This window comes from Carica papaya, chromosome 4 (genome assembly GCF_054855325.1).
Source record: "Carica papaya isolate Zhongbai chromosome 4, ASM5485532v1, whole genome shotgun sequence".
Lineage (NCBI taxonomy): Eukaryota > Viridiplantae > Streptophyta > Magnoliopsida > Brassicales > Caricaceae > Carica > Carica papaya.
The window spans coordinates 25,341,108-25,482,337 of NC_142312.1; the positions used below are offsets into that span (position 1 = coordinate 25,341,108).

The 141,230-nt window shown below is 36.3% G+C and overlaps 17 protein-coding genes across 38 annotated transcripts in view; 12 read left to right on the forward strand and 5 right to left on the reverse strand.

Moving 5' to 3' along the window:
* Positions 1–8,138: 8,138 nt before the first annotated feature.
* On the forward strand, positions 8,139–12,047 carry LOC148266479 (RING/U-box superfamily protein). The gene is made up of 4 exons (XM_088218401.1): positions 8,139–8,259; positions 8,503–8,799; positions 10,329–10,516; positions 11,441–12,047. The coding sequence occupies exons 2-4, from the start codon at positions 8,587–8,589 to the stop codon at positions 11,898–11,900; spliced, it is 861 nt and encodes a 286-aa protein (XP_088074527.1). The 5' UTR covers positions 8,139–8,259; positions 8,503–8,586; the 3' UTR covers positions 11,901–12,047.
* A 957-nt stretch (positions 12,048–13,004) lies between these two features.
* Positions 13,005–14,114, forward strand: LOC148266480 (putative disease resistance RPP13-like protein 1). The gene is made up of 5 exons (XM_088219111.1): positions 13,005–13,009; positions 13,091–13,159; positions 13,265–13,418; positions 13,502–13,777; positions 13,836–14,114. Exons 1-5 carry the CDS (start codon positions 13,005–13,007, stop codon positions 14,112–14,114), a joined length of 783 nt encoding a protein of 260 aa, XP_088075237.1.
* Positions 14,115–14,907: 793 nt separating this feature from the next.
* Positions 14,908–17,929, reverse strand: LOC110812508 (NB-ARC domain-containing disease resistance protein). The gene has a single exon (XM_022039295.2). The coding sequence runs from the start codon at positions 17,927–17,929 to the stop codon at positions 15,152–15,154; it is 2,778 nt and encodes a 925-aa protein (XP_021894987.2). The 3' UTR covers positions 14,908–15,151.
* Positions 17,885–24,234, forward strand: LOC110812484 (LRR and NB-ARC domains-containing disease resistance protein). Of its 4 annotated transcripts, none has more exons than XM_022039269.2 (2): positions 17,885–18,025; positions 19,599–24,234. In XM_022039269.2, the coding sequence occupies exon 2, from the start codon at positions 19,745–19,747 to the stop codon at positions 24,038–24,040; it is 4,296 nt and encodes a 1,431-aa protein (XP_021894961.1). In that variant the 5' UTR covers positions 17,885–18,025; positions 19,599–19,744; the 3' UTR covers positions 24,041–24,234. The 4 variants fall into 4 exon arrangements, with proteins under 4 accessions (XP_021894961.1, XP_021894963.1, XP_021894964.1 ...); XM_022039271.2 differs by having other exon boundaries at positions 17,886–18,025; positions 19,668–24,234; XM_022039272.2 differs by having other exon boundaries at positions 17,889–18,025; positions 19,732–24,234.
* A 976-nt stretch (positions 24,235–25,210) lies between these two features.
* On the reverse strand, positions 25,211–27,502 carry CAT8 (cationic amino acid transporter 8). The gene has a single exon (XM_022039385.2). The coding sequence runs from the start codon at positions 27,393–27,395 to the stop codon at positions 25,644–25,646; it is 1,752 nt and encodes a 583-aa protein (XP_021895077.1). The 5' UTR covers positions 27,396–27,502; the 3' UTR covers positions 25,211–25,643.
* Positions 27,503–31,911: 4,409 nt separating this feature from the next.
* LOC110812543 (hydroxyproline-rich glycoprotein family protein) lies at positions 31,912–36,544 on the forward strand. Of its 3 annotated transcripts, XR_002539300.2 has the most exons (6): positions 31,912–33,073; positions 33,446–33,595; positions 34,503–34,688; positions 34,872–34,956; positions 35,485–35,915; positions 36,227–36,544. XR_002539300.2 is itself a non-coding variant. In XM_022039346.2 (5 exons), exons 1-4 carry the CDS (start codon positions 32,063–32,065, stop codon positions 34,950–34,952), a joined length of 1,428 nt encoding a protein of 475 aa, XP_021895038.1. In that variant the 5' UTR covers positions 31,912–32,062; the 3' UTR covers positions 34,953–34,956; positions 35,485–36,150. The 3 variants fall into 3 exon arrangements, 2 of the variants coding, with proteins under 2 accessions (XP_021895038.1, XP_021895037.1); XM_022039346.2 differs by lacking the exon at positions 36,227–36,544 and having other exon boundaries at positions 35,485–36,150; XM_022039345.2 differs by lacking the exons at positions 35,485–35,915; positions 36,227–36,544 and having other exon boundaries at positions 31,913–33,073; positions 34,872–35,186.
* Positions 36,545–38,491: 1,947 nt separating this feature from the next.
* UBP15 (ubiquitin-specific protease 15) lies at positions 38,492–47,297 on the forward strand. 3 transcript variants are annotated; one of them, XM_088218402.1, is made up of 14 exons: positions 38,492–38,667; positions 39,987–40,415; positions 41,092–41,530; positions 41,610–42,060; positions 42,165–42,316; positions 42,444–42,532; positions 42,879–42,964; positions 43,069–43,231; positions 43,448–43,571; positions 43,646–43,803; positions 43,900–43,984; positions 44,401–44,613; positions 46,193–46,254; positions 46,426–46,486. In XM_088218402.1, the coding sequence occupies exons 2-14, from the start codon at positions 40,129–40,131 to the stop codon at positions 46,430–46,432; spliced, it is 2,316 nt and encodes a 771-aa protein (XP_088074528.1). In that variant the 5' UTR covers positions 38,492–38,667; positions 39,987–40,128; the 3' UTR covers positions 46,433–46,486. The 3 variants fall into 3 exon arrangements, with proteins under 3 accessions (XP_088074528.1, XP_021895044.2, XP_021895045.2); XM_022039352.2 differs by having other exon boundaries at positions 38,493–38,667; positions 39,977–40,415; positions 46,443–47,297; XM_022039353.2 differs by having other exon boundaries at positions 38,493–38,667; positions 46,443–47,297.
* Positions 47,298–47,515: 218 nt separating this feature from the next.
* HBP1 (SOUL heme-binding family protein) lies at positions 47,516–48,505 on the reverse strand. The gene is made up of 2 exons (XM_022039354.2): positions 48,131–48,505; positions 47,516–48,061 (listed from the first exon to the last, which is right to left on the reverse strand). The coding sequence occupies exons 1-2, from the start codon at positions 48,391–48,393 to the stop codon at positions 47,647–47,649; spliced, it is 678 nt and encodes a 225-aa protein (XP_021895046.1). The 5' UTR covers positions 48,394–48,505; the 3' UTR covers positions 47,516–47,646.
* A 2,927-nt stretch (positions 48,506–51,432) lies between these two features.
* LOC148266481 (uncharacterized) lies at positions 51,433–58,920 on the forward strand. The gene is made up of 5 exons (XM_088219112.1): positions 51,433–52,039; positions 52,955–53,019; positions 56,166–56,391; positions 56,861–56,935; positions 58,205–58,920. Exons 1-5 carry the CDS (start codon positions 51,572–51,574, stop codon positions 58,634–58,636), a joined length of 1,266 nt encoding a protein of 421 aa, XP_088075238.1. The 5' UTR covers positions 51,433–51,571; the 3' UTR covers positions 58,637–58,920.
* Positions 58,921–75,517: 16,597 nt separating this feature from the next.
* Positions 75,518–79,165, reverse strand: LOC110817802 (Tetratricopeptide repeat (TPR)-like superfamily protein). 3 transcript variants are annotated; one of them, XR_015818587.1, is made up of 2 exons: positions 76,243–79,165; positions 75,518–76,139 (listed from the first exon to the last, which is right to left on the reverse strand). XR_015818587.1 is itself a non-coding variant. In XM_022046518.2 (2 exons), the coding sequence occupies exons 1-2, from the start codon at positions 78,538–78,540 to the stop codon at positions 76,381–76,383; spliced, it is 2,055 nt and encodes a 684-aa protein (XP_021902210.1). In that variant the 5' UTR covers positions 78,541–79,165; the 3' UTR covers positions 75,518–76,380. The 3 variants fall into 3 exon arrangements, 1 of the variants encoding a protein (XP_021902210.1); XR_015818586.1 differs by having other exon boundaries at positions 75,518–75,655; positions 75,921–79,165; XM_022046518.2 differs by having other exon boundaries at positions 75,518–77,448; positions 77,554–79,165.
* A 998-nt stretch (positions 79,166–80,163) lies between these two features.
* Positions 80,164–80,884, forward strand: LOC148266482 (uncharacterized). Its single transcript, XM_088219136.1, has one exon. It carries the CDS (start codon positions 80,322–80,324, stop codon positions 80,796–80,798), a length of 477 nt encoding a protein of 158 aa, XP_088075262.1. The 5' UTR covers positions 80,164–80,321; the 3' UTR covers positions 80,799–80,884.
* Positions 80,885–83,668: 2,784 nt separating this feature from the next.
* LOC148266483 (uncharacterized) lies at positions 83,669–84,510 on the forward strand. The gene has a single exon (XM_088219137.1). It carries the CDS (start codon positions 83,989–83,991, stop codon positions 84,448–84,450), a length of 462 nt encoding a protein of 153 aa, XP_088075263.1. The 5' UTR covers positions 83,669–83,988; the 3' UTR covers positions 84,451–84,510.
* A 4,957-nt stretch (positions 84,511–89,467) lies between these two features.
* GSL04 (glucan synthase-like 4) lies at positions 89,468–108,505 on the forward strand. 4 transcript variants are annotated; one of them, XM_088218404.1, is made up of 42 exons: positions 89,468–90,059; positions 90,295–90,395; positions 90,752–90,873; positions 90,987–91,074; positions 91,223–91,333; positions 91,632–91,751; positions 91,878–91,970; positions 92,054–92,145; positions 92,440–92,566; positions 94,336–94,473; positions 94,543–94,619; positions 94,715–94,868; positions 94,980–95,051; positions 95,862–95,987; positions 96,097–96,214; positions 97,209–97,537; positions 98,837–98,889; positions 98,984–99,044; positions 99,751–99,832; positions 99,934–99,983; positions 100,224–100,289; positions 100,380–100,514; positions 100,606–100,700; positions 100,781–100,865; positions 100,965–101,125; positions 101,338–101,461; positions 101,585–101,679; positions 101,770–101,917; positions 102,178–102,329; positions 103,248–103,354; positions 103,460–103,582; positions 103,683–103,751; positions 103,875–104,040; positions 104,141–104,252; positions 104,501–104,620; positions 104,696–104,811; positions 105,258–105,341; positions 105,866–105,978; positions 106,052–106,281; positions 106,757–107,605; positions 107,835–108,020; positions 108,113–108,505. In XM_088218404.1, exons 1-42 carry the CDS (start codon positions 89,804–89,806, stop codon positions 108,338–108,340), a joined length of 5,934 nt encoding a protein of 1,977 aa, XP_088074530.1. In that variant the 5' UTR covers positions 89,468–89,803; the 3' UTR covers positions 108,341–108,505. The 4 variants fall into 4 exon arrangements, with proteins under 4 accessions (XP_088074530.1, XP_088074529.1, XP_088074531.1 ...); XM_088218403.1 differs by having other exon boundaries at positions 89,469–90,059; positions 100,203–100,289; XM_088218405.1 differs by lacking the exon at positions 95,862–95,987 and having other exon boundaries at positions 89,469–90,059; positions 100,203–100,289.
* An 801-nt stretch (positions 108,506–109,306) lies between these two features.
* LOC110808302 (Pentatricopeptide repeat (PPR) superfamily protein) lies at positions 109,307–110,730 on the forward strand. Its single transcript, XM_022033765.2, has one exon. The coding sequence runs from the start codon at positions 109,366–109,368 to the stop codon at positions 110,566–110,568; it is 1,203 nt and encodes a 400-aa protein (XP_021889457.1). The 5' UTR covers positions 109,307–109,365; the 3' UTR covers positions 110,569–110,730.
* A 2,432-nt stretch (positions 110,731–113,162) lies between these two features.
* NTMC2T6.2 (Calcium-dependent lipid-binding (CaLB domain) family protein) lies at positions 113,163–119,546 on the reverse strand. Its single transcript, XM_088218407.1, has 12 exons — positions 118,990–119,546; positions 118,778–118,852; positions 118,274–118,417; positions 117,613–117,708; positions 117,377–117,505; positions 116,818–116,970; positions 116,677–116,718; positions 116,513–116,561; positions 115,514–115,606; positions 115,245–115,428; positions 114,673–114,796; positions 113,163–114,524 (listed from the first exon to the last, which is right to left on the reverse strand). The coding sequence occupies exons 1-12, from the start codon at positions 119,116–119,118 to the stop codon at positions 113,571–113,573; spliced, it is 2,172 nt and encodes a 723-aa protein (XP_088074533.1). The 5' UTR covers positions 119,119–119,546; the 3' UTR covers positions 113,163–113,570.
* A 4,970-nt stretch (positions 119,547–124,516) lies between these two features.
* On the forward strand, positions 124,517–127,686 carry LOC148266484 (uncharacterized). Its single transcript, XM_088218408.1, has 2 exons — positions 124,517–125,893; positions 126,334–127,686. Exons 1-2 carry the CDS (start codon positions 124,645–124,647, stop codon positions 126,813–126,815), a joined length of 1,731 nt encoding a protein of 576 aa, XP_088074534.1. The 5' UTR covers positions 124,517–124,644; the 3' UTR covers positions 126,816–127,686.
* A 5,422-nt stretch (positions 127,687–133,108) lies between these two features.
* The window catches only part of GLY3 (glyoxalase II 3), a 15,926-nt gene continuing 7,804 nt past the window's right edge, over positions 133,109–141,230 (forward strand). For 2 of the 10 annotated variants that reach the window (XM_022039299.2, XM_088218417.1), the window contains exon 1: positions 133,350–133,818. Coding sequence is in view for 7 of the 10 variants with exons in the window: in XM_088218413.1 (XP_088074539.1) it covers positions 137,759–138,455; positions 138,889–139,856 (1,665 nt within the window). In the remaining 3 variants the exon portion in view is untranslated. The other 8 variants (XM_022039300.2, XM_088218416.1, XM_088218413.1 and 5 more) reach the window with 7 other exon arrangements.

The window sequence follows — 141,230 nt, forward strand, 5'->3', positions numbered from 1 at the left end:
TGTGTTTAAGATACCATCAGGTAAAGATCAAACTTAAAGACATTCTTAAGATAGCCTTCAGAACTCGATATGGATATTATGAGTTTATCATCATGCCGTTCGGATTAACTAATACGCCCATAATCTTTATGGATTTAATGAATAAAATCTTTATACCGTTTATGGATCAATTTGTTATAATCTTCATTGATGACATCTTGGTTTACTCTAAAAACATGGAAGAACTTGCCAACATTTGACCCGAGTATTATAAATTGTTAGAGAAAATAAAGTTTACACAAAGTTGGGTAAATATGAGTTTTATCTTGAACAAACTTCTTTCATGGGGCACATCATATCTAAAGAATGAACGTTAGTAAATCCCAACAAGATTGAGGTCGTGGCAGGTTGGAAGCAACTGAGTATGGTTAAGGAAGTTAGGAGTTTTTTGGATATGACAAAGTATTAATGCAGGTTTCTGGAAAGATTCTTGAGTATAACAGCTCCCCTGACAAGACTCACAAAGAAAGATGTTAAGTTTGAGTGAAATGAGTAATGTGAAAGAAGTTTTGCAGAACTTAAAAAGTGACTGACTACAACACCTATGTTGGCTCTACTGAATGGAATATGAAGATATATAGTATACAGTAACGCTTCCTACCAGAGTTTTAAGTTGTATTTTGATGCAACATGAGAGAATCATTGCTTTTGAATCTAGACAACTAAAAATTTATTAACATAATTACCCCACTCATGATTTAGAACTTGCCGTAATTATCCATGTTTTGAAGACTTAACGCCTTTATTTGTATCGAGAGACATTCGAAAACCATACAGACCATAAGAGCTTGAAACATATATTCTCCCAGAGGGACTCAACATGCATTAAAGACGTTGGATGAATTGTCTTATGGACTATGATTGTAAGATTTTGTATCAGCTAGTTTATGATAATATAGTAGTCGATGCTTTTAGCATGAAGAACGCATGTATGTTAGCTCACATGATAATCTCCGAGTGTAAATTGATAGAAGCCATGTAGAGGATACAACTCCAAAACTTAGAATTAGCCACATGTATAGCTCACTTAGCAGTCCAACCCAAGTTAATATAGAAGATTAAGGAAGTTCAGTTGGCTAATCCCACACTAGCTGTCATAAAAAAGGATACAGAACAGGGTTTTGAATTCAGAATTCCAAGTTTCAGCTAATGGTTTGTTCAGGTTTTATGACAGGTTGTGTATTCCTAGTGATAACGATTTGAAAAGAAATATCATGATAAAGACTCACAGTTCGAAGTTCACCATGCACCCTAGAAGTACCAAGATGTACTAAATTATGTGACGCTAGTTCTGGTGGAATAGGATGAAAAAGGATATTACTAATTTTATCTTTAAGTGTCTCACATACTAATAGGTTAAGGCAGAGCATCAACGCCTCGACGACCAACTTCAACCACTACTGATTCTAAAAATGGGAATAAATCATCATGGATTTTGTACCCGGATTGCTCAATGCCCATTCAGGTCACGATACAATCTGGGTAATCATTGATCGATTCACTAAATCTTCCTACTTCTTAGCTATCAGAATAGTAGATCTCTTGGACAAGCTAGTTACGATATACATATGAGAGATAGTCAGACTATATAGAGTTTTAGTGACAGTGGTATTAGACAGGGACCCCAGTTTTACCTTAAGTTTTTTGACTAATATTCAGTAGGTGATGAGGATCAAATTATCTCTCAGTACAGCATTCGACCCTTAAACTAATGGATAATAAAAAATGACTATTTGTGTACTAGAGGACATGCTCAGGGGTTGTATATCAGATTTTAGAGGACGCTTTGATGATCATTTACCTCTGATAGAGTTTGTCTATAATAACAGTTACCAGATAAGTATTGGTATGACTTCGTATAAGGTATTGTATGGTCGACCTTGTAGGTCACCGATATGTTGGGAATAAGTAGGTGATAAGAAGTTGATTGCTTCAAACCTTGTAGATGAGACCACAGTGAAGATTGCCAAAATCAGGAAAAACATCCAAATACTACAAAGTGGACAAAAAAGTTATGCAGATACTCGAAGGAGGGATTTAGAATTCGAGACATGCGATCGAGTTTTCATAAATTCATTCTCCATAAGGGTATCACTAGAAACATTTGCCTACAAGCTAGCATTGCCACTAGAATTATCTAGAGTTCATAATGTCTTTATTGTATTAATGTTGCGCAAGTATAACCCTGATCATTCACACGTTTTATCTTACAGGCTATTTCTGCTTTAGGATGACCTATCTTATAAAGAGATACCCATCGACATCTTAGACTAAAAGAATAGGGTGCGCTGTAACAAAAAAATTCCCTTTATTAAAGTCATATGGCAGAATCACTTGCAGAACGAGGCTACTTGGGAGTTGTAATTAGATTTTAAGGCTAGGTATCCTCATTTATTTGGTAAGGGATAGCTATTTAAGGGACTAATTTTTTTAAAAAAGAGTAGAAGAGTTGTAACACCCCGAGCTCAGGATGATTAAATTTGAAATAATGAAATCTATTTCTTCTTAAAATAATAATACTAATAATAATAAAAATATTAATAACTAATAAGAAAAATAAATTACAATAAAATAAAATAATAATAAAAAATAAAATTCATTTGGGGACATTTTTAAAAATAAAATTTCTTAATTAGCGTCATTCTGTGATAAAAATGGGTTTGTTTGAATAGATTCTAAGTGACTAGAGGTCATTATATAAATTTTAGGAAACAAGCTACGTGAAAACCCAGTTAGCAACACAACGAATTGCCACACAGAGCATGGCAATCATGTCGACAAAGACTCCCACGTGGAAAGGCTGCATTAGCAATCCGTGTTCCAAGATTGAACGACTTGTAGTCGTTCCTGTAAAGGCTCGAAACCTTAAAGAAAATAAATTTATAATTTAAATACGGAAATGAATAATAATATTAGAGATTACATTCCTTACACAATAAATTTAATTGCCCAATAGAGTTACGGAAATGTCTATTCTACATGGTTCATAAAAAAATTGGTAATTAAAAAAAACGAATAAATAAGTATCATAGGACAACCTTCACTAGCACTCTAAGGGAGTCCAGGAGGTGAACTACTCACAACTTTCTTGTTGATCGAGATCTGGATCTTGGTCTTCTTGATCTAAAATTGTTAATGAGAGGGTGAGTTACACTAGCTCAGTAAGAATATCACACTAATAACTGATATGGAAAACCAAATATTAATAAAAATTAGAAAATAACTAATGGAGCCCTTACTTTAAGTAAATACATTTATCTTTAAAGCTTTTTATTCGATACATACTGTTACAGTTGTTTTCTAAAATCAACCTACGAAGACACTTAATTAAATTACATTTTAATTTCATACATAAAATCAGCAATCCTTCATTTTTAACCTAGTTACTGGGACTCCTGAGGGTTCATAGAGATATCTCTCTACTCGTAGATCTAGTATCAAAATTGATAATTAATCCAGCCTTCTCTATACCACGTCCAGTAATGGGCATAAAAAACACCATCACTTTGATACCCCGTCCAGCATAAGGGTGAACTGTATCTCCCAAAACTCTTCCGATATGGGACTTCTCAGCTCGTCGAACTGAGAAAATGTCCACAGTAGGGTTCCCTATATACTGAGTCCATCCACTCTTTTCCAGGATGCCAAGTAAACTTTCATTTATTTAAACTCTTATCATCCAAGCAATCACTAAAGCATACCAATATCAAATTTCTTATTTATAGATTAATTTAAATGGCACTTAAACAAACGATATAATTTAGCATAGTTAAATAACAAATAACCAGAATACCGGATAAACAATGTAGAAAGAATCAAATAACCAAATAACTGAGAAAATCATAAAAACCATCAATTCAATTACACACAGTATAATAATAAGCAAATATAAGTAGTACAAGAAAATAAATAGGGAATTAGAATAAATGTAAACTAATTGGTTATGACTCCACTAGTGACTTGTAATATTTTAAATTTTTTTCTAATTTTTCACAAAACATACAATTATTGATTATTGATCCTCAATTTACTGAAACCGAGAATAGGGTGAGAGATCCTTACTTAAATCAGTGTTTCGAGATGCTACACTGTTTCTTAACGAGTCTTGAGCTTCCTGAATTTTCCTGCGAGAATAAAAAATACTCATCATGTAACTAAAAATACACCAAAAATTCTAAATCAGTGTCAAAAATCCTTCCCGGTAAATTTTAGGGTTCTCGTATAGTGGCGACGTTGTGCTCCGAAGCCAGCTACGCCGTTCGCACCGATGATTCGCTTCGACCTGGCCTGTTTTGGCCAGTTTTGGTTGATTTAACATGTATCCCTACAAAAAATACGTTAGGAGATCTCGGTTGGCTAGAAAGTAATAAAAAATCGAACCTACCAGCAAAGAGGTTTTCGGGTGCAGTGGCTCTGTTGGTTCTCCTTCACAGCTGGGTTTTTTCTTCTGCTAGCTTACATAGAAAAGAATGGTGAACACAGTGGTCGAAAGATTTTGTGAAATAGAAGCGGGAAGGGGCTCATCAGAGGGGTTTTAGGGTTTCGGCTGCAGCGGCTCTACCGGACTTTATCCGTAGTTTCTGGCTCACCCATCATTTCTTTTGCTCCGTTATGGCAACGGGGAGACTCATAATCGAATTTTGTGCGGATAAGGGAGAATTTTACCTTTTTTGGCGGTTGGTGGTAGCTCTGGTGTGGCGGTGGCTCCGGTACGGTATGGCTCCGTTGCAGCGGCGGTTGTGGGTCGGTCTCCTTCTCCGGTGAGGACAGGGCGGCTAGGGTTACGGTTCTCTTGCGATGCAATATTTATATAGTCATCCTGCGTTAATCTAAACTGTCCATTTGCGTCGACGTGGAGCAAGGAGAGTCATCTGATCGTTGCCTATTTAGGTCGATTATATGGGTGAATCTGGATCATTAATCACGATTGATCTCGTCTGTCTGATCACTCATAAGAAGGGAATGCATTTGAGCTGTTCACATGCGCGAGATTGAATTTGGGCCTTCGGATCACTGGCATGCGGATCACCCGCATGGCCTCCCACAAAACGCTGACATGAGCGTGTTTTGCCACTCTGGTTCATCAAGGCTACTGACTGGGCCATCCCACATGGTTGAATTTTTTTTTTATGTTTTGACCCCCTGTCTCAAATTTTTCTTTTAAAAATACCTCATGAACTCAAATTTTCACTTATCTTCCCCAAAATTTCTATCAATTATGTCCCTAACCTATTTTTCTCAAATAATTTAATAAAATTAAATTAAATTTATATTTTTAATTTTTTTGATAAACATAAAAATTTATTCCGGACTAAATTTTAGGCTCGAGTATTACAGTTCCCATGCGTACTGACGGTCCAGGTGCACGCCCACCCGAATTTGAACGAACGGCTTTGATGAACCATGTATTGATTCAACGGCCTGTGCGATCAATAGCTCAGATATGAGGGGCTAGTCGATCCAATGGTATGGATCGCGCGTGGGAGGAAAAGTTGTGTTTCCCTTAAGTGGCCAGATCGGATGGCTCCCATTGCGCCACGTCAGCTTGATCGGAAGACCAAGATCAAATGGTGAGAGGTATTTAAACCTCTCTTTAGCTGGTCTTCTAAAACCCTACCCGACACAGTTGACAAGGGAAGAAGCGACATGGGAGACTGGAGAGAGTGCAGGTGACGGAGCGACGGTGGCGACGTTGTGCCGGGGACCCAACCGATGCCTGTAAGGTCGATTTTTCTCTCATTTCTTTGTAAGACCTTTTTTTTTTACGTTTTAAATTAATTTTGACAGTAGTCCCACTACGATCTGACATAACTAAGAGAGAGAACGTCGGGGAAGAAGAATTCGGTGGCGAAGCTCGGTTGCACCATCGTGTCGGAACCTCAAATCGACCCTGATGAGTATTCTTGCTCCTTTTCACCATCTTTTTATTTTTTTTTCGCACCACTTTAATGCAAACTCCTTGATTCCACCAGAAAACTTGAAAATTCAAGAGTCGGGAGCTGCTATGATTGCAATTGAGAGAAGCGGTGTTTTAGCCTCCGATTCAAGGTAAGAATATCTCAACTGTTTCCCTTGTTACGATTAAATCAAAATTTAATCGATAATACACATTGATCCTGAATGATTTTGTGATTACTTAATGATTAAATATAAGTTGTCAATGAAGCCAGTTAATCAATTTAGTTTATGTCCATTATTAGTTTTATTTGTATTTTTTATTCTTTAATTTAATTTTATTTTATTTTTACTTTCGTTCACTTTATTTATCTTTTAATTTTTTATTTCTATTCAGTTTGTCTATTTTATTTTTATTTCGTTATATTTATCTAGAATTGATGTATTAATGACGTATCTTGAATTGTTATATTTTACCCCATTTCGTTTTGTTTTATTTTATGTTATTTTGATTTAGTTTATATCATTTTGCTTCATTTTTGTATTCTTTTTTATTTTGTTTCACCTTAATTTATTTGTTTCGTTTTATTATTTATGTTATTTAATTGTATGAAATTATTATTCTATTTTTCCATCTTATTTCTCTTTTATTTACAATTTTATTTTTAATGGATATCGAAACATAGATTACATACTCTAGTATTATTTGATGTACGGGTCTTACGAGCTATTGATTGTTTGGATAAAAGTAATATATCTACATGCATAAAATAATGACATGAATCAAAAGCTTATCGGGTATCATAAGAAAAAGTATACAGACTTGGTATATAGGGTGAACCCTACTGTAGATATGTTCTCAGTCGTACAAGGGTGAAAAGTCCCACATCAGACGGGGTTATAAGTTATTATATTTATACCGGACGGAGTCTTGAGACGATTTTTAATTGTGGCACTCATTAACAGATGAGGTATGGGAACAACCAATAATTTATAAGGGAAATGTTTATATATCCACGTATAGCGTGAATCCCTATGGGCCTCTAACGATACCAGTAGTAGAAACAAAAAATAATATAACAGAAATGAAGATGGTAAGTAACCCTAATTTGGGTGAGATGGTAAAGAACCTAAGGTTATATATTTATTGGAATGCGTGTTTATTGTGATTTAATTATGATTCTGATTATATCTTAATATATTGTATTTAGAAGACTCCTAGTAAGAGAAATAAATAATAATATTTTCAGTAAAAATAGATAAGGGGATGCATTAACATTCACATTTTATTAAAAATATACATTCTATCAGTTGTTTTATGATTTTCTAGAATAGTTTGGTTTATGTATTGGTGATAAAGTTTTTGGTATTCTTATTGAGATAATGTAACTCACTATTTTTGTATTAACCATTTCAGATCGAGATGATCAAGACCTAGATCTCGAACAGTCAAAGAATAACTGAGATATTATTCTGTCTTGTTCCACCAGACTTGAATTGAGATTAACTATTATTTTGTAATGATTTTTTATGTTAGGTTCTAAAACATTATAATAGGCTTTTTGGGTATTGCAAGTTAACGTGCATGAGATATAACTTTTAAATTTTAAACTCTTATGTGCAATGATAATTTTAGTATACTATATCATTACAATCATGTTAAATACTTGAAACGTGAATGGAGATTTCAGATCTTTACACAGAGACTTGTTAGGCTTTGGGAGGAAGTCTTAACCAGGATATATATAACCTTCAACCATACTTACAGTTCAATAAATTTCTTTCATTAAAATGATGAAAATCTTATAGAAAAAGATAAGGGATGAAATCTTAATCAAAAATTTTATTTAAAACTAAACTGTAACAAAAGCTGTTTAAAATTAAAATATAATATATATAATATTAAGAAAAAATTATAAACAAATGCTCTCATAAATTCAATCATACCTGTTTTATTTATTTGGGATGATCTCGAGATAAAACAAAGAACAAGAGTAGAAGAAAAGGGAGCCAAAGTTTGGTCAAGATTCTTTGATGGTTGTATAAAGAAATAATTATGGCTTCTCTAAGATAAGGTAAAAACAAAAACGGTGACGTTTTGGAGATGAAAATTAAAATAGATTATTAGTAGAAAAAGAAGTTCATAAAGGCCGTTAATTAGGAGAGAGAAATGTCTGGGTCTAATATTAAATCTCCTTTCTGTTTCGTGTTTTTAAATTCCACAACCTCGCAGGTCGTATTAGTAAACCTTCAACAACCATTAATCTTCAACCTGTAGCAGTTTACCCCCCTCAAAAAGGAAAACGAAAAACAAGAAGAAAACCTGTTGTTATCTATAAAACTTTTGTGTGTATATTATACATATATATATATATATATATACCTGAAAATATCCCTCCCTCTCTGCGAAAAATTTAAAAAAAAAAAAAATCGTTCATATTCTTTCCCATTTCTCTAGTCTCTGCTCTCTGTCTTTTCCTAATTTTTGAAAATTGTAAAAAGTGTTAGAATCGATACGTACATATATGTGTATTTACACATTTATAATTTTTGTTTATCTTTATTTAGCGGGTTCTTCGGTGGCTTCGCCGCGCACTTCACTCTTCTTTTTCTTCTCGGTCATTTTGGAGGAAATACTTTTGCTTCTGGTGCATGACGAGCGCGTCGGAGCTTTTCTACAATCGGAGGTCTCTACGATCTAGCCGAGCCGAGCAGGTTTTCGGACCCGATCCTTCTCTCGACCGCAGTTTTCACCAGAATTATCCCCGTCGCCACTATCATCATAGTCACCGCCATGATCTGGATGCGTGTGACCCCTCTCGGCGCCCGCAGAACCCGAGGCTCTGTCCCCGTGGCTTTCACTATGTAAGATTGACTCATTTCTCTCGTTATTATTACTTTTATTTGCGGTTTTGTTTAGCTTCTGTTTGCTTCTCGAGAAATAATAGAAAAAGAAGGGAACTATGGCCTAGGGTTATGAGAAAATTGGGTAAATACGGATTTCTAAGTGGTGTTTTGGCTTCAGAATGCTTTCCATTCTGGTGATAAATAAATAAATAACCAAATATGTTTCAGCAGAAGAAGCAGAACTTTGAATAATTTATTGTTAAACGAGGATATTTCTAAGTTCTAACCTACCTCTATTTATTTCTTATCTGCATGGAGCAGCAGACTTGATGGCACTACCTAATCGGTTTTGACTTGGGCAATATCTAAGGCAACTTATGGTTGATTTTCAGTTAAATTTGCAAAACGTTTAAGGAATGGATCATAACTAAGGACAACTTAGATATTAACAAAATTAATAGGAAGTAAATTTCAATTAGTGGGTCCATGCTGTTGGTAAAATTAAATTAAAACAGAAGAGGTTATGCATTATATTCAGATCTCTCTGGATTCGGGTTGTTTTTTAATTGTACTAAAACTTTTCTTCCCACTGTGTCCAAATTGTGGGAAAGGATGAACAGATAACCTGTCTTTGGTTGTCAGGTCTTTAGGAAAGACATTCAGAAGGAAGAAAATTAGTTTTCTTCATCATCTGGCTAACACATTAATAGAGAAGAAAATCAGTGTGCTGAGCTCATGAGGATCTCGCCTCTAAGAAAGAACCAAAGTCATATCGTGACTGATTTGCCAGAGTATCTACTATCTTTTCTTATTGCAGTTGTGTCTCATTTCCTTGTACGCTATTATGCATGACTTACCCTGGAACTGATTTAGGAAAAAAAGAAAAGAACTGGTGTTTAATTCTAGGAAGGGGGTAGACCTTTCTTACAATTATTTTAATTGATTGTTTCTAGAAGTTGATTTAACATGCCTTGATTTATTGTGTTAATAAATATAATTTTTTTTAATTCAATAAAATAATAAAACTAAATCTTAAACCCCCATCTTATCTTTTTAATTCTTTCAGGCAACTTTCTACTAATGTTTTTATTTAAATGTTTACTTTTGAACAACAATATTTTCGGAAAAATACTTTTATCTTCTTTTTTTCCTCTCATGATATTAAGAATGACTAACCAGAAGGAGAAAAAGATTAAAGAAATGGGATTGTTGAGTATATTGATGAAAAATATCTAAACAACCTAGGATGTACATGATAATGCAAAATGTTACTGCAGTACTAAAAAAGGTGTAAGAAAGAAAGAGATCATGTCAAAGCATTCCGAAGAGAAAAGCTTTGGTTGATTGGTAAAAGAGAAAATTTCTTGTCCATTTTGTTGATTGTTTTTGCAAGTAGCTTGGCATGGATTGGCACATGACTGTCCAAAACGTAATGCTTTTTAAGATGATTTTTGACAATATGCAAGGTTTGCCTAGGAGCAGCAATGCCCGTTGATCTAAGCACAAAGTCTCTTTGCTCATTAGTCTGTTGCCTTTTGATTGTCTAGGAACGTGCACCAGTTCGGCTTGATCAAGGCACTAGTCAGTTTGTATCAAGTAACAATGTCAATATAGAAACTTTAAGCAGCATGAGGAGGCTGAGTTCAAATGGAAATGAGAGACTTCCAGGAGCTGTGCTACTTGCAAGGGCAAGGCTTCTTGAGAGACTGAGAGGGGTATCTGCTTCAGATAACGGGTTGGTGCTCTTAACAACATTTGAAGTTTGACATTAGTAATGTATGGTGTTCCGTAATTTTTTAATTGAAGACATTCCGTTTATATTTTGATCTATATATTTATGTACATACAACCACAATCTTTTTTTTTATATGTGCTTTTGATATTGAAGTTGGAGGCAATCACTCATATATTGGTGAACCCGTGACCTTTTTCTTGGTAGGAACTCTTTTGCATAAATTCCATGCAAATGTCAAGACAATGTTTCAGTCATTTATTATGCAGCTAAATGCATCTCGTAATAATAGAAGTTGATTCTGCATGTTCCTTGGGGTCTATAGTCTAAGATGTGTTATGGTAGAAGAGTTCCTGGATGGGTGAAGTGTATGAAAGAGTACTTTTACCTTTTGCATAAATGGTTCTCTTGCTTTCTTTCTTCTATAAGAGAGTATCTTTTGCATGTGGACTTCTGGATAGTTGCTACTTCAACAGATTGCACTTTCACTATGAAAGCTGCTGGGATTTTTTGGTTACTAGATAGATTAACTTAATACATTTCAATCCTATCTATTTCAATGCAGAATGCTTATTTACTTTGTTACTGCAGTAAGGACACTGTTAGTTGTAGTGGTAACAAATTTAGAACCATTATTACTGTTACCATGTAAGATCAATGAATCCTTATTGATCTTTTCTGTGAGCATGCAAATTTTATATAAAGTTGTTAAAGAATTGATTTTATTATATATAACAAACTAAATATTAAAGTAATAATCTTGAATTTGTAATTGACAATTTCTTTTTCATGCTTGCTATTGTGTACCTATGGATGATAATAATTCTATGTTGCATGTTCTTTTTTCTTTATACTTTTGCTGTTGCTGTTAGTCCTCAAGAGGCTTCTTTCAGGATAGTAATATATGTTCTGTTTGCATTTATTTAGCCGGAGCAGCAGAGCTTCCTCAGGAATTAACCGAAGGGAGTCCCTGGCTGGGGATGACTTAAGACTTGTTGATACAGGGGACTGGGGAGCGGATAGTTTTTTGGGGCGGTCTTCCCCATTTGACTTCAACATTCAAATCGAAAGACCACAGTTATTGCAACAACAGAAACCACCTGGTCTCAGTCAGGAGGCTCTCGACAATTTGCATATGGAGGTTTACAGTTGCAGAGTAGTTGATACAGAAGGAAGAGTATCATCAAGTGCATTGAGTGATTGCAGCATATGTTTGGAGAGTTTCATGGAGAATGATGTGCTTGTAAGCCTGCCATGTGGGCATCAATTCCACTCATCCTGCTTGAATCCTTGGGTTAGAACTTGCGGGGACTGTCCTTACTGCCGAAGAGCCATACTCCTTGGCAATGAGGTCCACACCTATAAAATCAACACAATCTCCTACTAACTTAGTACCGGTACCTCTTTTTGTTGTAGCTTAAACTTACCGGACTCCTTAAGATGTCTCTAAAATGCCTTGTAATTTGGAACGCACGGGGTTTGTTGTACATTCAATATCGTAATAGATCAGCATGATCTCCCTGATATTATACCATTCTGACTTTCACATTTAATTTCATGTTAATTGAAACTAAAAACTCATTTGCATCATATCATTCATACCAGTCTCGTCCAAAATTTCTTTCACTCCAATGATCACAATGCATGAAGAAAAGCACATAACAGGATTTGAAAGCTTGTTTGACAAAAATTTTACTAAATTTGAAGTCCGTCCATCGCTATTCCGATTAGAAGAAAATGAATAATTTAACATATCCAAAAATATTTTGTAGGCTTGTTAAAAGGATGTTCAATTGGATATCTAAAACAATATGTTCTACATAGTTTATTAAAGTCTCAGATTATGGATTACATAAATTGAAAAATTAATGTTTGAATAAATTAGATGAAGTTTCTTGAGGTATAATTATAATTCAAGTGATTATTGTTTAAAAAATGTTAAATAATGATTTAATTTATGTACTATTAATTTTTATTTAAATTAATTTTACGTCAATTTTTTATTTAATTATTAATGCCGTTAAGTTGAATAACAAATTTCAAATTGGATGATGATGATACTTAACATCTTTTAATTTTCGATGTAAATACACTTTGCATTACTAATTGTCCAAAATTCATACCACTAATGGAGTGGGGATTACAAGTACTTGAGAATGTTCGATTATTTTGAAATGGAAGATGGATGTGCATACAAATTGACTGTCCTCTATTGGAAGTGACGAGAGAGCGCATATTCCGCATTGACTGTCCTGTGTAAGGTTGATGCTTATTATGAGATGATCAGGGACCTGGAGGAAACATTATGAAGCGCCTAAAATGAGGGTTGAATATGTCTGATATTATGTGCCCTAAACAGCATCTTGTTTTTGGAAAGATCCGTTTTTTTTTTTTTTTTTTGTATAAAATCATAAATTGGGTTAGATAAACCATCATAAGTTGTTTTAGTTGAATGACTAAAATCATGTTACAAGCCTATAAATTGACCTAAATGGGGTAAACTTGCTTTTTAGGGTTTTCGTTTTATATCAAAAGAATTTTTTTTTAAAGCAAAAATAACGATTGGCTACTTTACAGGGTAATCCCTCTCAACCTTCTCTGTAACTCTATGAACATACAACTACCCAGAGAGAGAATTTCTTTTCCGTACTCACTTTTTTCATTCTTTTTCTTGGCTTAGGCTTTCCACCAGCTGAGGCGGCCCTGGATTAGAAACAGTATTTGAATAATTTCTTTCAGCTTTCTTTCAAGTTCTCCTCTTCCACAAAGTGCTGTTTCCCCAGTTCTTCTACTTCTTCAAGTGCCAAGATTCGATGACACAGTCCTCAAAATGCTCAAATCCACACTTCTTGCAGTGAGCACTATGCTTGCTGATGCAGAGGAAAAGCAGATTACCGACTCATCGGTAAAAGAATGGGTTAATGATCTTAAGACGTTGTCTACCAAGCTGAGGACATTCTTAATGACATTGCCGCTCAAGGTTTGAAGTCGAATGTCGAGGCTGAATCACAGGTGAACGATGGGCAGCGCCTGGAAATTACTTCGCCTTCTGATTTTGTGTTCAGACTTGATAGGATAGCCAGGAGGCTTGAACGGTTAGCAGACCAGAAAGTTGTCCTCAGCCTGAATGAAGGTCTTGGCCGAAAGCCAGCACCTAGATCGTACACAACGTGTTTGGTAAATGAATCTTTGGTTTTTGGTAGAGATGATGATAAACAAAAGGTTGGAACTTTCTTGATTCCTGGCAGTATTGCAGGTGAGAAGGTAATCCCTGATTATAATAGTTGGGGTTGCTGGAATTGGGAAAACTACTGTGCCTCAGCTTTTGTGTAATGACAAGAATGTGAGGGAGCATTTTGATGTTTTTGCATGGGTTTATGTATCAGAAAATTTCAACATTTTCAAGATTACCAGAACAATTTTAGAGTCTTTAACTCGCTTTCATTACAGCTTCACAGATTTGAATGCACTTCAAGTTGAATTATATGAGAAGCTGGTGGGGAAGAATCTTCTACTCGTTGCAGATGATGTTTGGAACGAGAAATTTATTGACTGGGATCTATTGCGTTGGCCACTAGAAGCTGCAGACCTAGAAAGTTGAATCCTTGTGACAACATGAAGTTAAGGGGTAGCAAGGAACATGCGTGCTTTCCACATTTATTATCTTCAACCTTTATCCAACGAAGGTTGCCTGCAGGTGTTTGGAAAACATGCATTTGAAAATGGAAATCACTTGCAAAAGAAATTGTTTAAAAAAAGTGAATTGCTGGCTTACTCTTTCATCCATTGGCTCTGTTCCTTGCCTTTGGTGACCAGTTTTGATGTGCAGTACTGGCTCTTGTTTTGCAAGCTACCCTCCTGCTTCTTTGGCTTGAACATAGAGTTTACTTCAGTTTTCTAATCCTCCTTGTTCCTGATTCCTTGAAGGCCTATCTAATGTTTGGCTTTTTCATCTGCTGCTGCCATTAATCCAAGGCTTCTTTGACTCCTGACCTTTTTCTGCGCTTACCTACTGATTCTGTTATATCTTAATTTGAGGTGTTTTTTTGTTTCTTAAAATGGTTGTTTGTCTTCTACCGTGATTTGCTTCTCTAGGAGCAGGACTTTTGAGGTAAATCTGTTAAGGTTGGGTTAATCCATTAATAAAGTTAACTTTTTACCTTTTCTCAAAAAAGAACACGGACATATAATCTATGCTATGATTTGCAGGGCTGTTTCAAAGAAAAGACTGTGAAAGCTATCCACAGGATGAAGAAAGTGGAAGTAAGGTCCATAAGTAGTAATTTATTTTGTTATTAAATCAGCTTCATTATCAAAAGACAACAATTGTCTCCCTCACAACAATAAACAAAAATATTTTTGTTATCCTAATAATCATTTACATAAATAATATATTTCATAAAGAAGATAAAGTAAAATTCATTGCGCAAATAACACGAACAAAAATGCTAGTTCTTTAAAATAATAAAAGTTTAAATATAAGAATAGAATGAGACTTGAATAAGCTTGAAGCAACTGGAACATGAGTGCATGAACCGACAAAAATTTTGAAAACACTGTCACGAGGCAAATTTTCCTACGCATAATCATATGTATTACATAATTCAAATCATGAAGTTTCTCTGTAAATGACAGGATTTAAACATGCATGAAGGGACGGTCACGTAGTGTGGCGATTGGTGATGAGTGAGCCAAACTTTGGTGCTCAAGTGGTTGATCTCTTGAACATTCTAATCTGGGACATTCATGGATGTGAATTGACCGAAATGAGCTAAAGCAATTTGGTAGGCCATTCAGTTGTGGACATCTTAATAAATAAAGTTCTTCAAGGGACGGGAACCATTTACCATCTCCTTCAACTTCATGATCTTCCCAGTCTTCCCATACTGGCATGTTCTCAAACCACAAGGTAACGAGCGATTTAAATGGTGGATTCAAGGGTGAGATAGAGCCAGTTGAATAAAATTCAAGACCTATCTTTCTTAAACTCATCATATCAGAAACATGGAGTTCTTTTAGAGCAGTTAGCCGACCTAGTGAGGGCAAGGATGTGCAGTTTTGGCATTCTCTGAGGCACAGAACTGTCATTTTAGACAAGTAAGAGTCCCCTAACCATTCTGGAAACTCCCTGCCGTGGTACCTCCTTATGGTCATTTTTTCTATGCCTCCATTAGGTTGCAAGCTCTTCAGAATTTCTCTTTCCTTCTGTAAATCACGAGACTCACCGTCCCACTCAAAAACTATCTCCTTAAGATGTATCTTGTTTTCCAAATGAGCACTAGAAGCCTCATCAGCATTCTCTACATTCTGCAGCTTAAAGATTGATAATTTTCCATGGAGATTCACAAGGGACCCTAGCTCGCTGATCCTTGCCCCACTATCCTTACTCACAACGCAACTTGTAAGTTTTTGAAGGCTTTTCAGTCTGCCAAATCCGACCGGCATTTCTCTCAACTTAGTCTCGTCCAAATCAAGATATCGCAGATTAATCAGATTCGGCGTGTCTGCTGGCAATTCAGTGAGCCAATAGCAATGTGACAAGAACAGTGTCTGCAAATTATACAAACCACAAATTTGTGGGGGCAACTTGCGGATCTCAGTGTAGGAAAGATCCAAGTAGCGAACTTTTGTCAAGTATCTGAAAAAATTAGGTCCAATTGCAGTAATCTTATAATGGGACAGAGACAACACACGCAAGCAATTTAGAGTTGGCAACAGGTTTTCGGCAGTCATGTTGTCTAAGTTAGAGGACTGAGTAGAATTTGATAAGCTCAATGGTAGGAAAGTTCTTAGAGATGACACTTCATATAAGGCCTCGAATTTCATAGGCTTGTCAAAATTGTCCCTTAAATAAGAGAAATGGCGAGCTCTTTCAGGAATTTTCTGGAGCACATCCTTTTCATACTTGAAGCAAAATTCTCCAGCAGTAAATTCAGATAAGTCACTTACAAGGTCATGCATTATGAATCGTGATCCGCCCTTCGCCTGAAAGAATGATCTTATCAATAGTTCAGTGAAATACTCATCGCCAAGCTCTTCCATTGTCTTTCCACTATCATTTGGCTGTTGCAAGAAACCCTGTGCCATCCACAAGAGCACTAACTTTTCCTTCTCAAATGCGTAGCCTTTTGGGAATATTGAACAATAAGCAAAGCATTGTTTTAGGTGTGCAGGAAGGTAGAAATAACTGAGTCTTAAAGAGGGAAGTATGTTGCTCCTATCAACAGGCAGATCCCATATTTTGCTGTTCAAAATTCTTTTCCATTCTTGAACTTCAACGACAGAGTGCAGCAGACAGCCCAGTGTCTTAGCAACTAAAGGCAGGCCTTTACACTTACCAACGATTTCTTTTGCAAGTGAATGCAGCTCTCTGTTGAAATGAGCATTTTCATCTTCAAATGCATGTTTTGCAAAGACCTGCTGGCAACTTTCGTTGGATAAAGGTTGAAGATAATGAATGTGGAAAGCACACATGTTCCTTGCTACCCCTTGATTTCGTGTTGTCACAAGGATTCGACTTGCTGGATCTGCAGCTTCCAGTGGCCGACGCAATAGATCCCAGTCAATAAATTTCTCATTCCAAACATCATCTGCAACGAGTAAAAGTTTCTTCCCTACCAGCTGTTCATTTAATTCAACTTGAAGTGAATTCAAATCTGTGAAACTGTAATGCGAGCGAATTACAGACTCTAAAATTGTTCTGGTAATCTTGAAAATGTTGAAATTTTCGGATACATAAACCCATACTAAAACATCAAAATGCTCTCTCACATTCTTGTCATTATACAAAAGCTGAGCCAAAGTAGTTTTCCCAATTCCAGCAACCCCAACTATTGCAATCACAGGGATTACCTTCTCATCTGCAGCACTGCTAGGAAGCAAGAATGTTCCAACCTTTTGTTTATCATCATCTCTACCAAAAACCAAAGATTCATTCACCAAAGATGTTGTGGGGAATCTGGATGCTGGCTTTCGACCAAGACCTTCTTTCAGGCCGAGGACAACTCGCTGGTCTGCTAACCGTTCGAGCCTTCTGGTTATTCTATCAAGTCCGGACACAAAATCAGAAGATGAAGTAATTTCCAGGCGCTGCCCATTATTCACCTGTGATTCAGCCTCAACACTGAACTTCAAACCTTGAGTGGTAATGTCATCAAGAATGTCCTCAGCTTGGTAAACAGCATCTTTAAGATTATTAACCCATTCTTTGATCGATGAGTCGGTGATCTGCTTTTCCTCTGCATCAGCAAGCACAGTGTTCACTGCAAGAAGTGTGGATTTGAGCCTTTCGAGGACTGTGTCATCAAATTCTTGGTGCTTGAAGAAGTAGAGGAACTGGGGAGACAACATTTTTTGGAAGAGAACTTGAAGGAAAGCTGAAAGAAATGATCCAAATGCTATTTCTAATATGGCCATGGCTGCTTCAGCTGGTGAGAAGCCTAAGGCAAGAAAAAGATTGAAAAAAGTGACTACGGAAAAGAAGAGAGAAATCTGATTGAACTTTAATGTCAGGTATGGAATGATCTCTCTGTATGTTTCTCTGGTGGTTGTATGTTCATAGAATTGAAAAGAGAGAAGAGAGGGATTAACATGTAAGGTAGCCAATCATTATTTTTGTCTCTAAAAAAATATTTCTTTGATATAAAACTAAAACCCCATATAATTGTTTTACCCCATTTAGGTCAATTTACAGGTTGTAACATGAGGTTTTTCTTTCTTTTTTTTTTTTTTTCAAATAGATCTTAATCATTCCACTAAAAAATTCTGGCTTTATCTATTTAGTATCCTAAGTTTATGATTTAATATAAAAAATATCTTTTTTTTCTTAAAAAATCTTATTCGGCATGAAATGAAACAAATTGAAGTTTTAATAATTTTTTGTTTGCATTTTCCAGCATACACCTTTTTGATAACTGAATTATCTCGTGAGTGAATTGATATTTTTATATTATATAAAATAGCATATTTGGATTTTAATATCAGTCAATCCCATGAAATTACTTTAATAAAGCACACATAGCATGCAGAAATTTCCAGTGAATTTGTAAACAAGGCCAACTTTGTTATCTTCCAAACATCATTGGTGAAATCCTTGTTTCTTCCACTTTTTATTTGGTCAATAACAATGCCAGCCATTTTCTTATATTTTAAATCTAAGAATAGAGGTTCACACACACACACACACACACACATTTCTTGGAATAGAAGGCATCTTCTGTTGATTCAAAGGAATACACCCGCTTAGAAATCGTGTAAGACTTGATTGGTGATATCAAAATAATAGATTAAATAATTAAATATTTCTTTGATTTGCAAATAGAATCTTTATTAAAAAGAAAAGGTACAGCTTGCATTTAATTTCTGATACTTGTGAAAAACACCTTTTGATTTATCATTTAGTTTATGGAGTATGCATCCAGGGAACGTGGATCACAATAACACATCTCATCATACAAGTTGACTTGCACTATTCTTAATCATAAACTAAAGGCCGGCAAATATTTTTTAAAGTAAAGAATCAGAATAGAGTTAACTGAACTAGATAGCTTAAGTACCCATTAACCTTAAAAAAATCAGCATATTCTAACATGTCAGTTAGAATAAAAACAGATGATGAACTGTTGGTTGATATCTTACATGTTCTTTTGTTATTAATTTATATGTTATTTTCTTGTAAGAACCTTGGTTGCTATTCTCGTGTTTTTTAGTGTATAGTTCTCTTTGAGACTTAGGTTGTCATTGTTATTAGACTAACTACATCAGGTCGAGCCGGATTATCTTTTGTGGGAACCTAAGTTTTCATGGTCATATTTTCTAATATGTAGTTAGGCCCCAAATCCTGAATAGGGAATTTTTGGAGGGATTTGGTAAAGAAGATACAACCATAGCCAATACATGTACCAAAAACGTCAAGCTATCAATACCTATCAGGTCATTGTAAGCCGCCATTGGAATACTATTTAATGAATATGCAACTAGTAAACAAAGTAGCACAAGTAATCAACCTTTTTTTAATAGGAATTTCAGAGTAATAAAATGGTGCTTCTGAAAGAGACATATCATTTTATGTTAATTATTTATGAAGCCTGCAGATGCCAGCTAGAAAGCCTGATTTCTATATGCACTCAAAAGTCCATAAACTCCAATAATTCAGGTTAAATCAGAGTATTAAACTGGAAAAGAGAAAAAGCTAAAGAGATAATACGAGGTTATTGCAGAAACAATAAGTCAATGACACACCGGGCGAAGTTGTCTCAGTTTCTTGTTGCCTCAGCTGAACTCTCTGGTTCACAAATGAAGACAGGAAACATGGACGACGCCTTCCTGTTCACTTCCTTTGAAGTGATGCTTGAGAGGATTAATGCTTGTGGTGAACTCTTGGAGGTATTCAAAGGACCAAAGCTTAGTGCCTTGTTGAAAAGATTGAAGAAACCTCTGTTGACTATTAAACCTGTGCTCAATGATGCTGAGCACAAGGAAGATCTGGATACAGCAGTCAAGCACTGGCTCAATGACCTTAAAGATGCTTTCTACCAGGCAGAGGATGTACTCGATGAGATCTACACTGAAGCTCTACAACGCAAACTGGAAGCAGAAGAGGGAGGTATTATGACTCGGGTGCGGAGTTGGAAGCTCCTCGCCAGTCCCACTTCACTCAACAAAACCATAGAGTACAAGATAAAGACCATCGTCCAAAGATTGGAAGGTCTAATCAAGCATATTGACCCAATTGGACTAAGAGAATATAGCAATAGAAGATCTTTTCACAGGCCACAAGTAAGTCCTGCTCTTGCTGATCATACCAGAATCTTCGGCCGAGATGAAGATAAGCAGACTCTTCTTAATCTTTTGCTGTCTGATGATGTTATAGCTGGAAAAGGTTGCTGTGTAATTCCAATAGTTGGTATGGCTGGAGCTGGTAAAACTGCCCTGGCTCACCTTCTTTACAATGATGACATGATCAATGAGAACTTTGAGCTCAAAATCTGGGTAACTATTGGTGAAAACTTTGACATTTCCAGCTTGATGAAAGCTGTTCTTCGGGAACTCAAATCCCCGGCTTCTGAAATGGAGGACCAGCGTTCGCTACAAGTTGAATTAAAGATAAATCTTGCAGAGAAGAAATTTTTACTCATTTTGGACGATGTTTGGTCTGAGAAATCTTCTGACTGGAAAAGTTTCTGGGCTCCTCTCGAGGCTGGAGCAAGGGGAAGCAAGACTGTTATTACTACTCGCAGCTGTGTTGTAGCATCAATCATGGAGCAGACTGTCAAAAGATATGAACTGAAGTTGTTAGCTGAGGAGGATTGCTGGGAGGTGTTCTCCAAATTTGCATTCGAAAGCAGGGGACCTAGTTCCTATCTAGAAATGGAAGCAATTGGAAGAAAAATTGTGAAAAGATGTCAAGGCTTGCCTTTAGCAGCAAAAGTAGTTGCACTTCACCTCCGTTCTAAGCCACTTGTTGAAGAATGGCATGCTGTATTGAAGAATTTTCCATGTCACATTAGTGAGATCCTTCCAATTTTGAAGCTGAGCTATGATTTCCTTCCTTCTCACCTAAAGCGGTGCTTTGCTTATTGTTCTATATTTCCTAAGGGCTACGAGTTTGAGATTGAAAAGTTAGTCCTCTTATGGATGGCAGAAGATCTTCTACAGCAAACCAAGGGCAATAAAAGATTTGAAGATATTGGCAATGAATACTTTCATTACTTACAGTCTAGGTCCTTTTTCCTGCAATCTAGTAACAATAAGTCATGTTTTGTGATGCATGATCTCATGAATGATCTAGCAAAATCAGTAGCTGGTCAATTTTGCTTCAGGTTGGAAGATGATGAAACTTCTCAAATCCCTGGCATCACGAGGCATCTGTCATTTTCCAGAAGTGACTGCGATGCTGAAAAGATTTCTGAGTCCATACATGAGGCTAAGTATTTGAGAACTATTCTTCCTTATGAACTGCCAAATGATCTCGAGAATTCTCAATTAACCAGTAAAGTCTTGCGGGGTCTGTTATTAACCCTGCAAAGCTTACGAGTGCTTTGTCTGTCTCATTACAATCTTAATAAGCTGTCTGAATCAATTGGTATTTTAAAACACTTGCGCTACCTGGATGTCTCGAACACTGCAATTAAAAAGTTGCCTGATTCATTTTGTTCCCTTCATAATCTACAGACACTACTGCTGTCAAACTGTGGTTCTCTTACAGAGTTGCCAACAAACATGGGGAAGCTCATCAACTTGCACTATCTTGATCTTGTTGGAACTTCATTGAAGGAGATGCCCGTAGGAATGAGTAGACTGAGAAGTTTACAGATGTTGTCTAATTTTGTTGTAGGAAGGCTGAGTGGTGCTGGGATTGAAGAGCTAAAAGAGCTTCTGTATCTTCACAGAACACTTCGTATTTCAGAGCTGCAGAATGTGGTCCTTGCAAGAGAAGCAAAGGATGCCAGTTTAAAAAGAAAAGAGTATCTTGAAGGGCTAGTCTTAAAATGGAGGGATAGAGATCATACATTTAGTGGTATTCAATCATTTACATGCGACCAAGGGGAGGTGCTTGAGATGCTAGAGCCTCATCCAAATTTGAAAAGCTTGAGCATAAGATTTTATGGGGGTACAAGATTTCCAGACTGGCTAGGTGACTCTTCCTTTTCAAATATGGTTTTCCTCTGTCTCAGCAATTGTAGTTTCTGCTTGTCCTTGCCACCACTGGGAGAGTTACCATCTCTTAAAGATCTCATTATCGAAAGATTAGATAGAGTGCAGAGAGTTGGCCCTGAGTTTTATGGGATAAAGATTCCTCTAATAAAGCCATTTCGGTCTCTGCAGACTTTAAAGTTTGACAGCATGTTAACGTGGGAAGAATGGGTTTCTCCTGAAGTGCGAGGTGGACCATTCCCCTGCCTGCGAGAACTCTCAATAAAGAGATGCCCCAGGCTGGTAAGAGACTTGCCAAAGGACCTTCCTCCTTTAGCTAGAGTCAACGTTTTTGATTGTCAGCAACTTAATGCTATGGTTCCAAGATTACCATCAGATATAAGTGAAAGGGAGAAACAAGAACTTGGCAACAAGTTTGAAGACCCACTGTCTGTAGATGAAGAACTGCAGTTACATGAAAGTACCCAAATATCCATCAGCAGTGATGAGGTTAAGACATGGAAAACTTCACAGTCTCATTATGACAAGAGAGAGCATCCCATAAGAGATGATGTTATTTTGGATCAACTGCCAAAACTTTCCGTGATGGGGGCACTGCAGATACATGATGATGCCAAGTTCCATTTTAAAGCAGAAGATGAAGTGTCACCGCAAGGATTGAGGCATGAAAAAGAAATTACAAGCATCAGATCTAGTTTGCAAGATATCTCTGCATTTGAGAGAATAAAGCTTTCGAGCTCCAGATCTGGAAGTCTGCAAGACATCTCTACATTTGAGAGAGACGAAGAAACTGCCCAAGATATCTCTCCATTTAAGAGAGTGAAGGTTTCAGAAGTTTCCCAATTATTTGAATTGCAAGCAGGCCTGTTTAGCCTAAAAATTGAAGGATGTGATGCCCTAAAGTATCTGCCCGAGGAATTGATGGACAGAAATCCTCGTCTCCAAGAATTATTTATCATCAACTGCAGCAATCTCAAGGTGTTTCCTCGAAGACATCCACCCACCCTGAAAACTCTATACATTCGTGACTGTAGGAAGTTGGAATTTGTCCAATCTTTAGTGACAATTCACCAAGATTCAAATCTTGAATATTTGTGTCTAGGGAGTAGCTGTGATACACTTAGGTCCTTCCCTTTAGGCTTCTTTTGGAAGCTTAAAAGTCTTTCTATCTGGGATTGTGAAAACTTCAGTGGCATTGATATTCCAGTGGGACATGACAAGGATCACATTTCACTCGAAGTCCTGGAGATCAGGTGTTGCCCGATGCTGGAATCTTTCCCTGAAGGTGGATTGGCAGCCCCAAAACTGAGGACAGTTTTGATTTTCAATTGCAACAATCTCAAAGCACTTCCTAAGCAGTTTAACAAGCTCTCTTCTCTTCAATCCCTTGTCATAAATGGATGCCCAGAAATTCTTGCTGTTCCAGATGGAGGTTTACCTTCCGACATAAGCACACTTTGCATCATCAACTGTTACAAGCTTACACAGGAGCTGGCCTGGGGGTTACAAAATCTTGAGAACCTTCACTGTTTAGAACTTGAAGGTGAGTATATTAAAGTGGAATCATTTCCAGAGGAGAAGCTGCTGCCTAGAAATCTTTACTCTCTACGTATCAGTAAATTCTTAAAGCTCAAGGTCCTGCATTACAAAGGGCTTAAACATCTAAAAAGTCTTGAAACATTAGAAATAAGCAGCTGCAACCAGCTTATTGGTTTACCAAATGAGGGCCTTCCTTCATCATTGTCATTTCTGTGTGTAAATGATTGTTCGTTACTGAAAGCTGCAATTCAAAAGAAGGGGAAAGACTGGTACAAGATTGCTCAGATTCGACACGTACTTATCGACAATGAAGAGCTGCATGAGATAATCTAAAAGCAAGATCCCTTCTCATTTGATGTATGTTAGGTGATGCTTAAGCATTCGTGCAATAAACTGTTCAACAAACCGAATATGCTCAAGTCCAGTCCAAGTCTATCTCTATTTCAAGTACTTATTTGTTACTAGGCCTAAAAAGTGATACCCCAAGGTAATAACTGAATAAGAATTCAAGACCTTCATGACTCAAACCATGGGATGTTTATTCTCTCTTACCTGATCTATATGCCAAATGAGTCCAGAATCCTTTTTTAATCAAATTACTTGGTGATTCACTATTAAATCAACACAATGCTTAAATTACAATCCATATTGGCATGAGAACTTGAAAGAACTCTGCTTACTAATGCATCAGACGCCCAGGATATGGAAAACATACCTGCAGGTTTTACCAGAGCAGGAACTGATCACAGAGTTGAGGGACATTTGATTGAACACTTTGAGTACACTGCCTATGGTGCGGTTAAATTTCTTGTGTTTGTCAGGCAAATGGGTTTACCAATATCACTTCTCATTCTATCTCATGGCAATTCTTTCACTAGATTTTCATTTCTACTCTTACTATAAATAAGTATCTAGATGTGATCTTTTAGAAGCAAAAATTGCATATTCCACTTCCAAAAAAGAGGTACAAACTCAGAAATAGCTTAAAATAGAAACTGTGATACCAAAATTTTAACGTATAGACAAATATAAGAATCAATAATAGAAGTTATCTAAGAATGAAGTAAAACTTACCCTGATGCAAGCTAGGGTTTTTATGACCGTACAATTGTTCTCATATTGAGGATTCTATAGTCTTTTGAGGGCGAATTCTTGTCTTTTGACTAGGGGCTGCAGAGAATTTGTTTTTGCCGTTGGATGATAACCTGTTGTTTTTATTTATTAGGAAAATATCGAGGGCCCATATCCTAAATGGTAAAGTTTTTTAGTAGGGCTTATTTTTGAAGTTTAAATACTAACCCATTTTGTTTAGAAAAAATTGATAGTGCATATAGTTCGCTGAACAGCATAAAGTAGAAACGCAATAGCTATTCGGTGTTTAGTTTACAATCAATCCTCGGCCTCGATGGAGCGAGTGATTCCAGAAAAACTAATATATATATATATATATATATATATATTGATGTTAATGGGCAGTAACGGGGGTTTGTTATGGCCAGAGTATGCCAAAATCAACAGAATATCCTTCTTCATATCAGTGGTAATACAAATACATTTGTTTCACTGGATCTATCAAGTGTATATAATATACATATTTTGAACGAGGTGCTAGGAAGCATAACCTAAATATGATGAGCACCATTACAGGAGAAGTGAAAGGAATTCCAGCTCTCACTGGAAAATCATTTCTTGATTGAATCGCAAACATCCCATTTTCTAAGCAGCATCAACAACAATACCACAAATGTATTGACCAAGACCAAACTAACATACAAAGAAATAGCTGTTTGCGAGGAACAAATGTCCTACGTAATTGGGTAACTGGAGGATTAGAACTCAGACATTAACCCCATCTACCGATACGAAGATAAGTAGCATATGAATCAATGGGTGAATGACTCTTGGTTATCAACTGAGCATTCCTTGACTTTCTTTTTCATTTGCCATCTTCAATCTTCAATTCTTCTGGAGTCTGATGAGCCACATCATAAGTAGCATGAAGACCAACAAACAGATAGTACACAAGCATTGCGGATGTGCAAATGATAAACCTTAAAAAGGCAACAAAACCCAGTGATCCTAGAAGAAATAGGTTCATCCCGATTGACAATGCTGGCAACCAAGGAACTAGAGGAACGCCCCAAACCTTTGGAACACGCTGCTTTGGAAGCAATGCCATCCCCAAAGTCCCCAGAAACCAAAGCAACCCAGACACCATGTACCCAATCCATCCTCTCACATTCGATTTCCACAACGCTGTAACTCCAATTGAAGAACCAATTATCACAGACAGACAAACAAGAAACTTAACAAAATCATTCCCTGGAGAAACATCCTTCACACAATATCGCCTTAAAAGCAATGCAACAGCCATAAGCATAAAAATGAACAGTGTGGTGAAAGAAAAAACACTTGACAAAACATCCAGACTTGAGAAAAATGCAATTATGGCACTAAGTATGGTTACCAACAGAGTAGCATAAATAGGGGTTCCAGTTTTAGGGTGAACCAAAGCAAACCAGGGAGGAATCATATGAGCTCTAGCAATCTGAGTTGTATATCTAGCTTGTCCAAGTGATCCAACCAGCAAGCTTGTGGTCATTCCCTTAAGTGCACATATACTCACCAAATACTTTGCCCATTTCATGCCAATTTGTCCAAAAGCAACAGCATATGCAGCATTTACATCAATTTCAGTATACTTCACCATCATGACCAGCGCCAAAGCCATCAAGCAATAAATTACACTGATCATAGACATTGAACCAACTAATCCAATTGGTATATCCCTTGAAGGCTTTTTAGTTTCTTCGGCCATATTTGCCACCATATCAAAACCTGTATAAGACCAGTAAACAATTGCAGCAGATTGGAAAACACCCTCTACCCCGTGAGGGAGAAAAGGCACCAAATTAGAACTCTTAGCATGAATAAATCCCACAACTATGACAAACACAATCACACCAGCAGTAACCAAAGAACTTATCCAATTCAACCAAGAAGTCCTCCTTGTGCCACTCATTGCTATACCATTAGCAACTAAAAGCACCAAAACTGCAACCGGGTCCAAAAAATTAAACCCTTCAGCAAAAGAATTTACCTTAAATCTGAAAAAATCAGAATTGTTCTTAATCATAGTAGCCAAATAGGAAGACCAAGCTCGACCTAATCCAGCAGCACCAACAATAGCCTCTAAGAGAATATTCCCCGCTGCAATAAACGCAACGAAGTCGCCGAGTTCCACACGAAGATAAGAAAAAGAACCACCAGCCACCGGAATTTCAACTCCAAATTCTGCATAACAAAAGACTGAGAGCAAAGCAGACAGACCTGACAAAGCGTAGGAGAGGACAATTGCTGGACCGGCGTGGAAATGCGCCTCCTGACCCGTGACGACGAATATGCCCGACCCGACAACAGAGCCGAAACTGAGCCATATCAAGTCCCACCATGTGAGGCATCTTTGCATTGGGTTCTCGCTCTCCTTGCGTAGTGTGAGGAGCTCGTTAGAGTCGGAAGAGCGAGCGAGCAGGCGGTCGGTGAGACGTGGACAAGTCTGGGAGAGTGCAGCCTTGTAGGAAGCCAAGCTCTGAAATGAACTTTCTGGGAAGAAGTCTCGCTTGCTCCATCTCCAGTAGCTTCTTTTAGATGATGATGAAGCTGACGAGCCCTGTATCTCTTCTTTCATGGCGCTCTCTTGTTCGAGAATGAAGAAATGGTGATTATATACAGAAAGACAGATCTGTAACAACTGGAAGACACAATTGTAAATGCGGGAATTGGAGGGTACTGCGCCCCTGCTGACAGATTTAATTTTTATTTTTATTTTTTTTAATAATTTTATATATACCCCGTGTTTCAGGAGGAATCCAAAATTTTTATTTAAAAATAAATAAATAAATAAATAGACTCTAGGAGCTCATTGTCAAATTATTTTAAATAAAATATATATTTGATATTAATTTTAAAAATTATTTTTTACTTTAAAAATCTCTTTTTTCTTAATTAAGAGTAAAGGTATCTTTACTTTTAAAGAGATCAAAATATCTCGTACGTAAGCATCATTTCTTTCCTTTTTATCAATAATTTTAGATTTTATTTTTATAATATCTTTTTTGAATTTAATTGAGTATTTTTTTATTTATACTCCGTTTATAACTTTTAATTATGATATAAAATTTTTTTTATTAAAGTAATTTTATTTAATTTTATTATTGATAACATTAAAAATATTTAAATACTGATATTGATAATCGAGCATGGCTTAGAGGTTAATTATTGAGTTGATTGATGTGATGTTGTGGATCTTTATAACAGTTTGGTTTCAAATCAATTAAGTAAGGAACATGTTTATGTTGGATAAGTATTTGATCGAGCTTTATCTTATAAGAATATATTAAGGTTCACGTTAGTAAATGAATATGAAATATGAATCTAACAAGTATGATCATGCAAACAATTGAGATATATAATTAATTACTTTACTTAACTTTATAGTTGAGAGTTCATACAGATTAATTTAGTTATAATAATATGATAATGACATGAGTATAATGTTGATACTAATAACTTGAGTATCGATAAAGTAAAGTGGTAAATTATTAAGTCTTTATTATTAAATATTTAAAATCAAAATTGTCTATTAATATAAAGTTTATACGTGAATAATGTCAAATTTGATAGATTTTATTTTACATGTCATTAAGTCATTAGAGAAAATATATTATTTTATTATCTCCTTTTCTATAATCATTTTCCAATTCCCTCTCATACAACGATATCATCATATTGGCACCAGTCCTATCAATTTTTATCCTTAATGCTTTGGTTAACGAAATCTGCAACATCTCCATCTTGTAGTTGGTTTGGTTTGACTTGGATATATGGTTGATATTTGGATTTTTTACGAACTTGCCTTCATTTTGGTTTTTTTTAGTTAGGAAAAAATAAAAGGAAGCTAATATATTTAATTGGCTTTGATGGATTTAATTTGTTATTTGCTTTGACTTTGAGGTGAATGAGAATAATGAGGAAGAGAAGAAAGAAGAAATGAGAGAGACTGAGGGGAGAAAAAAATAGGAAAAAAAAAAGAAGTTAGTGCCCATGGTAGTGGTGATGAATTTAGGAGTTTAGGTTTAGAAAGATCAATTCAAACCAATTTGTTTTTCTTCAACTAGATTCGTTCATGAGATCCCTATATTTTTAAAACGCACAATGTCTAATGTTAACATATCTTACATGTGACATCTGACATGTATAATGCTCCGACTACAATACCATACATGTTTAATTTAAGTTTATATAACATTGTTAGAAACTGCAGTAGCAAAAAATATAAATATATACATAGATATATATGGTTGGAAGCAAGGGTGCACATTTTAGAACTATTTCTTCGATAGAGCTGATTATTCATCTTTTCCTCCATGCAATGCGACCAACGGGATGAAAAGGCTCTTTCGAATAGCAGTTTCTGCTGCATAGCAACAATTGACTATTAAAAATAATGATTCATGTACTGTTTCATATTTATAAATAAGAGGTTGTAAATCAAAATTAGCATGTAATCTATTTGTATAAATGAATCTCAAATAAATTATCTTTTTTCTATCCCAATTATCTCTTTTTTTTCTCTCTCTATAGTATATTCTCTCTCTAAAACGAGTCTCTCTCTTTAAAAGACTCTCTTTCTCATCTCTATAGTCTTTCTCTTTTCTGTCTAAAAACTCTTCTCTCTCTCAAACTCTTCTTCTCTCTTCTCTGACTTCGTCTCTCTCTAACTCTTTTTTTCTCTCTCCCCGACGCCCTTTTTCCTATTTTTCAACTATTTTTTTTTCTTTTCTAAAATTCTCATTCTATCCTCTCCATTTCTTTAATTGCAAAATTGCTCCCATTTTTAAATTTTTTAAAAATACCCATAACTATTTAAACTCCACATTTTTTTTTTCCAAATTCTGATTCTAGTGAAGCACATATCCAAGCCAGATCTTAACAACTTGGTATCAGAGTATCTTGATTTTGACAAAACTCTTGCAAGCTTCATAACCATGGTAAAAAATAAAGGTAAGGGTACAGTGTCTGAATAGCAAAAAATACAAACTTTGGAAAAAAATATACGTGATATTGATAAAAAATTATCGAATTTTAAATCCGAGATATATAAATTACAACAACAAACTCGAGTTATAGTGGACCAACGACTGTTTATGTTGGGTCAACAACTGGAAAGGCTCACCAAAATTGTGTAAAACCGTATGTGGATAAGTGAAACAACTGTCCGGATAAGTCTCTCTACTTCTAATTTAAGTATTAAAAGAGTAATATTACCGAATCCAAAATCAAGAAAATTGGGGTTGGTAGTTCGTATCAGAGAGACAACCAAACTAGTAATCATGTCCTAAAGATTGATATTCTTATTTTTGATGGACAAAATTCTAGAATATAAATAAAACGATACAACAAATATTTTTATATTTTTAACGTCTTAGATGAAAGTGAAGTGAAAATAATCTCATTATATCTCGTAGACAAGACAACAATATGGTTCCATGTGTTAGTAAATGACCCAAATATGTTTGAATAGGAAGAATTCAAGGTGAAATTGTATAGAAAGTTTGGGAAATTTTTCGGAGTTGATATTGTGGAGGAATTCAACAAATTAATTCAAGAAGATATCGTCCTCTAGTATAAATTTTTTTTAAAAGAAATGAGGTCATTGTTATTAACAGAGAATCTTGAATTTTCTGAAAAATATTTCACCTCCAATTTTACAAGTAGTTTGAAGGATGAACTTCTGACTAATAATAAGGATGCACATGCCACACACCTTGACTCAAGCATTTGAGTTGGCTCTATGACAAGAACAAGCAGTAGATGCCATTAACCGATACAATAAACTAAAACACTCTACAACTTCTTCTAAAGCTAATGTTTCCATCACCGAAATTTTTTTTTTAAAATTCATTATTTTTAAGAAACAACATCTTTGAAGAATTTAAATATATAAAATTGAGGAGGAATAATTTTTGCTACAGATGTGGAGAAAAATATTCTCCAAAACATTCGGTGTAATGAAAAAGTAATCATAGCAACGGAGACATGTGAGAAAGAAGAAAGAAAAAATAAAAAAGATCAATCTCTAGATAACAAACAGAAGAATAATGGGACAGCTTCACATAAAGTTTTTCTATAATATAATAAATATATAATATAATATAATAAGTATTAATAATATCATTCAACGCCAAATATTTTAAAATTTTATCTTAACCTCGAGTCAGAGGGCAAGGTTAATTTTCAAGGGTAGGGAATTATTAGAAATTGTAGTGAAAAAAAATATAGAAATATATAATATGTATATATATATAGATTATATGTAGATATATATGGTTGGAAGCAGGGGTGCAAGCTTTGGAACTGTTTCTTCAACAGAGTTGAGTATTCATCTTTTCCTTCATGCGATGCGATCGACGGGATGAAAATGCTTATTCGAATGGTAGCTTCTGGTGCGTAACAAGGATTAACTGTTGGAAACAATGATTTATGTACTGTTCGTATCTATAAATAAGAGGTTGTAAATCAAAATTAGCATGTAATATGTTTGTATCAATGAATCTCAAATAAATTATTTTTTTAATTCTCAATTCTCTCTTTTTTTTCTCTCTCTACAGTCTGTATCTCTCTCTAAAATACTCTGTATTCTCTCTCTCGAACTCTCTTCTTCTCTCTTTCCCGACTTTATCTCTCTCTCTCTCTCTAACTCTTCTTTTCTCTCTCCCCGACACCCTCTCTTCTCTCTTTCAGCTATCTTCTTTTTACTTTTCTAAAATTTCCATTCTGTCCTCCCCATTTCTTTAATTTCAAAATTGCCTCCATCTTTTGAATTTCTTAAAAATACCCACAATTATTTAAAACTCTACATTAATTGTTCAAATTCTGATTTTGGTGGAGCACATGTTCAAGTAGGATCCTGACGAACACTTCTATTAATGAATGTGTATATTAGTGAGAGAGAGAGAGAGAGAAAAATATAAATTTTTACAAGTGCAGAGATTAAAATAGAATTAATTTGAGTATATTTTTGAAATAGTACAAACGCCAATTTAGTATTTTTCTTAAAATTTTAATTAGTTTAATTTAATTTTAAAACTTGATCCGGTTCGACCAGGTTTGAACCGGATCAATACCTAAAGCGCCGTCGTTTGCCGTGGTCGCAGTTGAGTGACTTAAACCCCCCAGCATTTTGGATCATGCACAGACACGCACGCTGATCTTAAAACCCTTCAAAGTTTCAGTTGCGAGCTGATAAAATTGATACAAACCAGCAGAAGTAGCTCGTTTGTCGCCCAATCCCAAATGAGAGGAGCTATAGGAAGAAGATTACCCAGCCTCAGCAATTACAGCATTACCATCGGTGCCAAGCAGAATCCTTTTTTGATCCAATCCTCCTCTTCCTTTTCCACCTCCTCCGGTTCCGGTCGTGGACGTGGTCGGAGCGGCGGAGGATCTTTTTCGGGCTCGGATAAGTTCGATTTCTCTCGGAGTCCAGGAAAAACAGCCGACTCGGACGAGTCGAAAAGCGAATTGATCGACTCGTTGCCTGCTGGAATCGGTCGTGGCCGTGGCAAACCGCTTCCCTCAGATCCTGTTCTCTCTTCATTTTCTTCATTTCCGTCCGTCAGACCACCTGGTCATGGGGCTGGACGCGGCCGTGTCGCTACCCACCCTGCCGCGAGTCTTCCGCCGGCACCACCACCACCGCCTCGAAAACCTATTTTTGTAAAGAGCCAGGATATCGATTTTGACGCCGAGTCGGCTCAGTTGGGTGAACCTAGCTTACCTTCAAGTGTTCTTTCGGTACTCCCCGGAGCTGGAAGGGGAAAACCTATAAAGGAATCGAGCTCCACTCCGCAAATGAAACACGAAAACCGGCATATCCGGAGAGTTGAGCGGGTCAAACAAGAAGCTGAGCCTGGCAAAGAACGCCAGACAGTACCCAAATTGAGCAGGGAGGAAGCAGTGAAGAAGGCGGTAAGCGTCCTGTCGCGCGGTGACAATGATAGTGGCAGTGTTAGTGGCGGTGAATTTAGGGGTAGAGGGAGGGGTGTGAGAGGAAGAGGAGGAAGGGGAGGTAGAGGAAGAGGTAGATTTACCAGAGACAACAGAGCGAGGGAGGAGAATTTGGAAGAAGAAGAAGAAGCGGAGAGCCAATTTCTGGGTTCTAATGCTGATGGTGAGAAGTTCGCGAAGAAGTTTGGTTCTGAGGTCATGAACAAATTGACCGAAGGGTTTGAGGAGATGAGTGATAGGGTCCTCCCTACTCCTTTGGAGGACGTGTATCTTGATGCAATGCATACCAACTTTTTGGTAGGTCTTTCTATGTTTTCCGAGACTTGGGAACTTCCAGTCCTAGAATTTTTGAATTGGGTTATGCTACATGAGAGTAATCACTTCTTCTCAATTTTCAACTGATGGAACTAATTTGAAACAGATAAATCACAAGACATCAGACTAATCTGTATACCATTGAGTTTTTAGTGGTTGTTTTGATTATTCTTGGCCATCTTAGGAAGTTTGCAGAACGAGATGAGCATTACAAATTTGATTCTTAGATAAGCATGCAAAGATTACTGATTAGTAGGTGTTCATGCAAAGTGAAATTTGAGTCCTGACTTTGCTGAATATGAGGTCTCTTTCATGTGTGTGCATTTTGAGTGGCCTTCTTTTTCTGGGTTGCAGATAGAGTTTGAGCCAGAGTATCTGATGGAGGAGTTTGGTACAAATCCAGATATAGATGAGAGACCACCTATTCCACTTCGGGATGCTCTTGAGAAGATGAAGCCATTCTTAATGGCATATGAAGGAATTCAAAGTCAAGAAGAGTGGGAGGTATACCCTTTTACTGTTTGGATATGATTAACTAGTCGTATGTTTTGTGTTCCAGCTCATCATTGTTTATGAAAATAACTGAATTTCTCACATAACATAAATAATATGCTACCCGTGTTGCTGGGTTTCTGAGAAGAAGGTATCATTAACTCTTTGTCGCTGAACAAATTTTTATTCTGTTTGTATTATCTAAATGATCTGGATACTTAACTTTTTATGGTTTGATTTTCTAGATCTGGATATTTGAATGATCATTCAAATAGTCATAGACTTGCTTTCAAACTGCATAATTGCAACATCTTATTTTTAGACTGAGAACTATCGTTATGCAAAAGGGAAACAATGAAAAGAAAAGTGGATGTTCAGAAGAGCTTACTGAAATAGGTTTAACTATTTTTTTGGCTATTATTTGTTTCGAGCAAATCTTGACATGGTTTGCTAATTCTTTACTGTCCTGTGTCATTGAAGCTGTGTGACTTGTTGTGTTTTTACTCCTGAAACCATTGTTCAAAACCTGTTTACATCTTAAAACTCCCATTGATGCAGTGCGCTATTACATGCAGCCATATGAGTATATCTGTACTTGATCACTTTGCTTTAGGTGTAATGAAAAAATATCTGTGAAAAACTGGCTGTGGTTATGATGCAGAATTAATAAAGGAAAATAAATATTTTGGAAAGTTTATATGAAAAGGGAAGTTTTACCCTAAAAGGAACAAGAGACATTTTCCAGTAGAAGTAATGGTTTTGGAAAGTCTTCTAATAAAGAGAAATAGAAAGAATAAAGTTTTCTATTCCTTTTAGTGTAAAACTTCCTAAAACGTTTACTTTTTTTTATTAGTTCATAATCAGGTTATCTTTAAAAGGAAAGGTATAATGCCCTTTTTATCTTTCACAAAATTTTCAGAAAGCCATTGATGAAGTCATGGAGAGAGTACCCCTTCTGAAAGAGGTTGTTGATCACTACAGTGGACCAGATAGGGTTACTGCGAAACAACAACAACAGGAGTTAGAAAGGGTTGCAAAAACAATTCCTGAGAGTGTACCTGCTTCTGTAAAGCGGTTTGCAGATCGTGCAGTTCTTTCTCTTCAGGTTAGAGAGTGTTATAACTGGATTATTTTCTTTTCCAAGCTAGTATGACTTGAACATTTTTCAGTTTTTTTTTTAGCTTCAGTTTAAATTCAAACAAAGTGAAGCTTTTCCAACAGTGTGTTACGCTCATTTGAAATATTATTCCAGGAAGGTTTGTTTAATCTTATGAATTTTACAATGCAGAGTAACCCTGGTTGGGGATTTGACAAGAAATGCCAGTTCATGGATAAACTTGCTTGGGAGGTCTCTCAGCACTACAAATAGAAAGGCATGCTTACTTTTCATGATTATATCAAGTAGTTACAATATACTTAATCCAGGAGATCATAGTATGAACTATCTTTCAGGGAAGGTTTTGTCCTACTCACTATTTTTTAATAGATGATCAGGATTTTGCTCTGTTTTTGGTTATCTGCTCTTCCAATTACGTGCCGTCATAACATTCTGTAATAATGTTGCCTTGCAATGTTTCTAATGAATCTAATAGTGTTTCTTTTACTTCTCTTACTGTCGATCTTATTGGGATGGGATCATTGGAAGTTTAATGACATCCAATTAGACTTTTGTAATCAATTCTAGCTCTGTATGTGGCAAGGTATCTCTAGGTAATAGTACCTTCAATTTTCTTTTGGGTGAAAGTGAATTGAAGAACCAAGTTGATTCTTGCAGTAGTTCTGATCACTTGACTAATTGTTACTTTGTAAACTAGTACTGGAATTCTTTTGTAATTCAGTTCTCATATGCGTGTGGTTTCTCTTATTTGATAAATGAAAGATTAACTAGGAGGATTCTCCAGTGCAGGGAACTGCTGCCAAGGACCTGAGATTGTCAGGTGAGGCAGAAGTCGAAGCTGATATGGTGTTAAGGTCCATGATGCTTGAATTACACTTTAGGTTGGGAGGATTATTGATTATAGGTGATCCATGGTGTCCATATTGGAAAAGTGATTAGGGGAAAGAATATAGAAATGTGGAGAAGTGACGAATATGGAAATTGCTGAACCGATTTGTTGATGGTTTACTTAAATTTTAGGTTCTGATCTTGAGGAAAATAAACAATGTCCATAATTAAGCAGGCTACTATATCATTATTAGCACATATTTCTGATAGTATAGAAATGATGTGTATGAAGAAGTCATAGAAGCCCCGAAGTGCTTTGCTGAAGGCAAGAGCTGCTCAGTTTCAGGAATTAAATTGAACATAAGCTCATTAATCTTCTGCCTCAAGGTAATTTATTTTCTTTTCTTGTGGAAGAAAAGGCAAATCTGCTCTTTAGGTTTGTAGTAATCATGGAATGTGGCTTTTCAAGGTGTCCAAGTAAGTGACTGTCTAGTACGTAGACCTCTATTTCATGTTTACAGAGGATAAATTTGTGGAAGGGCATATAAAATTGAATCCTTGCCTCATGGCACATGATTTCAATTGTCTTATTTATGTTAGAAAGAACCAAGCCTTCTCAGTATGCAAATGCATCTGCTCTGAAATTTAAGAATGTTATTTATCAATCGCGGTTCATTGCTTTGATTTGGGTTTTGTAGGAAACAAAATTACCAGAGCAGCAAAAGGAATAGTCTCAATTTTCAAGAAGAAGAAGACCATATAGAAGCTTAGCCAACTATCAATGACTACTTTCTCTTAATGTTTCTATAGACTACTTATGATCATTAACCCTCTCTCAATAATTTATAAACAAATTGAAAAGATATAAAAGAAACCCTTCATGTTTGAAGGGGATACAGCAGAGTGAGGGAATGCGCTAAGAGAATTAAATAGTTTAGAAACTGTTAAAAGAGGGTTATGATCAGGAAAAAATGACATTAGAGAAATTATTAGAATGAAATTATTATTATTTTTTATACCTTGGTTGGGGGTTGGTGCATAATCTTCCCTAAGTTATATATAGAAAATGATGACTGATCATAAAACAGAAGGCCAGGGAGAAAACAGAAATTATCAAAATGTATATACCTTACATGAACATCACGGGGGAAAGTTACAAGAAAATGTACTTTTGATGGGTCTTTCCCCACCTTCTCTTTCTACACATTACCTACAAAATATTTCTTGGAGATTAGATTGTTATTAGAAATTTAGAATAATAAATATGAATGCAAATCTTTAGTGCTAAGAAAAGGCGATATTTAAACCTAGCTACCTACCAAAACCAAAACCAATATATTGGCTGGATGACAGACTGTATTTTAAACAACTTGAAAAGTTACCAAGGACATGGTATTTTAAACCATTAAAAATATTATGTTTTATTTAAAATTTACTGAGTTTAAATTTCATTGGTCTTGTTACTTTATAAACGTATTATAAATTATTAATGAGCGGTCTGGAATGCTTGATTAGTGGAATTAAAATTTATTTCATTAATAAATCGATAGAATTGCAATGATTACGTTAGATTTAGTCCCACCAAATTTATTACGTTTTTATATGTAAATTATCTTAGTTAAATTTGTTAAAACTGATTAAAAATCGGCTTTGTCTGTCTTCCGACATTAAAAAAAAAAAACAACTTCAAAAATTTATATATTAATGGACTCAAGAGTTACTTAAATTTCTACTCCCATGTTTAATTATATTCTAAGGAGATTTTATCTAAGAAGTCTTAATCTGTCCGAATTTGGTTTTAAATTTAGTTCCGGTTTATAAAAATAATTTTTATATTGAATAACTTTTTTAAAATAAAAAATACTCAAAATTGCAAAGAAATTTTGGAGTAAACGGTGTTTGAAAGTTGGACCTAAGCCTGTTCAGGAGGAAATTATTTATATAAATCCAACCATATGGAAAAAAATATATATATATTTTTTGTAATGATCTTAGGAGATAAATTTTTTTTAATTCTTGATTAAGTTATATAAATTATACTTAATTTAGTCAAAAATATGAAACAATTTGTGTGATTAATCCAAGACATATAATTCATATTAAAAAAGTAATTGATTTAATTCTTATCGAAATTCATATGTCTTATTGAAAAAAAAAAAAATCTTAATAATTTACATATGTATGTATTTATATACGCATATATAGATGTAGATCATTACTTTCTTTTAAGTCTCTCGTTAAATCTCATTAGTATTGTTTACAACAAAGAAAAAAAAAATCGATATATTCATCAAAATAGTCTGCTATTATTATATATATGTTATAACTTCGCTAAAATAAAATTTAATTATTAATTTCTCTTTGGTCGAAAAATAATTTTAGAATTATAATGATAAAGAATAAATAATCATAGCTTGGAAAACAATCTGTAATTAATGGAGCATATTAATAATTTAATCCTCTCTTTCCAATACTTACTTTTATAGTTATAAAATGATTTAACAATTACTATTATTACTTACACCATATATATATATATATGTGTGTGTTTATTTTTAGTAATAATATATTATATGTTCAAAAAATATTCGTGTTTAGCTCCAACACAACATTTATCCTCCTAAAAGCATCCACATCGTACACGTGTCCCTTGATTAATATCATTGGGAAGAACATCCACTGGGTCCCACTGTTGAAAAACTCTTTACCAATTTTTTTTTGACCACACTTCCCACATGACGTCCTAAACGACCATCACAGTTCCGCCCCCTAAGCTTCCACACATCCAACGGTCTACAACCAATCACGCGCTCGCGTCACCTTAGCCCAAGGTTACTACAAACCTGGCCTCCACTTTCTCTTCAGTTTAGAACCAATCCTTTTATTACACGTGGATATTCTGTTGACTTTCTGTGCGAGCAAGTTAGACATTAGAATTTCCATATTCTTAAAAGGAGAGAGAGTGCAAAGTGTGAAGTGAAGCACAAACCGCACAGAGAGAAACTGTTTGTCTTACCATCTGAGGAATCAAAGAATCTTTTTGAAGAAGAAGAAGAAGAGGAAGAGGAGGGAGAGGAAGGAGAAAGGAGAAAGTGTTTGCTGGGATTTTTTTCTTCTTGTTTCTTTTGCTTCATGAGAGGTATGTAAGATTTGAAATTAACCCGACTTGTGCTTCATTTGGCTTTACAGCTTTCAAATCTTCTTTTTCCTCTCCCTACTTGAAGCTTAGATTAGAAAAGAAGCCTGCTTTGTTTTCATATAGGGTTTTGCTTCTTGTCATGCGTCCAACATTGAATAATTAGCTTCTTCTCCTAGAGAAATATTTATCCTTGGATTTAATTTTGCTGCAAATCTGTTGCTTTGTACGTTAAGAATGCTGGATTCAGCGGGGTCCTTTAAGTTCAGTAGTGGAGGATGGCGTGTGTTTGGAATGTGAAATTAGGGCTATCTTCAAGATGGGCTCCTCCCGAAGAACTTGTTTTGTCAGTGGCGTGTTGAAATGGGAGACCTTTTTATTCTTCTCGCAGTAGTTTCCTACAGGATTGTCCTCTTCATTTTGGATGCTAGATTTCAGAATGTGTTTATGGATGTTCGTGTTTACAGAAGTTCATTTTGAAGAAGATTTTATGAGGGTTTTGGTGAGAAGTGGTGAAATAACCTTCTTAGATTCTCTAGTAGAATCAAAAATAAATTTTTTTTTGTAAGGAACATAACCACCCTAGTTAAAATCTGAATCTTTTCGTTTGGAACTGCTCTTGAGCTATTTCATTGACAGTTGGTACTTGCACAATGTATCACCAAGGCAACCTAGTTTCAGACTGATGATATGGGGCTGCAGGTTGTTTTCATGTTGTTTCTCCTGTTCTTTTTCTTTTTTCTTCTGGGGAAAGTCATAATGCTAGGTGGTCAACGGTTCCAGACTCCACTGAACCTTGTAATGGCCCAAAACTTAGCCTAGTTTCAGAGTTAAATAAGTAATAGAAGATCCAAATGTAATAGGGGTGCGGGCTGTTTTAATGTTGTTTCTCCTGTTATCTTTTTTTACCCCTTCTGGGAAAGTCGTAATCTAGCCACTTAAGATTTCCAGGGTTCACCAAATGTTGGCACACTTCTGAAACTTAATATATCTTAACTGTCTGCTAGTCTCCAAAGTAAGACCATTGTTGAACGACTATTGATAAGAATAATAGGATTTACAGCCTTATCTCTCTAGAAAATTTTACTTGGGAATATCTCCTCTCTTTCTTTGCAAAGGGGCCTTTGTCATTGTTGCTAATTTGGTTCATTAGATTTTTGTTGGCATACTATAATGCAAATCAAGAATTTATGATCATAGAGTTTATGAAAAACCATATTTTACTAATGGATTAAGTATATCTATTTACTGAATATTGAAAAGGAAATGATACTTTTATTAATTTCAGTCTTATTTTTACTGGGAATCCAAGTACTTGACAGGTTGAGTGGCGGAGCTTTATGAACACTTGCAACTCAAGATGTTGACAGTAGATTTTGGACTATATGGAGTAATGTAGCTTCACGAGCCTATCTTTTGGGTACTGATTTTGCGGCAACTGGACATGTATGTGTTGGTGGGGACATGCTTGAGCCAAGGGAAGCTGATATACCTGTCCTGTTTCTGGTTTTGGTTGTGCTTCCTCTGGTTGCTTACGTCTTACTTGGGATATGGAGTGAGGCTGCAAAGAAAAGAGAGAGAGTGAGTTTGCTTGCTCATTTGGCTGCCGAGGAAGCTCTTAGAGCTGAGGCAATGGCTGCTGCAAGTGTTATCCCACTTGTCACTCCTTCAAAAAATGGACTTCATGTGTGTGCTAGGTGTTTTAGTCCAGCTACAACTCGCTGCTCCAGATGCAAGGCTGTTAGATATTGGTATATTCTATTTGGCTTCAAGTTCTCATCTTTCATTTCATTAAATATTTTGTTCTGCACCAAAGTTTTCGAAGAAGGCGCTGTGGGTACATATAAGCTAGTCATGCTTTTTAAAAGTGAATGCTGAGATAGAAAGGAAAGTTTCAATAAGGAAACACTCCCGAATGTGTTTTGCTTCATCTCTATGAACTTTTCAACTATTGGGATTTGCAATGCTAGTTTGTGTATTAGGTTCTATAAAAAACTCTGGCCTGTAATGAATACTGTAGGACTGTATTAATGTTAAAAATGTTGTTCTTAGGGGCTAGCACCAGATAAGCTCAGGTAGTGAACAAACGGAATCCATGGTTCCAACGTATTTGAAACTTGAGCTTCTTTGAAAGATAAAAAATGTAAAGATGTTAGGCTATGTATCTGAAGAGTTTAAATTTTTCTCCGAAATCTTTGGCCTTATCTTTTGGGTCATGAAATGTATTTGGAGGAACTCTTGGTGCAACAGTGAGGTTGCTCCATTTTGACCATAAAGTCATGGTTTTATAATGTGGGACCTTTATGCGCTGGGTTGCCTATATATGTAGACTCAAAACTAAGATCTCTGCATGACATGAACTGATTAAGTTTCTCAAATTTCCAATCCATTTATTTTTTTATTTATTTGTTTTTCTTGTGTAAGCAGCTCTGGGAAGTGCCAAATAATTCACTGGAGGCAAGCTCATAAGCGAGAATGCCAGCCATTGGAGAGTGGAAGCTCATGCTCATCTCCGAAAGCTGCCTCAATTGATGACTCCGTTATGCCTGATGAGAGCATGAACCCCCAGTTATGTGGTTACAACATTAATCCAGCTATGATGGAGCAGGTACCTGTGGAAAATATAAATCATCTTTCAATGAGCTCTGCTGCTTTTGTTAGCATGGATTCCTATGTGGGTGATGCCTCTCAACCATCCATGCCAGAGAGAAGGTCTATGGACAAGCGATGTTCCCATAAGTCGGGCAGAGAATCATTGAAAAAGGAGAATTCTGCTGTGTTGGGCTCATTTGAAGAAATATCTTGCAGTGACGCTATCAATACAGTCTTTAGTCATTCATTAAATGCGGGTTCTATAAGGCAAAAGGTTCTTATCTCTACATTTTTTCTCTAGTCTGCATAATCATCTTATAGCATTTGATCAATACTGTAACTTGTTGCTGCAGTCAAGCACTAGTGACACTGTTGTTTCTGAAGAAATTCTCAAAAAGCAAACTCACATGCATATCGGCGATCAAGCTAGAGCCAGAAGTACCCTGCAGAATGAAAAAAGTAGCAAGCATCAAGGCCAACATGGGAGCTTTCCAGAACCAAGAAGCAACAATGGATTTTCTAGTTCTTCATATTCTCCAACAACTGGGGCAAATTTTTACAAGACTGAAACAGAGTTTCTGAACGGTGAAAATTTATCGAGAACAGCGAGTGCATTTAGTAATGAAACTGTCAAACCAAACTGTTGCTTGGAAAAAACAGCAGCTAAAGGAGTTGTAAAAACTAAGAGTTTAACAAATCCTCAGGGGATAAAAAATGCAAAGTTGCCCAAATCACCTGGGAAAGTGTCTGGAGAACATTTGTATGTTGAAAAAGAAAGGAAAAGAGAAATTGCTGATGAATCAAGTAGGTCTCTCATATCTTTTCTCCTGATCTATCTTTTCCTTCTAGTTAATCTAATTCTTTTTCTTCTTTTGGAAAAAAAATCTAATTCTGTTTCTGTAATGCAGAAGGTACAAGGACAATGGATACCATCCTAGCACATGAAAACAGTGGGGTTGCAAGCGTGGGAATTATGAAGATGATGGGTTTAAGAAAGTCCACAAAACTTGCCATGCAGAATGGGTCAGCAAAGTATGATGATAGACACAAGAAAATTAAAGTCAGTTCCATTCCGCAAGTACCTGTATATGGATTTATTTCCTTTATCTACTCTGTAGGCCATTAGTTTTTATTGGGTTCTTTAATTATATATGGAAGTTCAAAAGTTTTATGCTCTATTTTTTCAGATGCTTTTTCCTTACGAGGAATTTGTGAGGTTCTTTCAGTGTGAAGTCTTTAACTTATCACCTAGGGGACTTGTAAACTGTGGGAACAGGTAAAGTCTCAGCATTTCTGCTTTGTGTTCCCCCATGAATTTAAATGTGGCTTCTGAATAAAAACAAATGAAGATCTGAGACTAAAATAACTAAAACTGAAATCAATGTCTGTATGTTAATATGGCTGTAGATTGAATGGTAAGTAATTTCAATGTGAATCTTGTGTTCTTGTACCAACTAAAACAAGCATAGTCTATATTCATTTAATTATTTGTTCTTAGAAAGTCTGATGCATGAACAGACATTCTCTTTTAGTGTCACAGGTAAAGTTTTAGGGGCTTATACTCTTTAAACTTGTGTCTTGCATGTTACTTTAGTTTATTAACTATAATTTTTGTTCTGCAGCTGCTATGCTAATGCTGCGTTGCAGTGTCTAACCAGCACAAAGCCTCTTATAATTTATTTGCTCCAACGATCACATTCAAGAGCCTGTACTCACATTTCTTATCTCTCCTCATTGTTAGTTGTGTATTCAAGTTGTGACTTGCTTTCTGCGTCCTTGTGTGACTTTTATTGTCTGGTACATGCATTATAGGTTGCGGAAAAGATTGGTGCCTCATGTGTGAACTCGAGCGACATGTAATGATGTTAAGAGAAACAGGGGGCCCCTTGTCGCCTAGCAAAATCCTTTTACATATGCGAAGTATCAATTGCCATATTGGTGATGGAAGTCAAGAAGATGCTCATGAATTTTTAAGGTCATTCAAATTTTGCATTTGAGTTTTCTCCTCAGTTTTTATTTTATATTTTTTCCCATTCTGTCTATGCTTCACTGTTTCTCTTATTTCTACCATATGAAAAAGTTTAATGGGAAAATTTGTGTCAGTGCATTTGAATGGAAAATTAGAACATTCTTGATTGTTTTCCAACAAAATTTTGATTCCATACATATACATATTTTGGGTTCTATCCAGGCTTTTGGTTGCATCTATGCAATCCATATGTTTGGAGGGATTAGGCGGAGAAAGTAAGGTTGATTCCAGATTGCAAGAGACAACTTTCATACAACATACTTTTGGTGGACGTCTTCAATCAAAAGTACACCTTCCTATTTTTTCTTATTTTATTTTATTTTTATAATCCCAAGCATCAATCAACTTCTATGGAATCAGGTCAAATGCTTGAGGTGTTCTCATGAGTCGGAACGATATGAAAACATCATGGATCTTACACTGGAGATATATGGCTGGGTTGAGTCCTTGGAGGATGCACTGACTCAATTTACGACTCCTGAAGATCTGGATGGAGAGAACATGTATAGATGTGGAAGGTTTGGCAAAAGATTGTATCCCATTCTTATTCAAGTTGAAAAGATTATGGTTTAAACTTGTGGAAATCACCGACTCTTTTATGGTTCTGTAAAAAGGTGTGCTGCCTATGTTCGAGCAAGAAAGCAGTTGAGCATACATGAGGCACCAAACATCCTGACAATTGTGTTGAAGAGATTCCAGGTATCAGTTTGTAGTGGTGATGATACTGGTTTCCTTCTATATGCCGTAATCTTATTCTACATTACTAAAATGGCTGATCAGAAATAGCTAGAATCTAGTGTTGGTCTGATTGAGCAGTAAAAAATTTGCTTCCATAAATTTGCATGTTGTTCTAGTTGTAGCCATCTAGTGATAAATCTGTCTCCTGGTAATATGGAACAGAGGCCAGCGTTGTTGATAGCAGTCTATGCTTTTGCTTGTTTATCAACTCGAGATTCAGTTCCCTTACCAACAAATATTATTTATCTTAAATATATGCGATACTTAAACTTATAGCATATAACTTCATTTTTTCAACATTTAATGCCTTAATATTGGATATTTTCTTAAATTTGATTTTTTTTCTTTTTTTTGCTTTATGCTGTTTGTTTCTCCAGGAAGGAAGATATGGTAAAATAAATAAATGTATCACCTTTCCGGATATGCTGGATATGATTCCGTTTATGACTAGATCAGGTGATATTCCTCCTCTTTACATGCTTTATGCTGTTGTGGTGCATTTGGATACGCTGAATGCATCTTTCTCGGGGCATTATGTGTCGTATGTAAAGGATTTGCAAGGCAATTGGTTCAGGATAGATGACACTGAGGTAATTTGTCAATTTTATTTGTAATAGTTGTCAGCTATTATATGTGGATGTCATAGAGAATCCTATTTGATTATTCATTTCAAGTTCATATGCACTGTGTGTGATATCTTAGTGACTTTTTTGATGAGCTCATTATGTGGAGAAACTGTGAAAGCCCGTAACTGTTGAAAAACTTAGATTGATAAAATATTTTTCATCTAACTTGCTCTTTTGTGTTAAATAGTTCCATGTATTTATCTAAGAGATTAGAGATGAAGCCTCTCTCTCTCTCTCTCTCTCTCTCTCTCGTTTTCTTCTTTTAGGTTTCAGATCACTGTATTAGCTATGCAGATTTAGTTAAATTAAGAACAAAATGGATTAAAGCATGCCTCCACATGTGAGATTACAAATGTTGGCCTCCTGAAATGACCGAGGATTCTGATATATGACTAATGAAAGGGCTGAGATGGAGAGTTAGCCAAGGGAACTGCCTGTCCTTGTGAAGTCATAGGAACATCTAAATTAGGTTTAAAACTGTAGGATTGATATGTTATCCATAAAGAATGAAGGTGAGGCTCTAGTTGGTTGGTGGAAACCTTGATGATGTGTCAAAAGATGAAGAGTTGTGATGTCTGTGGTTGTGTGAGGATATGCCTGGTGATGTGTTCTACAGGAATGAAATACGTAACATTACCTCATCTCCCTTAGGTGCTTTGGTTGAAAAGGTTTCCTCCATAGAGGGTTTCTTTTGGCAGAAGGTGCCTTCATTCCTTTCCTCTAAGAAAGATATACAATGTTCGATCCAAAATCTTCCTTAGTCTTTCCGGGAAGAAATTCACCTTATATAAATAGCATCCATTATAATCTTATTCAATAGTACTTAGTGGAGAAGGTTTTGGGGATATCAGTGATTTTTTGTCTGATTCCCTTCTTTAATGTTGGATCTTTGTTTCCTCAAGAACAGAAAGAAGGGTTTCAGGTTGTACATGGGTGACACTACCTTCGTGTCTCTGTATATAATATATATATGTTCTCTTAATAAAGAAACCTTATTTAATAGTAATTTGGAAAAATACTTCGCATCAAAATTTTCTCTGCTGATGGAACCTACTAGCATTACTTTGATGTGTAACACTCATTAGACTAATCTTTAATTTGAGACCCATGTTTAACTTGGATTGCTTCATGTCTTGTTATCAAGCATATTTGGACAGTTAGCATTTCTGCCATTGATAACTCTTGAAGTACCATTATATCTTCAGTACTATTTTGGTGGTTGATATGAATGTAGTATCTTTGAATGATATAATTTACTGGAGGATCAGGCTTTCATAATTTCATTCTCCATGATCATAATCAAGAAAACTCGTGCTTTGTAAAAAAAATTGGAAGAAAGAAATCTTATGATGCTTGTATTTTTCATGTCTGTTCAGCTTCTGCTATTTATATTGCTTGTGAAGTGACTTTTTATCTCAAAAGAAAAGTATTGCTTGTGAAGTGGATTTTAGGATTTGATAGGACAGCCTGTGCTTCAATTGTGCTAATGTTTACATAGTATTCTTTTTTGTGTTGGGGTTTTTAAGATTTTTCTTGCTCACAGGTTCGTCCAGTGCCAATGAGCCAGGTGATGTCAGAAGGAGCATATATCTTATTTTACATGAGGTAGACCTTGAAATAATTGATTTCTACTTTTCCCTTCTAGCCCTCTCCATTTTCCCTCCTTTTGCATTTTAAATTGTCTTTTACATTTATATGTGAAGATAATTTGTATGTCTGTTAATATGTTCAGTTTTTAGCAGCCTGCATCTATTATGCTCCACTTAGATTTTCAAGTGTTTGATGTCTCATAGGTCTTGTCCTCGTCCTCAAAGAGTGCAAATGGTGAAAACCATTAGGAAACAAGTTATAACCCCGGCTAAGCACAGCATATCAAAAGATCACAAGCCTTCAAGAACAGATGAAAGAAAACCTGACTATCATTTTGTTGGCACACAGCCCTCGCCAGATCCCAGACCGGAAATTGGTACCAATTTTGCCAATCATACCATGAATGGTATTTGTAGGAGTGTAAACAATAATAGCCTGCCAACGATGGAAACATCTGCTCAGCTACCCAGCATGGAGTTCTCTGATGCTACATTGAGTGATTGGTCCCTATTTACAAGTTCAGATGAGGCATCTTTCACAACTGAGAGCACTAGAGACTCTTTCAGCACAGTGGATTATGCAGATGCGGATCCATTCTCAATCTTCAGCACTCCATATGGTCTGGAATCATCCTCTCATAATACCGTTGCTTGTAGAATGTTTGCAAATAGTAGGCTACAGACTAGGTTCTTTTCGGAGGAGAAGGGTTATGTCGTTGATTCATACTCGTCCTGGCACACTCTAAACCGAGTGCAGAAAAGAGACAGAGTAAAACAAGTCAGTGATTCTTTGAGTGAATCCTCTTCTGATTGTAACTCCAGCATGTATGTAAAATATGGGAGTAATCTGAAATACCCTTATGAGCGGATGATGACTTCATCCACTCATTGTATACAATAGTTCATGGAGGATTTCAACTGATTTCGTAGATTTTACTTAGGCAGGTTGACTTGGTGCCCCAAAATTTTTGTTTCAATGCTTTGTTGATTGGGGCGTGTGAATCATATAAGAAAAAAAGAAAACCAGGAAAAAAGAAATATTCTTGTTGTCTCTTCAAATTACTTCTCAAATTTGTAAAGTTCTTCATTTCTCAGAGACTCTCTAAGTTCTAGTTCATTGAACAAACTGAGGGTCATTCTTATCGATGTAAACCTCAAATTGAAGCTAATGAAGTTGGTTTTTTCAATCAACGTGTCCAAATCCAAATAATTTTTTATCTGGAATAATAAGAACTTATAGTCTGTTGTAGAAGCAAGAAAATGTGGAAAACTACAACAACAGGAAAGAGTAATATTTTATTCAATACTACAAGCAGGATATATTTAGTGGCACGAACTTGTATACATAACCAAAGAAAAGGCCTCAATTTATTCACCAGGCAAAACCCTTTTCTTCTCAAACGACAATTTAATCTTCCAGCTCAAATAACATCCAGATTTCATTCACCCTATTTTCAAACTCAAAGGGAGAATTATACTGAGCTATTGTATAGGCGGCATGATCTACCCGGCTTTTCTCAATGGCTTTAAGCCACTCAGTGCCTTCAAGACTAGCTTTCAAAGCAGCAGCTTCTTCTCCAACATTAGAATCTGAGACAAAGCCACCGAATTGCCTCACTGCAGCATATGTAGGTTTCCATCTCTGGACATGGAGACCCTTAGCAGGAGGTGGGTTTGCTTGGTTTAGTTTTGGGACATAAAAGCTGACACCAAAAGAAGATTCACAGAAGGGTCCGTCACTGGGTGCAACTTGAGTTATCACTGGAGCTGTCATCTCTATTTTCTCTTGGTACTTGTTCTTCCCCTGAATGTAATCAAACAGCCTGCAACAACGCATAAAGTCACAAGCTTGAGGGAGGGAAATGGGAAAAAGAAAAGATGAAGGATGTTACTGTAAGAATCCAGTTCTGGTGGCTTCAACAAGAGAGATGTCCTGAATTGGGGAAGTTGAGATCCAGACAGTAGAGTTATAGCGACGAATCTCGAAGCCATTGCCGACGTGAATGAGTTGGTAGGTAGGACATTCTATGCGGGTGCATGAAGGTGGGTATTCACTTACATGGCGCTGGTTAGTTTCAGGCCACAGATTGCCAAAGTTTGAGACAGAAAGCAGGTTGAAGAGAAGTGATAGCTTCAAGATGTCAACACCCGCCATGGCAATTATCCTTGAAATTTTTGAAGGACGATTGGATTCTCCTTCAGTTTTTCTTCTTGCAGCAGAGCAGAGAAGGATTAGCCAAGGTACACCACACGTTTAATGAGCTTCTGGACGAGACATAGGTATATGATCCTGGAATTCGTATATTTACAAGATTGCCACTCTCCAATATTAAACCTAATAGTTAATAATTTAATTACTTAAAAATAATTATTTTTTAAGTTATTATTTAAATATCATTTAATTATTTTAATTTTTTAAATTATATTCTGGTTACTTAGGATCCTATTCATTTTTTGGATTTTTATTGAATTGAATTGAAAAGTAATAATATATAAAATATTTTTGGATAATTCAAATTGGTGTAATTTGGATGTCCAATTTAGATCAATCAATAAAAATGCTGGAAAACTCTATATATATATATATATATTTATAAAACTTAATGGTCAAATATTCATTTGCCAGACTCAAAATCTTGTGTTAAAAGAACGTAGAAATAGAGCAAAATTTAATATTTTAAATAAATAAATAAAATATTGGAGAACAAATTAAAAGAGAATTTTAAATTTTGAGAATTAATTTCATATTAATTATTAAAATAATCTCTTTTAATTAATATTTTGTTATATTATTTAAAAAAGTGGAAAAACACCGTGTTATATGCTCTAATCCCACTTGAGCTTTTTCACGAAGTTGCAGGAAACTACAGGGTTCGGCTATAATGACAGTGTTTCACCGTCGCAAAATCATTTGATAAGGTTTTTATGATAGAGAAGACACATCCCAATTCACTTCATTCTATATCAAAGCTGGATTCCATGAGTATGCTCTTTTCTTCCAAACAATCCTATGATTAGTGGTAACTTGGTGGTGCCCGACATCTGTTTGATGAAATGCGTGAACTAATATGAATATCAGCTGGCCCCGGTTCCGTTCTAATGAACCGAGGCCCTGACACATTATAACGTACTTACCCAAGTAATTTCTGCCTAGTGATAGTATTGCGATGTGATTAAGTTTGGTTTTTGAAGATGACCCTGAGGTGGGAAGAATTCTTCTTGATGCATATGTGTAATTGGATTTATTGATGATGTCTTCTATATGTTTAAGAATCTATAAGAGGAGGAATCCTGGTTGGTGTGGCTTATTGGCTGGAGTTCATTAAATTGGAAATGCTGAAAGTAGTCTGAATTTTTATCTCAAGTTTCTTTTATGAGGTAATAAGCCAACCAATTTACATATGCAGCTGTAAATATTGGTAAGAAATCGATTGCAGCTTTATTGAATACGGGTTCATGCTGGATTAATTTGTGGGGAGCGTGAGCATCTTCTTAGACATGTATGGCAGCTCGGTATGGTTTTTGACTGTTTCAAAAATGGTTGCTCGAGGTTGGATGGGGAATGAGATTTGTTTTAGTTCTATATAAAATGTCAAAAATATTCATGTATATTAAGTTTAATTTAAGTTATAAATATAATAATTAATATGTGTTTTTTGAATTTTTTTTAAGTAGTTCATATATTATAGTTAATTATGATTTATAGATTTGAAATTTTAAGAGTTATGTTAGTACCTATATATATTAATATATTTGAAAATTTATATGGACAAACACAAATTAGAAATTGAATTTTTCTATTAGTCTTCTCTTCTTTTTCCTCTCAGGTAGTACAAAATATTGTTTAAAGCTAACCTATCTTTTAAAATTTTTCTCAACATAAACGTTTTACTCCAAATAGACCTAGATGGAAAAGTTTAATTATTCTCTTCCAGGAAAGAGACTATTCAATGACAATTGAATCGGAATGGTTAAGGTGAAGGTCTCAATGCCATTTTGATGGTATGTTCCCTTCTCACCATATGTTTTTTCTAGTTATGGGTGAAGCAGAGGACCGTGAAGAAACAATGTGGCAGATCCTGTGCCCAATTACTGCCCCGCTCTTTGCTGGTGGCGGTTATATTGCTGGCTGAGGATTTGATTGTAGCCTTACTCATCTGAGTGTCCTCTTTGTAAGTGCGCTATATCTTTTGTCTGATATCTTAAATCTTCAAGTTGCTATTTTTTTCCAAGAAAATTTCCTGACTTGAATTGTTAGTTTGACAAATCAAGGAGATATTAATTTTATAAATCGATGAATGTACGTACATGCACTTATAAACATACATGATACGTACAGTCTGTACATTTGTGTGCCTAAATGTTTCTTGTTTTTGAGAAAGGAAAGTTTAATTCACCAGGTAGGCAATGAGAATTTGGTATCCGCTGCTGAATTTTTCCATGAGGAATATATGTTTTTGGGTTATCTGATTATTTTACATTGAACTAGTAGAAGCCAGACTTGAGTAGCAAGGAAGAACAGGTACTAATGACTATGAGTTTAATTTTCTCTCTTTTTGGGCTTAAATACCCTTTTGTTCATCCATAAATAAATCTTTGGTTATGCTGAAGGCTGTAACAAGTTAGTTATGGTGGTGGATTGGAGACTCGGCTTGTCTACTATTTTCCCCTCATTTATCATTGAATACATTGTGTTATTGGACCAATCATTTGTTGGTTGAATGACTTATATATTTATTCTTCATGTGTGTTTTTCTAATTGTGTTAGTGTCTTGTGTGTTATTATTGCGTGCAAAGTGTATCTAAATAATGAACTGTATGTCTTTCTACTAAAAGAATTCTGTAATTGCATCATAATGTGGCACCTTCTAAAATCACTTTGTTGTTATTATTTTTAGTAAAAATATATATATATTTTATTAATTAAATAGTATATAAATACTAATCATAATAATAACTTCATTGATCATTATTATTATTTTTAAGACAGAAATACATATAAGATGATGAATAGAGTTATAAATTATAACACCACTTTCTAATAAGGGCACAAAAAATGCACAATTCCAAGCTATAACCACTTATAAAAGATGAAAAGTATTAAACATGAAGTTGATTTTCGTAGATGTTTTTGTATTTTTCAAAGAAAATTTCTAATATTAATGAAATGGGCTTATCTCACGAGAAGAGACGAGGAAACAAGAAGAAAGTCAACGAAGCAGAACTTCCTTGCTGTTTCTCTCAAGTCTATACCAAAACAAGTTGTAACATACATATATATATATATAATTGCCATCTTCCAATTTACGCAATCCATTGACATTCATAGATAAATGATGACTCTAATCAGCTTCACAAAAAAAAAAAAAAAAACAGTGAAGATGAAGACAGATTCGATTATCCTCATAGCATTCGGTGGGTACGCCCTTGCCGTTTTAATATTATGTTGCCTCTGGCCGAAGCCAGGCAATCGGAAAAACAAGCTAACACGTAATTATCAGGCAAGGAGGAGTACTTTTACGGCAGCTCAACCAAGTAATAATATTAATGGCGACGTTGAAGGGGAGAAGAATAAAAAACTTGGCAGAAGCGACAGTATTAGAGATGGTGGACTGGTTATATTCGTTGGAGGTGGACTTGAAGCCGAGATAGAAGTGTCGGCGACAGCTGCTGGTGGTGTCGAAAGTAACGAAGTGGAAGGTGCGGGAAGTACGGGAGATGGTGGAGAAGGCGGTGGTTGTGGAGGCTGTGGAGGATCATGCGGAGGCTGTGGAGGTTGTGGAGGATGTGGTGGTGGAGATTGAATTGTTCTGACTTTTATTTAAAGTAAAATTAATATATATTATGTTGTACTTAATATATATATATATATATTGTAGAAAGAAAAAAATATATATTTTAATGTATATATATATTGTACTCTCAATATATACATTGTAGAAAGAAAATTTTCAAATTTTCCAACTTCAAACTGAAGACAGAAAGGAAAACTGTTTTGTTTAATATGATCCAATTCATTGAGTCTAACTGGATTTGATTTTTTAAGTACAAACTCAATTATAAACTTTCGATCTCAGCAAAATTACAAACTGAATGATAAACATTCCTAAACCCAGGGAAGTTATATTAATCGTACATTGAAATAGGTGAGAATAAACAAAACAACACTGAGCAGAAATGGATTCCAATACAGAATGGATTTCAAAAAATCTCGTTAATGGTTTGTCCTCAGTTAAAACACTCAGCTCAAATATATTATAAAGATCATTTGTTTGTCAGCATGCAGCTGGTTCCATAGGATACTATTCGATTATAATCCTTATGTGCTTTTTAAAGTTTTTTATCCAAACTTATCTATATATGTACAAGAATGACAAAGGTTTGTAATTCTTGAATGGTTGGATAATTTATACTCTAAATTTATATATATATATATATATATATATATATCTACAAGCTCGTTTTCTGATCGTTAGGAATAGAGGAGAAGAAGAAAATTTTCTGATATATATTTTTGATATGATTTGGGCAACACTCACTTTATACAACTTGTACAATAGCATAAGGAAAAAGACAAAATCAGTTATGATTAACAAACTAACTAATTAAAAAGTTTAAAATCAACTAATTAATGATTAATCTTAATACTCCCCCTCAAGATGGAGAATATAAATTTATTGTACTCATCTTGTTCAGCAAATTGTCAAACTGTGTAGGATGAAGTGCTTTTGTCATTAAATCCGCAAGTTGATTACGAGTGGATATATGCATTGTCTTCAAGGTACCATCTTGAATTTTTTCTCGGACAAAATGACAGTCGAGTTCAATATGTTTTGTTCTCTCATAATACACTAGATTTGAAGCAATGTGTAGAGCTGCCTGATGATCACAGTAAAGCAATGCAGGATCTTGATGTTGTACCTTTAAATCTCGTAACAAATTCAAAATCCACATAATTTCACATGTAGTATTGGCCATGGAACGATACTCGGCTTCTGCAGATGACCGAGATACAACTTGTTGTTTATTTGATTTTCATGAGACTAATGAAGGTCCAAGAAAAACACAATAACCAGTTAGAGATCTTCTAATATCAAGACATGTGCCCCAATCAGTATCAGAAAAAGTCTTAATTTAGATGGTAGATGATGAAGGAAGGAAGAGACCCTGTCTAGGTGTTCTCTTGATGTACTGAAGAATCCGCAAGGCAGCCTGAAGATGACTGGTCCTGGGAGCAGTTAAGAACTGACTTAGTTTATTGACTGAATAACATATATCAGGACGAGTGATGGTCAAGTACAACAATTTTCCAATCAGTCGCCGATAACTAGTGATATCACGCAGAGGTTCTCCATCGTCTTTGGATATCCTTTGATGTGATTCCATGGGAGTAGATGAGGGCTTATAACCAAGGTACCTAGTTTCAGTTAATAGATCCAAAGCATATTTTCTCTGACATAAGGTGATTCCTGTGTCATTTCTTGCAATTTCAAGTCCAAGAAAGTATCAGAGAGTTCCCAAATCTTTCATCTTAAATTTCTGTTTGAGTGTAACTTTGAGTTCATTGATGGCATGATTATCGTTACAAGCGATGACAATATTATCAACATACAACAACAATGCTAGAAAAATATTACCCTGATGCTTGACAAACAAGGAGTGGTCACATTGTGACTGATGGAAACCTTCGTGAAGTAATGCTTGTGAGAACTTGTGAAACCACTGTCAGGAAGCCTGTCTCAACCCATAGATTGACTTGTGTAGCCGGCAAACAGGTTGATGTGGAAAAATCTCCCCCTTTCGAGGAGAATATCCTGGAGGAATATTCATAAAAACTTCTTCTTGAAGGTCACCATGAAGAAAAGCATTAGTGACGTCTAATTGAGTCAGACTCCAACCATTAATAGCAGCTAGTGAAAGCAAAATTTTTACAGTAACTAATTTTGCAATTGGAGAGAAAGTGTCAATGAAATCAATACCAAATTGTTGTGTGTAGCCTTTAGCAACCAGACGGGCTTTGTATCGCTCTATGGTCCCATAAGCTTGATATTTAACTTTGTAAACTCACTTACAATCAATAGATTTCTTCCCAGGTGGAAGAGATACAACAGACCAAGCATTATTGTTTTCCAAGGCACGTAGCTCCATATTCATAGCGGTCCTCCAAACGTCATATTGGACAGCCTCGAAGAAGGTGGTAGGCTCAGTGTGGGAGGAAAGAGCAAAAATAAAGTTGTGATATTGAGGGGTAAACTTTGTATAAGTAAGGAAGGAAGAAATGGGGTAAAGTGCATTTATATCTGTATGGTAACAGTGATAGTCAGACAGATAAAAAGGTGGTCGTGTGAGACGCAGAGGTCGAGGTGGTGGGATTTGGATAGTGTCATGCGGTGGGTTGAAAGGTGAATCAAAAGAAACCGATGAGTGTGTAGGTGTGTTGAGAGGAAGAGGTAAGACACGATCATGAAAAAAATCATTGTGAATGGGACTAGGTGAGTGAGATGAAAGAAATGGAAAGATATGTTCATGAAAAATGACATTTCGAGAGATGATGATTTGATGGCTCTCAATGTCGAGAAGTTTATATCCTTTGTAACCTGATGGGTAACCAAGGAAGACACAGGCTCTAGAACAAGGTGAAAATTTATGGTGATGACTATCGAAAGTTGAGCAATAGCATAGACAACCAAAGGTACGCAAATGTTTATAAGATGGTTTTTTATTAGTTAATAGTTCAAAAGGGGTTTTGTTAGATAACAAAGAGGAAGGTGTACAGTTTATCAAGTAAACAACGGTCAAGACGTAATCGTGCCAATAGACAATAGGGACTTGGGATTGAAATAGTAAGACACGTGCCACATTTAAAATGTGTTGATATTTGCGCTCGATAACTGAATTTTGTTGAGGAGTCTCAACACAGGAATGATAAGAAATAATACTTTTGGACTTGAAAAATGCATAAAAATTTAATTCATGTGCATTGTCAGATCTCACAGATTTAATGGGAATTTGATATTGGGTAAGGATGAGAGTATAAAAGTTAGAAAAAATAGTAAGAACATCCGACTTTTGACGAATGAGATACACCCAAGTAGTGCGAGTGCAATCATCAACAATGGTAAGAAAATATTTGTATCCCTCAATAGTAGATGTAGAAAAAGGGCTCCAAATATCAATGTGGATTAAATCAAACGGACGAGCAGATAATTTATTGTGAGAAACAAAAGACAATTTACGTTGTTTAGCCAAATGACAAATTTTGCAATGAGAAATATTCGAAATCTGTAAACCTTTATTAATGTACTGAAGTTTGACATTGGAAGGATGACCTATTCTAAAGTGCCATAGGCTACTTTTAGAATTAGTGGAAATAGTGTTAACAGTGGAAAAATGAAAAGACCTAGTAATTAAGTAGTAGAGGTTGCCAATGCGTTTACCATTCCCAATCAACAAGTCTCGAGTGTGGTCCTGGATGACACAAGAGTGAAAAAAAAAATTAACTGTACAGTTGTGTGCGATGGTTAACATGCTGACACTGACAAGATTAAAAGAAAAGTGAGGAACAAATAAGACATCATGTAAGGTTAGGGTGTCGGTGAGTGACACATTTCCAAGTTGAGTGACTAGCACTGAACTCCCATTTGGTAAAGTAAGTGGAATAGGTTCAACATGCTTAAGGGTGGTGAAGAGGGTAGGTGTGCAACATATGTGATGTGTGGCTCCAAAGTTAATAATCCAGCATTTAGAGGTAAGTGTGTGTGTGAAATTGGAAAGGCAGAAGGGGATTGGTGATATACTTGCCGCGTAAAGGTCAGAAATAGTGTTGTTGATGGGTGGAGAGAAGCTGTCCAACGAGGTGGCGCAATACGGTTGGTGGAGCCGTGTTCTTAGGTGGGCAATAATCTCCTGGATTTGTGACGTGCTCAGAGAGTCAACCGAGGCAACGGAATCAAGCATCGGCAAGCAGGCAGTGGCGGAGGCGAAGCTCTGCGCCTGTCGCACAAGAGGATGCGTGCCCGAGGAAGAAGGAGAAGAGATGTGTACTGGAGGATTCGGTTCGTGGGTTGAGACCCGGTTTGCAGAAGAGAGAGTGGACCTGGATCCAGACCCAAATGAATTAAATGATTTAGTGCCAGGAGTGGGCCTGGATTGGGTTGGAACATGACGGGCTTGGGCTTGAAACCTGGTGGATATCTATGTAACCGGTAGCATCTGTCCACAGTGTGGCCCATGAGCCCACAGTGTGAACAGGTGGATCGTCTTCGACCTTGAGCTAGGGCAACAGAAGAAGTAGACCCCGCAGTCGCCTCTATGCATGCGTTGAAGCCAATCGCACGGTGCCGTTCTTCTTGCACCACCAACGAGAAAACCTTCAAAATGGATGGCGAAGATTTCATCATCAAGATTTAAGCCCTAACAGCCGCGTAGGAAGGATTCAAACCCATCAAAAATATCATCACAAACTCCTGCTCTTGATAATCATTCCAAGCCTTCATGTTGCTACAATGGCAGGTTGGGACTGGTTGGTAAGTTTTGAGTTCATCCCAAATGGTTTTCATTCGTGTATAATATGCGTTGATGCTGAGTAATCCTTGAACGAGGCTGTTCATGCTCTGCTTCAGCTGGTAGATGCACGGAGCATTGCTTTGTTGATAACGGAGCCTCAAATTTGTCCAAATGGATTGTGCATTCTCATGGTATAATAAATTGTCAGTTATTTCCTTTGTTACAACATTCAACAACCAAGAAGTCACTATGCTATTACATCGTGACCAAGCTCCGGCAGTGGAATCGGTACTGTTCGGTTGGTCGTAAGTTCCATCTATGAAGCCCAGTTTATTTTTAGCATTCAAGGCTATTCTGATTGCTCTCTCCCATATGTTGTAGTTGTTGCCATTGAGAAGGTTGGACACATCGGCACTGTGAAGGAAGAAGGGATTTTGTGAATCATCTGATGGCTCTCTAGCCATTGAGGATTAAAATTTCAAGCTCAATCACTGAGCTAAAGATTTTTTGATTAAAAGAACGAGCTTTGATACCATGTTAGGAACAGAGGAGAAAAAGAAAATTTTCTGATATATATTTTTGATATGATTTGGGCAACACTCACTTTATACAAATTGTACAATAGTATAAGGAAAAAGACAAAATCAGTTATGATTAACAAATTAATTAATTAAACAGTTTAACATCAATTAATTAATGATTAATCTTAATACTGATTAAACGTAAACCATATAAAAAGAATTATAAATGTTTGTAATTCTTGAAGAGTTGGATAATTTATAGATTATATATATATATATATATATATATGTGCATGTAAAGTTCAATTTTTTTGTAAGTTTAATCGTAACCCAAGGTTTGTAATTCTTAAATAGTTGAATAATCTATATTTTAAAGTTATATATATGTATATATATGTATATAAATTTTATTTTTTAAAGTTTAATCGTAACCATTTACGGATGGTATAAAGATTTTATATTTTTTTAATGGTTGGATAATCTATATTTAAAATTTTTATATATACGTACATTAAGTTGATTTTTTTAACAGTTTAATAGTAACATACACCGAGAGGGATAAAGCTTTGTAATTGTTGAATGGTTAAATAATCTATACTTCAAATATATATATATACATATATATATATAGACATTTTATGCAGAGCCTATTATTAATGAAAATGGCTTATGTCACAAGAAATAGGAAATAATAATAACGCAAGAGAAAAATTCCTTGTGCGGATTCAAAGTCAACTAAACATGAAAACTTCCTTCATGTTTCTCTAAAGTCTACGGAAAATAACATGTAAACTTACAAAAAATTTCTTTTTCACAGAATTTATTATTTACGAAATTAAACTACATGCATATATAAATAGAAAAGGGATAACACTAACGGAATTCAGCTCTGAGTAGCTACAAGAAAAAAGCAATATACATACATACATATGTGCATAGTACATAAACACAATGAAAGCATATGCCATTGTCCTCATAGTATGTGGGTCTGTGGCTGCAGCCATGATCATCTTATGTTGCCTCTGCAAGTGCAAAGGAGGCAGCCGTAAAGGGAAACAAAATCAAGTAAGATCAACTCGAACAGTGGCGTCGAAACAAAGTTATGTAACTCGTGATCTTGAAATTGGCGAGACTAAACAAAGCGGTGATAAGCAGAGTGGTACTAGAGATGGTGGGATAGTTATATTGTCTGGAGCTGGAGCTCAAACAGAAGCACCAGCTCCTAAAGCTACTAAGGGCGGCGGTAATAGTGGCACCAGCGGTGGTCATGAAGAACATGGAAGAGGTGGTGGCGGTTGTGGAGGCTGCGGAGGTGGTGGAGGCTGTGGAGGTGGTGGAGGATGTGGAGGTTGCGGAGGATGTGGAGGGTAAGGTGGAGAGTGAATCCATGACTTGGCCAAGTTCTCCTCCACATGCATATATATATATATAAATATACGTATAATGTATGAATATTACTATATCACGTACTTCATGTCGCTCGTCGTTGTGTTGCCCCTTGTATTTTCTGTTTCTCTTTGTTTTTTTTCTTTCAAAAAAATGATGTTGAGTGGGTTGGTCCTGTCCTTAATCTTGAAATGTTTGAATATAGAATAAATTGTATTAATCACAAATCATAACTACATATATAAAAAGGAAGTTCGTTCAACATGCATGCAAATAAATTTTTGATGATGGTTGTTGGTATTTCATCCTGGAGATGATTGGAGTGGTTTATTATGTTTAAAGATTTTCAAGTATATTGGTTCTTGTGAATATGCTGCTCTGGTGGTTTGGTTAGTTTGGATATAGGAGTGTCCAATATGTGTTTATATATATATATGTGTGTGTGTGTGTGTATATATGTTAGTATGGATTTAGGAGTGTCCAATATGTCCGGTATGTGTTTTGGGTAATTTTGGGCTCTTCAACCTTTTCTTCTGCTTACTATACATACATACACATATATACTTGATTTAAGGAGTCCAAAATAATAAGAGACTAGAACTAGAATGGAACTGACCAGTATCCTTCGGTTCAGAATCTCTTGGATCAAGAACCGGCTCACATGAGGACTAGGTCTGTCTGATCCAATTTTCTGATATAGCTCGAATTTTGTTCGCTCTTAAAGAGAAATCATAACCAATTCTCTAATATTTTGAGTGGTTAGGAGATAAAGAATGATCCTCATCAAATAAAACCAAGACAATTTTTTTGTTTAGCTTGACATGTTACCATGTTTATAAGAGTAAATTATATGAATTTATTTGAAAATCAAAACGCACTTTAAGATTTCACACATATGACATGTATACATATATTTATAATAATATTGTAACACCTAATTATTTTTATTTTATTTTATTTTTATTAATTTTATATAAATATAAAATATGTATTAATTGAATTGAATTTAGTTTAATTTATTTTAATAATAATAATAATAATAATGGGTAAAAATTATTTAGGGACTTAATTGAAAACAATTTTTAAAAAAAAGTGTTGAAAATTTGAGCTCTGAGGTATTTTTGAAAGAAAAATCGAAAACCGGGAGTCAAAATACAATTTTAAAAAGTTGTGCCACATCAGCTGCTCGGTCAGCAGCCCCGACCAACCAAGACGCGCCAGGTGGCAGAGACGCTGACGCGAGAGGCCACGCGGGAGGGAGTCACGTGGGCGATCCGCGTGCGCGCGATCGAACGGCTGAGATCCGTTTTCGCGCGCACGGACGACCCAGATAAAAAATGCGCAAGGGCGACCCAGATTGCATCGCGTACGGACGGTCCAAATTGAATCACGCACGGACGGTCCAGATTGAATCACGATGAACGATCAAGATTCACTCCCTATTTAATCGCGATCGGACGGTCCATATTAAAAGCGATTGATGACTCAAATCAAAAGTAGATGGGTATAAATAACCCCATCCGCACCCAAACCCCAACCCTAGCAGCCAGAGCCCCTCGCTGGAGAAGACAGCCCAGCCGTCGGGGAGCCGACTGTCGCCACCCGCCGCCATACCAAAGCAATTTTCAGCCGCCAAACGAGGTAAAAAATTCTATTCTTTGCTCAGAATTTGATTCTAAACCCACATATGGCCAAATCGGAGTGAAAGCACCGGCCAATTGGCCAGAAAACGCCACCGAAGCTTAGCGGCGCTGCCGCGGGGTGTTTCAGTTTTTACCTCCGATGAGGCCCTTCCTGATTCCCGTTCGATGTGATTTTTCCACTATTGTGATCACCGTTTCCTCCTCTACAGGTTGACCGGAGCAAAACACCCAACTTCATAGTGAGCCGGAGGAGCCGCCGCACCGGAGAGCCCCACCACCGGTGAGTTTCAGTTTTCTATGTTTTTCTGGCCCACCGAGGGCCCTAAGTGTATTTTCTCACAGGAACCGATGCAAGTTTGGCTGAATTCGACTGAAAACGGCCAAAAACAGCTAACTCGAGTCGGATCGCCGCTGTTTGCAGCGTCGTCGTCGCTGAAGCACGGCGGAGCCGCTGTGCCGGAATTTTGAAATTGACCGAGTAGGCCCTGAGTCTGATTTTTTGGGTTATTTGGGACATGTGTAGGTACCATAAGCGTGTTTTAGTTTCCGAAGAAAAAATTCAGAGAACCTAGGGGCCGCCCGTAGGCGCAGTGACAATCTAGTTTTCGGCGTCGTATTAAGTAAGGACTCATCTTCTCTATTTCCTATCATAGATGTGAAGTTTGAATAAATAATAATATTGTATTTTGTATAAATTAAATAGATATGCATAATTAATTATGATTGCTAATGGAGCCCGAACCAGACATTATTCTTTGTCGATTCCTGTTTGATTTATTTTACAGTTTAAATGTATTATGGTATCTAACTTATCTATTCTATGGTTTTAAATGCATGCATCACTTACTTCACTATTGTTGATTTGGTGACGGAGATTAAGGACAAATAGGAATGGGACGTGATCTGATAAATGGATAAAGTGACAGCCTCACTAGATATCCTGGGAGATGGTGGACGGACCGGGTTCATAGGGAACCCCACCGTGAACGTCGTCTCATACCGAACGAGATATGGAGACTTGGTCATTTGACGCTCACACTGGACGGGGTATCGGGACGGCCCGCTTCACCCTCATACAGGACGGGGTATGGGGACGGTCCTGGAATTAAGACTGTTAAGAAGAAGGTTCATGTGTAGTGGGGATACCCCTATAGATCCCCATGGATATTAGTGGGCTGGTAAAAACGAGAAACGGTGATAATCAGTTATTGTTAATGAATATAAATTTATGATGTATTTTATGTTACTGATTATGCATGAAATTGTGATCTGTATGATGTTATTGTCTTTATAGGTTGTTTTCACAGATTCTCCAAGGGTAAGAAAAAGGGTAAGTGGTTTTATTTTAAATAATTGTATTGGTTTATAATTTGTGATCCACTGATTGTTTTTGTTTTCTACCAACCTTTACTTCTGTGATGGTCATATAGTGTGATGTCCTTACTAAGCTAGTGTAGCTCATTCCTTATTTAATCATTTCAGATCAGGAGGACTTGGTTCCCGAGCTTGATCCACAAGAAGACGGCGAATAGATCTAGATGCTTTATAGTTTCTTTTATTTTTCTCATTTTTCGTATTTCTTTTAGAGAACTTATTCTGTGATATTGTTTAGTACTTTTAAGTTATTGTGTAAGGGATGTTAACCTTAATATTTTATTTCGCTTCCGCATTTAGATTATTATATGTATTTTCTTTTGAATTTTCGGAGCCGTTACAAATATAATGGCAAAAGTGACAAGTATATAAAATGGTCTTCAAACTAATAACAGATGAAATAAACAAGGTATGAGTTGATTCAATTGAAAGTGTGGGGGATAAATTTGAGAAGATAAAATTATACGAGGTTACATGTAAATATAGACATCTATTTGTATGTGTGTATTTAAATATGTAGAGAGGACTACTTAACCAATATGTAAACATTTTTTTGTTCATGGATTGCAACCCCTTGATACTTTGTTAAAGAAAAAGAAACAGACCAAATTGATTCAATTGCTCAAATCCAAGGGCACTTCTATTGTGGTGCCTACCTGGACCTGAGGATACAACAAAAAGGTCTCTGAATCATCATAAAGTTTCTCATATTTCATAATAGATGCCTTTCTACTTCTCATACCCGACTGCCATAAAGGTTTGCATTTGTTGAATATGTTTAAAGAGATATGCTACCTTAATTTAATACTTTGTTAAAAAATAAGAGAAATTAGAAAGAAAAACTAATAAAAACACTCAAGTTTTTATTTGTGGTTATTGTAAAAAAATCTTCAAGTAGATATATATATAGAGACTGATACAACTCTTAAAATTTCAAATACATGAATGACAATTAACTCTAATTTATAAATCATAACTATCTAGGAAACTTAAAAGATTCATCGAAATTTAATTCATTAACTATAATCGACAAAAATTAAAAAACACACATTTATATCGTTAACTCCATAGTTAAGTCTCAATTATTATTTTTAACTCATTAAAAGATAAAAAATCTCTTTAACTTGCAAATCATTATTTCTAAACTCTTCCTTAATTTGAAATTTTCATTTTCATTCTAAAATTAACATGTAGTCTTTGAAAAACTTCAAACTTAAGTGACTTAGGTGAAAATATCCGCAACTTGATCCTAAGTCTTTACGTACTTAAGCTCAACTTTTTTTTTTAGCAATGCAATTCCTAATAAAATGGTACCTTATATCTATATGCTTGCTTCATTTACGAAGAACAGGATTCTTAGCAAATGATTGTGTGAACTTATTATCAATAGAAATTTCAATAACTCCCTCTTCTATCAAATTAAGTTCCTTCAACAACCTTCTAAGTCATATGGTATGACAAGTGCAAGAAGTTAAAGCCACATATTCAGATTCACAAGTTGACAATCTAATAATGGTTTACTTCTTAGAACTTCATATAATTGCGGAATCACCCATAAAAAAGACAAAACCAATTATACTTTTTCTATCATCAACATCTCCAGTAAGATCACTAGCACAAAAGTCCTATAAATTTGAAATCATTAGATGATGAATAAAATAACTCAAAATTAATAGTATCTTTAAGGTAACATAGAATTTGTTTTAGCAACATTTATGTGGGAGATGATAAGAATTTCCATAAAATAACTAATTAGCCCAACCGCAAAAAAGATATCGAGTCTTTTAAAAATCAAGTATCTTAAATTTTACATAAGATTTCTAAAAAAAGTTTGATCGACCTCTTCCCCATTATCAAACTTTGATAACTTGACTTCACATTCCATATGCTTATTCACAGAATTGTAATTCAATATTTTGAATTTCTCTAAAATTTCTTTTGCATAGTTTTCTTAAGCAATGAAAATGTCATATTCCATTTGTTTTACCTCAAGACCCAAATAGTAAAACATGAACCCAATATCTATTATCTCAAATTCAAGTAACATGGTTTTCTTCAATTATTCAAACAAACTTAGTTTATTGTTAGTGAAGATGAGATCATGCACATATAGATAAATAAATAAAATATCACTATTAGCATGATACTTCACATAAATAGCATATTCATGAAGACAACGAACAAATCCATTATCTTCAAAATACTTATTTATACAGTTATCTATACCCTTGACGCTTGCTTTAAACCATACAAAACTTTCTTCAATTTCAACACTTTATCTTCATGCCCTTTAACCATAAAACTCAATGGTTGCTCTATATAAATACTTTCGATCTCAGCCAAATTACCAATTGAATGATAAAAAATACTCCTAGACCTAGGAAAGTTCTATTAATTGTGATATTGAAATAGGAGAGAATAAATAAAAAAAGACTAAGCAGAAATGGATTCCAATGTAGAATGGATTCCAAAAAATCTCTTTAATGGTTTATCCTTAGCTAACTCAAATATATTATGAAAATTATTCTATACATATGTATGTAAAGTTTATTTTTTAAGTTTAATCATAACTTATATAAGGAGAGTGATAAAGGTTTGTAATTCTTTAATGGTTGGGTAAACTATACTTTAAATTTATATATATATATATATGTACATAAAGTTTCTTTTTTTTTTGGTTAATTGTAACCTGTATACGGAGAGTGAAGAAAGTTTGTAATTCTTGAATAGTTAGATAATCTATGTAATATCCATCTAAAAGAAAAGAAATGTAAATAAAATTTAGAATTTGGGTGTAAATGAAAGAAATTTTTAAAAATTGGGGCTTTTAAGTAAATTTAAGGACTTAAATGAAAGTAGGTAAAAAAAAAAAGGGTAAAAACATAAATAAGGAGAAGTGAAATGGGGCAAAGGAAATCAAGAGAATGGATGACCCATATCGAACCGCTTTAGGAGATCGGATGAAAGAGATTTAAAAGAAAACGAACTGTCCAGATCGAGTCATGAGGATCCAATGGCTGAGGGAATGTGTATAAAAAGGGAAGAGATTAGGATTTTCTCTTTATTTTGAAGAGTAGCCGAAAAAGAGAGAGGGGGAAGAGAGAGGAACGATCGAGAAGGGAAAGAAGAAGAGAGGGTCACGAAGGGAAGTTGAGAAGAAGAAAGAAGGAGAGGGAAGGAAGAGGGAGGCTAGAAAGAGGGAGGGAAATGAGAGAAAAAGGAGGAAGGAGAAGAAAAAAGAGGAGGGGCCGAATGAAAAAGAGAAGGGGAGCCAAAGAGCAACCGCCATGAGGGAGGAAGAAAATAAGAGAGGGGCGGAGGTAGAAAAGTGTGGAAGCCGAACTGAAAGGAAGAAGGAGGAAGAGGAAATGGCTGAGACGCTGTGTGATAGCAGAGACCGAGGTAAGCAAGGTGAATGTTCGTCTATTTCATCTTTTCTTTCCCTATTTTTCTTTCAATCTATTTCTATTTTGCACTAATCAGTTTTTTAGGTGTAAAAATCACCATTCCAATCGCAAACACGCAAAGGACCCTAGGATGACCGAGAGGAGGTGATCGGGAGCCAAGTCGAGGCTAAATCACCCACGCCGAAAGGTAAAACTGTTATGTTTTCGTGTTTTGGTGGTGGTTGAGTGGCGGTGGGGCAGGGCTGGTGGGGGGCTGGCTGCGCAGGCTCGGGCAGGCCACCCACCTGCGTAGGAACTAAGGAGGCTTCCTCGGGAAAGGGAAAAGTCGACCCATTCAGGAAGCTGAAGGGTCTTCTCCGAGCATGGGAACTCGATCTAACATTTTGGGTTTCGATTTCTCATCTGGGAAGCTGAAAAGTCTTTCTCGGAAAACAAGAATATGATTTGTTGTTCAAAAAGTTAAAAATTCTTTCTCCAAAAATGGGAATTCGATTCGCCAAATGGGAAGCCAAAAGGTTTTTCGGGTACGGATCCCGATAGATTTGGGTATTTCTTTTGATGGTTGTTGGAATTCGTAATTTGATTAAATTAATTTTTAGTATTTCAAACTATTTTAATTAATTATGTCATGTTACAGAAAAGTTTGGACATTCAGGCAGATCCAAAAAGACACGTAGGAGAGTAAGTATTTCTAAATCTCAATCGGATTAAATTTCAAAAAGTGCATTCATAAAATTATAAATTTTAAAATTTGAAGGGACATTGGCCCAATTTTGATAGAAAAACACAAATTATGATCAATAAAGCTAAGGAATTAGAACTCTATGGGGAGACGAAACCAGAAAATAGACCCAATGGACTAAGATTTATTTGGATTGATGAAATATGAAATTGAAAGGAGAAATTCCCAATTAAGGAAAAATTGAAAAAGAAAAAAAAATAAAATAAAAATGTAAAAATAGGAAGGAAAAGAAATAATTGAAGTTAAGAAATGATCATTTAAACAAACTAAGAATTTTGGAATGAGATAGTTAGAGTGAATATGGTAGGGACACTGAATATCTTATCGTTTAGTCTGAATCAAGGAGGGGAGTGTGTGTGTGTGTGGCTGAAGTTCAGTGGACATGGTGAACCTAAACATAGATAGAGTCTAAAACCTAATCCAAACGTGGATAAACATTTGTGTGAGTATGGGCCACCTAGCAAATGTACCTGTTGTGGTTATTGTGTGATTTATGTGTGTGCTATCTATGCAATGGGGGAATCTCTTTCACCTTTTCTCAATGATGACATAAATGATATTGCACGATGAAACCATAGAAATGAACGTTTGAGTGTATATGTGATTTTTTATATGTGTGTGAATATATTTCGAGATTATGAATGATATTCGAGTATATCTATGATCTTTTGTGTGTGTGATTATGTTTCGACATGACGATTAATATTCGAGTGTATTTATGACTCTCGAGAGTATAAGAATATACATTTGAGGTTTGTATATGATATTTGAGAGAATTCATCAAATCGATCAAGAACATATGAAATAGTGAAAATAAGAACATGAATTTGTATTGAAATATTTGTATTATTATTGTTTCTTATCGTGTCTTTTGTATGAAATTTTATCTGGGTTGAGAGAACAAAAATGCTTATTGAGTTGGTGAAGCTCATTAAATTTTATCCTGATATTTTTCAGAGGAGAATGAAGGGTCAGCACCGTCTCCAGACAAGTAGAACATATTCTTGTTTTTGTATATTTTGTGCATATTTGAAAAATTTTATTTGTTATATTAGACTTTAAATTCTAACCTCATGTTATATATATATATATATATATAATTATTGTACATATCACATGAGATGTTAGGTTGTATTCTATTTTTTTGATCTACGCATGTATATATTTTATGGGTCCACTGCATGAAATGACTTCAGCAAGAATTGCATCTCATATCGAGTGTCGGGGCATGACAGGTAGTATCAGAGCTCACATTCCTAGAAACATCCCTTGTGCATGTAGTTTTAGAGTTTAAATATGATATTTTGCAATTATTTCAGTGTTGAGAAGTATAAAATGTTATTTTGAAATGTTATAATTCATTCTTTTCTGAATAAAGGGTTGTGAGAAAAGACGTGAACAGACTCCATCGGAGTAAGCTCCCGATTACATGTTCTTACAGAAGCTTATTTACTGGTTATACCACATGGTAGAGGAGCTTGTTAAGCAGCCTAGAGAAGGGATACCTGGCCCTCATCTAGTACTGGTTCCATATAATCCAGAACTAATCGTTATGGATCCAGACTGTCACAAAAAGTTCATGAGACTCCATCCTCCTACATTTGCTGGTATCAAGAATTTTATTGAAGCTGAATGATGGTTGAAAGTAATTGAAAAGACATTTTGAGTTTTGGGGGTGACTTCTGAACAGAAAGTGATTATTGCTACATACCTGCTTGTGGGTGAAGCTGACCATTGGTGGAAATTCAGATAGACCACCTTACTTGTTCCCATCACCTGGGAGAGATTTTTGGGGGTGTTCAACACCGAGTACTTTTCAGCATGACTCCGACACAAAAAAGAGTTAGAGTTCATGCAGCTCACTCAAGGGAATATGTTAGTGGTAGAATATGTTCGAATATTCATTGAGTTGATCTGTTTTCTCCAGCCATTTTGATTGATTAAGGACAGAGGTTGAGAAAATTTCAATGGGGGCTACACCCAGAGATCTATGATGCTCTTGCAGTTCTAGAATTAAAGACTTATGAGAGGTTTTGGCAAAAGTAGAAATAGTAGAAAGTAGACTGAGGGGTTTATCCTTCAGAGCAGGTAGTTCTAAACCCCCGATGCCTCTAAGAAGGCAGATTCCAGGATATAGTTCACAAGATAAGAGGCCCAGAATGGTAACAGAGGTATCTCTTAGACCACCGTCAACTCGTGATAGGGCACCGACCTGCCGTACTTGTGGAAAGAATCATGGTAATCAGCCGTATCATCATGTCACTCGATCCTGTTTTAAGTGTGGTAGCCAACATCATCTTATCTGTAACTGCTCACTTATGAAAGAACAACAAAAGCTCAAAGATGGAGACGAGTATACACACTTACTGCAGCAAATGCTAAAGTATACCCAGACGTGGTTCAAGGTATGTATCCTGTCTCAAAGAACCTAGCTAAGGTATTAGTAGATCCTGGTTCCACAAACTCATTCATGTCACACACCTTTACACAACGATTGGGTGTTACACCTGTTTATTAGGGGCATATCTTAATGATATCTGCACCAAGTACGAAGGTATTATTTTCTGATGTTATTTATAAAAAATTGTATAATAGAGATAACTGATAGGGAATTAAAAATAGATTTAGTACTGTTAGATGTGGGAGATTTTGATGTAATATTAGGAATGGACTAGCTAGCGGCTCATTACGCAACTTTAGATTGCCATAACAAGAAGGTTGTATTTAATATCCCTAATGAAGAAACCTTTACTTCGTAATTGAATGGTACCAAAAAGTATGGTTATTTAAGTAGATAATTTATTAAGCCTAACATGTAAAGGTTGACGTGGTAGGTGATAAAGATAAGAAGATTGATTTTTATGATGTGTTGGTGGTCTGTGAGTATCCAGATGTATTTCCTGATGAACTTCCAGAATTACCTCCATACCCTAAAATAGAATTTTTCATTGATCTACAACTAGGCGCCCAACCAATTTCCATTGCTCCTTACAGACTGGTGAGAGCTGAAATGGAAGAATTAAAGAAGTAATTAACAGAACTCCAAGAGAAATGATTTATTTGCCCTAGTAAAGGATTCATTCGCCCTAGTATTTTTCTTTATGGTGCTCATGTAACATTTGCCAATAAAAAAGATGAAACCAAGCGAATGTGTATTGATTATAGACAACTAAACAGGATCACTATCAAGAATAAATACCATTTGTCCAAAATTGATAACTTATTTGATCAATTGTAAGGGGTACAGATCTTTTCCAAGATTGATTTACGATCTGGTTACCATCAAGTGAAGATTAAATCCGAAGTTATTTCAAAGACCGTCTTTAGAATCAGGTATGACCATTATGAATTCTTGGTCTTACCTTTTGGATTGACGAATGCCCTAACGGTATTTATGGATATGATGAATCGGATGTTTGAGCATGGGTTAGACCAATTTGTTATTGTATTCATTGATAATATATTGATTTACTCCAAGAGTCGAGAAGAACATGTTGAACACTTAAGACAAGTACTAGAAACTCTTAGAAAAGAAAATTATATGCAAAATTGAGTAAATATGCATTCTGGCTCGAACAAATTGCTTTTTTGGGTTATGTAGTTTCTAAACATAGAATATATGTAGATCCAACAAAAGTTGAACATATCATGGGATTTGAATATCCCACTACAATAAAGGGTGTTCGAAAATTTTTGGGTATGGCTAGGTACCACCGCCGATTTGTGAAAAGATTCTCTAAAATTGCAACCTCTCTTACCCGCCTTACTAAGAAGGATATTAAGTTTGAATGGACCCCAGAATGTGAAAATAGCTTCAGAGGACTCAAAAATTGACTTGTGACGGCTTTAATACTAACACTACCTAGTGGATCAGGGGGTTATGCAGTATATACTGATGCATCAGGCCAGAGTTTAGGGTGTGTGTTAATGCAAAATAGCAAAGTCATCGCCTACAAGTCGAGACAATTGAAGAATCATGAACGAAATTATCTGACCCATGACTTAGAATTAGCTACAATTATTCATACCATTAAGATTTGACATCATTATCTGTATGGAGAGATGTTTGAGATCTATACTGATCACAAAAGTCTTAAATATCTCTTCACGCAGAGGGAACTGAATATACGCCAGCGTAGATGGATGGATCTTCTTAAGGACTATGGTGTAAGATATCCTGTCATCCACAAAAAAAAATGGTGACTGATACACTAAATCGCAGTACCTCCAGCATGATTGCAAAACTAGTAGCTTTTGGATGCAAAACTCTAGAGACCTTACAAGAATTACAATGATATATTCACAAATGGGGAATGTATATAGCCAGCTTGAGAATCGAGCCAGTATTAATTCAGAAAATTAAAGATGCTCAAGAAACTGACACTACTATAGGAACCTTGAAGAAAGAAACTGAACAAGGTTTAAGGTCTAACTTCAGAGTTCACGATGATGGTTTACTTTGATTCAGATGAAGATTATGCGTTTTGAATGACCCTAACTTGAAGATTAGTGGAAGTATATAATTTTAGGTTTAGTATACACCCAGACATCACCAAAATGTATCGAAGTTTACGACCTCAATATTTGTGAATTCAGATGAAGAAAGATATCTTCGAATTTGTTGGTAAATGTCTCACATATCAGCGGATTAGAGCCAAACACCAAAAGTTAGGGGGATTACTTCGACCTCTACCAATTCGAGAGTGGAAGTGGAAACACATCACTATGGACTTTGTGATGGGTTTGCCTATGACTTGATTGAACCATGATACTATTTGGGTGATAGTGGATCAATTAACGAAGTTAGCCCATTTCCTACCAATAAAAGCTACAGATCCTCCAGATAAACTTGTAAGATTATATATTAAGGAAGTTATTAGACTTCATAAAATTCGGTATCAGTAGTTTCAGATTGAGATGTTCGTTTTACTTCTAGGTTTTAGACAAGTTTTCAACAGGCCTTAGGCACCACTTTATAATTCAGCACAACATTTCACCCACAAACGAATATCCAAATGGAGAGAACCATCTAGACATTAGAAGATATGCTTAAGGCTTGTGCACTAGATATGGGTGGAAATTGGGACGACCATCTACCATTGATTGAATTCGCCTATAACAATAGCTATCAGTCCAGTATTAGTGCAGCTACATATGAAGCACTTTATGGTAGATCCTATCGATCTCCTATGTGTTGGGAAGAAATTGAGAGCAGAAAATTAATTAGACCCAAATTAATTGAAGAAACTACCTCCAAGATTGTCCTAATTAAGAAAAATCTTTAAACTGCCTAAAGTAGACAGAAAAGTTATGCAGATAATCGTAGAAGGAGTTTGAAAATTGAAACAGAGGATCATGTGTTCTTAAAAGTGTCACCAATGAAGGGCCTTATGAGATTTGGGAAGAAAGACAAATTGAGCACTCGCTTCATTAGACCATGCGAAATACTGGAGAGAATTGGATCTACTGCTTACCGATTGACATTACCATCAGAGTTGGCTAACGTTCATAATGTATTTTATGTGTGCATGTTACATAAATACTAGCCTGATCTATCACATATAATTCAGTATGAGTAGATTTCTATTGAAAAAAATATGTCCTATCAGGAAATACCCATAAAAATATTGAACAAATAAGAACGGATATTGAGGAATAAGACTATTCTAATGGTTAAGGTACTCTGGCGACATCATTTACCAGTGGAATGTACTTGGGAGACTGAAGATTTGATATGAGTTTGATTTCCTCACCTACTGTAGAGACATATTAAATTTGGAGGACCAAATTTTTATAAGGAGGGAAGAATTGTAATATCCACTTAAAAGAAAAAAATGTAAATAACAAATTTGGAGTTTTGGTGTAAATGAAAGACATTTTCAAAAATTAGGACTTTTAAGTAAATTCAGGGACTTAAATCAAAGTGGGTAAGAAAAAAGAGGGTAAAAACATAAATAAGAAGAAGCAGAAAGGGATAAAGGAAATTAGGAAAATGGACAACCCAGATCGAACCGCTTGGGGAGATCAGATGGAAGAGATTTAAAAAAAATAGAATGCCTAGATCGAGTCATAAAGATCCAACGGTTGAGGGAACGGGTATAAAAAGGAAAGAGATTAGGGTTTTCTTTTCATTTTGAAGAGTAGCTAAAAAAGAGAGAGGGAGGTGGGAGAGTGTGGAAGCCGAATCGAAAGGAAGAAAGAGGAAGAGGGAATGGCCGAGACGCTATGTGACGGCGGAGACCGAGGTAAGCGAGGTAAAAGTTTTTCCTTTTCGTCTTTCTTCTCCTATTTTTCTTTCAACCTATTTTTATTTTGCACTGATCGATATTTTAGGCGTAAAAATTACCATTCCAATAGCAAACACACAAGGGAGCCCGAGGTGGCCGAGAGGAGGTGACCAGGAGCCAAGTCGAGGCCAAATCGCCCACGCCAAAAGGTAAACCCGTTCTGTTTTTGTGCTTTGGTTGTGGTTGAGCGTCAGTGTGGCGGGGCTAGTATCGGGCTGGCCACGCGAACTTGGCAAGGCCACCCACCCATGCGAGAATTGAGGAGGCTTCCTTAAGAATGGGGAAAGCTGACCCATTTGGGAAGTCGAGGATCTTCCCCAAGCATGGGAACTCGATCCACCATTTTGGGTTTTGATTTGTCGGCTGAGAAGCTGAAAAGTCTTCCTTGGAAAACAGAAATTTGGTTTGCTGTCTGAGAAGTTGAAAAATCTTTCTCAAAAAACGAGAATCTGATTCGCCAAATGGAGAGCCAAAAGGTTTTTCGGGTACGGATCCCGATAGATTTGGGTATTTTGTTGGGTAATTGTTGGAACCTATAATTTAATTAAATTAATTTTTAATATTTCAAACTATTTTAATTAATTATATCGTGTGTATAGAAAGATTTGAACATTCAGACAAATCCAGAAAGATGTGTGAGGGAGTAAGTATTTCTAAATTTTAACCGGGTTAAATTTTGAGAAGTGCATTCATTTTATAAAAATTATGAATTTTGAAATTTGAAGGGACATTGGCCCAATTTTGATGAAAAACCAGAACACAAATTATGATTAGTAAACCTAGACAATTGAAACCCTATGCGGAGACAAAACCAAAAAATATATCCAACGGACTAAGAGTTATTTGGACTGGTGAAATATGAAATTGAAAGGAAAAAGTCCCAATTAAGGAAAAATTGAAAAAGAAAAAGAAATGAAATAAAAATGTAAAAACAGAAAGGAAAAAAAAATGTAAAAACAGAAAGGAAAAAAAATAATTGAGGTTAAGAAATGATTATTTAAACAAACTAAGAATTTTGGAATGAGAGAGTAGGAGTGAATAGGGTAAGGGCCTTGAATACCTTCTCGTTTAGTCTGAATCGAGGAGGGGTGTGTGTGTGTGGCTGATGTTTAGCGGACATGGTGAAACTGTACATGGATAGAGTTTGAAACCTAATCTAGACGTGGATAAACATTCATGTGAGTATGGGCCACCTAGTAAACGTACCTGTTGTGGCCATTGTGTGATTTGTGTGTGTACTATCTATACGATAGAGGGATCTATTTTTCATTTTCTCGATGATGACATAAACAGCATCGCGTGATGAAATCATAAAAATGATCGTTCGAGTGTATCTGTAACCTTTTGTATGTGTGTGATTATGTTTCGAGATTATGAACGATATTCGAGTGTATCTATGATATTTTGTGTGTATGATTATATTTCGAAATGACAATTGATATTCAAGTATATTTATAACTTTCGAGAGTATGAGAATATACATTTGATATTTGTATATGATATTCGAGAGAATTCATCAGATCGATCAAGAACATATGAAATAGTAAAAATAAGAACATAAACTTGTACTAAAATATTTTTATTACTTTTGTTTCTTACTGTGTATTTTGCATGAAATTTTATCTGGATTGAAAGAACGAGAATACTTATTGAGTTGGTGAAGTTCATTAAATTTCATTATGATATTTTTCAGAAAAGAATGAAGAACCAGCATTGTTGCGAAACGAGTAGAACCTATAAAATGGTTCTCGTTTTTGTATATTTTGTGTATATTCGAAAAGTTTTAGTTTGTTCTGTTATACTATAAATTCTGATATCATGTTTTGTATATATAGTTACTGTACATATCACATGAGATGTTACCTTATATTATATTTTTTTTTATTAATGTATGTATATATTTCATGGGTTCACTGCATGAAATGACTTGAATATAAATTACGCCTCATATCGAGTGTCGGAACGTGACAATCTATACTTCAAATATACATATGTATATGTATATAAAGTTCATTTTTAAAAAAAAAAGTTTGATCTAACCTGGATATGGATAGTGATAAAATTTTAAATTTTTGAAGATTGGATAATTTATACTTCAATTTTATATATGCATATCTCTGTAAAGTTCTGGGTTTTTTTTTTAATTTAATCCTAGCCCATATATGGAGAGTGATAAAAATTTTTAATTCTTAAATGACTGGATAATTTATACTTCAAATTTGTATATGTATATGTCTATAAGGTTTTTCTTTTTTAATTTTAATCGCAACCCATATACGGAAGGTGATAAATGTTTGTAATTCTTGAATCATTTGATAATTTATATTTTAAATTATATGTATATGTATATAAACTTTATTTTTTAAAAAAATTTAAATATAACCTATATACCAAGAATGATAAAGGTTTATAGTTCTTAATGGTTGGATAATATATACTTCAAATATATATATCTTTATATATATACGTATAAACATATTATAATATTGTTAATGAAAATGGCTCGTCTCACAAGAGATAAGAAATAATGATGCAACGGAAAAATTCCTTGTGCAGATTCAAAGTCAACTAAACATGGAAACTTTCTTCATGTTTCCCATAAGTCTACGGAAAATAACCTGTGAACTTACAAAATATTTATTTTTCACAGAATATATAATTTACGAAATCAACGTACATACATATAATAAATAGAGAAGGGGCAGCACCAGGGGAATTCAGCTCTGAGGAGCTTCAAGAAAAAACAATATATATACTTACATATATATGTAATATATAAACACAATGAAAGCATATGCAATTGTCCTTATAGTCTGTGGGTCTGTGGCTGCAGCCATTGTCATCTTATGTTGCCTCTGCAAGTGCATAAGAGGCAGCCGTAAAGGGAAGCAAAATCAACCAAAAACGATTCGAACAGTGGTGTTGAAACAAAGTTATGTTACTCGTGACCTTGAAATTGGCGAGACTAAACAAGGCAGTAATAAGCAGAGTGGTAGTAGAGATGGTGGGATTATTATATTGTCTGAAGCTGGAGCTCAAACAGAAACACCAGCTCCTAAAGCTACTAAGGATGGGGGTAACAGTGGTACAGGCGGTGGTAATGAAGAACATGGAAGAGGTGGTGGCGGTTGTGGTGGCTGCGGAGGTTGTGGAGGTTGCGGAGGAGGATGTGCAGACTGAGGTGGAGAGCTAATGCATGACTTGGCCAAGTTCTCCGCCACATGCATATATCTATCTATATATATGTATAATGTCTGTATATTACTATATTATGTACTTCATGTCGCTCATCTCCGTGTTCCTCTTTGTATTTTTTATTTTGCTTTGCCTTCGAACTAATAACAGTTGAAAATAAACAATGTTATTACAAGGCATAAGTTGATTCAATTGAAAGTATGAGGGACAACTTTGAGGAGACAATAAATATATGATCTTATATATAGATATATGTTTTAATGTGTATACAAATATATAAAAAGGAAAAAGACAAGGACCAAATTGATTCAATAGCTGAAATCCAAGGGCGCTTCTATTGTGGTGCCTGCCTGAACCTGAGAAAACAGCAACATTGTATCCAAATCATCATAAAGTTTTCCATATTTCACAAAAGATATCTTTATACTTCTCATACGTGAATACCATAAAGATTCACATTTACTTCAATGATAAAAGCATCTAGGACCGCTTGCTATCTCACGATTGTTAACGGATATCTACCACTTTTCTTCATCGAATAACATATGTAGTTGATTGAGGAAAACATGTGGGAAAATGCTGAAAAACATGGTAAATAGGTAAGCTTGGTGGATTTACTACCTCTAGCTAGTGCTGCTTGCAAATCCGTGACGGAGGAAGCAATTTTGACAATTTTAATAGTGGAGATACGGAGCTGGAATCACTGGTAGAGCAAGTGTTGACTCTAGCAGTAAAGAGAAGAAAAGAAAGGCAGATTTAGGAAGTGAGCTCCACCCACTACACATAAATGCTTCAGCAAGGACGAAAAATACTCTTTTCCCAGTTTGTCTCCCTACTAATCTGTACATCAAATCAGAAGTTTTCGTAAGGTCCAAAATTGCAGGAAAAGCAAGCATTCTCCTCTCATCCAAGTAAAGGTGCTAATGGCCTTCTCTCGTGATACCTGTATTTCGTGTATGGTCAAGCATGAAATTATGATCGCAAAACTTTGGAAGAAAATTCTTCCAGTTTGAATCCTGATGGTTGAGCTTATCACAACCAGAGAGATTTCTGCGACTTTTTATCAAGAAACTTACAAATATTACACATCCAGCTCTTCTTCTAGCTCATTTGCAATTGTTTGCAGTATAAGTTTAGTCTCTTCTAAATACATATGAGATTGATCACCTGCAAGAAACAGATGAACTTTGTCCTTCAAAACAATCCAACTGCATCCCGGGCTCTTCCTTATGCCCCTGGATTTCTTTGCATTCCTTAGTTGATCACCATCCTTCTTTTTTCCAACAACAGAATACAAGTGGGACAAGACCACATATGGGGTTGCACTATCAGGCTCCAACTCCATAAGCTTCTGAGCTGCAAGCTCTGCAAGGTCAAGACGGAAATGAGTCTTGCTAGCTCCAAGAAGGGCTCCCCAAACCCCAGGATGAGATTTAAAAGGCATTGAAGAGATCAGATCAGTTGCTTCATCCAGAAATCCAGCTCGACCAAGGAGATCAACCATGCATGCATAGTGATCGGGCCCTGGTTCTATGCCATATGAAGATTTCATTGATTTAAATTGTTTCCATCCTACCTCTACTAATCCGACATGAGTACAAGCCGATAGAACAGCAAGAAATGTTACCTCGTTGGGATCCTGCCCTTCATTCTCCATTTTTGCAAATAAGTTGAGAGCTTCTTTCCCAAGTCCATTTTGAGCAAACCCAGAAATCATCGAGTTAAAAGAAACAACATTGGGCTCAATAATACTTGTAAATACCTGGTAAGCGTCATCCACATTTCCACACTTTGAATACAATGAGACAAGTGAATTCTGAATGGACACTTCAAATTCCATATCTATCTTTAATACTTGAGCCTGGATCTGTTGCCCAAGGCTTAAGGTTGCCAAACCAGCTGAAGCACTGAGCAAAATGCTGAAAGTAACAGGATTTGGCCTAACTGCCTTCCGAAGCATCTCAATGAACCAGTGAAATGCGACCTCCTGCTCCTCATTGCTTACAAGCCCAGAAATTACAGCAGTCCATGCAATATCATCTTTCTCAGGCATCATCCCAAACAGCTCGATGCATCTGTCAACATTTCCTAATCTAGAGAATCCGGTGATCATGGTTGTCCAAGAAACTATATCTTTTCTGGGCATCTTCTGAAAAAGTTCATAAGCTTCTTCAATTTCATGACATTGGATATAACCAGCAATCAAGGAATTCCAAGAAATAACATCTCTGATGCACATCATTTGAAAAAATACCTTGGCCACATTGGTACAACCAAATCTGCAATACATGGTAATGATAGAATTCCGAAGAAATAAATCTTGTTCATATCCCATGCGGACAACCAGTGCATGCACCTGAATCCCCTCGCGAAATCTGCCAAAATTGCCACAAGCATCAAACATTACAGTCAAGGTAGTAGAATTAACACGCACTAATCCTTCCTGTCTCATACTAAGAAATAAGCCAAACCCATTTTCAAAAAATCCCACCTTAAAATACCCATTTATCATCGCCGTCCAAGTAACCACATTTCTCTCCGGCATTCTCCTAAACAAACCACTAGCATCAACAATTCTTCCTATCTTGCAATACCCATCAACCATAGAGGTCCAAGAAACCACATCTCTCTCCACCATATGGTCGAAAACTCGAACTGCATCTTCCAATCTTCCCATTTTCAAGTATCCACTTATCAAAGCATTGGAACAAACCGGGTCCCGCCAATCAGCCGGCATTTCAGCATACAAATCCTTCGCTTTATCAAACATCTTTGCCTGAACAAAACCCGTGATCATTGCCGCAAAAGAAACCGGGTTCTTCTCAATTAGCTCACAAAACAATCCATAAGCTTCATCCACATTACGGTTGTTTCTAATATATCCCGTTATCATGGCATTATAAGAAGCAGTTGTTCTGTCAGGCATTTCGTCGAACAGTTTCCTTGCTTTCGTAATTTTACCATTTTCTGCATACGCCGTGAGCATAGCAGTCCAAGAGATTGTATTTCTAGAAGACATTCGGTTAAATATAGACTCGGCTTCTTCAATATTGCCATTTCTTCCGTTTTTAGTAATCTGAGAATTGCAGTAAACAAGAAAGCTGCTTGCTTTGTGGTCTTTTCGGTTGGGTTTTGAGAGGACGTGAGTAGATAGTTTTGAGTATTGACAGGAAAATATTGAGTAGCGAAGCAGATCAGAGAAGAATATGCATACGTGGGTATACTTTTGTTTCACCACCATGGACAGATAACAAGCAACATCAAGAATGAAGAGTTGACGATTTGAGCGACAGGAAGTCAAGTTTCTGTGTCCCTCGTTCGCCGGAATGTTAGGACATTGCTGTGAACAGTTCAATTTGTAGGGTCTTTTGAGTGGAATGAAAATTTTTCATTATAATTTTGTTTTTGAATTTACAAATTATCTTCTATGTGCAGATATAAAAAATTTTAATTAGGAAAAAGTATAGTGCTCGTAAACTATTAGATACATAGTAACCTGATTTTCTTAATGTGACTATTATATGTTCTAACTTCAGTTAGCATACAAATATATATTTTGATAATTTTTGGATGTATAAATTTCTTTTGAGTTAATAAGTTTACAAGTGCTAGGATTGGGAAATCAACAATTTAAACCAACCACAAGTTGAAGTATATTCTTTACATATCAAGTAGTTTTTACATAATCGTAATAAGTAATATTTTTCAAACTCAAATTTAGATCTCGAAATGAAAACATATTTTTCAATTTGAAGTAAAATATTGAAATCTCATGTGTGCAGAAAACACAGTATTAATACTGATCGTTTGATGCAATAAACTCACTGCATTCAAATGCAAATTCACAAGAATTTATCACGTCCATGATGACCTCCCAACTTTATCATTTTGATATTGTTTGAGCTGGTTTAACCAAACATTAATTCCGTCCCGCTTTTTGTTTTGTGTGTGTGTGTTTTTTTTTCCTTTGTTTATAGAAATATGAGTTTATTATCCACACGTACGTGCATAGACTGTGTGAGAGCCCACCCCCAACACGCCTAATTGGCGGCACACCATGTGCAAACCAAGCGTGGGTTGGGGGATCAACATCATGCCTCATGGGTTAACCATGTACATCCATTCCATATATTCAACACATCTATATATACGTGCATCGTTAAAATAATTATATATTTGGTCTTAGAGACTTGACACATCTTAGTTTCATCAACCTCTCCATGATGACCCAATTGGTCATGTCTCACTATTGTTATGACACTATGATTTCAGACCATTTGACAACAAGATTTTCCATGTTGATCTCCCAATAATCACTTAAATTTATTCATTTTATTTTTTAATTTTAATAAATCTCATCTCTCTCTCTCTCTCTCTCTCTCTCTATATATATATATATATATGTATATGTATATATATATATATATATATATATATTCTTTTCTTTAACAACCAACATTATACATATGTGTCCACATGGCCGTGGGACAAGTCAATATGAGGATTATGTTATAGCAGAAAGGAAGTTTCCTTTGGCCCAAGAGATAAGCACCGCATATGTCTAGAATCCAAATTATATGGCACATCCCTTGTATATAAGTTATATATATATACTAATTATCATTTAAGTTACATGCGTTCATATTATAATCTAAATGTATCCATGCATGTGTCTTGTACTGTATATAAAAAATAAGACCCTTTAAAATATAGCAAAGGAAATGGCAAAGACGTACACTGCATACAATATATACATAAGTATATATATGAATATTGTTAAATCTAATTTGTTAAGATGTCTTTATCATTAATCAAGGCATATGGCAGGACATGATTAAACATGACAGGCAATGACTTAGAAGCTCAAACAGTAAGGCTCATAGTGGTGGGTACTTCAACTTGGCCTATTTAAAGGCTTACAACTTATCCTCACCATCACCATCACCATCACATTCATTCATCCTCACAAAAATCTCTTCATTAATCACTTTCTTAATTTCCCTTTTGAATCATCATACAAAAATGGCATGTCTGATCAATTACAACAAAGATCAGTACGAGAACATCATCAGAGAAAAACCAGATGAGTTTTCTCAGGAGCTTTTGATTTCATTAATGGAGGAAGCTCACTATGAAGTTGACTGCATCAATGATGAGAGATTAACGAGTTTAATCAAATCATTAGAAGCTGAGATAATCACACGTCCTCATCATCATCACACAACCAAGGAAGATAATCATGATGATCGCAGCCTAGAGAGGTTCCAGTCCCAGGTTTCTGCACAAGTTGATGATGATGATCATATGGATTTCTGCATGGATATTGATCATGATGACATGATCATGACAAGTTGGTGGTATAATGAAGATGGGGAAGTGAAATATGATCTGGGCGTAAATTATAATTTGGAGGGAGTTTCTAATTTGGAAGATATTACGGATGGTTACTTGTGGCAGCTCCAAGAACCATATTATGATGTATCTGTTTATGTATCTTAATTAACATCTAAATTAATATAACATAAAACTAATGTTATATGTAATTTAAAAACAATTTCGGAAATATGCATATCAACTTTTGGTTCCGTTTCTGATTAGCATAAATCAAATCCCTGGTTAAATTCGTCTTCAAATTTTGATCGGTAAGTAACAGATTTTTATTTGTCGCTTAAATATGTTTTTGCTTGTAGTGGAATAATAATTAACTTAATTTGTAATTGTGTATGTATCTAAATTATATATATATGGCAAATTTCCAAAAAAAAAAAAAAAAAATGTTGTGCACTCTCAAAGCATTTAAGTTTTTTAACTAGAAGATACCCTTTGATAATTTTTTTTTTTTTAATTTAATTGTAAAAATTTGTGAAAGCTAAGGGAATTCTACTTTAAGCTTTAACAACTTTTCCCATTAATTAAAATATTTATAAAACTCTAGTGATGTTGCTTAGAAATATCAATCAGAGAATTTCTTAATATATGCATACATATATATATATGTATAATAATGATAATTATAATTTATGTAGTAGTATTAATTTTTGTTTGATTGAATAGTTGAATAATTGATATATTTTATTCTTTATAAGAGGTGAATCAAATTGTTTTCTTATTTATAAATTATTTTTGTTGTGTTATGACTAATTTATATGTATCATTTAATTAATAAATGTATAAATTTATTTAAAAATATTATAATTTTTGTGATAATCAATTGTTATTTTTTAATTATTAATTGTGTTTGTATTTATTTTTATTTAAATATTATTTTTAATGCATTATAATCTATGTATGACTTAATTAATAATTAAAAAATTATAATTTTATAATAAATTTGACCAGTCAAATGCTTTCCTTGCAATATTTAGAATGATAACTTAATTTAGAAATGTATCACCAACTAATAATGGTAATCAAATCCTTTGATTAATGGATGAATATAAACTTTAGTTATTCCATAATTGATGTATTAAGCACATTAGTAAACAAGATTATATCCCGTCTTAAAAAACAAGATTACGCATAATGGCGATATGCTTGTATATATATATGTATGTATGTATGTATGTATGTATCAGATTCACGATGACATAAATAGATAATTTGGTATTCCCTCAGAAAGCATTAGGGTAATAATTAAGCACATTCAACAACTGTCAGCCTCAAAAATCATATCAACAATGTATATTTTATAACCATGATATTATTAGTGGGATAGGATGACAACTATATATAATCATTTCAATATGCGTTTTCACTGTATATGTCTATGCTATCTATACATCAATTCTTATAATATAATAAATAACTTTTAATTAAAAATAATGTAAAAATTTAATTCCATTTAAATTCATTATCTTTTTTTTCATAAAAAAACATACATCAATCTAATAAATATATATATATATATATATAATAATGTAATAAATAATATCGAATTAAAAATATTAACTTAAATTCACAATTTTTTTTTTTTTTTTTTCAAAAAAAAGCTGAACGGACAACTTTTATGCTTAACTAATTTGTTACATTTTTAATTCTATGCCTTTAAACCTTGACCACCAAAAATACTTTTGTTGACAAAAGCACTTAAGAATCAAGACATGTACGTGGTTAACTTAGTCAAATTAATGCAAGTATTTTTTTAAAAAAAAAAAAAAAATTTGTTGCTTTCAAATTCAAATTGGAGAAATTTAAAAGTGATCGTAAATAAAAAAAATTATGTATTTTTATTCACCTTAATTATTTATGTTTAGAGATAATATCTCATATCTAAATTGGGTTATGTTCAAATTTTGCATTTTAAAATTTGTTCGAACGTATGTATATATTTTTATTTTTTATTATTGTAAATATATTTATATTTACATTAATAAATATAATATTATAATTATATTTACATTAATAAATGCAATTAGTATATGTTAGAATATAATGATAGATATATTTTTTAGTTTTTTTTTTTAAATAAATATAATCATATTTGTAATTATAAAATTATGAATAATAAAATAATTGAAGATTTGGCAGGATCACATGGGTATGGCCTGATTTCAACCTCCATAGATTAAATGACTGAAAGAAAAGATAAAAGAGGATTTTGGAAATCCCAAAAACCCCACTAAACATTTTGGTGATGGCAACATGTGCACCAGAATGTGGGCATCGACCTTCCAATCAATCATCTTTTAAATTTTACTGGTTGGTTTGGGAGCCAGCCAACATGTGACACACTGTCCTTTATAGAAATATATTCATCACTTGTTGTGGATGTCAAAACACTTCTCCAATTGATTCCATCCCCCCGAATAAATTACACTGTAATGACTAATATCTTCATGTTTTATTTAAGAATGATGAATTTAAATATTATAATAAATAAACTGTTTAATTCATTAGTATATTAGTAAAATTATAATAACATGATAAGTTATCAATTATTTTACATGAATTAACGATATCTGATGTATAATATTTAATTTAATTAAATCGATTACATAATTTATTTATCGTTAAAATTATAGAAATAATTAAATTAAATTTTATTTAATCTCGTGGTGATTATTATTAAGATAGAAATCATGATTGATTAAAAATTTATTCTGCCTTTTTTTTTTTTAATTTTTTTTTTTAAATTCATTCATTACTTAATGCATCACATCATCTTTTTTAAAAAATTAAATCACTTGATCTGTAATCTTGGATTTGAAGTTTTCAAAAACCCTAGTGCCTTGAACTTTAATTAGTGTCAAATGCATTAAAAAATACTGACTCATATCCCGGCAACTAGAAGTCTATCACTCGTGAGGGTCCATTGGTTTAGATACTGTCTCTTCCCTGTTCTTCTTCTTCTTTCTTTATTATCTCATTTGGGATGTACATGCACCCATATTTATTAATGCAAGATTTAGCTGATCTGTAAAGCCCATTTCATCTCTACCAATACATTTTTGTATATACTTGTATACATTTTTTTTATATTAATTAATGGGTGCACATGAGCACATGATTGGTGGGTCGAGATTTGAGAGTTTGCCTTTTCTTGGTGGTGTATCATGTACCCACTTGAAATCTTGTCTTATAAAAACCCTAATCCTTCAAACTGAAACTCACCAGATTGAAGGAATCTCCTCTTGGGTAATCAAGCTTTCTTTCTTCTTCCTTTTCTCCTTGTTTGTGAAAAATCTACAAAATGGCTTCTCTTGTCTCTGAAAACTTTTCATGCGTCAATGAAGAAGTTGAGTATAATGGAATTGATGCCTTGAAAATCTCCTTATTAGAAGAATCACTGGCAGTTTTGGAGGACCATAATGATGAACAACTGAATAGAGTTATCAAATCATTGGAAGCTGAGATCAACCCAAGAATAGTATTGGAAGGCTCAGCTGAAGGTGACCAAGATGATGATCAATCCTTTGATGGCGGACACGTGTATGTTCATGATTGTCTGGAGTCTGACTTCCAATGGGCTTATATGGAGCATGTTCCTTCATCGCCAAGTGATGATATGAACTGGTACATGGAGGTGGAAGGGGTTGAGTTTGGAGGGATGAATACTTACGGTCATGATGAGATGTGTTATGGGATTTCTTTGGAGGATCAATATTATAGCTCTCTGTGGCATGAAAATAATGAGACGCTTATGTATAACTAATTTTGCTTTTGTAATTCTTAAAATTTCCACTTGTATATTTCAATTCAACTTCTTTCTATACTTATAGCCTAAACTTTTAATTTTAATTCTTAATTTTCTACTATCTAAGTCTTAAAAACCCCAATCAAACTCTGTTTTTCTAATCTAATCTTTTTCCCTAGTCCTAAACATTTAATTTGTTTCTAATGTCCTCGATGTGTTTATACAGATTTAGTCAATTATGAATAAATTGATATATATATATATATATATATGTATATGTATAGTTTGAGAGGATGAATGAAAGAGAGAGATATAAAAAAGTTACAAGATCTATAAATTTTAAAATCTAACAATAATTATGAAATTATTTCAAAATCAAGTGCATGTATATTTACTCTAACTGAAATTTAATTTATGTAGCACATGATTATAGAGGATTTTGTTAATTGATTCTTATTTATAGAAATCAAAAACCATATTTTAACTATAAATATAATCTAATTAACAATTATTTAATCTTATAAAATTTTTTAAAGATCTTCATATTGACTACAAAAACGTAGTTGTTATTCCTAGTTCTCAAAATTATTTACTAGAATTCATATCGATCTTTGTTTTTTAGAAGTCAGCGTAACTAAACAACAAGTTTCTAATACTTATGTTCAACTCTCTTAATTGTAATCTCCCGCATTCGAGTCAACACTTTTCTTCAACAACATCATCTGTTCCTTTTAATTAATGTCAACAAGACTGTGGCTTTTGTCGAGATAGAGGTGGTCTATATCAATAATAGCAATATTCGTATTCTTATCTCCTACAGCAGCAATATTATGATATATTTAATGTTATCATTATTTCTTTTTATGTAAAAGCCTAAAATTTTATGAGATGAAATTTATTGAATTAATAAAATATAAGCGAAAACAATTGAGAATTTAGAGTTCACATTTCTTACACAGTAAATTAGGATGTCCAATAGAATTATAAGAATATCCCTTAAATGATATTAAAATAACAGAAATAGAAATGCAATTAAAATCTAACAGGGTCAACATCCACAGGACAACTCTGATGGAACACGAGAGACAACCTTTAGTCGCCAACTTTCTTACTGTTCAGGATATAGATTTTGATTTTTCTAATATGAAATTATTAAATAAGGAGAATGAGCTACACTAGTGTAGTAAGAATATCAACACTTAATAATCAATACAAAAAATTAAAGGTTAGTAAAAATCACAAAACAATCAATGAAATCATTTTCTTTTTTAGGTAAATTCATTTAATGTAAAAACATAAGTTTCATTCCCACCTTTTAAGTTTTCAAATTCGACTTGTGAAGGCAATTAGCAAGATACCAATTTATTATACATTCCAAGAAACAATAATAGTTTAACTTTATTTTTTTACTTACTTACCGGTACTTTTGGGAGTCCATTGGGGGGTTCCCCCTACACGTGAACCCAATATCTAATTTATTAGTTAACCGGTCGTCCCTATATCCCGTCCTGTAATTGGCGCCAAATGTACCACCGTCTTAATATTTCATCAAGTATGAGGGTGAACAAATACTTCTCAATCCCTTCCGGTATAGGACTTCTCGATCCTGTTGGACTAAGATAATATTCATGGTATGGTTCATCCTATGTACCGGGTCCGTACACTCTTTCCCATGACACCTAATAAGCCCTTTTACATACATGTCCACATCATCAACCAGCCATCAATTATACACAACCAACTCATTCCAAAATTACAAATCAATAAAGCGATAATTAAACATGAAATATAAATTGATATTTTAACAACTAAGAAAAGAAACATAATAAGGACATTCATTCCAAACTAATCAACAGATAGGGATAAAACAGTTATATAAATCGATAAAGGAAAGACAATTAAAACCATAAATTAAAGTGCATGTGGTAAGTAAACAATAGCAGTTTAGCAATATACGAACAATATAGATAAAATAAGCAATTTCGTACTGACCAGTTACTGGCTCTACTGGTGACTTGTATTTAATTAATTAGGAGTTTCTAATATTCACAAATTATACCATTATTATTTATTAAAAATTAATTAATTGTAACTGTAGAAAAAAATGAGTGATTCTTATCCCGTATCGATATTCGAAACACTATTTTTTTTACTGTGCTTTTCAACGGTTCCTGAATTTTTTGAATTTTTTTACAAAAATCGAAATACGCGTCACATATCCTGAAATATTCAAAAAAGGATAAAATAAAGGTTTTGAAATTTTTTAGCCGATCCGGCGCTGGTTCCGTCGCCTACAACAGCGTCTCCTCTCGGTCTGGCCGGTTTCGGTCGGTTTTGTGCGAAAACCTGTAAAATTTGAGGTTAGGTGGCCTCTGTTGGCCGGAAAAAAAGAAAAACTGAAGCTTACCAGCAGAGTGGGTTTTCAGTGCGGCAGCTCCGCTGTTCCTCTCTCGTGGTCGAGGATTTTCTTTTGTTATCCTGCACATAAAATGATTAGGAATTCAATGGTCGAAAAATAGAAGGAAACGGGAAGCGGGATTGGCTCACCGGAGCAATTTTGGGTCTTGGGTGCAGCAGCTCGGTCGAGCTCCACTCTCGATTTTTTGCTTTCATTTTGGCTTTTCGTCGCCGATATGAGTGTGAGGATGCTTAGAATCGAATTTCAAAGCAAAAGAGGCAAAAAATGTAACAGCCCGTGAAGGGCATTACAAAAAAAAAACTTACCTCTCCGGTGTCGATAACGGCTCCAGTGCAACGATGACAGTGGTTGACTCTCCTTCCAGCCGCTCTTATTCTTCTTCTCTGGCAGGGTTAAATGCGGCTAGGGTTAGGGTTTCTGAGAAGCGAGGCTTAAATACCATCTTTGTGTCAATCTGGGTTGTCCATGTAGGGACACCTGACATTCTCCATCGCTGGATTGCTTTTATTTAGGGAATGAATATGGGCCGCACGATTGGGCTAAATCTGGCCGTTCGATCGCACCTGAAGAAGAAACGGATCTGGGTCGTCCGTGCTCGCAAAAAGAGATATGAGTTGTTGGATCCGTTAGCACACGAATCGCCTATGTGGCTTCCTGCGTGGATGCGTGTCTACCATGTGACATACGACGACCAACTACGGTGATGATGTGGTGGTCCACGTGGCCACTTTTATGACATTTTTACTTTTACCCCAATTTTTCATATTTATTTTCAAATAAGTTTTCTTTTATTTCTATTTTGATTCTGATTTTTAAAAATATTTTTAAATACACTCAAAAACATAATTTTCTTCAAAATTTCAAATAAAAATTTGAAATTATTATTTTTTAATTATTTATTATTAAATTTTAATTATCTCAGACATAATATCTGAACTCGAATGTTATATTTTATGTAAGATATCAACCTATAATTATCCTTATAATTCTTCTTATGATATAATTACTCAATCTACTTTACTAATGTTGTCGTACATATTTTAAATATAAAGTATTTTTTACCTTTCGCAATAAGCAATATAAAATCTATTTTTTGTTATTCTTTTAATGATAGTAAGTACTTGTCATTTCATTAATCAGTCAGTGAAAATTCATCTTTATTTAAGGTTATTCATGCAAATATTTGGCCTTCATAAATTTTTTTTGTTATATATAATGGACAAATTTATTAATGGAGTGATATGTAGATATTAATCATAACATCATATAAAACATTCTCCAAATAGATATACGAGAGTATGACTCAACTCAAATCTACAATATTTTGTAAATGAAAGAATGTATCAACAGTTAAAGTTAAATAATGATTAGTAATTTTTTCTTTTTAAGAATACATATTATCATGCACTATTTGGAAGAACTTTAGTTTTGAGCAACTTTGAGCCAAAAAAAAAAGCCGATATATATATATATATCCTTATATACAAGTAAAATCATGCTTAATATGTAAATTTAGCTCCAATGAAAGTATGAAAGCTTATCAAATATCTAAGCCCAAAATAGCTTGGTTAGACTTTCTGGGCCAATCTCCGGGCCCTGTCAACAAGTTTTTTTTTTTTCAACAAATTAAATACTTTTAACTATATATATATATATATATCAGTGATAAAATATAGTGCTAAAATCTTTATCTAATGTTTTATATTTTTATTACTTGCATTTAGTGCTTATAAATACAAAAGTAAAACATCTTTTTATGGTTATAACATAAACCATATATAGATGATGCGATTCTTTCAATTCTCTCTATTCTTTTTTCTTTTTTCTTGTTCTTCATGAATCTTAGCTTAGGAGAGAAAACTTGCATGATTGAGCTCTTACGCTCACACATCTAGAGCTGTATTCGTGGGGCATATACATATACACACACACACACACACATGTATGTATTAACTGGTGGAGGTGGAGGTGAAGGGAGGGATATATAGTGTATAATCTTAGCAGCGAAGAAACGGGAGTAAACAGCCAAAAGCATGCAACTTTATAATAGAAGCCAATTACTTTTTGATTTCTGTATTGGCTTTTTCAATACTAAATATTACATGAGTTTGGTATAACGCTTAAAAAAGTAAAAGTTGAAGTCTTGAATGGAGTTGGCATCCATGAATATACAAACAAAGATCCCTTCACATTCCCATTTCTCTATTATTGGATTTTAATTTCTGAATATTTCACATATACATATATATATATATATTTACAAATTGTTGCTTCATACAAATTTCTTGCCTCATTCCTTTCTCTTTTTCCTTTTTAATATGTGGATAATGCTGAATTATGAATCCAAATTTAATTTTTAATTAAGAATTGTGATCACTTCGCGATGAATAAGTTATAAAAAATAAATAATTAAGAATTTATATAATATATAATTTTAAATTTTATTTTTATAGTTAAAATATTTAAATAGATATAGTTATATATATATATATTAAGTTAATATCTTTCATTTCTTCAAATGATTATGAGAAAAACAAATTCCAACAATAAAAAGAATTTCAAACTTCAAACTTTTTCACTTTATATTTTGTGTGTTAAAAAAACCGCCCGAAGCCACTTTCAAGAGCAAAACAGGGGAGCCAACGCATGAAGACACAAAGATGAGACGACTCTTTCTTCTACTTCTTCTTCCTCTTCTTCTCTCTGCACCTACAGAAAGAAAGAAGGAAAGCCAAGACAAACAAAACCCCATTCCAAAAAGCAAAAGTTGAAAAAGCAGATCACACAAATCACAAACCTTTCTTTTCCATTCCCACCAAAAAGTTCCACAAAGCACACCTCATTAAGCAACATGAACACCCGTAACACAGTTCCTCTTATATCTTCTTTCCCTCCATTTTCTCATCTACAAAATCAACAACACGACCTCTCTATTCTTCTCGCTTCACAACAATGTCTGGAGAGCTTGTTCCCGCAGAGCCTATTAGCGAAGCCTCCACAAGCTATGCACCACCTGTTCGACGTCAAAAAGGAACCCACAACTCAGACCAGTCTATACCTCTTACAAGGTCACTCACTTATGGCGACCACGTTGTTCCTGGGCCGTTTGATAGTGAGAGGTTGCCTCCAACTTTGGCTTCTGGGATTCAGAAGTTCCTTCGAGTCGCTAACTTGATTGAACCCGAGGAGCCTCGCGTTGCTTATCTCTGTAAGTTGCTTTCTTCTGTTTTGGGCAACTCTACTGGGTTAATATCTTTCATTGGTTATCACCAAAATCATGTTTTTCAGTTTAGTTATTCTTGGGTTTGACGTAATCTCTTTCAAAGTTTTTACCTTTTGCTTTCTTATATGAGAAACTTCTTTCTAGAAATGCAATTCAAAATATGAATGTGATATATGCCTGCTTGCATTTCACATGGGTTAATGGAGTTTTTGGGGGGCAGGTCGGTTTCATGCTTTTGAGATAGCACATAGTATGGACCATAATTCAACAGGAAGAGGTGTTCGGCAATTCAAAACCTCTCTTCTTCAACGACTTGAACAGGCAAGAACTTTGAACTCAGCTCATTACAAGAATTAGCAGTAGTGAAGTGAATGTTACACAAAAGTGCCTTTTAAATTGATGCTATACTTGCCACATGCTAACATTATATAATCTTTCTATAATGATTATTCCCAGAGATCTTTCTTTTTAACCTGTCTCATGACAAGAAATTCCTGTTGTAGTTCAGTTGACTTTCAATTTCCTGCAACTTCTTGTGATTCCCAGCAACAACTTATGGACATGGTTATTCCCAGGGATTTTTTTTTTTTTTTTACCTCTCTCATGATAAGGAACTCCTTAGGTCTTTTCTATCCGTTTTGAAATTTCCTCTCATCTCTGGCTTTCTTACATCACAGGATGAAGAAACTACCATAAGGACACGTAAGGAGTCGAGTGATACACGTGAATTAAAACGTGTTTATCATGCATATAAGGAGTATATAATCAGCCATGGCGGGGCATTTGATTTGGAAAATAGGTTACTCAGCATAATCTTGTCCATGTTTATGATATGCTTGTTCTACTAAACTACTTCAATAATCCCTTTACATTTGATATGTCGAGCTAATTTTGGATATTTGTCTGAACTAGTCACCGAGAAAAGTTGATAAATGCACGTAGAATTGCTTCTGTTTTGTATGAAGTACTAAAGACGGTTACAAATGCAGCTGGTCCTCAGGTGCTCCTCCTATTTCTTACTCTTACTCATTAATTGTTATACCTCAGCAACTAACATAAGAAGTAGCTTACATAAGTAACTGGATATTCTGGATTGCTATATATTTGTCATCTCTCATCTCACATATTTCACTCTACTCTTTTAATAGGCCATTGCTGATAGAGACAGCATTCATGCAAAATCTGAGTTCTATGTACCTTACAACATTCTTTCACTTGACCACGGAAGTATTCAGCTAGCAATTATGCAACTCCCTGAGGTCTGATGCCATTTTTACAACTCAATGATTTTGTCATTCCATAATCTTTTCTTTTTTTTACTGATAGAAGGATTTTCAGGTTTTCTTCTTGATTAATAAGAATTCTTTTACTGCTCTAGTTGGCTGAACTACCAAAGGGCCTCATGAATTTTTTTTTTCTCCTTTCCCTCCTAGTTAATCTATTATTTTATTTTGTCTTCAATATGTCATTGATGATATGAACTTATCTGCTGCCAATAATTCTTGACAAATGAAAACAGTGAAATAAATATATTAACTTGTGATTCATTTGATGCAGATTAAAGCTGCAGTTGCAGTTGTTCGCAATACTCGTGGTTTGCCTTCACACCAAGATTTTAACAGACATAGACCTTTCGTGGATTTGTTTGAATTTCTTCAATATTCATTTGGCTTCCAGGTAATTTATCTCGAACTTCCTGTTTAATTTTTATTCTTTTTCCCTTTCCCTTTACAGATTGATCCGGAATGACACTGAATTAGATTTTGAGTTGGCAACTGGACTTGAAATTTTGTCTTCCAACAGGAAGGAAATGTAGCCAATCAAAGGGAGCATCTGATTCTACTTCTTGCTAACACTCATACGCGGCAATCTAATAAACAGTCTTCTACACCCAAGGTATATTTTAAAATATCAATTCTCAATATCTTATTAACCTAGTCCTTCTCATTGAATTTGACATGTATATTATGGAATACCAGTCAGGGGATGAGGCTCTGGATGAATTAATGAAGAAGTTTTTTAAGAATTACACGAATTGGTGCAAGTTTTTGAGGAGAAAAAGCAACATCCGGTAAGAAAAGTGTTTTTTTTTTTTTTTTTTTTTTTTTTTAACATTTGGATTGCAATGGTAAATTTAGAAAGCACGCATTGCATCTAATCCTGACAAAGTTGAACTATCCTAGCTTGGCAGTTAAGGTCCTTATTTGTTTGATGGATTTTGCAGATAATTTCTTCCTATCTGTTTGTTATAATTTTTTACTCCCATAGTGCTATTTTTCTTTCTTGAAACTTCATTTTTTTTTAAAAAGAAAAAAATTCCGTTTTCTTGGTATCTGTAGCAATGAGTAATCACTTTATCCTATAGGTTGCCTTATGTACAGCAGGAAGCCCAACAATATAAAATTTTATACATAGGGCTTTACCTTCTTATCTGGGGCGAAGCAGCAAACTTGCGGTTTATGCCAGAATGTCTGTGTTACATTTTCCACCATGTAAGTTGAAATATATTTTGCTGTTATTTAGCTCATTTTGATTGATTCTTGGTTGTAGTTTTTGTTACCTGTCCAGATGCAACTAAAGTATTCTTGAACTTCGAAAGCATGAAGAATTCTAGTTGAAAGACTGGTGGAAGTTATTAATTTAACATGCAGAAGCTGCTAGACTGTCGTTGTCTTAAGATATATTTAGCAGTGATAGACCACTATGGCAAAGAACGGCTTCTTTTATATCAGAGTGAACAGAAAGCTTTGTTTCATCAGTTCTCATGGTAGTCTTATTGGTTGAAGCTCGCAAGAGTTCTTTATATCCCTATTTGAATACTCGTAAAAATAGAGGGATCAACAACTTAAGTTTATTATATTAAACAGAGAACGGGAGCATTAGTCAATGCACCAGACCATCTCGAACCCATGAAATTGATAGATTTCATTGTATTTAAAGAAACAAGACAAGTAAACTGCTGGTGTGATTAAAATCAATGGCAATGGTTCTATACTTATTTTGTATATCTGAGGGATGAAACTGGTCTGCTCCTTTGAATAGCTTGTGAACTCAACTCATGTTAGATCAACTTTGATCTACTGTGCTATATAAAATCATCTCTTGTTTTACTCATTTAACCATCATTATTTGCCCTTTTCCCTTTGGTTCAGCGATATTTTCCTTTTCATGTTGAGTTATAACTTAAATAAACAAGTTAGAGTTGGGGATAACTTTTTTGTTAGTAATCCTTACATTTCTTCTCTAATCTTTTTTTTAAAAGAAGATTTCATTGCTTTTCCAGATTCAAAATTCCAAAGTTGTTCTATATTTGATTGACAAAGCTTTTTAAAGCATTTTGGTTAAAAATGTACAATAGTTTCTCCAGCTACATGATCAAAATTTTGAATTTAAGGGTAACAGAATCCAACTATATGGCCACGTAGAGGTTTTTGGAGCTTCTTTGCTCTGATTTTGAAGTGGTGATGATTTTATTCCTCTGGCATGAACAATAGAAGATAGAATGAGAACAGTGTGACTGGATGAGCATCTAGCATAGTGAGAAAATGAACAGCATGAAATCTCTATTTACAACAAGAAAGAAATGGCTTCTCATCAATGCTAACACCTACTCGTCCCCCTAATACAGTTACAAGGCAATGAATAGGAGTATTATTCCCTTTTTTCTTATATCTGGAGTCCACCAAAGAGGCAAATCAAACCTACCTTGCAAGGTAAACCTTGGAGTACCCGGCCTATAGTTACCCCCTCCATTCCAAACAAGAGTCTGACCTCCAGGGCATAATCAAACTCAAGACATCCTAGTCACTATTCTCTTTTTAATTATGGCAACCTGACTGCAGCATGTTAAGCTGTTCTCTTTCTTCTCAAGAATGTGGAGAAGTCATTGTACAGTATGTGGGGTTTGCAAAATTCTAACACAAACTGCTATCTCTGTATTTCTAGTCCATAACTGCTACCTGACACTATTTCTATGCTTCTCTTTTTTTTAAAAAAAGAACATCTGGAATGCCAGACTTAGCATAGAGTAATTATGTCAACCTACATAAGTATCTTGGGTGTAAGTTTGAGTTTAAAATGTGAAAGAAGTATCTCTTGAATAGGAGCTCTATCTCTGCAAAGAATGCAAACTTTTCTTTCCATTTTAAACTTCACATGCGTGTATCACATTGAAGGTTGTAATGTGTGATTATGAAATGAACTTGGGAATAAGTGTATCGATCATTGTAAACGATATTTTCTTTTCTGTCTTTAATTTCAGATGGCATATGAATTGCATGGCATGTTAACTGGTTCCATTAGTATGACTGCTGGGGATAAGGTCAGGCCAGCCTATGGAGGAGAACCTGAGGCTTTCCTGAAAAATGTAGTTACCCCTATATACAGGGTTATCTACGAGGTAGTTTTCTAATTTCATATTCCTGTAAATTTTCCTATTAAGCATCTAATTCCATGGAAAAATCTGCAGGAGGCTGCTAAAAGCAAGGGTGGAACAGCAAACCACTCTTCGTGGAGAAATTATGATGATCTCAATGAGTATTTTTGGTGAGAAAGTGATAATTTCCTTTACTTTTGCCCTCTGAATTTTCATATTTATCATCCAAAGAACCAGATTAGGTAGAGCTTCTCCATTTCTGCAGGTCACATGATTGTTTCCAAATAGGTTGGCCCATGCGACTGGATCACTATTTCTTTCAAGTTCAATATGTGCATAATCAAAAAGTTTCAAATGCTCGGCCACCTGTTGATTCTGCTGAAGAAAAAGTTGAAGGGGAGGGGAAGGAAGATGATGAGGTGGGGGTAAATCATTTCAGTAATTCATGAAAAACCCCCTTTGAATCATTTGTATATGACCTATAAGATGAATGGACAGTTAATGACAGTGAGAATGTTTTTCATCTTTAGTCTGACAGCCAGCAGCCTGCTGTTTCTAGTTTGTCAAGTAGAATATGGAGCATATTGTTTCTCAGTGCCCAAGTAAGTGTGACACCCAATCGGTTTAAGCCTAATCTCATTCAATTGCATAAATGATGGTTTTCCTTAGGAGTTTTGGCACAAGATATATTTATTCAAGTAGTTGTAATGAAAGAAGGGTGTGTTTTGAATATTAAGAGGAGAATCGAGGTTCTTTGTTTTTTTTTTCTGCAATGAGGAGTATCTAGGTCTTAAGAAGTTAATTGTGGTTAGACATTTATTTTTAAAAGGAAAAACATTCAAGACCCTGAAGTAATCATATGATTTGCGAGCTGATGATTGCATCATTTAAGTCTGTATTCCAGCCATGCTAATTTGCGCTCTCTAGCCATTGAAGATTTTCTCTTTATTTTCTTAGACTTCATTGTATGATGTAGCCTGTGATTTCTTTCAACTCAAACTTATTACCCAAGCATTCAGGTTACTTTTCACAGTCTGTTAACCTGGAAAAGTGAGACATATATAACACATATTTTGGGATATCAATGTTTTTGTCTGTCCATCCATGTGCATGTTTTTCTGTCAATATGTATTATGGCATCTGTGCAATTATTAAATTAAAGAGGGATATATATAGATTGCGTGTAACTATGTATGCATGCAATTTGTTGTATTATGTTGATCCGTCTTTATGTTGAGCTGAAAATTGTGAGTTCTATTGTTAGTTCTGTTTCTAAGCCTTCTTCTATTAATATTTGTTGAAAGATCATCAGTAGCAGGACTCGTAGTTATGCTTGCCTTACTCAAGTGCTAACTTTTTCTATCTGTTTCTGATTCTGTGTTCTTCTTTTTCTTTCTTTTTTTCTCACACAGCCTACTTTTAAAGAAAGTTGTCAATCAAAATGGTTAGGGAAGACAAATTTTGTCGAGATACGTTCATTTTGGCAGATTTTTAGGAGCTTCGATAGAATGTGGCACTTCTTTATTTTATCTCTGCAGGTTTTTGTTTATCCGCTTGTTACTTTTCTTTTTCTTTTGAACCTGTTAAAATGGTCCACCCGTTGATTGCCAGTCACAATCATTTTGCTGTCTTTCTATTTGTTATCAGGCAATGATTATTATGGCTTGCCACGATGTGGAATCTCCGCTTCAGATGTTTGATGTAATAATATTTGAGGACATTTTAAGCATCTTCATTACATCTGCAATTCTTAAACTAATACAAGGTATGTTGCCTTGCTTGGAACTGACATATTGAAAAGTATATCTCTTACCAGTCATGATCAATTTGCTGGTGGATGTCTTATCCACACTATCTACTTTGTAATTCTTCCCTCTCTTTTAATAATATCTTTTCTTTTATCAGAACATTGAAACAACTGTCCCTGATAATAATTGTGAATGCTTTTCTGAAAAGAAAAGAAACAGAAGTAACCATATTTTTGTCAAATTCCTTAAGATTGATATGATGTTTTGCAAGATCTTGTTAATAGGAAGATTCGTTATTTGCCATGTTCTTATTGATAACTTGTTGCACACAGTCTATGTGGATGAGTTTTTTGCGTTTATGCAAATGTATGTTTAACCTCGTGAGCAAGTACAGTGCACCTACGCTGGATTTGTAACTAAATGCAATTTTGAATTTCATTTACATCACATAATAATTGGAGGCATGCTTGTCTTTATTGACTTCTTGAGTTTGCAGTTAAACAAGAATATGGCATGTGAAACTTTAGGGTCATGAAACGTCTAAATGTATGCATGATAATGGGGTGTCATTTCATTCCAAATGTATCTCGTTCTCCCTCTTTGTCTCAGTTACCTTCTCTATACCATGCCTCTTTGTCTCACTTGCCATCTCTATGGGGTGCATGCAAGTTTTGATATATGTTTTTTTATCCAGTTCTTAAGTTTACAATTAAGGCATGTTAGATCAAAGGGTCATGAAATGCCTAATGCTGCAAAACTTATGCATGGTAATGGAGCATCATTCGTTCTCACTACATCTCATTCTTCCTCTGTCTCATTCACCATCTCTATGGTGCATGCTTATCTTTGATATATATGTATCTTCTCAAATAAATAGAGATTTAAGGACATTTTGGTACACGGTTATAATTACTATTACCAAAATATCTACTTGTTGCCTTAATTAATATGAGCAAGTGTAGATATTAATACTGTGGAAAGACATTACTCTAAGAAGTTTCCGGGTTGCAGCTATTCTTGATATTGTCTTCACATGGAAAGCTAGAAATACGATGGAATACTCTCAGAAAAGGAAACAAGTGGTGAAGCTGCTTGCTGCAGCAATATGGACAATTGTACTTCCTGTGTATTACGCTCATTCGAGAAGGAAATATACTTGTTATTCCACACAACATGGGGGCTGGCTTAGAGAATGGTGTTTTTCTTCATATATGGTTTCTGTCACAATATACTTGACACCTAACGCAGTTGAATTGGTCTTATTTTTTGTTCCTGCTGTTACCAAGTACATTGAGACTTCAAACCACCGTATATGTACACTTTTATCTTGGTGGACACAGGTACAAATCTCGCAGCAATTTACCGTACATTTTATAATTCCTGGTGCATGAAACTTTTGTCATTGTTTTTCTTTGTACTTAAAACTGGTTGTTGTGGAGTCTGATGCCAACTTGTTGTTCTATCTTATGGCTTTCTCCTGGTCTTTCTAGTAATTTTTGGAAGTAAACAAACAAAGAAAAATGGTAGTAAAGTTGATTATTCTTAATACATATAGGAAAGAATGCGCTTATTTGTGAAGTCACTATTATAAGTATAGAAATTTGAGAAAAATATTTACTTTATTTTCCACAATGTATTTAGTGTTACATATAACTCATATATATATAAGAATTTTTAAGTACAAATAAAGAAATTTTCCTTATAATAGAGATTTTAAATAATCACAATAATTAAAATATCACGATCATTTATACAATAAAATATTCGTGTCAACATTTCTCCTCAAGTTGGTGCAAAGATATCGCACATCCCAAATTTGCATATCAAGTTCTGAAGAGTTTTGTTGTAAAATCCTTTAGTAAAATTATCTGTAATTTGATTGTTAGAAAACACATGATATAAACATAAGGAGTCATCAACCAGTTTTTCTTTTATAAAATGATGGTTAATCTCAATGTGTTTCGTCTAATCATGTTGAATAGGATTTTGGGCAATACTAATAGTTGTTTTATTATCACAAAACAATGGTAGACTTTTTTATTTAAACAGTTTTAATTCCTTCATTAGTTTTTGAACCCATAATAGTTTATATATCCTGTGGGTCATTGCTCTATATTCTGCTTTGGCATTAGAACGAACAACTAAACTCTGCTTCTTACTTTTTCATGTAACCAAGTTGCTTCCAACGAGTATACAATAACCGGTGGTTGACCTTCTATCCTTTCATATTATTTCCACCACAAATATCTGACTAATCCTTTCATCCTTTTTCAATTCTTATTCTGATTGCTATACCTCTTGCATATCCAAGCACATTTCCTTTCCTGAAGCATCTATGTGATAATATTTTCTGCAAATCCAATTAAGATTCCTGATATGCATGAAATCATCTTTGTTTTATGTGGTTACTGTTGTTGTTATATGCGTTCATTTATTCTGAATTGCATATATGCATGTGACTCTGGTTGTCTTTATTAATTTGACAGACTTGTTATGTTTTCTACTACTTACAAATATCTAGAATTCAGGTGTTGTTTCTTGTTGATCTTTGTGCTCTATATGTCTGCTTTATGAACTTCTGTTGTCTGTTACTTATTGTTGAACTTTCTGAACATTTCTCAATTTGTTTCATCATGTAGCCTAGATTATATGTTGGCCGTGGAATGCAAGAGACCCAAGTTTCAGTTTTCAAGTAAATCTCTCATCCCTTTCCATTATGTTTGACTAGGATCTGGTTGATTATTTAATTCTTTTCTAATGCATATTATCTTTCCTTTTCTACCAAGGTACACATTCTTTTGGATTCTGGTTCTATCAGTCAAATTTTGTTTCAGCTACAGTTTTGAGGTGAGTAATGAGAGAACTAATCCATACCATGTGGTAGAGATCTTAACGTGACTAAATATGTAAATTACTAATGAACATCATATGCAGTATTTTCTTTTTCTTAAGGTCACCCAGATTTTTCAAACCAAGCTTTGAGATTGATCTGTTGCATTAATGCCTAGATGAGATGGCTCACCGCCTCAAGCATACTGAAGGACTGATTTTTAGGATAAAAATGATATATATTTTCTGTTTAAAAGAAAAGTTAGATTGCAAATACACTGGAAACACTTTAAATTTAAAATGGATTTAGTTTTTAAAATAGATTATTCTTTTTTATATATATGAATGAAAGTCTTTAAATCTCTATTAATTATTGAAACTGCAACTTACGTTGTCAAATTTTCTACATATGCTTTAAAACTTAATTATACCATACATCTAGTATGGATTGGTATCTGTGTAAACTGTGGTATCCATATATTTCATTGTGGCTTCTTCTTATGCGAATTTAAAGCTATTTTCCTTGACATATATTTGTTTAGTTAAAAACAAAAAGAAATTGGAAGATGGAAATATAAATGATCTAATTCAAAACTTTTGTTTGGAGAATTAATGTCCCAACAGTTAGATCAGCAGATTGAAAAGATACCATATTTTCCTGGCTTAAATGATGTTTAGAAATGTGGACATCTCATTGAATATTCCTGCCAATTGGAAAATGCAGATAAAACCACTCATAGAACCAACTAGACTAATCATGAAAATTGGTGTGCAAAGTTATGATTGGCATGAGCTTTTCCCTAAAGGTATTTGCCAGTTTTTTTAAACAATTTGGTATTGTTAGGAGATGAGTGTTTCTTTATTTTTTTTGTGTACTGCATTAACGTAATTTGTTTCCGTCTTCCAGTCAAGAGCAATGCTGGTGCTATTGTGGCTGTGTGGGCTCCAATAATAGTTGTAAGTTTCTGTTGGAATATCTAGAGGTTTCCTTTCAATGTTCAGTCTTCAGGATTATGAGCTCAACTGGTGCTCACATTTGTTGCTAAAGTTTTAAGGCTGACAACAACTTGAATTGCTTCATATAGTTGGGCAAATAAGCTTTTCAGATCATTGACCTTTTTGTGACAGTTTGATTAGTCCTCTGTCATCCATCTATGAAATTTGGAATTGTCTCAGGTATATTTCATGGATACACAGATTTGGTACTCCGTTTTCTGTACTATCTTTGGTGGAGTTTATGGCATCTTGCATCATCTTGGTGAGGTAAAAGTGTTGCTTTTTTTAAAAAAAAAAAATTTCTCTTTCCTGGGCTGCCCATTTTAGAACTGGACCAATTCCTCTTTTCTTTTGCAGATCCGGACATTAGGAATGTTGAGAAGTAGATTTCACACCCTGCCTTCTGCATTTAATAATTGCCTCATCCCACCCTCATCCAAAAATAAGCAAAGGCAGAAAGGGAAAAATTTCTTCAACAGAAGATCCTACAAGGTGTGAGTTTATGCAATAATATTACTACTACTAATTTGCTTGAAAAAACTTTTATCCTCCAACTGAAAGCACTTAACTGATGGCATCTTAGGTGTCCGAGAGTGAAAGAAATGGTATTGCTAAGTTTGTCGTTGTCTGGAACCAAATTATCAATAACTTTAGATCCGAGGACTTGATAAACAACAGGTTGTTTTCTTCAGCTAAAGTGTGTTCTCTTTTTCACGGGCATCTCTAAGTATTACCTTATAGAACTATATCCTTGACAGGGAATTGGACCTTATGACAATACCTATGTCATCAGAGTTGTTTTCTGGGATGGTTCGTTGGCCTATTTTCCTTCTTGCAAATAAGGTGCACTACTTTTAATATTTTGATGGTGCTGATAATTATGCAGTTTCTTTTCCCTCTTATCCTTGTTTATGTATAAACATCACTGCCAATTCTTACTAGTTCTCAACAGCACTGAGCATTGCAAGAGATTTTGAGGGAAAGGACGAAGTTCTTTTTAGAAAGATTAGAAAGGATGAATACATGTACAATGCTGTAAAAGAATGCTATGAGTCTTTGAAGTACATCCTTGATATTCTTGTTGTTGGCAATCAAGAGAAGAGGTATATATACAATGTACTTTGATCAGAGAATTTTCCATAAATATTCCTTTATGGTCAGACTTTCTTAAGTTGAAGTAGTGGTTTATGGTATTGTCTTTTACTGTCTTTCATGTCTTGGTAGGCTGAAATTGTTGAGATTCATGGATGTCATTTTGCAGACTGCTTACACTGTCCACTAACAGAGAGTTGTTGTCTTCCTCAATTGTTTTTAGGGTAATATCTTTGATAATAAACGAAATTGAAGAAAGCATTCGTAGCTCAAATCTTCTCGAGAATTTCAAGATGAGTGAGCTCCCAGCTTTACAAGCAAAATGTGTTGAATTGGTTGAACTTCTGGTAACTATTGTACTGTGAAGTTAAACTTCATAGTTTGAGAGTATAAATGATTCTTTTTCCTTGTTTTTCTTTTACCCACTAAGTCAGTTCTTCACTAATAGTATGTATTTTATACTTGCTAAGGTTGAGGGAAATGAAAGTCATCAGGACAAAGTTGTGAAAGTTCTACAGGATATCTTTGAGCTACTAACAAATGATATGATGACAAATGGTTCCAGGTCTGGCTTTGTCTTGCTCAGACTCTATTCCATATAAAATAAATCTAAATGGTTGAACACCTTATGGAAGTTCATTTCAAATGCATGCAGAATATTGGATTTACTGGATTCTTGCCAACAGATGGAGGAGGATTTCACCTTCTTTTCTAGAAAAATTGAACCCCAATTGTTTGAATCTTTTGCTGACAAGAACTGCATTCATTTCCCTTTGCCAGATAATGGCTCTTTGAATGAACAGGTGATGTTACATTCTCCTCTGCCAGAAATGTTGGCTATAATTATCATAACAGTGATAAAATCAGAGTCTTGCTTTCATATTGTGTCTTATCTGTTATCAAGATTGTCAATCATGCATCTAGATTCATAGGCAAAATCAGACTTAAGATAGATGTACTATGGATGATTATTTATGCTCATCAAAGTATGAATGGCAAACATTTGCATGTTAGAACCTAACCATCACCATAGTAAAAAAATCTTTTCTCTTTTCGGTTACAGATCAGGCGTTTCCTGTTGTTACTTACCGTCAAAGATAATGCTATGGATATACCTGAAAATTTAGAAGCTCGAAGACGCATTTCTTTCTTTGCCACTTCACTCTTCATGGATATGCCAAGAGCTCCTAAAGTACGCAATATGCTGTCATTCAGGTCAAATTGTTTAATCACGCATCTGTTATTTCTGTGTCGATTATAAATATTTTCTAAATTTATGTTATTAGTTATGTAGTCAAATACAAAATAGTTAGCTCTATATTGAAATTCCAATTACAAAGATCTGGTTAGGTCTCATTAAAAATATTTAGATAATGCAGGGTACGGGAACAACCTCCAGCATAGTAATGCTATCTTGTATGTATAAAATAATTGTCTATATAAGCACCGATCTACAAAAGTAAATGAAGTGTGAAGATGAGTTCTTCTGTCATACCGATTAATGAAAAATGAAAAGATATTGAATCTGATTTTTTTTAATCTTATTGGGGAAGCTGATAATTATTCTTTATGGTGATTCCCATGTTGTACTTTTCTTTGTTCTTCTTGGAGGCATTATTGTGTCAACTACAGTAAAGGAAATGTAGAGGTGAGATATAGGAGGATAGGAATTTAATGTAGGACGATAGTCATGATACCACATTCAATCTGAATAATATTTTTAGAGAAGCTGATGTTTATTTCCTTGAAGATTTGTGTGTTTATATTTTCATTATTTTTCTTCTTGGTGGTGCTATTGCATGAACAATGGTTGCACATGAAAGTTTGACTCATAGTGGCACTGCCAAACTTGCAATAAAACAATTACTAAGTTCTATGCAATAAAACTTATGAACTTTGATTCATTTCTAGCGGTTCAGCAACTTATCCCCAGTCAGTTTAGGGGTCGAGTTTCTTGAGCATCGAGATGGTGTTCTTTATAACAGTCATTAAGAGGGAAACTATGACAAAGTTATGGAATCTTACTTCAACTGAGCATAATGCTTAAATAAACATTTGTAAAAAATTTAGTTTTAGTAACTGATATGTGAGAGCAAGCGATAAATCATTGATAAATTATTCTCTTTATTACAGTGTTATTACTCCCCACTACCTGGAGGACATTAATTTCTCAGTCAAAGAACTTCGTTCAAGCAAATCCGGGGTTTCCATCATCTTTTATATGCAGAAAATCTTTCCAGGTAAGAATATACTTTTTGCTATTTTTATAAATTTGGACTTCCATTTTAAGAGCCAGTAGATATTTAGATGGTTCATGGTCTAACTATGATAGTTTATTTCATTAGATGAGTGGAAAAATTTTTTGGAACGCATGGGGTGTGAAAATTTGGATGGATTAAAAGATGAAGGCAAGGAAGAAGAAATTAGAAACTGGGCTTCGTTTCGAGGCCAAACGCTGAGCAGAACAGGTAAACCGAAATAATGATCAGTACTCGTGCTATTTTGGTGTTACATAGACTTCTGACAAGGTGATTTTCTTATATAACCTATATATTTTTCCAACAATAGTTCGGGGAATGATGTACTATAGAGAAGCCCTAAAATTACAGGCCTTTCTTGACATGGCTGACGATGAAGGTTTGTTTTCTTGAATGTAAAATTACTGGCCTCTGGTGTCTATGCACATTTGTTTAGGTTTCTCCCTCAAGAAAATACATTAACTAAAATTATCTCAACAAATGGCTGATCTTGTTCGTCCAGACATTCTTGAAGGCTATGATGCTGTTGAGAGAAACCGCACGTTATCTACTCAATTAGATGCATTAGCAGACATGAAATTCACATTTGTAATTGCTTGTCAAATGTTTGGATCACAGAAATCTTCAGGAGACCCACATGCAAAAGATATAATTGACTTGATGAGAAGGTAACCTTTTACCAAGATAAGCACAAAGTTGAAGTACTTGATTTAAATTGTAAGAAACTTCTAGATATCATCTTAATGTTCTGTAAATTATTTCTTGAAGATACCCGTCTCTTCGTGTTGCTTATGTAGAAGAAAAGGAAGAGATTGTGTCAGATAAGCCTGTGAAGGTTTACTCTTCTATACTGGTTAAAGCCGTCGATGGACTTGATCAGGTAACAAAAGAATTTCGAAGTACCATAAATCAGAAATAGTTAGCTAGTGAATTCTCTTGTTAAAAAAACTTGGTATTCGTGAATAGTTTTTGGCCATTTACCAAATTTAGCAGGATTCATAAACATCACTCTGATCAATTATTTCATAATCCAATTGGAGCCTGTTAGATTCATGTAATTACTGTTTATATAATATATTGTTTCTTTTTAGGAAATATATCGTATCAAGCTACATTGTTTCTTTTTAGGAAATATATCGTATCAAGCTTCCTGGGCCACCAAACATAGGAGAAGGAAAGCCTGAAAATCAAAATCATGCTATAATTTTCACACGGGGTGAATCTCTCCAAACAATTGATATGAACCAGGTATTGTACTCTTCCTCCATTACCTTAAATATATGACTCCCATGTAGTTTGTCTTCATGCTGTCTGGTTTGTTAGGATAATTATTTGGAAGAAGCTTTGAAAATGAGAAATCTTCTGCAAGAATTCCTTCGGCATCAAGGACGACAGCATCCTACGATACTTGGTCTGAGGGAACACATATTCACTGGAAGGCATGTCTATTTTATCTCGTTGGATATTTCCTATATAATTGACAACGCTTTGCTTTTATAATAAACTTTTATGTTTTCTAAGTAGGAGAATATACTAGTTTCTTTATTTTCACGAGGAAAAGGTAAAAAGAGGACTTAAAACAGAACATTACCAATAGCAAGAAAGTTTAGCATATCTATTAAGAAAAAAAAAAAAAGAAGAGAACCGAATTTGTTCTTGACATCTGATTTTGAAATCTTCTTTTTTTTTCCTCCTTTTTTCTTTTAAGAAAATGGAGGTGAGAATTGGGAATTATGAAACAGTTCAGACCTTATACGTTTTGACATATATTAAACACTTTCTGCAATATCATGTCAATGAACATATTAAGCGTTAGTTAGTAATTTCATTATAACATGTATATCATTTATCTTATGTAGACATCTTTGTAAAAAAAAAAATGCAGTGTTTCTTCTCTAGCATGGTTCATGTCATATCAAGAGACCAGCTTTGTCACAATTGGTCAAAGGCTTCTTGCAAATCCTCTCAGGTAAATAATCCTCAGATTTTGGAAATTACCAAAAATCATATGATCAGCTTGGCAATGTACACTCTGCAGTGTACAAGATGAAATCAAGTGCATAATGGAGATCAAAGGATTTGAAACAAATTCCACTCAGCTGTCATGTTAAGGAATTAATTATTTAAATTATAACTTGGTATTAGATGTGTCTGCATGGGTAGTCTGGTATATCATCCTTGAGGAAAGCTTAATTCTAAATGAATGAAGGTTTCTAATGGCCATTTATATCTTCATAATATAAGATGATAAAGCTCGGTTATAATGAATTTGACATGACAGACATCTTTGGCTGGAGGAATCATCAATTGTAACAACAAATTGCTAGGACATGTGGAGTTCCATTGTCTTGTTTTTCTCCATAAATTCTTATTACATTGAGGCCTGCTAAGGGTGCTACTTATAAAGAAGAAAGTCAGAACTCAATCTAATATTTACTCATAGGATCAATGTTTTGGCCACTTATTGTTTATAATATTTTGCCTTATATACAGGGTTCGTTTCCACTATGGCCATCCTGATGTATTTGATCGGATATTTCACATAACAAGAGGTGGCATAAGCAAAGCGTCTAAAACAATTAACTTGAGCGAGGATGTTTTTGCTGGTACAAAGTTACTAAAGATCTTATATCGAGCATTTCTTGATTTATATGTAAGTGTATGGTTGATCTTGTGTAGGATTTAATTCTACCTTAAGACGGGGATCTATAACATACCATGAGTACCTCCAAGTTGGCAAAGGTCGTGATGTTGGCCTAAATCAAATCTCAAAGTTTGAGGCCAAAGTAGCTAATGGAAACAGTGAACAGACTATAAGCCGTGATATGTACCGCCTTGGGCAACAGTTTGATTTTTTCCGGATGCTTTCTTGTTACTTTACAACAATTGGATTTTACTTCAGCAGTTTGGTAAGTTCTTTGAACCCAAAAGTTATTTTTGAGGCATGAGACTTGTTAGAATATAAATAATAAAATTTTGACTAATTTGTTTAAATGTTTGAAATGATTGGTCATTTAAGGTAATTATTTGCATGGTATTGGAGGCATAGATAATATGCCATGAAGAAATATGTTAGTATATACGAAATTAGATATTTTTTAAAAATTTATATAGTTTTTGTGACTGAATAATAAATAATAGAGCTGGTCAGTTTTCTATCAGTTTTTGGAATAATGGGTCAGCAACTAACAATTTCACATGCAAACTGAAATTCCATGTTATCTATAACTATGAGATGGAAGAAGACTTATTTTGGCATATGAAGGGTAGAAAAGAAAAAGAGTGGAAATGCTTAATATTTTATAAATTGAATTTCTTACCTTTTCTTTTGACATATCTTGTCATGGATGTGGTGATTAATTGAAATGATGTCAACACTGACAGATTTCAGTTATTGGAATTTATGTCTTCCTCTATGGGCAACTATACTTGGTTCTTAGCGGGTTGGAAAAAGCTCTTCTTCTTGAAGCAAGAATGAAAAACATAAAATCACTAGAAACGGCCCTTGCCTCCCAGTCATTTATCCAGCTTGGCCTCTTAACAGGATTACCGATGGTGATGGAAATTGGACTTGAGAAAGGTTTTCTTACAGCCCTTAAAGATTTTGTTCTTATGCAACTGCAGCTTGCTGCTGTTTTCTTTACTTTTGCTCTTGGAACAAAAACTCATTATTATGGTCGAACAATTTTGCATGGTGGAGCCAAGTACAGACCCACTGGACGTAAGGTTGTGGTCTTTCATGCCAGCTTCACTGAGAATTATAGATTATATTCACGAAGTCATTTTGTGAAAGGATTTGAACTCTTGCTCCTCTTGATCGTATATGATTTATTCAAACGATCATATCAGAGCAGCATGGCATACGTATTAATCACCTACTCTGTTTGGTTTATGTCAATAACTTGGTTGTTTGCACCATTTTTATTCAACCCTTCGGGATTTAGCTGGGAAAGGATAGTGGATGACTGGAAAGACTGGAATAAGTGGATAAAAGAGCAAGGAGGTATTGGAATCCAACAAGACAGAAGTTGGCAGTCTTGGTGGAACGACGAGCAAACCCACCTTCATCGTTCAGGGCTGGGTGCAAGGTTATTTGAAATGCTTCTGTCTATTCGTTTTTTCCTATATCAATATGGTCTGGTCTATCACCTTGACATCTCCCAACAGAGCAAAAATTTCCTGGTCTATGTGCTTTCTTGGGTTGTGATTCTTGCAGTCTTTCTAACAGTCAAGGTAAAATCTTTATCTTCCTCTTCTATTGAAAAGTATGTCTATGTACTTTAGAAGCTGGTTCAGGTCTGATCCAAAGTATTCTCGATGAACTTACCCTACTTGAAACTATGCCTCTTTGGCTAAAATTTGATTAGCTATTTCTGCATAGAATTTTTGTTCTTCTGGTATTAATAATTGGAGAAAATATCATATATATATTTATAACATGATTCTTACATGATATATGCAGGCAGTGGACTTGGGTAGACAGCTGTTTAGTGCTAAGAACCATCTTGTCTTCAGGTTCTTTAAAGTCTTTCTCTTCTTAAGTGGGTTAGCCTTGATCAGTACCCTATCTATCATCTGTAAACTATCTCTAAAGGACCTGATAGTGTGCTGTTTAGCATTTTTGCCAACTGGATGGGGTTTGATATTGGTGAGCTCAGTTTCTTCCCTCTTTTTTCTTTGCTTTCTCTTCTCTTCTCTTTTAGTCTAAGACAATGTGTCTGAGATTTGAGTTTCGATCAGATTGCCCAAGCAGTGAGACCGAAGATAGTGGATACTGGGCTATGGCACTTCACCGAGATACTTGCCAAAACATATGACTATGGAATGGGTGTAGTCCTCTTTGCACCCATAGCTATCTTAGCATGGCTTCCAATCATATCAGCCTTTCAGACTCGCTTCCTTTTCAATGAAGCTTTTAGTAGAAGACTGCAAATCCAGCCAATTCTTGCAGGTAAGAAGAAGAAGTGATGACCTTTTTATAACAATAGAGAATATATTTGTAATTTATTTGTACAGTCAAATCATTTTGACAGATTTTCATGGTAACATTGTGAAGAACATTTCAAAAAATTATTTTGTATAGCACAGAATCATATATATGATTAATAGAAAGAAGACCAGCTTCAAGTTGAATCCTGCTCTCCCCTTATTAGCATATTGAACTCATGACTCGTTTTCTAACTGTGTAATAGTATATGGTAGCACAATAATCTTCTCCCATAATAGTATTTTTAAGTGATAATCTTAAATTCCCGAATAAAAATAATAAATACTAATCTTATTTTTTAAAGTGAAGAACCTACATAAGATAAATAGTGAATCGGAACCATACCGTATGAGATAGTCAAAGTTGTCTTGACTTGAGTTTTAGGTTCCTATTTATTTATCTTATTGTTGTAAAAAATTAATTTAAATCAAGCAAAGAATCACACAAAATAATGAATAGAAGAAGAAAAAATATAAAATTTATATAATTCTGCATATATGCTTACATCAAATAAGATGAAGAGAAATTTTTTTACTATAATGAATAATAAGGATATACTAAATCAATTAAATTATAAATTTTTATATATGTAAAATATTAAATTTTTTAAAAATATATCAAAATATTTTTAAAATAGACTCAAAATCAAGGGACATCAACATTTATGATTTTATAAATAGTATTAGAATACAAATAATATTATAATTTTACATTAAATAATTGAAGATTTTATCAGTCTTTAAATTGAAATTATTATTATTATTATTTTGATATTAACAAGTACATTAATGATTTAACAGTAAAAAATATAATATTTTAGTTTTATATCGGAAAGAAATTTAATCGATAAACTTCATATAATGATTTAAGTCAACCACTTTAAATTTTTACTAAATTAAGGTTATTTAAACTTCTAATGAAATTCTACAGAATGCATATATAATCCAAGTAAAAAAAAACCCTAACACACTGTGAAGTGGGAATTGTGCGATATGATGTAGAGACCATGTTCTCCTCTAAGCTCGTTGCTTGGGTAACGTGTAGCAGAATCACTCAACATTTAGCTTCTCCTCTTCATCTCCTTTCTTCTTCCTCTCCAATTCATTCTTGTTCAGCTTCACAACAACACTCCAATGCTAATAACATCAGACTGAACCACAAAGACTGGTTAGCCCCAAATGAAGTCCTGAAAATCTTCGACAACCTTAAAGACCCCAGTTCAGTTCTCGCTGTTTTAGACCAATACTCGAAGCGAAAGGACTATAAACCCACTGAAGCTCTGTATACTCTCATAATCAACAAGCTTGCACAAGCCAAGAAATTTGATGACGTTGAGGAGGTCCTGAAAAAGATTAAGCTTGAAAAATCTTGTCGTTTATCAGAGGAGTTCTTCTATAACGTGATAAAAGTTTATGGGAATATGGCATGCCGGATTAATAGAGCGATAGAGACCCTTTACGATATGCCCAAGAATGGATACTGGCCAAGCGTAAAAACCTTTAATTTTGTGTTGAACTTGCTTGTGTCATCGAAGCTGTTTGATGCTGTTCATGAGATATATGAAAGTGCTGCCAAATTGGGTATAGAGATTGATGCTTGTTGCTTAAATATTCTGATAAAAGGGCTTTGTGAAAGTGGGAATTTGGAGGCTGCACTCTATGTGCTCGACGAATTTCCTAAGCAAAAATGTAGTCCTAGCGTGAGGACGTTTTCACCATTGATGAGAAGTTTGTGTGATAACGGCAAGTTAGATGAAGCATTTGGTTTGTTGAACAGGATGGAAAAGGAGGGAGTGGATCCAGACACCATCTGTTTTAATATTTTGCTTTCAGGGTTAAGGAAACAAGGTAGGGTTGAAGAAGGGATGGTGCTTTTGGAGGAAATGAAGATGAAGGGTTGTGAACCGAATCCAGGGTCTTACCAGGAGATTTTGTATGGTTTGCTGGATAAAGAAAGGTTTTCGGAGGCCAAACAGTTAATGGGTAGGATGATTTCTTCGGGTGCAACTCCTAGTTTTGTGTCCTATAAGAAGTTAATTCAGGGGTTTTGTGAAGAAAACTTAGTTGTGGATGCAGATTGGGTTTTGAAGCAAATGGTGAAGCAAGGTTTCGTTCCGAAAATGGGGATATGGAAACAAGTTGTTTTGTCTGTCCTTTTAGGAAGTAGGGCTTCTGATTATGCTACTTTTGATCAGATTGTTAACCAATAGCTCAGTTGCAGAATGTTAACTTGTGCCTGGTTTTATTCTGTCAATATTGTTTGCTTTGGTTTTGATTGCAGCAAGATGCTTTGAGCTTATCTGCTCTAGGTCTTTTATTGATTTCTTGGCTGACCCAATGATGCAAGCAAGGAAAACTTGATTTTTTTCCCATTCCCCATTCATGAACCAAGGAATCGGTGTATGCCTCGTAAATTTGCATCCGTATTTAATTTTAAGATGTTTTTCGTCTATCAGAAACTCTTCTGCTGACCACATAAAGCACAAGAAGCAGCAAGTCTGGCCGTTTTTTTAGGCAGGTTATCTTTCAGGAAGACAAACCGTTTCCATTATCTTTCAGGATGAACTACACATTTTTTGAACAGGATGTTTTTCTGTTATAGAACTACCTGTGAAGAATTAGAAGACCCAAGACTGACGAGGAAATAGGAGACCCTTTCCTTGGCTCAAAATTGAAAGAATAGTCTGAGTCTGAGGGATGTTAGAATCTGTCTCCAAGAAGGAAATACTTTTTGGCTGGTTAAGTTACCGAGTTGACCATGAGAAATAAGTTATAATGCAAGTTGACTGCTTCAAATTTCAAGTAGCTTGTATCAGAGAGAAGCCAGATAAACAATGTCTCACGACATTTGGACAATATTTGCTCAAAGATGTTCCCTGCTCATGGAAGAAACCACCAATACTAGCTGGTCTTGCTATTCCAGTAAGACATTTGACACATAAAAAAAAGTTATCAACGGAAATTGGGAATTTTTTAAAGTGTTTTTAGGGATTAATATTCTGTTTTGATAAATTTTAATAATAATTAATTAATATATGATAATAGCAGTGATTACATGATAATAATACAGAATAAAAATGATAAAAAAAATTTTATATTTAGATGATTGTATATTAATAATATATTTTTATTTAGATAATAGGATGGTATAGTTGTATTTTCAGTCAAATTATTAATTTATATATGTAATAATAACTAATATATAAAAAGTATGTAATGAAAAAAAAAAATAAATTGTTTACTAATATAATTATATTTATATTTAAATAAATAATTATTATACATAATTAAATTAAATTTTTATATTTAATAAAATAAATAATAATTTGTAATAGATAAAAATAGAATTAATAATATTATGTGAGGGTATAAGAAAAAAATAATAATAACATATCGGTCACGTACTACCGATTTGGTTATTTTAAAATTTATCAGTTAAATTTCGTTTGTTATCATTTGAAGTTGAAACAAATATAATTTTCTCATACCCGTAGAGTACTATACATTAAAATTTTATCATTTACCACGATCCAAATCGGGTGTAAGTATTGAGTAGTATATTTTATTATTTAATTATTTTAATTTATTATTTAATTAATTAAATATTATATAATTAGAATTTTATAAGAATAATAATATCTTAAAAGTGCAGTAGAATAAAAAAAAAATTATTAATAGAATAAAAATTTTATAAATATTTTAAATATAATAAAAAGGTAAAAAATAATTTTTTTTTTTTCTAAAAATTAACAAAATATTAGAGTTTAATAAAACTATTTTATGTTTTTAATTTAATAATTTTTTTTCAAACTCTAAAATAATAGACGAGGTTGGGTCAGTACCCATTTATCCAAATATACTCTTATCACCACCAACAGTGTCGGAGCCTCTATCACATATGAGATGAGACAGAGAGAAAACAATGACCGGCGGCGAATCAGACCAGATTACGCGCGCGCAAGTGGCAACCAGGAGAAGACAAATCACACACAGTGGTCGACCTTCTCTGTCCGTGCGTGGACCTGCTTCGATTGAAGCGGAGCGTCGACGGATGATTGGAGAAGCAGATCTACGTAGCAGAGAAGCAGGTTGGATATTGTATTTACTTGAAAGGAGCTGTTGGTGCTCGGCGCTGCGACTGGGAGAGAAGAAACGTCGGGTTTGTGCGAAAAATCGGAGCCGAAAAGAAAGAACGCACGCTAGAGAAGACAAACCAACATGACAGCAGCCAAATTGCGTGAAACCCGATCCAAGGCGTTTCAAGGCGGTTTTTGGTGCGATATCACCAGATTCGTGTTGCAGTTGGCGCGTTGCGGTTTTCAGCAGTGAAACATGGTGACACGTGGTTGTTCGGTAACTGGGCATCCGTTGGCGCTTGGTGGCGCGTGAGAGCTCGTGTGGTATTCCGATGGAGTCTGAGCTGTTTAAAGCCGAGTCCGAGCATGTTTAGAGTTGAACCTAAGCCGTTTTGAGCCGAATTTAGCGGTTTAAAGGCGAATCGAGTTGTTTTGAGCCAGATTGTGCCGTTTTGAATCGAGTCGAGCTTGACAGATCTGATTTTAGTTTGCAGCACTTTTTTTTTTACATCTATTGACATTAAACTGCAGTATGACGCATCAGAACTTAATCTGTAAGTTTGGCAATTTGAAAGGAGGATTGATTAGTATATTTTATTATTTAATTAATTAATATTAAATTTTATTATAAATATAACAACATAAAAAAATAAAATTATTATTTTTTTTTTTTCGAATATCAACACTAAACAATAATAAAAAGGATCTGAAATTTTGAGTTCTAGAAATGAAACCAAGCAGAACAACAATATGCATTATTCAAAAGACAAGTCCCTTTTTAAGTATAGTAACCCTATGTACTTCAAAACTCTAATTAAGAGTTAAAATTTACAACTGTCTTTATATAATAATAAATCTTCACCTACTATTACCTTCTTCTTTGACATACAAACTAACAACAAAAACAAGTAATGCCTCTCTAACTTCATCAGGCAGGTTTGGATGAATATACAAAGACAACAAACAAACAAACAAACCAACTATCACAACAAAGCTAAATAAGCTGACTTCAATCAATTCTGTACATTCTACGGAATACCATCTTATTGCCTTTCGAAAATCTCTTCTTCAGGCAGCTTTGCATTGAGGATCCAACTTTTTCATTACTAAGTCTTGCAAAGCTGATTATCTCACTGTCATGTGTCCTTTTCTGGGCCTTCAACACCCACCCTCTTTACTTGATCCTCAATGTTCATTGCAGCGTCTCTGGAGTCAATTGAACCTCTATCAGCAATGTTTTCTTCGGTGCTACAAGAGTCAGTTGTTCGATAAGTTTTTCCAATAATAGGACTGTCAACATCTGGTATCCTCTCTACTTGAGGGGATAACACAGATTCATCATCATCATCAGATGATTCAGAATCTGGAGAAACTTCTACTTCTGCAGTCATTGGAGCACCATTTTGAGAATTTCTTGAACCTTTCCCAGAAAGTACATGCTTTAATTCATGAGCAGATTTCCCAGCACGTTTTATAAAGCGTTTCATGTGTCCTTTGTTCGGGCTTTCCAGATCATTTTTCTCTGGACTTGCACTTCCTTCTTTCTTATCCTTACCAGGACAAGCTCCTGAAAGATTATCTTCCACTACCAAGTCCACACCAATCTCCCTTGCATTAGTTGCTCTGACATCTGCACACGGAGATGGAACATCCTCTCCCCTATGACCAGAATGTTCACGTTTCTTAGGACTTCTGTGGAATACTGAGCTGATTTTTTTTAAGCCCCGTCGAAAAGCATTTATTTTTCCCTCATGGTTTTCATCTGCGCTGCTGCTATCACTGTTTAAAGATCCAGCTACAGCTGAACTTCTGCTACCAAAAGAATCATTTGGCACTGTGCGGACTTGGCCATCAAGGCGTCTACTCTTCCCTTTCCTGGGCTCCCAAGTTTGTGATACTTCACTTCCAGGCTGATGGACCCAAATTCCAGTTTCTTCTTGGCCTTCAATGTTAATAGGTTCAAAAGTATCTGGAACTCTCAGAGATTTGTTTGATGCCACTGATGAGTTACCCCTTTGAGGGGTGTCACTTGCAACAGAGTTCTGTGCCTCTCCATTGTTGAATGTTTCACCATCGCATGGATTTGCCCTCTAAAATTATGCAACAAGTTCCCATAAAAATTTTGCCCCATTTCCAATTGCACTCTACAGCAAGTATCGAGATTTGAAAGCACTGGCCACAAGATATCAGGCTATTCTATTTCAATTTAGTGCCTAATAAATTTTTAAAAGATTGTACCTTTGTCTTGTCTTCAAGTACAGTTACTGCAAGATGTAACCTCCCCATCTTAATGTTCTGAAGAGGTACCCACATATCATGCCTCTGACCATCCCTAAGTTCACTGATGTTTACAGTACAGTCCCTGCAAGTAAAGCAGAGTGAAGAACATAAGTTGATAGATAACAAGGCACTGAAAGCATGAAATAATAAGCAAAGTGCATGAAAACTTATAATGGACACAACACCAGGAGCACTAAAATACACTTAAAATTGAATGGTTGTTCAGCTCTTTTTAACACACAGACAAAAGGCTTAACATGGACCATTTCATGCAATTTACGCATGAAATGTCCGGAGAAATTTGTTGCCTGGAAGAAGTTAATGCTCAAATCAGTTGTAATAAGGCTTTATCAAAGAATTTACAAAATGAGCACATTTGTCAACAAACTCAGAGTTAGTCAAAGAAGCTCAAAATGTGTAATAGCTAAAAGGAGACAAAAGACCAAATGAATACCATATTTTCGTATCACCTGAATAGCACTATCATATGTATGTATATAGGGCTTTAAATATAAAGTTCAGACACAAACCCAAGGGTATCATCAACAAAATGGTCTTTGTCACGAACTTCAATATTGAGCACATTAGGTGACTCCCACGTACAAATGGGAATCTTAAACTCCTCTTGCCATTTTGGTGCCAAAGTCTTCTTCTGTGTCTTAGTTCTGAATCTGTAAGTGCCAAGCTGCCCTTTTACATATGGATCAGCTAATCCTGAAGAATATTTCAGTCCTTACAGATGAGAATCATCCATGACAGAATAAAAATTGCAAAAAAAGGAGAAATTTACTCCACTAACCATTTAGATCTGATGGTTTCATATCAGATGCCTCTACAACTTCAATTATGGCATACGCAATAGGGTCTTTCTCATCCACAGAGAACCAGCTTTCTGATATATGTAAATGAAGTATAACATTCAGCAAATAGAGATGGAGTACATGAACCACAGAAACACACAATAAGAACTAAAACTAAATTTTGGAACAGCCTGTGGATGGTTCAAATGCCGTGAAATGAAAAGAAATCATATACCTGAATAAACATACCACCATGGTCAATAAGCATGCAAATTATAACCAGGATCACAAATTAGAATTTAGAGAATGAGGGTATTCTTTTTATAGTCTGTTCAAGGAATAATAGGGTAATACAATCTTTTCCCATTTAGTCAGTTTCTCACATAGCTAAGCTGTGGGACTGTACATCAAAATGATGGGTGAAGTTGTGGGACTTCTAGGTGCTACGTCAAATGAAAGATAAAATGATACAGCTAAAATATTTTGGCATTAAACTGATAATTATCAATGCTGTAAGATCTTATATTCTGTTAAAACAGTGACCTTCTCTGTTTTTTCTATTAAAAAAAAAGCTTTTGGAAGTGTAACTTTTTTAAGTTCAAAAGATTTCTTTTCGTTGATTTTCCAATATTTTCACTATGAATAACTTGTGCTTCTCTTTTTGAAAGACAGAGGTCAGCATTAAAATTGTGCCACTGAAGAAAAGAAATTGCAGAGTGACAATCAATTTTCAAAATTACAACCAAAAATAATGAAAACCAAAAGTATTGTTTAATAATTTAGGAGAAATGATTAGGCTACTAGCACTCAGTGAAGAACGCTAAACTTTTCTACTCATCTTCAACATTCACAAGGAATCTCTATAAATAGTAATGTGCCAGTGAAAAAGGCCTTCATATATAATTTAAATTTAAACTCCAAGAATCAAGCTAAAAACAACTTAAAAGTTCTGAATTTTTGAGTTAAAACAAATTGCACCTCTTTTCTGTCATAGTTACCTGCTTGTGGTGAAGCAAATTTTTCCATATCAACTACGAGCATATTGGGCTGCAACAGGAGTGAACAGTTAGGTCAAGAGTTCATCCAAGTTGAAACCTTATCCAGAAATTTTGAGATTTATAAGTTAATCTAATATTTATTTGAGGATTCAAAGAACTCTAACCTCAACAAGTGTCTGCTCAAAAGCAACGGAAAGAAGTTTATCCTTAAAAAGGGAAAGGAAACAACTCCCTAAGATTAGGAGAGAGATAGATAGAGAAAAATAATTTTAGAATTCATGGTGCAAATAATATGGTAAACTTACAAGCCAACCAGCAATTCCCGGAAGTTCAGTAACATCAAGCCCATGATTGAACATTGGTTTTACAGTCATCTGGAAATAGGGTGGCTCAGCAAAACATACACGCAAACGGCCCAAGAAAGGCCACTGACGAAGGAACTTCACTCCAATCAACACCTTCAAGAAAGAAAGGACATGCTTTAAGGAGAAACCAATACTAATCAATTATCGTAAATTTCACAATAAAGCGAGAAGATTATTACAATCCAGGAATCTTAAAGTGATTGGTATCATATAACCATAAACATTTACATTTCAGACACTGTTGAAAGAAAAAAAAAAGGAGCTCACTTCAAACATTATGCAATATGAAAGACTGAACCTCCATATTTGCTGATCTTAACAAATAATTAACTTCATTCGATCACAGTGATCGATTCTTTGGCAAAAACTAACATATCAAAATTTGGCCTCAGCATTATATCATATAATTTGTTTCATGTACAATTTCATATCTAAGACCCATATTGGTCTGAGGAATGACATGAATTCAACAATACAATGAAACCCCATACATATATACCTTTCCCTCAACATGCATGCCTGTCAAGTGTAACTTGGCCCACATTCCACCCAGTCTTTTCCTTAATCTCACAGCAAGTATTGCACTCATATCATCCGCTGTGAGAAAATTCATTCCCACCTCCAAGACCTGCATTTATTGTAAGAAAGTCTATTTTGAACAAATAGTTTACAACTCTGGCCACAGAAATGATATAACAAAACAAAATTAATAACATATAGCAGATACAAATATACCAAGTGATCATCATCGGTAGATTCGCGAAGAACCCTCATTTCAGTGAATAAAGGTGGATTTCTTCCCAAATAGAGGTGCTGAACCACTGCTTTCTTCTGTAGAGATAATATACATATACAATTAAAAACTGAATTGAACATAAACATTAACAGCAGTTAAAAGTAACTTACCACTTGCCAAAAGGCATGATTATCTTTATGTATAAGTTGATGAATAGTTATAGAACAGAGTTATTGAATCCTTAATTGATCTAATGTTATGCATGTTCCATCCAATATCATTGACAAAATTTTCAAGCAAAACTATGGAATTTTAGTTATTCGCTTTACAAGATTATATGCTCCGAGCTCACAGACACCACCTTTTGATGAAGAAAACAGCTTTATAGTTAAAAATAAATGAGAAATGAAATTAAGATATCCCTACGGTATTCGGGATGGTAAGCAGATCTCAGGAGTAATATTCGCTAGAAAGAAAGTAAGAAAGGTACAGACATGTATAGAATTTGAATAAAAATTAAATTTCATTTTAACTAGTCACCAAGTTCACTAAGCAATGCAGATCCTCATACGGAGACAAGATTTGAAGTCACATAGTCGAGAAGATAAAACATTATAAGCACAAGTACTGGAAGAAAACACTAGGAAAGTAGAATCATACAGCTGTCCATGGTTTGTACTTCTCCAGGAACCAAGGTATGATAGGGAGCAGAATTTTCTGAGATGCAATCTGCTCCATACATATAGGCCATATCCTTTCAACAGCATGGTTCAACCAACGTACTGTTTCAGAATCAGAAAGAACCTGAAACATAAAAGAAAAGGAACCAAAAAGCTAACTTAGCCTCTGTATATGAAACAAAAAACATAACCCACAAAAGTGAAAATCATATATCCCAATTTTGACCAGTGTAGACCGGTCCTTTTTCTGTACAAAAGCCTCATCCAAACTTAAAAGTTCACCTCACCACTTGGCTTTATCATCAATTAAGTTCCAGTTTAAACACTCAAGGTCAAGAGGACAAAATAAAATGGTATTCAATTATCTGACCCATTTAATCACATTTCTCATTTTCCCGTCAATCTTGTTACGGGGTAAATGGAGTAAACACGCAAAACTATATGATTTCAAATTAAAACTGGGAGAAGAAGATTTAATAATCACCCTTCTCTGATTAGAGCATTTTCTCTCTTCAAACTTCAATCTTCTCCGCAATCTCATCACATATCGCTCATGAACCTTTAGATAAACAAAAAGCAATTTCTAGAGTAAGCAAGCATTCAAATCCATTAAAAGAAACAAAGAGTTACAGAGCAATCTCCAACTTTAATACTCCAAAATAAGAGAATTGAGGAATCAAGAGAAGTAAATCATACCAAGTAAAGATAAATCAGAGATGCGAAATAAATTATTGGGTGGCATCGATTGAAGAACGAAAACAACCAAAGCACAACCAAGACGATACCCACGTGATGCATCATCGATATCTCCAATACACTACTCATATTTGCTTCTTATCCTCTTCTTCTTCCTCCTCCTCAAATCATCAAACCCAAAGGATGAAAATCACTACTTCATTTCTGCTTCAATATATTCAAAACCCACACCCCGAATATCTATGATATTTAAAGGGTTAAATAGCGTATTGATATCCCATCCGATGGATGGATTATGTAAGCATTGACGGTTTGTGGCAGTGAAATCTGTACCCGTATAAAAACCATAAAAGGATTTGACTTTATTTCTGGGTACTGTTTAGAAATTAGAAGTAATGAGTGAGAGACGTTAAGAAACAAAAATAGAATGATTTAATATCCCGGGTATAAATTATATACGTGAGTGTAGGATTGGGAAGGGTGAATATATATATATATATGAGCTAGATATTAGTTTCCCGGCATCCAAAACGGTGCCGTGCGGAGCAATTACCCGGCAACGACACAGAAATCCTCAAAGTAAAATGGCTATACCTGCTGGATCAGTTGTTTTGAAAGCCGTGCGTTTTGACTGATAGTTCGGTCCAGTGTTCACTTGATGATGGAGATCTGGCCGTTGATTTAAGGGGCCCACGTGGGGTCCAGCTGAAAAGACAAAATGGTAGTGTAGGTTGGTTGGCAAGGGATCGTTATTCAGGGCGTTGACGTCCATAGACGGATAATAGAGAGCCATTTATGACCGTTGGATTGCGGTGCATGTCGTGTGGAAATCGAGGGCTAATGATAACATACCACGTGGCAGCCGATGAACGCAGCACCTGAAAAATTATTTGGCATGTGCCCCGTGAATCATTGAATTTAAATGTCCAAGTTTTCTTATTCCATGACACGCCGATAAATTATATGATATCTCGTTGAATACAACAGAGATATTTTAGTTTCATCATATTTAAGATTAAACAGTATTTACCCAATAATTTTTAAATTTCAGCTATTAATTTTTAAATTAGGGAATATCTATATAAATAGTAAATAATTATATCAATTATTAATAAACTCAAATAAACTATTTCTTATAAAAAAGTACAACAATTATTTAATTAAATAATAATTAATAAATTTTAAAATATTAAATTTAAATTACATCTAATATGTCTCATGTTTAAATAATTATCGTCTAATAATTTTTTTTATTATTTAAGTTAGTCATTTATTAATATTTAAACTCAAATTATTTATAATACAATATTGACTATTAAATTTATGATAACAATTCGATTTAAGGGGAGAAGGGGTGTCAATATAGTTATTTTGTTTTTTTTTTAAAAAAAAATTATATCGAATTTTTAATCTATTTTATTTATTATAATTAAATAAACATATTTATCATATGATATTTTTTAATTAAAATATAAATTCTATTAAAGTATTATTAAAATATATTTTTAATCTTATTAAATTAAGTATTATAAATAAATCGTATAATTATATTAAATAAGAAAAATATTAGATAAATTATAATTTTAATTAAAAAAATATTTTTTTTTACATAAAAATATAATATACTCACTCTGAAATTAAATCAAGCATAATTAGGGAGTTCTATCAATACATTATTATTATATTATGTTTTCAATCTTATTTATCAAACATTATACAGTATAAATATTAAATAAGATTCGTGTGGAGGAAGGTTCGGAGGTTGAAAATGTCCAAACAAGGTATTTGCTTCAGAATCCGCGGGGCACTGATGCGGCGTCGTTGCGTAATAAATGTGCGGTGGGTAAGGTGTCACTTTCTACTTTCTCAGTTCTGCCCTCCTCATGTACACGCGGCTGTCGGTAACAGGCTTTCCACCACGTTTTGCTCCGTACCCGTTCCCCTTAGATCATCTTCTTATATGCATGCATGTATGTATATATTGATGTAATGTTGGACTGGTCTCACCGGGCTCACAGTCCAGCAAGTAGATTATAGATTGGGCTGACAATGAGAAATCATGGTATTTAGTTTAATCCCAATAAAATTTGATATTTTATTATAATTTAAATTCTAATAGTTATTTTAAAAAAATTTTAAATTCTTTATAAATAATTTAATTATTTTTTTTATCTATCTTCTTTTAAGAGAGTGTTAATATTTACTATGTATATTGGTTTCATACTGTAACAGCCCCGAAAATCTAAAATGAAATATATAATAATTTAAGTGCGGAAGTGAAATAAAATATTAAAATCTTGCATCTCTTACACAATAACTTAAAAGTACTGAACAATATTACGGAATGAATTTTCTGAAAGAAACACGAAAAATAAGAAAAATAATGAAAAATAGAAAGTATCTACCATTTACTGGCAATCTTCTTGTGGATCGGGCTATAGAACCAGATCCTCTTGATCTGAAATGATTAAATAAAGAATGAGTTACACTAACCCAGTAAGAATATCACACTATATCGTCGGCATAGAAACAAATGTTGGTATAAAATCAAAACAACTAATAAAGTACTAAATTTATCAAATTCGTTTTCAATCATAAAACTATTTACCGTTCACTTACCGTAGTGAAATTTATGAAAACAATTTATAGAGACAATAATACCATACAGATTAGAATTTTATGAACACCCAGTAACATAGAACATATCATAAATTCATATCCATTAACAATAAACTAAATCATAATCGTTTCTTATTTCACTAGCCTAGTAGTATCCATAGGAGTTCATAGGTGTGTCCTCGCTACACGTGAACAATTTTCCTTAACAATCTCAATTACAAGGCCGTCCCCATACCCCATCCGATATGAGACAACTGTCACAGTAAGGTTCTTTATGTATCCGGTTTGTCCACCATCTCCTAGGATATCTAGTAAGGCTATCATTCCATCTGTTTATTTGATCACACCCCTTTCCTGTTTTTCTTTAGTCTCCATTACTAAACCAAACATAATTGCATAGACAAATAAACATACATCTGGTAATGCAATCATGTTACAAATATTAAATCAAACAGTAGTCAAGTAAGGCAGTAATACATGCATTTAAACCATAAAATAGATAAATCAGATACTATCATACTTTTAGACTGTAAAATGAATCAACAGATAATACTGTTCAGTTTGGGATTCATTAGCAATCCGTAATTAATCATGCACCTTTATTTAAATTGCACAAACACCATAATATTATTAATTTAGACTTCAATTGTAGCACCCGGAAAGGAGGAGGAAAAAAAAAAAAAAAAAAAAAAAAAAGGGGGGCCACGTCAGCAGCCACGTCAGCAGGCCCGGTCAGCAGTCCCGGCCAACCAGGGCCTGCCACGTGGCAAGATCGCGTCACTCCGAAAGGAGCCACGTTGGCGATCCGCGTGGGTGCGATCCGACGGCCCAGATCAATCACGCGATCGGACGGCCCAGATTCAAACGCACGGACGGCCCAGATTCAATCAAAAACGAACGGCCCAGATTAAAACGAAATGAACGGCTGTGATCAAAAGGCAAGGGGTTATAAATAGAACCTCCACACCAGACCAAAAACCCTAGCCGCCAGCCGCTCGCCGGAGAAGACGAACCAGAGGCCGACCGCCGCCACCCGCCGCCACTCGCCGCCGCACCGGGGAAATTTTCGACCGCCGATTGAGGTAAATTTCATACCCCCGACTCGTTTTTCCCCGCTGATTCCTCCTATGGCCAAATCGAGGCCGAAATCCCGGTCAAATGGCCGGAATACGCGGCCGAAGCCCAGCGGCGCCGCCGCGCCCCCTCTCGGTTTTTGCCTCCGACGAGGCCCTTCCCGGCCTCCGTTCGATGCAATTTTTATATCACCGTGATCACCATTCTTTTCTCTACAGGTTGACCGGAGCCGAATCACCAAAACACGAACCTCGCCGGAGAGCCGCTGCACCCGAGAGCGCCGCCGCCGGTAAGCTCCGTTTTTCCGTGATTTTTTGGCCCCCCGAGGGCCCTAGGGTTGTTTTCTGACAAGGACCAATGCGAGCGTGGCCGAATTCGGCCGAAAACGGCCGAAAACAGCCAACCCGAGGCGACTCGCCGCCGCCAGCGGCGGCGCCGTCGCCGGAGCACGGCGGAGCCGCCGTGCCGGAGTTGCGATTTGGGCCGAAGGAGGCCCTGGGCCTAATTTGGATTTTTTTTGGAACACGTGCAGGTACTGTTAGTGTGTTTCAGTTTCCCGGGAAAAATTCAGGGAAAATTAGGGACAGCCTGCAGGCGCACTGTGAATCGTATTCGGATCTCGAAAACAAGTAAGGACCCCTCACCCTATTTCCTATCACGGTATTAAAGTTCAAAATGATAAAACGGTGTTTCTTGAATTAACGCATGTGTGAAATTGCTTAAGGTAGCTAATGGAGCCCGAGTCTAGTGTGATTGGTGGTTTACTGTTATTTGGCCTGTTTACAGCTTTAAATGCAAAATGAGGTTTGATGTGTTTATTTTACAGATTTGTGTGCATTTACTACGTTTTTATTAATCATGGGTTGAATGACTGAAAAACCGATACTGTATGTTGTCTGTTTGGCATGAACTACTGTTTGCTTGTTTATATGTGAATTGATGATGCTTATTGAGGAAAAGGAAAATGAAAGATTGTGTAGACTGATAATTGTATGATGGGGTTAGCCTGACTAGATATCCTGGGAGATGGTGGACGGACCGGGTCCGTAGGGAACCCTACCGGGATTGTGGTCTCACATGCCGGACGGGGTATGGAGATCTTATGGTTTTGGCGCCCATACCGGACGGGGTATGGGGACGGCCCGTTTCACCCTCATACCGGACGAGGTATTGAGGTTCATGGTTTTGGCGCCCATACCGGACGGGGTATGGGGACGGCCCTGGAAACTGATTATGAATGTTAAAGATTAACGGGTAGCGGAACCCCTATGGACCCCCACGGATACTAGTAGGCTGGTAAATGAGAAAAGAGATATGTTGTACAATGATTGAATTACAAGAGGCGTGATAAGTGTTATGTTTTACAGCTTAGATTATTCAATGATTATGATGATGTTATTGTTTTTCTCATATTGTTTTCATAAATTCCACCAAGGTAAGTGGATGGTAAAGGTTTTCATGTTAATAAACGAGTTTGTTGTAAATTATGCTCCATTGGTCTTTTTGTGGTTTTCTACCCACCTTTATCTCCGTGACGGTGAGATATCGTGATGTTCTTACTGGGCTAGTGTAGCTCACTCCTTAATTAACCATTTCAGATCAGGAAGACATGGTTCCCGAGCCCGTTCCGCAGGAGGACGACGAAGGGGATGCCTAGAGACTCTGTAGTCATACGCATAGTTTATTTTCGAGTTTTCTTTCTTAGTTAGTTTAACCTTTTATATTTTAAGTACGTTTTTTTTTTTGGTTTTTCGTGTAAGGGATGTTAACTGAAATTTTGATCTCGCTACTGCATTCGATATATTTAAATACTCATTTCTTTTTTTTAATATTTCCGGGGCCGTTACAGTTGGTATCAGAGCCGCATTTCCTCGGACCCATCCCTTACACTATAGTCCTTTAAAGAAATACTCACCGATTGGTCGTTACTCAACCATTCCTTGTAAATGCAAGTACACAGAAATGAGGAGAGGAAGGCCCCCACTAAACCGAGCGGCCCAAGATAATTCGCTTCGAGAGGATTTGGACAGATTATATGAGATGGTGGAAGCTCTCGTAGCTGCCCAGCGAAGGCAAGAGGAGAGAAGGGAGTTACCCGGACCTCCTCCGCTAGCGCAGGTTGAGCCCCCGTTACAGCAGGCTGATCCCGAGCCACCCCGGCAGGAGCCTGTTCCTCCACAATACCACCTGGCACCACAGCCGCGGTACGACCCGGTACCACAGCCACAGTACCAACAGGTACCGCCACAGCATATTCCAGTGCCCCCACCCCATCAGCAGGCGCCACCACAGGGTCCCCCAGTTCACCCTCAGCCGGCCCCAGTTCCTTTACCTCGGGACCCCGCTCCCTCCTTGATCGACCCTGGCTTCATAGAGAGGTACAGGAGACTGAACCCTTCTACTTTTTCGGGGGGATCCTCTTTTGAAGAGGCCCAATACTGGCTGGCGGAGACTGAGAGAGCCTTTGAGACCTTGGGAGTAATTCCTGAGCAGAGGGCTGCCATTGCCTCCTACATGCTGGTAGGGGAAGCAGTACGCTGGTGGGAGCTCAAGCGGGCCACCCTGCCTGTACCAGTTACTTGGGAGCAGTTCCTAGCGGCTTTCCATGCGGAGTATCTCCCTAAACACATCCAACATTTAAAGGAAATGGAATTTGCTCAGTTGGTCCAGGGTAATATGACAGTGTCGGAATATGCCCGCAAGTTCCTGGAGCTGGGCCGACATGCCCCGGAGACATTGTTGGATGAGGGCCGAAAGGCCAGGAAATTCCAGTGGGGTCTCCGCCCGGCGATCAGACAGCACTTGTTGGTGATGGAGCTCGAGACATATTCGGCAGTCCTGGCAAAGGCGCAGATCATAGAAAGGAGCTTCGACACCCGCCCTCAGCTAGCGGGAAGTTCCCGACCTTCAGCCCCGCTCCGCAGGCCAGCGCCTACCATGCCTGTCCAACCCAGTAAGAGACCCAGGCCTGCCGCTCAGGGCCCTCCTCAGGCTATGGGGGCAGCTCGTGGGAAGATCTGCCAGTACTGCGGCAGGGATCATGGGGACCGACCCTGCTACCGCCTCAACAACACCTGTCGCATATGCGGCAGTGCCCAGCACTATGTGAGGGAGTGTCCTAGGAACCAGAATCAAGGGAGGCCTCCAATCCAGGGCAGAGTTTACAACCTTACCCAGAAGGATGCCGATGCAGACCCGGACGTGGTACATGGTATGTATACTATCTCTGGCCACATAGCTCATATTTTGTTTGATACTGGTGCATCACATTCTTTTATTTCACATGTTCTTGCTTCCAAAATTTGTGTACCACCTGATAGACTTGATTCATTATTGTTTGTATCTACCGCTGGGGGGGAGACATTACTAGGAGAGGTTGTCTACAGGGCATGTGCCGTGGAGATAGCAGATAGAAAATTGAGGGTAGACCTGATAGGGTTAGACACAGGGGATTTTGATGTAATCCTAGGAATGGATTGGCTGGCGGCGTATCACGCCACCATGGACTGCTTTAATAAAAAGATTGTATTTAATCCTCCCAACGAGGAGCCATTTACAAGTTAATAAAATTATTCGGTACTGATTCTCCCTAATGACAAATTCTTTTCTTCTTAATTCCCAGTGCGTTGATATTGTATTTTCCCTAACTAGGTAAACCCAAGAAGGAAGTTTGTATCCAAGAGATTCCAGTAGTCCGAGACTTTCCAGACGTATTTCCGGATGAACTGCCCGGTCTACCAGGGGACAGAGAGGTCGAGTTCACCATAGACTTACAGCCAGGAACCCAACCCATCTCGGTAGCTCCTTACCGAATGAGCCGCATCGAGATGGAAGAGCTAAGGAAACAAATCACTGAGCTACAAAACAGTGGCTTCATTAGACACAGCATTTCCCCATGGGGTGCCGGGGTTACTTTTGCAAAGAAAGGAGATGGAACGTTGAGACTGTGTATTGATTATAGAAGGATAAACAAGGTAACAATTAAAAACAAGTACCCTCTCCCCTGGATTGATGACCTTTTCGATCAGTTGCAGGGTGCACAGGTCTTTTCTAAAATAGATCTACGATCAGGTAAAAGTGAGAGCAGAAGACATCCCCAAGACGGCATTCCGAACCAGGTACGGACACTATGAGTTCCTGGTTATGCCGTTTGGGCTAACCAACGCCCCGGCCATCTTTATGGATCTAATGAACAGAATCTTCAGAGAGTTCTTGGATAAATTTGTCATCGTGTTCATCGATGATATCTTAGTCTACTCAAAAAGTAGAGAAGAACATGCTCATCATCTTGCCCAAGTCCTCCAGGTACTCAGGGAAAAGAAGTTGTATGCAAAGTTGAGCAAGTGTGGATTTTGGCTCGAGCAAACCGCCTTCCTAGGACATGTTATATCGAAGGAAGGGGTGTCGGTGAACCCCGAAAAGGTTGAAGCGGTACTTGGTTGGAAAAGGCTGACAACAGTTAAGGAAATTCGCAGTTTCCTAGGGATGGCGGGTTATTACCGCCGGTTTGTCGAAGGGTTCTCCAGTCTAGCGGCCCCTCTAACCCGACTCACAAAGAAGAATGCAAAGTTTGATTGGAATGAGAACTGCGAAAGGAGTTTTTCAGAATTGAAGAAGCGACTGACTACTGCACCCGTGCTGGCTCTACCGAGTGGATCAGGAGGGTATACAGTCTATAGTGATGCCTCCTATCTGGGCCTGGGTTGTGTCCTGATGCAGCATGGAAAGGTTATAGCATATGGGTCTAGACAGCTAAAGAATCATGAGAAGAACTATCCTACCCATGATTTGGAGCTTGCCGCAATCATACACGCCTTGAAAATCTGGCGCCATTATTTGTATGGAGAGACCTTTCAGATCTACACCGATCATAAGAGCTTGAAGCACATCTTCACTCAGAAGGATCTCAACATGCGTCAGAGAAGGTGGATGGAACTCCTCAAGGACTATGATTGTGACATCCTATACCATCCAGGTAAGGGCAACGTAGTAGCCGATGCCCTCAGTAGGAAGAGTGCAGGCACCCTAGCCCATCTGATGGTTTCGGAATGCAGGTCCGTTGGGGCTACGCAGCAGGTTCGACTGCAAGATCTGAAGAGGGCCACATGTTTGAGCCACCTAGCAGTCCAACCCGAGTTAATCCAAAGAATAAAGGAAGCCCAGTCAATCGACCCCGCCCTAGTAAACCGCAAGAAGGATGCAGAACAGGGAGTGAACTCAGAATTTCAGATCTCTGCCGACGGATTGATTCGTTTCAAGGACAGAATGTGTGTCCCAGACGACAATGAATTAAAAAGAGACATCATGACAGAGTCCCATAGTTCAAGGTTCGCCATGCATCCAGGAAGTACAAAAATGTACCAAACTATGCGACCCCGATTCTGGTGGAATGGGATGAAGAGAGATATAGCCGACTTTGTATCTAAGTGCTTGGTATGTCAGCAGGTCAAAGCAGAACATCAACGCCCAGGGGGGTTGCTTCAGCCTTTACCGATTCCAGAATGGAAGTGGGAACACATCACCATGGACTTCGTATCGGGACTACCCAAGGCACGATCGGGACACGATGCCATATGGGTAATTGTTGACCGACTCACTAAGTCTTCCCACTTCCTGGCCATCAGAATGACTGATTCGTTGGACAAGTTGGCAAGAATGTACGTCCGGGAAATAGTCAGACTGCATGGGGTCCCAGTAACAGTGGTATCCGACAGGGATCCCAGATTCACTTCTCGGTTTTGGAATAGTTTCCAGCAAGCTATGGGAACAAAGCTGTCCCTCAGTACTGCCTTCCACCCCCAAACCAATGGACAATCAGAGAGGACAATCCGTACGCTGGAGGATATGCTCCGAGCTTGTGTCCTTGACTTCGGAGGCCATTGGGACGACCATCTACCCCTGATAGAGTTTGCCTACAACAACAGTTACCAAGCAAGCATCGGCATGGCCCCATACGAGGCGCTATACGGGCGTCCGTGCAGGTCACCGATTTGTTGGGAGGAAGTGGGCGATAGAAGATTGTTTGGCCCGGATTTAGTGGAAGAAACCACGTCCAAGATAGTTAAGATCAAGAAGAACATCCAGACAGCTCAGAGTAGGCAAAAGAGCTATGCTGATACCCGGAGGAGAGACCTGGCCTTTGAGAAAGGTGACCGTGTGTTTCTTAAAGTCACCCCCTTCAAGGGAATCAGTAGGTTCGGCAGAAGGGGAAAATTAAACCCCAGATACATTGGACCCTTTGAAATCTTAGACAAGATTGGTACCACTACCTACAGACTTGCACTGCCCCCTGAGCTCTCCCGGGTTCACAATGTGTTTCATGTATCTATGCTGCGCAAGTACAATCCGGACCCTTCTCATGTCGTGGCTCATGAACCGCTTTCACTCCGAGAGGACTTGTCTTATGAAGAAATACCGGTCAGTATCACGGACCGAGAAAGCAGAATACTCCGTAACCGGGAAATATCATTTGTAAAAGTCTTGTGGCAGAACCACACGCCTAGGGAGGCGACTTGGGAGCTGGAATCAGAATTTAGGGCCCAATATCCTCATCTGTTTGATCAAGAGTAATGAGGCAAATTTGGGGACCAAATTTCTTTATGGGGGGGAGAGTTGTAGCACCCGGAAAGGAGGAGGAAAAAAAAAAAAAAAAAAAGGGGGGCCACGTCAGCAGCCACGTCAGCAGGCCCGGTCAGCAGTCCCGGCCAACCAGGGCCTGCCACGTGGCAAGATCGCGTCACTCCGAAAGGAGCCACGTTGGTGATCCGCGTGGGTGCGATCCGACGGCCCAGATCAATCACGCGATCGGACGGCCCAGATTCAAACGCACGGACGGCCCAGATTCAATCAAAAACGAACGGCCCAGATTAAAACGAAATGAACGACTGTGATCAAAAGGCAAGGGGTTATAAATAGAACCTCCACACCAGACCAAAAACCCTAGCCGCCAGCCGCTCGTCGGAGAAGACGAACCAGAGGCCGACCGCCGCCACCCGCCGCCACTCGCCGCCGCACCGGGGAAATTTTCGACTGCCGATTGAGGTAAATTTCATACCCCCGACTCGTTTTTCCCCGCTGATTCCTCTTATGGCCAAATCGATGCCGAAATCCCGGCCAAACGGCCGGAATACGCGGCCGAAGCCCAGCGGCGCCGCCGCGCCCCCTCTCGGTTTTTACCTCCGACGAGGCCCTTCCCGGCCTCCGTTTGATGCAATTTTTATATCACCGTGATCACCATTCTTTTCTCTACAGGTTGACCGGAGCCGAATCACCAAAACACGAACCTCGCCGGAGAGCCGCTGCACCTGAGAGCGCGGCCGTCGGTAAGCTCCGTTTTTCCGTGATTTTTTGGCCCCCCGAGGGCCCTAGGGTTGTTTTCTGACAAGGACCAATGCGAGCGTGGCCGAATTCGGCCGAAAACGGCCGAAAACAGCCAACCCGAGGCGACTCGCCGCCGCCAGCGGCGGCGCCGTCGCCGGAGCACGGCGGAGCCGCCGTGCCGGAGTTGCGATTTGGGCCGAAGGAGGCCCTGGGCCTAATTTGGATTTTTTTTGGAACACGTGCAGGTACTGTTAGTGTGTTTCAGTTTCCCGGGAAAAATTCAGGGAAAATTAGGGACAGCCTGCAGGCGCACTGTGAATCGTATTCGGATCTCGAAAACAAGTAAGGACCCCTCACCCTATTTCCTATGACGGTATTAAAGTTCAAAATGATAAAACGGTATTTCTTGAATTAACGCATGTGTGAAATTGCTTAAGGTAGCTAATGGAGCCCGAGTCTAGTGTGATTGGTGGTTTACTGTTATTTGGCCTGTTTACAGCTTTAAATGCAAAATGAGGTTTGATGTGTTTATTTTACAGATTTGTGTGCATTTACTACGTTTTTATTAATCATGGGTTGAATGACTAAAAAACCGATACTGTATGTTGTCTGTTTGGCATGAACTACTGTTTGCTTGTTTGTATGTGAATTGATGATGCTTATTGAGGAAAAGGAAAATGAAAGATTGTGTAGACTGATAATTGTATGATGGGGTTAGCCTGACTAGATATCCTGGGAGATGGTGGACGGACCGGGTCCGTAGGGAACCCTACCGGGATTGTGGTCTCACATGCCGGACGGGGTATGGAGATCTTATGGTTTTGGCGCCCATACCGGACGGGGTATGGGGACGGCCCGTTTCACCCTCATACCGGACGGGGTATTGAGGTTCATGGTTTTGGCGCCCATACCGGACGGGGTATGGGGACGGCCCTGGAAACTGATTATGAATGTTAAAGATTAACGGGTAGCGGAACCCCTATGGACCCCCACGGATACTAGTAGGCTGGTAAATGAGAAAAGAGATATGTTGTACAATGATTGAATTACAAGAGGCGTGATAAGTGTTATGTTTTACAGCTTAGATTATTCAATGATTATGATGATGTTATTGTTTTTCTCATATTGTTTTCATAAATTCCACCAAGGTAAGTGGATGGTAAAGGTTTTCATGTTAATAAACGAGTTTGTTGTAAATTATGCTCCATTGGTCTTTTTGTGGTTTTCTACCCACCTTTATCTCCGTGACGGTGAGATATCGTGATGTTCTTACTGGGCTAGTGTAGCTCACTCCTTAATTAACCATTTCAGATCAGGAAGACATGGTTCCCGAGCCCGTTCCGCAGGAGGACGACGAAGGGGATGCCTAGAGACTCTGTAGTCATACGCATAGTTTATTTTCGAGTTTTCTTTCTTAGTTAGTTTAACCTTTTATATTTTAAGTACGTTTTTTTTTTTGGTTTTTCGTGTAAGGGATGTTAACTGAAATTTTGATCTCGCTTCCGCATTCGATATATTTAAATACTCATTTCTTTTTTTTAATATTTCCGGGGCCGTTACATCAATCCCATGATAGAGAATAAGGTGAGGGATCCTTACTCGATTTGACGATGAAAAGTTAAATGGTTTACTGCGCCTACGGGCGGTCCTTAAGTTCCCTGAAATTTTCTCCGAGAACTGAAACACGCTTATAGTACCTACAAATGTTCCAAATAAATCCAAAATCATCCCAGGCCCTGCTTGGCCAATTTCAAAAATCTGGTACGACGGCAGTCCGCCTCGTGTCGATTGTTTTCGACTGTTTTTGACCGAATTCGGTCGATTTTGCATTGATTCCTTGTGAGCACACACGCAAAAGGGTCTCGGTGGGCTGAAAAAATACGAAATACTGAAACTCACTGGCGGTGGGGCTCTTCGGTGCGGCGGCTCCTCACGTTGTGGTTGGGTGTTTCGCTTCGGTCAACCAGTAGAAAAGAAAACAGTGATCACAACAGTAGAAAAATTACGTGAAACGGGAATCAAGAATGGCCTCATTGGAGGCGGGTTGTGAAATTCCTTGCGGCGCCATTGCCGGACTTCGTCGGTATTTTTTGACCAATTATCCAGTTCTTTTACTTCGATTTGGCCATGAGTGAGTTTAAAATTGAATTTCGTGCAAAAAAATTTTTTTTAATCTTTTTTAGCAGTCGGAAAGGATTCTGGTGCGGCGGTGGTTGGCTTCTCGGCGGCTGAGTTGTTTTCTCCGGCGAGGGGTTCTAACGGTTAGGGTTAGGGTTTGAGTGTAGATTGGGTTATTTATACCCATCCATTTTTTATCTGGGTCGTCTATCGCGTTTGATATGAACCGTCCGATTGCGATTAAATAGGGAGTGGATCTGGGCCGTCCGTGTGCAATTCACTTTAGGCCGTCCATACTCGCGAGAACGGATCTCAGCCGTTCGATCGCGCGCACTCGGATCGACCACGTGGCTCCCCCCGCGTGGCCTCCCGCATTAGTGCCTCTGCCATTTGACGCGTTCTGGTTGGTCAGGGTTGTTGACTGGGTATCTGATGTTATAAAATTTTTTTAAATTGTATTTTTATTCTTAATTTCTGATTTTTCTTTTAAAAATACATCTGAACCCAATTTTTCACCCATTTTCTCTAAAATTATTTTCAATTTAATTCTTAATAAATTTTACCATTTTTTTCATTAAATTAAAATAAAAAAATATAAATAAATAAATAATTATATTTATTAATAAAAAATGAAAAAAAAAGGTTTTGGTGGGTGTTACACACACTGTGTTCATGACCACATTATTTTATCTCTGAATAAATTGATTGAATTATGTTTTACTCCTCGTTTGGTCATAGGAGAGGGCATGAGAGTATAAAAGGGAAAGACAGGGATGAAGTTTCTTTCCCTTTTGGCTTGGCACGGCGGGCCTCCAGTAGGATGCCCACATGACAGGCTATTAGCTCAATGGTAGACTCTGTCCCCTAATAATTGTGTAATCGTGTCAAATTTTCAAAACTATTTTTGATGCTTTATTTTAAATTTAATTACTCGATTATTCTAATATATTTTAAATAAAAAGGAAAGATGGGTATGTGTCGTATATAAAATTATGAGACGATAAGGAGAATCTTACAGCACCATAAAGAAAGATTTAGGGCATGAGGAGACAAAAATGAGTAAGCTTAATAGAGGTGTGTGATGTAGCATGTTGGCTTTTACCATGCATGGCCAAAAAGGTGAGTGAGATGGGAAGTAATCGCCAAAAAGTTGTATGTTCAGGGAAATCTGTAAGCATTAGTATACAGACCTGTTTTCAGATATGCATATAGCTCCCCGTCCTGTAAATATATAAACACTAATGAATGGATTGCCCAAATCCCATCATCTGTTTTAACATATGCATATATACATACATACATACATACATACATATATATATAAATTATAATTGTTTGATGATCATGATCTTTATATCTCGTCTTGGATTTCAGTTTAATGCATCTTGCATTTTGATATTTGCAGGTAGAGGGAGGAAGTGAAGTGAGGACTGCATTAATGGAGCACAGAAGTGGAGTTTAGAAGGTGAAGATCTTGCTCAAGACCGCGCACTTTGCTGCTGAAACCCTGCATCAGGTTTTTGGTGTATCATAATTAACCCTAGCTATTACAAGAAGAAGAGGAAGAAGAAGAAGAAGAAGAAGATAGGCCAAAACCTTGATGCGGGTCTTCATACAATAGGTTGCGTGGTCTTGTACAGCAAGATCTTGCTCCTGCATCAATGGGAGATCCAGGAACACAGACGAATCCATCAGTAGGTATCAACTTTTAACTTTTGAAGAGAATATAATTACCAAACAATTAAGTGCATGTTTAGGTTCTTTTGCGCGAACAAAACATTTTATAATCCAAGCTTGCGATTAACCTTGCTGTTGTGGACGTTGCAAACTCTAAATACAAGAATAATTCTTATGAGGGACTAAAGAATCAGCAAATCAGCGCTTCCAGAGTTTTTAAATCTTTTCAACAAACCGAGATTTTCGTTTCAAAGTTGTTTAAAGATGTTCAACAAAATCGTCGGAAGACAAGAAGATGTTTATTGATCTATTCTCGTTTAGTATGATATGGACTAAATAAAAAGTAAAAGGAATAAATAAATAAATAAAATACAAGAATGTAAGTAATTTAAGTATATAACCAAACAAACTTTTTTATATGGATGATACATTCATCTCTTTATATATTTACTAAGAGCTTGTATTATGATGATAATGTATGTATCATATAATTAATAAAGTGTATTTATTTTTATTAAAAAAATAAAATATTAAATATTGTATGTAATTATCGAGTCATTTAATTTTATTTTTAAAAATTATTACTCGTTTGTTCTTGAAAATAACGCATTTATAACTTATATAAACAAGGAAAATTACTTGGAGGTCAATTGGAGACCTCAATGTAATGTGGGAAGCTTGAAATTAATCCCTGCATTAGTAGTACTATTAACTGGTTGCAAGTTAGTTTGTTTCGAAAGAACAGGCATTTCTACTGGGTTTGAGGTGGGATGAGAGACGGCGAGAGGAGGTCGTTCGAATAATTAACTGCAAATTTTGAATTTTCCTTCCCTCTATTTGTTGTTGTAAGCTTATCTTCTTAACTTTTTTTTTTTTTTGTTGAAACAAACTCTACTTTTTGCAGCCTAAAATTTACATTTACATTTGTTGTAACACCCAAAATAATTTTTTCTATTTTATTTATTTATTTTTTATGTAATTTAACTTAAATTAATTTTTGTGAATATAAAAATATTAATAATGATAAAATTGGGTAAAAATATTATTTGGATTTAATTAAAATTGATTTTGGAAAAAAAGGGTGAAAATTTGGATTCTAAGGGGTATTTTTGAAAAGAAATTCGGAAACCGGAGGTCAAAACGCAATTTAAAAAAATTGCGCCACGTCAGCAGCCCTGGCCAACCAGGACCTGCCGTGTGGCAATGCCACGCCGACCCGGGAACGGACCACGTGGGCAATTCGCGTGCGCGCGATCGGACGGCCCAGATGCGTCCCCGCGCTCACGGACGGCCAGATCAAGCGTGCGCACGGACGACCCAGATTCAATCAAGTACGGACGGCGCATATTTAATCGCGATGGACGGTCCAGATTTAATCTAAATTAAATCGCGATCGAACGACCCAGATTAAATCAAGATGAACGGCTGTGATTAAAAGGCAAAGGGTATAAATAAACCCCCCACACCTGACCACAAAAACCCTAGCCGCCAGCCCTCGCCGGAGAAGACGAACCATACGCCAGAGGAGCCGGCCGCCGCCACCCGCCGCCGCACCGGGGAGTTTTTCGACCGCCGATCGAGGTAAATTTCATACCCTCGATTTTTGCCTCCGATGAGGCCCTTCCCGACCTCCGTTTGATACAATTTTTATATCACCGTGATCACCATTCTTTTCTCTACAGGTTGATCAGAGCCAAATCACCGAAACACGAACCTCGCCGGAGAGCCGCCGCACCCGAGAGCACCGCCGCCGGTAACCTTCGGTTTTTCGTAATTTTTTGGCCCCCCGAGGGCCCTAGGGTTGTTTTATCACAGGGACCGATGTAAGTGTGGCCGAATTCTACCGAAAACGGCCAACCTGAGGCGAATCGCCGCGGCAAGCGGCGGCACCGTCGCCGGAGCACGGCGGAGCCGCCGTACCGGAATTGCGATATTGGCTGAAAGGGGCCCTGGGTCTAATTTGGGATTTTTTTGGGACACCTGCAGGTACCAGTAGTGCGTTTCAGTTTCCCAAAAAAAATTCAGAGAAAATTAGGGACAGCCTGTAGGTGCACTGTAGAGTCGTATTAGAACCCCAAAAACAGGTAAGAACCCCTCACCCTATTTCCTATCACGGTATTAAAGTTCAATAAATGATAAAACGGTATTTCATGAATCAATAAATGTGTGAAATTGTTTAAGGTCGCTAATAGAGCCCGAGTCTGGTGTGTTTGTCGGTCAGCTGTTGTTTGGCCTATTTTACAGTTTTTAAATGTAATATGAGGTCTGATGTTTTCATTTCATAGTTTCGTGTGCATATATCACTATTTTATTGATTATGGGTTGAATGACTGAGAACCCGATGTTGTATGTTGTCTTGATTGACATAAATTACTGGTTTGCTTGTTTGTGTGTGATTTGATGATGACTGAGGAAAAAAGGAGAATGAAAGGTTAAGTAAATTAATAATTGTATAATGTGGTCAGCCTGACTAGATATACTGAGAGATGGTGGACGGACCGGGTCCGTAGGAAACCCTACCGGGATTGTGGTCTCTCATACCGAACGGGGTATGGAGACTTTATGTGTTTTGGCGCCCATACCGGACGGGGTGTGGGGACAGCCCGTTTCACCCTCATACCAGACGGGGTATTGAGGTTTATAGTTTTGGCGCCCATATCGGACGTGGTATGGAGACGGCCCTGAAATCTGATTACAAGTGTTAAGGGTTCACGGGTAGCAGGACCCCTATGGATCCCCATTGATACTAGTAGGCTGGTAAATGAGGAAAAATATGTTGTGCGATGATTGAAATACAAAAGGCGTGATAAGTATTATGTTATACAGTTCATATGATTTCATGATGATGATAATGTTATTGCTTTCGTATGTTATTTTATGAACTTCACCGAGGTAAGTAGATAGTAAAGGATTTTATTATTGATAAAAGAATTTGTTGTAAATTATGCTCCATTGGTCTTTTTGTATTTTCTACCCACCTTTACCTCCGTGACGGTGAGATAGTGTGATGTCTTTATTGAGCTGGTGTAGCTCGTTCCTTATTTAATCATTTCAGATCAGGAAGACATTGTTCCCGAGCCCGTTCCTTAGGAAGACGGCGAAGGGGACGCCTGAAGACTCCGTAGTTATATTTAGAGCTTTTATTTTCGAGTTTCTCTTTTAGTTAGTTTGTTCTTTTATACTTTGACCACGTTTTTTGTTTTGGTGTAAGAGATGTTAATCAAAGTTTTTATTACGCTTCCGCATTTGACATTTTTAATACACATATTCAATTTTAAAATTCCGGGGCCGTTACAGTTGGTATTAGAGCCAGGTTTCCTCGGACCCATCCCTTACACAATAGTACCTTAGAGAAATACTCACCGATATATCATTACTCAACCATTCCTTGATAATGCAGGTACACGGAAATGAGGAGAGGAAGGCCCCCACTAAACCAAGCGGCCTAAGATAATTCGCTTCGGGAGGATTTAGACAGACTATTTGAGATGGTGGAAGCTCTCGTAGCTGCCCAGCAAAGGCGAGAGGAGAGAAGGAAATTACCCGGACCTCCTCCGCTATCGCAGGTTGAGCCCCCGCTACAGCAGGCTGATCCCGAGCCACCCCGGCAGGAGCCTGCTCCTCCACAGTACCACCGGCACCACAGCCGCGGTACGACCCAGTACCACAGCCACGGTACCACCAGGCACCGCCACAGCACATTTCAGTACCCCCACCACATCAGCAGGTGCCACCACAGGACCCCCCAGTTCACCCTCAGCCGGCCCCAGTCCCTCTACCTCGGGACCCCGCTTATTCCTTGATCGACGCCGGCTTCATAGAGAGGTACAGAAGACTGAACTCTTCTACTTTTGCAGGAGGATCCTCTTTTGAAGAGGCCCAATACTGGTTGGCAGAGACTGAGAGAGCTTTCGAGATCTTTGGAGTAGTTCCTGAGCAGAGGGCTGTCATTGCCTCCTACATGCTGGTAGGGGAAGCAGTACGCTGGTGGGAGCTCAAACGGACCACCCTGCCTACACCAGCTACTTGGGAGCAGTTCTTAGCGGCCTTCCACGCGGAGTATCTCCCTAAACACATCCGACACCTAAAAGAAATGGAGTTTGCTCAATTGGTCCAGGGAAACATGATAGTGTCGGAGTATGCCCGTAAGTTCCTGGAACTGGGCCGATATGCCCCGGAGACATTGATGGATGAGGGCCGAAAGGCCAGAAGATTCCAGTGGGGTCTCCGCCCGGAGATCAGACAGCACTTACTGGTAATAGAGCTCGAGACATATTCAGCAGTCCTAGCAAAGGCGCAGATCATAGAAAGGAGCTTCGACACCCACCCTCAGCTAACGGAGAGTTCCCGACGCTCAGCCCCGCTCCGCAGGCCAGCACCTACTGCACCTGTCCAACCCAGTAAGAGGCCCAGACCCGCCATTCAGGCCCCTCCTCAGGCTACGGGGGCAGCACGTGGGAAGATCTGCCAGCACTGCAGCAGGGATCACGAGGACCGACCCTGTTATCACCTCAGCAACACCTGTCACATATGCGGCAATGCCCAGCACTATGCAAGGGAATGCCTGAGGAACCAGAATCAAAGAAGGCCTCCAATCCTGGGCAGAGTTTACAACCTTACCCAGAAGGATGCCGACGCAGACCTGGATGTGGTACATGGTATGTATACTATATCTGGCCACATTGCTCATGTTTTGTTTGACACTGGTGCATCACATTCTTTAGTTTCACATGTTCTTGCTTCCAAAATGTGTGTATCACCTGATAGACTTGATTCATTGTTGCTTGTATCTACCGCTGGGGGGGAGACATTGCTAGGAGATGTTATCTACAGGGCATGTGCCGTGGAGATAGCAGATAGGAAACTAAGGGTAGACCTGATAGGGTTAGACACGGGGGATTTTGATGTAATCCTAGGAATGGATTGGCTAGCGGCGTACCACGCCACCATAGACTGCTTTAACAAAAAGGTTGTATTTAATCCTCCCAACGAGGAGCCATTTACAAGTTAATAAAATCATTAAGTACTGATTTTCCTGATGGTAAGTTTTCTTAATTCCCAGTGCCTTAATCTTGTATTTTCTCTAACTAGGTAAGCCCAAGAAAGAAGTTTGTATCCAAGAGATTCCAGTAGTTCGAGACTTTCTAGACCTATTTCTGGATGAACTGCCCGGTCTACCAGTGGACAAAGAGGTCGAGTTCATCATAGACTTACAGCTAGGTACCCAGCCCATCTCGGTTGCTCCTTACCGAACGAGCCGCATTGAGATGGAAGAACTAAAGAAACAGATCACTGAGTTACAAGACAGTGGTTTCATTAGACACAGCGTTTTCCCTTGGGGTGCTGGAGTTACTTTTGCAAGGAAGGGAGATGGAACGTTGAGACTGTGCATTGATTACAGAAGGATAAACAAGGTAACAATTAAGAACAAATATCCTCTTCCCCAGATTGATGACCTTTTCGATCAATTGCAGGGTGCACAGGTCTTTTCTAAAATAGATCTACGATCAGGTTACCATCAGGTAAAGATAAGAACAGAAGACATCCCCAAGACGACATTCCGAACCAGGTACGGACACTATAAGTTCCTGGTCATGCCGTTTGGGCTAACCAACGCCCCGGCCATCTTTATGGATCTAATGAACAAGATCTTCAGAGAGTTCTTGGATCAATTTGTCATCGTGTTTATCGATGATATCTTAGTCTACTTAAAAAGTAGAGAAGAACATGCTCATCATCTTGCCCAAGTCCTACAGGTCCTCAAGGAAAAGAAGTTGTATGCAAAGTTGAGCAAGTGTGGATTCTGGCTTGAGCAAACCGCCTTCCTGGGACATGTTATATCGAAGGAAGGGGTATCAGTGAACCCTGAAAAGGTTGAAGCGGTACTTGGTTGGGAAAAGCTGACAGCAGTTAAGGAAATTCGCAGCTTTCTTGGGATGGCAGGTTATTACCGCCGGTTCGTCGAAGGGTTCTCTAGCCTAGCAGCTCCTCTAACCCGACTCACAAAGAAGAATGCAAAGTTTGAATGGAATGAGGACTACGAAAGGAGTTTTTCATAATCAAAGAAGCGACTGACTACTGCACCCGTGCTGGCTCTACCGAGTGGATCAAGAGGGTATACAGTTTATAGTGATACCTCCTATCTGGGTCTGGGTTGTGTCCTGATGCAGCATGGAAAGGTTATAGCATATGGGTCCAGACAGCTAAAGAATCATGAGAAGAACTATCCTACCCATGACTTGGAGCTTGCCGCAATCATACATGCCTTGAAAACCTGGCGCCATTATTTGTATGGAGAGACCTTTCAGATCTATACCGATCATAAGAGTTTGAAGCACATCTTCACTCAGAAGGATCTCAACATGCGTCAGAGAAGGTGGATGGAACTCCTCAAGGACTATGATTGTGATATCTTATACCATCCAGGTAAGGGCAACGTGGTAGCCGATGCCCTCAGCAGGAAAAGTGCAGGCACCCTAGCCCATTTAATGGTTTCAGAATGCAAGTCAATTGGGGCCACGCAACAGGTTCGACTGCGAGATCTGAAGAGGGCCACATATTTGGGCCGCCTAGCAGTCCAACCCGAGTTAATCCAAAGAATAAAGGAAGCCCTGTCAGTCGACCTCACCCTAGTAACCCGCAAGAAGGATGCAGAACAGGGAGTGAGTTCAGAATTCCAGATCTCTGCCGACGGATTGATTCGTTTCAAGGACAGAGTGTGTGTCCCAAACGACAGTGAGTTAAAAAGAGACATCATGACGGAGTCCCATAGTTAAAAGTTTGCCATGCATCCAGGAAGTACCAAAATGTACCAAACTATGCGACCTCGGTTCTGGTGGAATGGGATGAAGAGAGATATAGCTGACTTTGTATCTAAGTGCTTGGTATGTCAGCAGGTCAAAGCAGAACATCAACGCCTAGGTGGGTTACTTCAGCCTTTACCGATTCCAGAGTGGAAGTGGGAACATATCACCATGGACTTCGTATCGGGACTACCCAAGGCACGATCAGGACATGATGCTATATGGGTAATTGTTGACCGACTCACTAAGTCTTCCCACTTCCTGGCCATCAGAATGACTGATTCTTTGGACAAGTTGGTAAGAATGTATGTCTGGGAGATAGTCAGATTGCATGGAGTCCCAGTGACAGTGGTATCCGACAGGGACCCCAGATTCACTTCTCGGTTTTGGAATAGCTTCCAGCAAGCCATGGGAACAAAGCTGTCCCTCAGCACTGCTTTCCATCCTCAGACCGATGGACAATCAGAAAGAACAATTCGTACACTGGAAGATATGCTCCGAGCTTGTGCCCTTGACTCTGGAGGCCATTGGGACGACCATTTACCCCTGATAGAGTTTGCCTACAACAACAGCTATCAAGCGAGCATTGGCATGACTCTGTATGAGGCGTTATATGGACACCCATGCAGA

Bases quoted from the DNA above. Each gene is read 5' to 3' on its own strand.
- LOC148266479 (XM_088218401.1), top strand. From the start codon at position 8,587: ATGACGAGCGCGTCGGAGCTTTTCTACAATCGGAGGTCTCTACGATCT. The intron at 8,800-10,328 runs GTAAGATTGACT...TTGATTGTCTAG, and splicing joins GTCCCCGTGGCTTTCACTAT to GAACGTGCACCAGTTCGGCT. The intron at 10,517-11,440 runs GTTGGTGCTCTT...GCATTTATTTAG, and splicing joins GTATCTGCTTCAGATAACGG to CCGGAGCAGCAGAGCTTCCT.
- LOC148266480 (XM_088219111.1), top strand. The intron at 13,160-13,264 runs GTACTCACTTTT...CTTTCTTTCAAG, and splicing joins AGAGAGAGAATTTCTTTTCC to TTCTCCTCTTCCACAAAGTG. The intron at 13,419-13,501 runs GTAAAAGAATGG...CAAGGTTTGAAG, and splicing joins AGCAGATTACCGACTCATCG to TCGAATGTCGAGGCTGAATC.
- LOC110812508 (XM_022039295.2), bottom strand. From the start codon at position 17,929: ATGGCCATATTAGAAATAGCATTTGGATCATTTCTTTCAGCTTTCCTT.
- LOC110812484 (XM_022039269.2), top strand. From the start codon at position 19,745: ATGACACACCGGGCGAAGTTGTCTCAGTTTCTTGTTGCCTCAGCTGAA.
- CAT8 (XM_022039385.2), bottom strand. From the start codon at position 27,395: ATGAAAGAAGAGATACAGGGCTCGTCAGCTTCATCATCATCTAAAAGA.
- LOC110812543 (XM_022039346.2), top strand. From the start codon at position 32,063: ATGAGAGGAGCTATAGGAAGAAGATTACCCAGCCTCAGCAATTACAGC. The intron at 33,074-33,445 runs GTAGGTCTTTCT...TCTGGGTTGCAG, and splicing joins CAATGCATACCAACTTTTTG to ATAGAGTTTGAGCCAGAGTA. The intron at 34,689-34,871 runs GTTAGAGAGTGT...TTTACAATGCAG, and splicing joins GTGCAGTTCTTTCTCTTCAG to AGTAACCCTGGTTGGGGATT.
- UBP15 (XM_022039352.2), top strand. From the start codon at position 40,129: ATGCTTGAGCCAAGGGAAGCTGATATACCTGTCCTGTTTCTGGTTTTG. The intron at 43,572-43,645 runs GTACACCTTCCT...CTATGGAATCAG, and splicing joins GTGGACGTCTTCAATCAAAA to GTCAAATGCTTGAGGTGTTC. The intron at 43,804-43,899 runs GTTTGGCAAAAG...TTCTGTAAAAAG, and splicing joins AACATGTATAGATGTGGAAG to GTGTGCTGCCTATGTTCGAG.
- HBP1 (XM_022039354.2), bottom strand. From the start codon at position 48,393: ATGGCGGGTGTTGACATCTTGAAGCTATCACTTCTCTTCAACCTGCTT. The intron at 48,062-48,130 runs GTAACATCCTTC...GCGTTGTTGCAG, and splicing joins ACCAGAACTGGATTCTTACA to GCTGTTTGATTACATTCAGG.
- LOC148266481 (XM_088219112.1), top strand. From the start codon at position 51,572: ATGATGACTCTAATCAGCTTCACAAAAAAAAAAAAAAAAACAGTGAAG. The intron at 53,020-56,165 runs GTACCATCTTGA...TGACGTGCTCAG, and splicing joins ATATATGCATTGTCTTCAAG to AGAGTCAACCGAGGCAACGG. The intron at 56,936-58,204 runs GTATAATAAATT...ATATGTGCATAG, and splicing joins ATGGATTGTGCATTCTCATG to TACATAAACACAATGAAAGC.
- LOC110817802 (XM_022046518.2), bottom strand. From the start codon at position 78,540: ATGGTGGTGAAACAAAAGTATACCCACGTATGCATATTCTTCTCTGAT. The intron at 77,449-77,553 runs GTATTTTTTCAA...GAACTTTTTCAG, and splicing joins GTTGTACCAATGTGGCCAAG to AAGATGCCCAGAAAAGATAT.
- LOC148266482 (XM_088219136.1), top strand. From the start codon at position 80,322: ATGGCATGTCTGATCAATTACAACAAAGATCAGTACGAGAACATCATC.
- LOC148266483 (XM_088219137.1), top strand. From the start codon at position 83,989: ATGGCTTCTCTTGTCTCTGAAAACTTTTCATGCGTCAATGAAGAAGTT.
- GSL04 (XM_088218403.1), top strand. From the start codon at position 89,804: ATGTCTGGAGAGCTTGTTCCCGCAGAGCCTATTAGCGAAGCCTCCACA. The intron at 95,988-96,096 runs GTTTTTGTTTAT...ATTTGTTATCAG, and splicing joins TCTTTATTTTATCTCTGCAG to GCAATGATTATTATGGCTTG. The intron at 104,621-104,695 runs GTATTGTACTCT...CTGGTTTGTTAG, and splicing joins AAACAATTGATATGAACCAG to GATAATTATTTGGAAGAAGC.
- LOC110808302 (XM_022033765.2), top strand. From the start codon at position 109,366: ATGTTCTCCTCTAAGCTCGTTGCTTGGGTAACGTGTAGCAGAATCACT.
- NTMC2T6.2 (XM_088218407.1), bottom strand. From the start codon at position 119,118: ATGAGTAGTGTATTGGAGATATCGATGATGCATCACGTGGGTATCGTC. The intron at 118,853-118,989 runs GTATGATTTACT...GTTTATCTAAAG, and splicing joins CTCTGATTTATCTTTACTTG to GTTCATGAGCGATATGTGAT. The intron at 114,525-114,672 runs GTACAATCTTTT...GCATAATTTTAG, and splicing joins TACTTGAAGACAAGACAAAG to AGGGCAAATCCATGCGATGG.
- LOC148266484 (XM_088218408.1), top strand. From the start codon at position 124,645: ATGAGGAGAGGAAGGCCCCCACTAAACCGAGCGGCCCAAGATAATTCG. The intron at 125,894-126,333 runs GTATGTATACTA...TTCCCTAACTAG, and splicing joins AGACCCGGACGTGGTACATG to GTAAACCCAAGAAGGAAGTT.